At 43.1% G+C, this 118,185-nt stretch overlaps 1 protein-coding gene across 7 annotated transcripts; it reads left to right on the forward strand.

Moving 5' to 3' along the window:
- Positions 1 to 896: 896 nt before the first annotated feature.
- Positions 897 to 114,310, forward strand: ARFGEF2 (ADP ribosylation factor guanine nucleotide exchange factor 2). 7 transcript variants are annotated; one of them, XM_016938087.4, is made up of 39 exons: positions 897 to 1,253; positions 18,692 to 18,722; positions 19,355 to 19,478; positions 28,794 to 28,940; positions 30,175 to 30,354; positions 31,022 to 31,256; positions 41,748 to 41,816; positions 43,798 to 43,946; positions 47,051 to 47,181; positions 49,032 to 49,266; positions 50,237 to 50,336; positions 51,059 to 51,198; positions 52,683 to 52,791; positions 53,932 to 54,115; positions 62,637 to 62,748; positions 63,335 to 63,540; positions 66,229 to 66,313; positions 66,416 to 66,587; positions 67,210 to 67,361; positions 67,481 to 67,609; positions 68,989 to 69,147; positions 72,396 to 72,543; positions 73,728 to 73,827; positions 76,147 to 76,187; positions 76,291 to 76,460; positions 83,014 to 83,165; positions 88,162 to 88,334; positions 89,850 to 90,010; positions 91,488 to 91,618; positions 91,755 to 91,884; positions 94,196 to 94,331; positions 95,188 to 95,326; positions 95,435 to 95,489; positions 96,823 to 96,937; positions 100,995 to 101,125; positions 102,922 to 103,090; positions 106,150 to 106,288; positions 109,667 to 109,784; positions 110,641 to 114,310. In XM_016938087.4, exons 1-39 carry the CDS (start codon positions 1,133 to 1,135, stop codon positions 110,815 to 110,817), a joined length of 5,355 nt encoding a protein of 1,784 aa, XP_016793576.1. In that variant the 5' UTR covers positions 897 to 1,132; the 3' UTR covers positions 110,818 to 114,310. The 7 variants fall into 7 exon arrangements, 6 of the variants coding, with proteins under 6 accessions (XP_016793576.1, XP_016793575.1, XP_016793578.1 ...); XM_016938086.3 differs by having other exon boundaries at positions 936 to 1,253; positions 43,795 to 43,946; XR_010154276.1 differs by lacking the exon at positions 96,823 to 96,937 and having other exon boundaries at positions 936 to 1,253; positions 43,795 to 43,946.
- The last annotated feature ends 3,875 nt before the right edge of the window (positions 114,311 to 118,185 follow it).

Consider the following 118,185-nt stretch of genomic DNA (forward strand, 5'->3'; position numbering starts at 1 on the left):
CCTCCTCTCATTTCTACCTCTCTTTCCTTTTCACTTCCCCTCTCCCTCCTGTCTTTCTCCTCACTTTTTCTTTTACCTTTGTGCCTCCCTCTCACCTCTTCCCACACCACCTCATCTCCTCCATAACTACCTCACCTCCTTTTTGTTTGTTTGTTTTTTGAGACAGGGTCTCCTTCTGTGGCCCAGGCTGGGGTGCAGTGGTGCCATCACAGCTCACTGCGGCCTCAACCTCCGAGGCTCAAGCGATCCTCCCACCTCAGCCTCCCCAGTAGCTGGGACCACAAGCAGCGCCACCAGGCCCGGCTGTTTTACTTTTTATTTTGTAGAGAAAGGGTCTCCCTATGTTGCCCAGGCTGGTCTCGAACTCCTGGGCTCAAGCGATGCTCCTGCCTTGGCCTTCGGAAGCGCTGGGATTAGAGGCGTGAGCCGCCGCGCCGGGCCTCCCCCCTTCCCCTCCGCCGCCGACTTCTCATCGCCCTTCCTCCTTCCTCCTGACGCCTCTTACTCCCGATCACCTCTCATTCATTCACCAGCTTCCAGTCCTCGCTCCCTCACCTCTTTTCTTTCCTACTCGCCTTCTCCTCTTGCCCCTTTATCATCTCTCCTTGTCACCGTTCTTTTTTGCCAACCCTCTCGTTCTCCTTCCTTTCCTCATCTCCTCTCTTACCCACGTCATCTCCATTCTCGTGCTCCCCTTCACCTCCCGTTACCTTGCGCTTCTCTCCTCTCATCTCCATCACCACCTCTCCCCGCTTTCGCCTTTCTTTAGCCCCCGCGTCCCCTATACCCTTCGCCCATGCCCGCTCCCCTCCCCACCTTCTCTTCTTCCTCCCTCCACCCTCGCCTTCTGTCTCTCGCCCACCTGACTCCGCTCCGCCCCCAGCCTTAGGCTCCGCCCCGCTGGGGGTCACGGGGCCGACGGACGCTAGGCGGCCGTAGCGGCCTCGCCAGTCACGTGGTCACGTGACGCGCTCCAACATGGCGGCGCCGTGGGGCCGAGGTGTCGCTTCCTGACGGGGCGGCGCGGACGGACGCGGCCGGTGCCGGCCGGGACGCCGGGCCCGCAGCCTAGCTCGCCATCTCGCTCACGCCGCCCGCCCGCGGGGCTGTCAGCCCCCGCCGGGCCGGGGCCATGCAGGAGAGCCAGACCAAGAGCATGTTCGTGTCCCGGGCCCTGGAGAAGATCCTAGCCGACAAGGAGGTGAAGCGGCCCCAGCACTCCCAGCTGCGCAGGGCCTGCCAGGTGGCGCTCGGTGGGTGAGCCGCTCCCGCCCTGCCCCGCGCTGGCCTCAGCACGTCGGCCGTTGCCCTATCCTACTCGGCCTTGGCCCGGCCTCCTGGCCTCCGCTTCCCCCCGATCCCGAATTCCACCCTTCCGGCCTCCTCCTCATTATACCCCCGGAGGAAGTGTTGCCCGGGCAGCTCGGGACTGGCCCAAGGTCACCTAGCAAGTTGGTGACAACCAGAGCTTGTTCCTCAGGGTTCCAGCTCAGGGCTTTTGCCACGATTCCTTGTCGCCCTGTTTCCTGGTTCCTCCCCTCACCACCTCCAAGTCCTAGAAACAGTAGCCCTTGCCCCAAGTTTTTTCGTTACCTGAGCTCTGCTGATTGGGGTTCCCCTAGGTGAACAGAGCATGTAGGAAGAGCCGTCCAACTGGTTTAGGGAAACCCCTGATTCTTGTTTTGGAAGTGCCCGTTGGAGAATGTTTTCCTTTGGTTTGGGGATCTCCTATAGCTCTTTCCCTCAAGGAAGGATTGTAGAAGGTGTTCTGGATCTCCCAGGCATTGTAGTGAGCAAGACATCTGCTTATTCCTAGCAGTCCACTAAAATACAAGGTCTTTAGCGCAAAGATACTTGTCTGACTTATTCATTGCTGTATCCCTTGCGCTTGCAACAGTGCCTGGCGCACAGTAGGTGCTCGATAAATATTTGCTGATTGAATGGACCCTCAGATTATGGAAAGAGGGAGAATTCTAACTAATAGTTAAAGGCTTGGTAATTGATACCAAAATCACTATCCTATCTTTCAGTTTTAATCATTTAACAAATATTTATCAAGTGCGCACTGCATACCAGGTACTGAGAATTCAGTGGGGAACAAGACGGACATGGTCCTTACCCCTATGGAGCTTATACTCGAACAGAGGAGACAAAATAATTAATTAAGAAAATAGATGAGGTATTTTGGAATGCTGATAAATACTATTTTGAAAATAAAACAGCAAGATGTGATAAAGAGGGCTTGAGGACTGCTTTCCATGGTCAGGAAAGTAATCTTTTCGAGAGGAAAAGTAATCAGGTGGTCAGGAAAGTAATCTTTTCCAAGAGGGTGACATTTGAGCTGAGTACTGAAAGGCAATAACTATCCACCATATGGAGTTTCAGAAGAGAGTTCTTGGTGGGAGAATCCATGCATTTGACCAGAGCTGTTTTCAAGCTAATTCACTGCCCCAACGTCTTTGGTTTGGAATCTGTAAAGGCCTGTTTTTCCTAACAAATTGAGCAAATGGAAAGTTTGATTTTTAGTCACAGAGTTTGAGATTGTTATCACCTTTCTCCTTTCATTTGCTACAAAGTATAGAGTAGTGTTCTTTTGGCATTTAGAAATAGGCTGGTGAACTTTGCACTTCCCTGGAAAGAAGGTCCCTGGCTTTCATCAGATTCTCAGAGGGCCCTGAGACTCCCTCAGGGGCCAACTATTGATGCAGAGGTGGTAGTCTAGATAATCTGGAAACAGTTGCTAGTCCGTGAAATTCAGGATCAGTGGAAGGAATTTACTGAGATGTAGATTTTTAAAGCTTTTCTATTCCAATAACCAAGGCTGTTGGGTATTGTTTTATCAGCAATGTGGGATAAGCACTGCAAAGCAGTTTGTTAGTTAGGCAAGAGCCTGGTATTTATAACTCCACGTTGAAATCTGCCTGGACTCTATCTTCTCAATATTGTTGTGGAGGTTTCAGAATAGTTATTTGGCAGAAGAGTTTTTATTTTTTCTTCAGAAAACTTCTTAACATAAAATTTTCACCAAAGTGTGCATCATATTATTGGAACCTACTTATAAAATTTTCATCTGGGTCATAAAGGGCCATTAACGCTGAGAATTTAATAGATATTTTCGGATCGTATCTTTGTTCAGAAGTTCAAGTTTTCCTAACACAAGTAGTGGAATGCATGTTTTCAGTTTTTAGTAGTGAATTGTAAAAAATGGCCTAGATAGGAAGTAATTTGACTACAGGTTATATGAATCACAAATTGGGGTTGTGCCAATGGCATAATAGGAACTGTCATAAGGGAACGTATGCATAATGTTAAGTGACCATCTTTTTTAAGAGAATAATTGTGTGTCATTGCTGTTAAATAGAAATGACTGCTTTTACTTAGAGTAGAACACATAGCAGAATGCCTGGTGATATTTCACTCTGTCTCTCAAGGCCCAGTCTTGTGTCCAGTAGTCCCATTTAAGAAGAGAAATTTGGGGCCAGGTGCGGTGGCTCACGCCTGTAATCCCAGCACTTTAGGAGGCTGAGGCAGGCAGATCACGAGGTCAGGAGATCGAAACCATCCTGGCTAACACGGTGAAACCCTGCCTCTACTAAAAATAACAAAAAAAATTAGCTGGGCGCTGTGGCGGGCACCTGTAGTCCCACCTACTCGGGAGGCTGAGGCAGGAGAATGGCATGAACCCAGGAGGTGGAGCTTGCAGTGAGCTGAGATTGCGCCACTGCACTCCAGCCTGGGCGACAAAACAAGACTCTGTCTCAAAAAAAAAAAAAAAAAAAAAAAAAGCTGAAACGAGCCAGTGTATAAGGAGCAGCTATGTGGTATTTTAGAGATTACCATGTATAGATTGTTGTTAATTGTGATAAGAGGAACTGTAAATGACGGCTCAAAGTTGAAATGCTTGGATGATAGAGAGCATTTACAGGAAACAGCTTCTGTGATATGATTCCACCAGCTGTAGCATATTAGGGGAGAGGATCAGGGCTGCAGGGACTGTATAGTGTAGATGTTAGCTAGGAGTGTATTCTTTGGGACCCTAGACTTCTGTGTTCAAACCTCCTGCCTTCCACTTGCTACGTTTGTGATCTTGGACAAGTTACTTCCTTATGGGATTATTGTAAAGATTAAGTTAATTGACATGTGCAAAAAACTTGGCGTGTAGTAGGTGCTCAGTAAATGCTTGCTATTACTTTTTTATTGTTATTATTTTAAGCTGTGACAAACCACAGCAGCTGTAATTACTCTGGTTTGATGTTCTTAACCTTAGTTCCTCGTTCAGGAATGACTTACTGCTCTATTTGGTTTGTAGATGCAATAAATAAGAATGTAATTACGTGATTGAAAGGCTGTGTTGGAGTATTAACTTCCTAAACTCAATGAAGACAGGGGTTGTCCTTTGTAAAAATTGTGATAATCATGATGGAGCAGATTTGGAGTAATCTCAATGATTCGTCTGCACTATACACCAAAAGCATAAATAGGGACTGCCCAAGTAGGGGATAGTGTCCTTCCAACCTTTATCTGGAGAAATCAAGACAGCCTGTGAGAGTATTCATCGCCCCAAGGATACTGTTGCTCTTTACCTTGTTATGAAACTTTGATATATATTAATAATCTTCAACCTTTCAGCCCTCTGTTGGAGAATATAATTACATTCTTAAACCTCCCTTTTATAATTGTCTTATTTAAGACTCATCTTCTCCCATGATGTATCTTTAAGTTATATTTCTGCTCTTAAACTATATGAAGTTTGGAGGCTTAATAGGATAATCTATTTAAAATTCGATATGGAAAAATTTATCTATGGCTGGGCACTGTGGTTCATGCCTATAATTCCAGCACTTTAGGAGGCCAAGGTGGGCAGATTGCATGAGCCCAGGAGTTTGAGACCAGCCTGTGCAACATGGCAAAACCCCATCTCTAAAAAAATATATAAAAATTAGCTGGGTGTGGTAGTGCATGCCTGTAGTCCCAGCTACTTGGGAGGCTGAGGTGGGAGGATGACTTGAACCTAGGAAATGGAGGTTGCAGTGAGTTGAGATCATGCCATTGCACTCCAGCCGAGACAACAGAGTGAGACCCTCACACAAAAGTGCTAAGTAATGGCTAAGTGCTCTATAATTACTAGTTATCATTATTCTCAGCCATTATCAAGAAAATTTAAAAAGAATAGTAAACATACATATTTTCATATGAAATTGAATGACTTTTAAAGATCACATGTTGTATTATATCTCCTATGTACTAAGCATTTCTGAGTTCCAGGCACAGTAAAGTGGGCTTTTCATGCAATTTAGTTCTCACTATTATCATCATTCCCACTGAGGCCCAGAGAAGTTAAGTTGGCCAGGGTAACTCAGTAAGTGATGGAACCAGGGTATAAACACAGGCAATCTGGCTCCATAGTCCAAGATCTGAACTATTACTACCATGTTTTCTTGCTTCTCCATATGAAAGTTGTTATGTATAAAATACTCAGTAGAGTTTTTAAAACAATCAGTATACCGCAGTGGAGTTTCAGGAGACTGTATTTTCTATAGCTGAATTTTGAGATATATTTGAAAGCCTTGAGTCAAAAAGATCACAGCTCTTTTCTTCAGGTTTTTACTACATATATACTAGGTTTACTTTAATTAGGGGCTAATGGAAAGAAGGAAATGAGAGTAAAGAGCTGGTTACACATAAGTTTCATTTGAGTTATTCAGTTTTTCTTTTTTTTTTTTGAGACAGGATCTTGCTCTGTGGCCCAGGCTGGAGTGCAGTGGTGGGGTGCGATCTCAGGTCACTGCAACTTCTCCGTCCCTGGCTCAGGTGATCCTCCCATTTCAGCCTCCCAAGTAGCTAGGACTACAGGGGCGTACCACCCACCTGGCTAATTTTTCTGTTTTTAGTAGAGACGGGGTTTCTCTGTTGTCTGGGCTGGAGTTAATCAGTTTTTCTAATTGATGATATCTCTTCATCAGCAGTAAACTCCCTCTTATTAATTCTGGAGTTGTGACCTGTTATTAATTCTGGATTGTGATTCATTTCTTTGGGTACAGCAGGCAATGGGAGACCAAGGCTAAGGAAAAGAGCAACTTGCCCATCCATATCCACACAGCTGGGTGGGGAAACGTAGCTGCAGCACATGATGTAGCTTCACATAGATCATAACATCCATTCTTAGATTTGCTCCTCTGTTTAATATACGAGATTTAGGATGTGGATGGGTCATTGGTGACCTTAGCTTGAGCTTTTTTGATGCTGTGATGGAGGTGAAAGCCAGACTGGCATGGGTCGAGGCGTGGGAGGTGAGGAAACAGATAGTGAGCATAGTCAACTCTCCCAAAGTTTGGTTGTGTTGTAAAGAGGAAGAAGGAGTGGCTCCTGGGAGTTGTTTGTTTATTTAAAGGTAGAAAAGATTTTAACTTTAAATATTGTTAAGGGATCCAGTTAAGGAAGTATATTCCTAAATCTTAGTTGTATATGAATGTGTGTAAGACATACAAATGGGCATTTATCATATGGATATCTGTGTGTCCATATGATACATAAATTGCTTTTTCTTCCATATGATCCTTTTATTCTAATTTTGATGTGTTCAGAAAAACCATTCTCATCATGAGGATTACTGTGAAACTTGAAAAATATAAAAAACATCTCTAAATTGACGTAACGTGGCGGGGCATGGTGGCTTACGCCTGTAATCTCAGTACTTTGGGAGGTCGAGGCGGGTGGCTCAGTTGAGGCCAGGGATTCAAGACTAGCCTGGCCAAAATGGCGAAACCCCATCTGTACTAAAATACAAAAATTAGCTGGGCATGGTGGCGCACACCCGTAATCCCAGCTACTTGGGAGGCTGAGGCAGGAGAATCGCTTGAACCCGGGAGGTGGAGGTTGCAGTGAGCCAAGATGGCGCCACTGCACTCCAGCCTGGGCAACAGAGCGAGACTCTGTCTCAAAAAAAAAAAATTAAAAAATAAATAAATAAATTGACATAACAAATAAGACTTTAAATTGAAATGCAGAATAAAGCCTTTAATTTTAGCAAATTCTAGTGTTTTGATGAGACATTTTGTTTATAAGTGCTATGTATCATAAAAATTTTGAGAAATAACAGGACTCAGGACCCTGGAAGATTACTTTTTGTTGAAAACCACTGTGGATTCTTCAGGAGGAGGTTATCTGTCTGGAAGCAGCATCGAAAAACTGGATTGTTGTTGATTATTGAAAAGCATTTATATGTAGGATTGGCAGAGAGTTGATTGAGAGTTTGAAAGGTTGATTTGCTTATTGATAGTCCAGTGATCCCTCTTTGGGCCGCAGTTTCCCGAGGTGATAAAGATAATAATACCTTTGTCACAGGATTATTGCAAAGGTTAAATGGACTAGTGCAGTAAGTAACTGGCACAGTACCTGGCACCTAACAGATGACCTGCTGAAATTCAGAGGCATTGGTGTTGCAATCTTTTTTTTTTTTGAGCCAGTCTCGCTCTGTCGCTCAGGCTGGAGTGCAGTGGCGCGATCTCGGCTCACTGCAAGCTCCGCCTCCTGGGTTCACGCCATTCTCCTGCCTCAGCCTCCCAAGTAGCTGGGACCACAGGCGCCCGCCACCACACCCAGCTAATTTTTTGTATTTTTAGTAGAGACGGGGTTTCACCGTGTTAGCCAGGATGGTTTCGATCTCCTGACCTCGTGATCTGCCCGCCTCAGCCTCCTAAAGTGCTGGGATTACAGGCGTGAGCCACCGTGCCCAGCCGGTGTTGCAGTCTTTAAAGGAAAAGGAACTGAATGCTTGCCTTTCTCTACCTCCCCTATTAGTTGGTTTATAGACCTTTTTGTAAGTCTCCAACATGAGTGAAGCAGTGGTTGGATAGAATGAATTTAGAGCTCTATCCTGTACTTGTAAATCTCAGGGGAGAGTCTGAAAGCAGTGCTAGGGAAAACAGTAAGACCATTCTTCATGAAAAAGAGTGAACTTGTGAAAATGTGTACTTAATCAGCAAGAACATGGAGTGTCCTATATAAATAGCTCAGAGCTGTGTTTAGCTCTTGCCAGTTTCACCAGGCTTAGGGGGCCTGCCAGGAAAATACTTGACTTTCTTTCCAGCAAGGTTATCCTAGAAAAAATAGTTTTGCATTTGCTGATTCATTTCTGAAATTTTCCAGTGAGAAGCTCATTTCTGTTTAGTGTCTTGGGTGTAAACAAGCCTTCTGGCTTGATATTTTATTAGGTTTTATACCTTTGTGAGGAGAACAGCCTTCTTGTGCTAGGACACAAAATTCTTAAGTTTTCCTTCCGTCCTAGGGAGTGGTCAGTGTATATTTGTTGTTCTGAATATAGCCCTTTTGCCTGTTGGCTAAACCAGACCCAACATTTATTCAGAAGATATTTATTTGGGTGTCACCCCTGGTGTCATGATGCAGAGGGATCAAAACAAACAAGGACCATGTTCTGAAGGAGTTTGCAGTTGAATGGGGTAGATGGGCATTGTTCAGAGGATATGCCCTCTAGGTCATAATAACAACCCGAGAAGTACTGAAGGAAAGAAACCTGGTTCTGCCAGGGCAGTGAACAGTGGGGTGAGGGAAGACTTCCCTGAGGAAGTCTCACTCATTCATTGAGAATTAATGATGAGTGAGAATTAAGTAGTTGGGGGCAGGAGGCATTTCAGCAGAGGGAACAACCTGAGTGAAGGCTCTATGGCAGAGAGGAAAACAGTTGTTGGGGAAACTGAAAGAGGCCAGTGTGTGGTTGGAACATTGTACTTGAGCAAAGAGAGTGGAGATGGAGTGGGAGTGGGAGAGGTAGGCCAAGACCCCAACATGCAAGGCCTGGAGGTCATGGCTAGGAGTTTTATTTTTTAGGTCAAAGGCAGTGAGATGACACTGAAGAGTTTTAAACCAGGAAGCAGGTGATAGGATGACCAGGTGTATTATTTTGGAAAAATCATTTGGACCACTGTGTTCAGAACATCTTAGGGGAAGACCAGAGGGATTGCCAAGGAACCAATGAAGAGACTGTCTTAGTCCATTTTGTGCTGCTTTAACAGAATGCTACTCACTGGGCGATTTATAAAGAACAGAAGTTTATTTGGCTCACAGTCCAAGAGCATGGCACTAGCATCTGGCCAGGGTCATCCTATGGCGGAAGGCGAGAGAGGAAATGGGGGTTGAACTCATCTTTTTATCAGGAGTGCACTCATGCAGTAACGTATTAGTCCATTCATGAGGGCAGAGCCCTCGTGACCTAATCACTTCTTAAAGGCTCCACTCTTACACCATCACAGTGGCAATTAATTTGCAGCAGAGTTTTGGTAGGGACATTCAAACCATCGCAGGCAGTTACCATTTTTCAGGTGAGAGATATTGGTGGCCTGGACTAGTGGTGACAGTAGAAATAGAGCAAAGAAAATGAATTTCCAACCTGGTTAGAAGATGAAGCCAACAAAACCTTGTGATGGAGCGAGTAAGAGCATGGGAAAGAGGATTGATAAGCTTGACTCTCTGATTTCTGACTCACCCAGCTGGGTGGATGGTGCCTATTTTTTAAGATGGGAATGTGGGAAGAGGACTACATGGAGGGGTGGAGGGAGGAAGTTGATCTGAGTTGGGACTTGGATGTGTGGAGTTTGCTCTGCCTTTGAGCATTCAGCTGGACATGTGAAATGGGAAGTGGCCAGTTGTATGAGCCTGATGTTCATAAGAGAGGTCTGGGCTTAAGATAGGAATTTGAGAGTCAGCAGAGTCTAGGTGGGAATGGGAAGCCTGGTGAGACGGTATACAGAGGGAGAGGCAGGAGGCCTGGGCCTGAGAACCCTCCAGGCCTTTTCTGGCTGGGCAGAGGAGGCTGAGTCTGCAGACGAAATAGAGCAGAGATGGGTAAGAAGCGGAGGAAAGATGAGGAAAATATGTGGTTATGAAGCCCGAAGTCGAGAAAATTTGAGAGTGAGGTCAGTAAGGTGAAATGCTACAGAGAGGTCAAGTGAGGTAAAGACTGGAAAAATGCCCATCAGATTTAGAGACATGTGGGTCATTGGTGGCCTTAGCTTGAGCTGTTTTGGTGGCATGATGGAGGTGAAAGCCAGACTGGCGTGGGAGGTGAGGAAACAGACGGTGAACATAGACAACTCTTTCCCGAAGGTTGGCTGTGGGAGGAGGGAGATGTGGATGTTAAAAGTATTTTGTTTTTTCTTTTTTTTAAGGTAGAAGAGACTTGAACTTGTTTAAATGTCATTGGGGAGGGAGCCAGTTCAAGGAGAGGTTTGGTAATGCAGAAAGAAGAAAGGACAGTGTTTCATTTTTTCTACAAATGTTGAGTGCCTGCCACTCTGTGCTGAAGAATTCTCAGTACTTGGGAATTCAGCAGTGAACAGAACAGGCAAAGTGTCTGTTGTCATAGAGTTTATGTTCTACTGGGGAAGGCAGATAGTAAATGAACTGATATATAATATGTCAAGGGTGATAAATACTATGAAAAAAGACTAAAAAAATGAATTAGTAAAGTGAGAGAACAAACCAGGTAAGGAGATACAGGGTGACAAGGGGGTGGCAGTATTAGGTGCTGAGGAAGTCCCCTGAAGAGGACATCAGAGCAGAGATCTGAAGGAAGTGAGGGGGTGAGCCATGGAGATATCTGGGGGGATGGAGGGCATTCCCAGGAGCAGGAATAGCTCATGCAAAGGCCCCGGGGCAGAAATGTGCTTGGTGTGTTCGAGCAAGTAGGCCAGGGCCAGGGTGGTAGAAGGTGAGAGCAGAGGGATAGCAGGGGCCAGATCACATAGAGGTTTGGAGGCCAAGATCGAGAGTTTTAATTTTACGCGGAGTGGGATGGAAAGCTACTGGAGCATTTTGAGCAAAGGAGTGTTGTGATCTGAGTTACATTTTGAGGGCATCCCTCTGGCTGCTGTTGAGAAAAGCTGTGGGGTGGAAGGGAGGATAATTGCTGAAGCATGGAGACCAGTTACAAGACCATTGTGATGGCCCAGGTGGGAGATAACAGTTGCTTGGCCTAGGGTGATAGTGGTGGCCTAGTGTGGTAAGAAGGGATCAGGTTCTAGATATTGTGGATAGTGTGAAGTTCCTGAGAAGGCGGATAGGGATGGGAGATGACAGAGGTGGAGGGGTTGGACACCCACTCCCTTATGGCAGGAGAGAGCAGAGAGTAGGCCCGAAGTGGGTCAGGTTGTAGGTTTGCTAACAGCAAGCTGAGGGAGTCTCCTTGTGCCCACTTCTAATTTCTGAGTGAAGTAGGAGGCCACTCCATTGGTTGTGAGTAAAGAGGACGGCAGCAGAACAGCGATGATTGGGAGGGGAGAGTTGGGCCGTTGAGGGTGGAGAAATGTGCAGTAGCCATCGTGGAGAGTGAGGGGTGACCAAATTACTGGGCAGCATTTCAGGTTTCATTCGTGGTGGGTAACTGGGGCTCTGTAGGCCTGCCAACCTGCCCTGTTGTCAGAGGTCTGCTTAGGCGGAGACAGGTGAAAAGGGGACGCTAGTACAATCTAAGTTTGGGATTTTGCCAGAAGTTAAGACTAAAGGTCAGAGAGAGTCCAGGCTATTGATTGCGTGTCATCTGATAATAGTCCTGCTGATGGGATCTACCCTGGAAAATGAGGAAAAAGGAAAGCCGAGAGGTTGGCCATCTCAAGGTTTGACAGGACAAAGACAGGTTCTACTGGGAGCAATTGAGAGGGTCAGCTGGAAGGAGAGAAGAGGAAGGAGCTGGAAGTGCCCCAGTTCCATATAGGGACAAGAGTCAGTGTGACCAGCCTCACCAGGCTGGCTTGGAGTGGAGGAGGATGTGGTAGGTGACTGGGAGCTAAAGGAATTTAGGGGCAGCGTTGGTTTCTGTGGGGGAAGCCTGCGACAGATAGAAGTCTGAGGAGTGTGGAAGGGTTACTGTGGGATCTGAGGGCATTGGCCACTGATGGGATTGTTGGGCAGTGCTGGGTTTGAGGTTGGTGATGGTGATTGTTGGACTTGCCTTGGGAGTGGAAGAGAGAATGCGAGCCAGTGTCAGAGGTGCTGGTGAATGGAGGTGTGTGACCCGAGCGGTAACATCCAGAAAGGATTTCCCGCAAAGACAGCGCGGCTTTTCAGCTGCAGCTGCCCCACCCTGCTCCAGTCTCCCTCATTTCCAGCCTGGAAATTGTTGCTAATTGCCCCACTGGCAGTTGGGAAGGCAACGCCTGTTAAGATGTGGAGCAATAAAGTGGAGCAGGTATGCTGTGCCGTATGCCCCTCTTCCTGCACCGTCCTCCTTCTGTCATCGTTGAGTGGCTCAGGAGTGCTGGCCCTCTAACAGACTGCCTGGGCGTGGATCCTGACTGCAGAGTAGCACTTCTGGCTGTGACGTGGGCAGATGGCTTAACCTCCCTGTGCTCAGATTCCTCACCTGTAAAACAGTTATGGATGATTAGAGTGTTCCTGCCTCCCTGGGTTGTGGTGAGGACTGAATGAGCACCTGCCACTAGGAGGCAATCAGTGAGTCAGCTATCATCATTATTATTATTAGGGTTCCACTCATTCTCCTTTTCCCTTGGCATTGCTTGATCCCACGGAGATCCCACTAGAGATTTTGCTTTAATACTGACTTGTTTTAAAATAAGAGCAAGAGAACTGACATTTATTGACCACCTGCTGTGTGCCAGCTGCCGCCTTAGTCACCACCAAGACCTCTCTCATGGCGGTGTCAAGAGAATTATCTGCACTCTTGGTGCCTAGTTATGGTCTCTGGAGCATGTGGGGCTGTTTTTTATCACTCTCATTTTTTAGAATAGGAAATCAAGATTCAGGGAAGTTGGCCGGGTGCGGTGGCTCATGCCTGTAATCCCAGCACTTTGGAAGGCTGAGGCGGGTGTGTCACCTGGGGTCAGGAGTTCAAGAACTGCCTGGCCAACATGGCAAAACCCTGTCTCTACTAAAAATATAAAAATTACCCGGGCATGGTGGCACGTGCCTGTAGTCCCAGCTATTTGGGAGGCTGAGGCAGGAGAATCTCTTGAACCCAGGAGGCGGAGGTTGCAGTGAGCCAAGATGGCGCCACTGCACTCCAGCCTGGGCAACAGAGTGGGACTTCATCTCAAAAAAAAAAAGATTCAGGGAAGTTTAATAACCCAATAACCCATCTGGCATCATTCAGCTAATAGATGTCTGTGCCAGGACTTGAACCCAGCTCTGTCTCACACCTGTATCTTTTCTTTCTGCCATATCAGGCTGTGCCATGCTATCTGTGAGGCACCCTGCCACACACACTTTTTCCCTGTTCCTTTTTCTCCCTCCGTTTAAAAAAAAATTATTACACTTTTAACTTCTGGGATACATGTGCAGAACAAGCAGGTTTGTTACATAGGTATACGTGTGCCATGGTGGTTTGCTGCACCCATCAACCCGTAATCTGGGTTTTCAGCCCAGCATGCATTAGGTATTTGTCCTAATGCTCTTCCTTCCCCTTGCCTCCCACCCCTCAACAGGCCCTGGTGTGTGATGTGTGCCTCCCTGTGTCCATGTGTTCTCATTGTTCAGCTCCCACTTATGAGTGAGAACATGTGGTGTTTGGTTTTCTGTTCCTATGTTAGTTTGCTGAGAATGATGGCTTCCAGCCTCATCCATGTCCCTGCAAAGGACATGAACTCATTCTTTTTTATGGTTGCATAGTAGTCCATGGTGTATATGTGCCACATTTTCTTTATCCAGTCTATCATTAATGGGCATTCGGGTTGGTTCCAAGTCTTTGCTATTGTGAATAGTGCTGCAGTAAACATACATGTGCATGTGTCTTTATAGTGTAATGATTTATAATCCTTTGGGTATATACCCAGTGATGGGATTGCTGGGTCAAATGGTATTCCTCATTCTAGATCCTTGAGGAATCGCCACACTGTCTTCCACAATGGTTGAACTAATTTACACTCCCACCAACAGTGTAAAAGCGTTCCTATTTCTCCACATCCTCTCCAGCATCTGTTGTTTCCTGACTTGTTAATGATTGCCATTCTAACTGGCGTGAGATGCTATCTTGTTGTGGTTTTGATTTGCATTTCTCTTTTTTTTTTTTGAGACGGAGTTTCCCTCTTGTTGCCCAGGCTGGAGTGCATTGGCATGATCTCAGCTCACTGCGCCCTTTGCCTCCAGGGTTCAAGCAGTTCTCCTGCCTCAGCCTCCTGAGTAGCTGGGACTACAGGCGTGCACCACCACGCCCAGCTAATTTTTTAATATTTTTAGTAGAGATGGGGTTTCTCTATGTTGGCCAGGCTGGTTTTGAACTCCCCACCTCAGGTGATCTGCCTGCCTCGGCCTCCCAAAGTGCTGGGATTACAGGCATGAGCCACCACATCGGGCCTTGATTTACGTTTCTCTAATGACCAGAGATGATGAGCTGTTTTTCATATGTTTTTTGGCCACATAAATGTCTTCTTTTGAGAAGTGTCTGTTCATATCCTTCGCCCACTTTTTGTTGGGATTGTTCTTCCCTCTTTTAATGGAAAAAAAAAAGATTGCATTATCCAGATATATCAAGAACCCAACTTTTAGGTTGGGCCATATGAGACTACTGCTATTTGAGCATTTCCAGCCTGGGTGAGAGGGTGAGACTCTGTCTCCAAAACAAAAACAAAAGGTGCTGGTGTGCTTCAGACTGTGCCTTCTCTCCACCTGCACAGGCTCTGTCCTGCTCTAAGCCCCCATTGCTGCTAGGCTGGATTATTAGCAGTAACTTCCTGATTGGTTTCCCTGCTTCTGTCCTGGCCACCTTCCTCTTTATCCTCACAGCAGCCAGAGTGATCTGTCCGAAGAAAAGTTGAGTCAGGCCGCCCTCTCCCAGCCCCTCCATGGGCTTCCTCCCATCCCTTACAAAGATGCCGTTATCATCTGGGCCCCTACTGGGCCTAGTGGAGAAGACTTTTCAAGAGTGTCTTTCTTTATTTCTTTTTTATTAGATGGACTCCAAGTCTTTTTACCATGTTGCTCAGGCTGGTCTGAGCTCCTGAGCTTAAACTGATCTGCCCGCCTCAGCCTCCCAAAGTGCTGGGATTACAGGCGTGAGCCACTGGGACTGGCCTCAAGATTTTTTTTTCTTCAACAAAGAGTAGTTTAGAAAGTGCAGCAATTCCTAATTCTTGTGGGAATACTTAAGGGTAAATTTAGAAAACCAAAGAAAATCTGTGAACATAGGATTTGCAACTGGAGTTTCTTGGGTTTCTGCAGTTACTCTTCCAGGTAGCAACTCTTTCCTGGTCACAGGAGAGGGCTGCTCTCTTCGGTCCCTGTGCCCTGCACTGCTGCTGCTGCCAGTCCTGTCAACCCTTGCTCATTCCCATTCCAAAACCAGGTTTTACCTTTGCTGTGGTCATGCCAGGCCAGAAACGGACTTTGGAGATTTCAGAAGGCTTGTAAACTAGCCTTCCCAGCTGGATGGGTTCACAGAGCAGTAAAACACCAGTGTTTTGAACCATGGTTGTAGCTTTCATGGTTAGTGTCAGTGCTAGGAAAACCACACATTTAAACTCTTCTGCATTTATAGTTTACAGAGTAATTCCATATGCTTGTTCGAGAGTCGAGGTATCCAGGAGAACACAGACTCTGGAGCCTGATTTTCTGGGTTTAAGTCCCATCTCCAGTACTTAATAACTTGTAACCTCTGTGGATCTTGATTTTCATCTATAAAATTTATAATGGAGTTTGGCCTTGAACTTCTGTCCTCTGGCTCCTTAATTCTTTGTTCTTTGGCTGGACAACATTTCGCTTATAGAAAACTTGATGTTTTGTCCTCATAGCACTGGTCACAGTCCTTAAAAGCCACTTTTAGCCCCTGCAGCTACTTTTCTGCAGCCACTGAAGCACTTTCTCCTCGGCTCTTCTCCATCCCTTAAAGCAAAATTGGCAAACCGGTAGCCTCAGGGCTAGGCAGCTTGCAAACCAGTCTTATTTAAGCCATAATATTTTTAAAATATATTTTTATTGATACATAATGCTGTACATATTTTTGAGGTGCATTGATAATTGGATGCTTTCATATAGTCAAATCAGGGTAGCTGGGATATCCATCACTTTAAATATTTATTTTTTCTTTATATTAGGAACATTTGAATTATTCTTTCCTAGCTATTTTGAAATGTACAGTTGGTTAATGTTAACTGTAGTCATCCTACTGATCTAACGAACACCAGATCTTATTTTTTCTATTTAACATAATTTTAAAACAATTGAAGGTGTTTGAATTACAATCAGAGGTTTCACTTAAAATCTGGATTTCGACCTCTGGAAAAATCAGAACAACTAGCACCTGTGAGCTGAGGGACTCTAAAGATTCCAGTCAGCTGGAGCTGAGGAGCTGCCGCACCCCTTCCTGTACTGGGTGGAGAGGGGGTCCTGTCTTTCTTTGATCTTACACCCACCGTGTTTTTTCTTGACATTTCCCGTCTGGCCTCCATGGGCCTTTGTAGTTGGTGTAACTTTTGTGTTTGGTTTGTTTTATGGGTTTTTTTTTTTGTTGTTTTTTGTTTTTTGAGACAGCCTCACTATGTCACCCAGGCTGAAGTGCAGTGGCACCATCTCGGCTCACTGCAATTACTGCTTCCCGGGTTCAAGCGATTCTCCTGCCTCAGCCTCCTGAGTAGCTGGGGTTACAGGTGTGTGGTACCACACCCTGCTAATTTTCATATTTTTAGTAGAGATGGGGTTTCACCATGTTGGTCAGGCTGGTCTCAAACTCCTGACCTCGTGATCTGCCTGCCTCGGCCTCCCAAAATGCTGGGATTACAGGCATGAGCCACCGCGCCTGGCCTATAGTGGCATTTCAAAACAGATTGTTTCAGAGCTCACAGGCCAGCACCAACGCTAGCGAAGACCTCATTGCTTTAGATAGGTTTAGGACTTAAACTTGTCTCTAACAAGGTAATGGTGATTGGAAGGAAAACTTACATTTGAGTTTGGGCAGCAGCACCCCTCTGGCATGTCACAGTGACATATCTTGTCACCCAAGCAGAGCCTTGGCATTATAGATACAGGTTTCTAAAAGCTGATAGCTTGGCTGCCAGCTTCATGGGCTGGATCACCCACAACTTCATGGGCCTCTTCTAGTGGAAGCTGGAGCATTTCCTTGGTGAATTCTTTTCCCTGAGGGGCAAGATCCATGCCACACAGCTCTCTGACCCTGTGTGTCACAACCCTTATGGTCCATGAGCAAAATGGTTGCTAGTAGTCATTTGGGCATTTCTCTTCTGTTTTCTTATGTGTGTAATAAGATATACAAAGTCGGGCTTGAAGATTAGAAATTGCTGCTTCCAGTGAGTCAGTTTACTTGGTTTTCACATCTTCAAGTTGAGTCTAGAATGGAGTTACCTAAGAAAAGGAAATTTGCAGCCTTCAGTACCGTGTCCTGGGGTTGCTAGAATAACTAGTGCCATATCCACACTACTGGCTCTCTAGAGATTGTGTAAAGGAGGCTGGCCTTTTGGAGATGATCTGAATACATGGTATTGAGGACAAACCTCCTTCCCAAGCCCGATTTGATAATATGTGAGTTTGTGGGTCTAACATGTAGAAATACACTCAACTGAGTGGATGTGGGGGAATTCTGTGTATTTAGACAGGGTGTTTTGTTGTTTTAATGGTACAAAACCTTGTTTTCCTGGAAATAAGACTATCTCTGAGATTGTGATTTCTGAAAAATGACATTTTATTCCTATAACCCTGCCAAGGGTAGTGCAACCTCTGTGGTTAAGATTTTAAAATTAATTTTAATTCAAAAAAGTCACACGTGCCTTAGCACAATGTGAATGTACTTAATGCCATTCAACTGTAAACTTAAAAGATGGTTAAGATGGTAAATTTTAGGTTATGTATATTTTATTATAATTGTTTTTAAAAGTGCTGATTAAGAAAAAGTATGTATGCTTATCATAGAAAATGTGAAAAAAGAAAAAATCATCATCCCACTACTTAGACAACTTTCAATGTTTTATTGGTTTCAATACTTTGTTATATTGGTTTCCAGTCTTCTATGCATATTTGCACACAGTTGAGATGTTGTGATATTACCATGTTATTGTGTCAGCTAACTGTCATGAACATGCATTCTGCAGAACAAGAAACAGGTAAGAACGTGGCTGTAGAGCCAGAAAGCCTCGGTTCAAATTCTGGCTCCCTAGTTCTTGATGTGCAACAGTAGCCAAGTTACCTAACCTCCTGTGCCTTGGTTTCCTCATCAAAATCATTGCTTCTCATCAAGAGCAGTTTTGCTCAGGAGACACTTGGCAATGTCTACAGACGTTTTTGGTTTTCAAGATGGCAGAGGGGTCAGGGGTGCTCCTGGTATCCAGTGGATGGAGGACAGGGATGCTACTAAACATCCTAGAGTGCACAGGGCAGCCTCATAACAAAGAATTCTTCATCCCCAAATGTCAGTGGTGCCAAGGCTGAGAAATCCTCCTCTAAATGAGATGGATATAATAAGAGTATGGACCTCATAGGATCGTTGTGAGGGCTAAATGAGCTAAAACACTTACAGTAATGCCTAGCCAGTCACTCCATGTAAGTGTTAGCTATTATTATTGCTGTTACAATTATTTCTTTCACTTCATATCAGCATTTTTGTATTTAAACATCTCATTAACAATCTTTTCAGTGGTCTCCAAATATCTTTTAGTAAAGTTTTCCTTTACATAAATGTTGCATTTTCCTAATGTGTTTTTTCTTCCTTCCTTACCAGATGAAATTAAAGCAGAAATAGAAAAGCAGAGGTAAGCTATAGCACTACCTCCTTGCTGAGATATGGCATGAAGGGAGTAGGTAGCAACTGGGGGAGCCCCTTTCTCTGCTTGGTTTCTCATATTTCCAATCCTCAGGGGTGGCACACACTCTGCAAGCATGGTGCTAGGCACACGGCACAACTGTGTATATTTGAACTGATGCTAGGTTCACAGGCTACTGCCTCAGTACTTGTATACTTGGAAGGAAGGATCAAGATCGAGGTAATGCTGTTGTATCTTTTCTTAACAGAACAGGCAAAGCCCTTGTCTCTTATATGGCCTGCTTCCTTAGGCATGAGGACAGCTTGCACCATGAGTGGCTACTCCTGATCTTCATAGTAAGGAAGGCCATTAGTCACATTTCAGAGATATAGTTCTGGCGTGGCTGCCACCAGGATTCAGTCCAGGATGTTGTTAATTCAGCATGCCAATCAGAGAACTTGCTCTCTGCATGTGGCACTTCAGTGGTGTTTTTGCTAATGCATGTGTTCAACTTTTAATGCCTAGCCCCAGGATATAGTTTGCAGGCACTTTAAATTAAATGGTTGCAGATGGAATGGGAAGTTAGAGTAAGGTGTAGAAAATTCAATTCTTCTCCCGACCCTCTCTTGCTTTTCTCCTAGGCTTGGCACTGCTGCACCACCAAAGGCAAACTTCATTGAAGCTGACAAGTATTTTCTTCCATTCGAGCTAGCTTGCCAGTCCAAGTCCCCAAGGGTAGTCAGCACATCCCTTGACTGCTTGCAGGTACCATGTTTAAACTTCGTGTTGTCAAGGGGGTTCTCTCCAAGCCACAGTTGGTCCTTACACAGAACTATGCTGGGGACCACCCTGGCACTCAGTGCTGTCAGAGGCGATGCAGAAAGGAGCAATTTAACGTATTCTTTTTGGAGATCTCATGAGGGAGGGAAAAGAGAAAGGTGTGAGCTCTTTAGCTAAAACCAGAAATTTTTTCCCCTAGAAATATCTTATTTGTTCATGTCTTGTGTATGTTTTTCTAAATGAAACCTTTAGCAGTAATTGGAATATTTGACACACATGGACACATAAGGCATTTTTATACAGCCTCTTTCTTATTTTTTCCATTTTGTAGAGATGCAGTCTTGCTATGTTGCCCAGGCTGGTCTTACACTTCTGGCCTCAAGCAGTCCTACCACCTTGGCTTTCCAAAGTGCTGGGTTTATAGGCATGAGTCACCACACCTCCTGGCTCAGCCTTTCTTTCTTACTTGTTTTTTTTTTTTTTTTGGAGATGGAGGTTTGCTCTTGTTGCCCAGACTGGAGTGCAGTGGCGCGACCTCAGCTCACTGCAATGTCTGCTTCTCGGGTTCAAGGGATTCTCCTGCCTCAGCCTCCCGAGTAGCTGAGATTACATACACCCGCCACCACGCCCGGCTAATTTTTTGTATTTTTAGTACAGATGGGGTTTCACTATTTTGGTCAAGCTGGTCTCAAAAGCCTCTTTCTTAATGGCATTAAAATTCATATCAAGTAGAGAAATAGAGACAGTTGAATCTGTTGTTTTTGGTAGTTATGTGCTATAAAGTCACCTCCCATACTGAATTAGCAAACATTGAATCTTTGTTCCTAGAGGAACTACAGGGTTAGGTTCCTGCAAGCCTTTAGTCTTCATGTGTTTCTATTTAAAGAGACTATCTAATATCTGTTGTTGATGCATTAACATTGAACTCAGGGGCCACGGTGCTATAACACATGCCTGAACAAAGCTTATCTAACACACGTAATTTCTCTGTGAGGCACATCACCACCTTCTTGCTGTTAGGACACTGGAAAGCACATCAGCACACCCTCGGGGTCCATTGTAAACAGCAAAATCACCAACAAAAAGCACCAAAATGCAAAAAACACAGCACTAACTACACCACTAAAAAGATACTTGTTTTCAGTAGGAGAGTGAAACAAGGAGGCGTAGTGTTGCCTTGTTTGACCTCAGGAACATGAACATCAAGTGATTTCAAATTTTTTAGTGCTCTGTGCATGTCTACAAATGACCAAAAAAGCCCCAGACGTATTGATTTGGGCTTATAAATAAATTTTAGTGAGTAGGTGCATTTGCAAGTATAGCTGCAAATAATGAAGACTGACTGTATTTAGAGTCACAAGTAACTTTGTTGTAAATTACCTTTTACTGAAGAAGAAGCAAGAGTAGAGAAGTTAAGGTGACTTGTCCAGTAATATACAGGTAGTACGAGAAACAGGACTATAACTTGGGTTTCTTAATTCCTGGCCCACCATTCTTGTACTTTTGCTCAGGACCTACTCCTTAGGTTTCTGATTACCCCAAAGAACATTTATTCTCTCTTTTGTTTATTTTGAGTCAGGGTCTCACTCTGTTGCCCAGGCTGTAGTGCAGTGCCTTGATCATAGCTCGCTAGAGCCTCTAACTCCCGGGCTCAAACAGTCCTCCTGCCTCAGCCTCCCAAGTAGTTGGGATTATAGGCATGAGCCACCACACCTGGCTCAAAGAACATTTATTCTTGACCTCAGTGGGCAGTCCACATCAATGAGTAAAGTTTAATAAAATTTAAAAATATGTTGAAGTGATCCACAGCTTGCCGATACTTTCTAGAACAGGAATGGTGACCAGATTCTGTATTCTGATTGCTGTGTAGAAGAGGTGTCTGAAGAGGTGTACAGCTTTCTCGAGAAAGAGTACTGTGATTGATTGGTTTTATCTACCAAGGCACAGGACTGCAAAGTGGCAGTGAGCATGCCACATTTTTGGCATCTCTGGTCTAATATTTATTCTATTAATCTCTCTTCTTTGTTACATGTACTTGAGAATTGATGAGAGTTTCTTCACGGAAACAACTCTTCCAATTGCAAAGCCATTTTGTTATTCAGTGTAATTCTGTACAGATTGTCCTATGTGAGACATACAGTGAGCCAAGAATTGTTAAATGGCAGGCTTCAGTCCTACTTCTATCCTAAAATATTTTTTGCTGTGAACGTGTTCTGAGGAGATTTGGCAGAATTTGAATTTTAGTTGTTCTCTCCGCATGTTAAGGTTTTCTTTTGAAGGGAGTGCTGATAATGTAATTGACGTTCCAAGAACAGTGGCTGACATGCATTGAGCTCTTAGCCTGTAGTGGGCCCTGTGTGCTTCATTCACCGTACCGTGTGTAGTCCCCTCGACAGCCCTCTGAGGTACTTACTCTTGTCCTCATTTTAGAATCAAGGAAACCAAGGCTTAGGGAATGAAGTGACCAGCCTAGTCCAAGGTAGGCTGCAGTGTAGTGGCGCGATCGTGGCTCACTGCAAAGTCAAGTGATTCTCCCCGAGCTCAAGTGATTCTCCCACCTCAGCCTCTCAAGTAGCTGGGACCACAGGCTTGCACAACCACACCCAGATAATTTTATTTTTATATTTTTTGTAGAGACAGGGTTTCACCAAGTTGCCCAGGCTGGTCTAGAACTCCTGAGCTCAAGTGATCCTCCCGCCTAGGCCTCCCAAAATTTGGGGATTACAAACATGAGCCACTGCACCCAGTGGGTTTCTAGGACTTCTTGACTCTGTGTCTGTGTTCTTAACCAGGGGTCATCAGCTTTGGCCCATGAGCCAAATCTGGCCTACTGTCTGCTTTTGCAAATAAAGTTTTATTGGAACACAGCTGTCTTAGTCTGCTTGGGTTGGTGTAACAGAATATCATAGACTGGATGTCTTCAACAACAGGCATTTATTTCTTACAGTTTTGAAAGCTAGGCAGTATAAGATCAAGGTACTGGCTGATTTGGTTCCTGGTGAGGGTACACTCCTTCTGGCTGCAGACAGCTGTGTTCTCACGTGTCATGGAGAGAGAGCTAGGTTTCTGGTTTCTTCTTAGAGGACACTAATCCTGTCATGAGGGACCTACCCTCATGACTGCATCTAAGCCTGATTATTTCTCAAAGGCCCAGCCTCCTAATACCATCACATTGCAGGCTTAAGGCTTCAACATACAAATTTTAGGGGGACACAAACTTTCGGTCTGTAGCAACAGCTATGCCCATTCGTTTATGTATTACCTGTGGCTGCCTTCCTGCTACTGTGACCTAGCGGAGTAGCTGTAAAGGAGACCAAATGACCCGCAGAGCCTAAACATTTAGTATGTGGCCCTTTATGGAAAAAGGTTGCTGCTCTTAACTGGCCCCTGCTCTTGACTGTACCCGTGTGGTTCTGGCCTGTTTAATAACAGAAATCGTTTGTTTCTGGAACTCCTTGCATCTGAGTATGATTTCAAACGGAAACACACCCTGCCTTGTTTCAACCCACTGTGAATCTTGAGTCTTATGGGGTATGGTTATCTCTCTTTTTAGAATGGAAGTTCTGGCTGGGTGCAGTGGCTCACGCCTGTAATCCCAGCACTTTGAGGCAGGAGGATCATTTGAGGCCAGGTATTTGAGAACAGCCTGGGCAACATATTGAGACCCCATCTCTACAAAGTAAAGTAAAAATAAAAAGTTAGCTGGGCTGTGTGGTCCACACCTTTAGTCCCAGTTACTCAGAAGGCAGAGGCAGGAGAATTGCTTGGGCCCAGGAGGTGGAGGCTGCAGTGAGCCGTGATGGTGACACCTAACTCTAGCCTGAGTGACAAAGCAAGACCCTGTCTCTTTAAAAAAAGGAAAAACACACAGAAAGGAATGGAAGTTCTCTGAGATGTAATAGATTCTCTGAGATATAATAGGTACACTAGGATTTCTTTGTTTAGTATACAAAATGAGTCATCCTTTTTATGACATGAGAAAGTGGCTTGGTGCTCCCTGGGCTACTGAATGGAAAAAATGTGCTTCCCCATGGTGGCTGCCCTTGCCAAGCCTGTTTGACTGGCTTTTCCCAGTGTGGGCAAAGTAACCTCTGTCTTAGAAATGGAAGGCCAGCATCTGGGGGTAAAGTTTGGTTTGGGCAGAATTGAAACCAGCTGCAGATACATCAGTGCTATGCCCTGCCATTCCTTGAGCTTGGCGCAGCAGTAGGAGTGGCAAAGGTGCTTCTGGGATTGATTTGCCATAAGCGCAGTTAGCTCAGGCTTCCTCTCCACTGGGAGAAGCCTGGAGACTTCCCCTGCGGCTTGCTTCTACCAGGTGAAAAAGATTCTGTCTTCCCTGTCTCCAGCATTTGGTCTGCTACACGCTTCCCCACAGCCAGGGCTCAGTGTAAGGGGGGTTAAGATCAGTCTTGTCTAAGCTACTAAGTGGTCCCCAAGTTTTTCTGGTCACATATCAATTTTATATATATATATATATATTTTTTTTTTTTTTAGAGAAAGATAGGTATTTTTTAGAGAAAGGAAACACCTTTCATTCTGTTACCTAGGGTGGAGTGCAGTGGCGTGATCAGGCTTCCGAAAACCCCAACTTCCCCAGGCTCAGGTGATCCTCCCACCTCAGCTTCCCAAGTAGCTGGGACCACGGGCTAATTTTTCTGTTTTTTGTAAAGGCAAGGTTTTGCCATGTTGTCCAGGCTGGTCCTGAACTCCTGAGCTTAAGCCCACCTTGGCTTCCTAAAGTGTTAGGATTACAGGCGTGAGCCACTGTGCCCAGCCAGTTTTTTTGTTTTTTTTTTAGAGACAGGGTCTCACTCTGTCGTCCAGACTAGAGTGCAGTGGCTTGATCATAGCTCACTGCAGCCTCAAACTCCTGGACTCATGTAATCCTCCCACCTCAGCCTCCCGAGTAGCTGGGACTACAGGTGTGTGCCGCCACACCCAGCTAGTTATTTCTTTTACTTTTTGTAGAGACCGGGGTCTTACTTTGTTGCCCAGGCTGATCTCAAACTCCTGGCCTCAAGTGAATAATAAAACCATTTTTGAGGATATCCTGCCAATATATTCATATTTCTTTAATTTAAAATTATAGGTTAGGGCCAGGTGCGGTAGCTCACGCCTATAATCCCAGCACTTTGGGAGGCTGAGACGGGCAGATTGCCTGAGCTTAGGAGTTCAAAACCAGCTTGGGCAACATGGTAAGACCCCATCTCTGCTAAAAATACAAAAAATTAGCTGGGTGTGGTAGCACGTGCCTATAATCCCAGCTACTTCGGAGGCTGAGGCAGGAGAATCACTTGAACCCAGGAGATGGAGGTTGCAGTGAGCCAGGATTGTGTCACTGCACTCCAGCCTGGGCGACAGAGTGAGACTCTGCCTCCAAAAATTAAAATAAAGTTATGGGTTGGGCATGATGGTTCACGCCTATAATCCCAGTGCTTTGGGAGGCCAAGGTGGAAGGATTGCTTGAGCCCAGGAGTTTGAGCTCAACATAGGGAGACCTCATTTCTACAAAAACCTCTTTATTTACACATGTTCCTGTTATTAAAGTATATATATGGCCAGGCGCAGTAGCTCACGCCTGTAATCCCAGCACTTTGGAAGGCCGAGGCAGGTGGATTGCCTGAGCTCAGGAGTTTAAGACCAGCCTGGGCAACATGGGGTGCCTCTACTAAAAATACAAAAAATTAGCCAGGCATAGTGGCATGCGCCTGTGGTTCCAACTACTCAGGAGGCTGAGGTGGGAGGATCACTTGAGCCTGGGAGGCAGAGGTTGCAATGAGCAGAGATCATGCCACTGCACTCCAGCCTGGGTGACAGAGTGAGACCCCATCTCAAAATAAATATATAGATAAATAAATAAATAAATTACATATATTGTAAAGCATACAAAAATACAACTTTGACAGGACAATTGGAAAAATATAAATAAAATTCTAACATTTTCTTTTTACATCCCAGTGAAGGCTGTAGGAAACCATTAATCTAAGCTGCCCTGTTTATACCACAAACATTATCTTTTAGCTCTTATTTCCAGAAAACTTTTGATTTTTTAAATGCACAATGAAAAATCAATTTTTAATTATATAAGTTGTACATGACTACATTCTCTGTTAAAAGGTTTTTAGAACTTTACCGATAAAATGAAGTTCCTTGGGCCACCAGCCCCAAACCCAATTGCCTGTTTAGGTGTATAATTTTCTTCTCTTTTTTTTTCAATAAGTGATATCCCTTGTACAAGTTTCTCTGCAGCTTTTCACATTCAACACCGTTATTAGGCTCTAGCTATATCTCTCCATGTGGATCTAGTGCATTCTTTTGACTGGCATATGACGTGTCATGCCACCATTCCATCTCTCGCTCCCCTGTACAGAGGCATTCACACACAGGGTTATAGTGAACATCTCTGTGCAAGCCTCCATGGAGACATGCCTCAGTTTCTCTGGTCAGAGGTGACTCTTTGGATTCCTATCACTGAGACAAAGTAAATAGAACCAACTTCAGAAGAGACCAGTGAGGTAGAAGACTTAATTTGTACCAAATATATTCATTCATGTGGCTGGGATAACTTGTAATATAGCTTACTTACTCCAACCTCTGTTTATTACTAAGTATGTCCTATTCTGTACCAAGAAACCAACCGCATAGCATTTTCCTTCATGCAGTGAGTCCTATAAAGGCCTGTTATAGTGTATTATATTGTCATCATCTTCACCTCCATGGCAGAATGTCCCTGTGCAAGCCCTGACTCATGTGTCAGTGGGCCAGCTGCCTAGAGGCCTCCCTCCCTGTCCGTCTTCCCGCTGCTCATTGCGTTAGCAAGGAACAAGGTGGGGACATCTACCTGGGGGATAGTGGGAGATAGGGGGCAGTATCTACAAGTCACACACAGCCCTGTAGGTCCCAGTTAGGACTTTGAGCTTTGGTGCACCTCCCTGGAGAATATAGACTCTATAAGAAAAATAATTACGTTTATCTTACTATTGTATCCCCAGTGCCCAGAACAGGGTCTGTCACAAAGAAGGATGAGAAAGCAGAACCAGAAAGATCCACAGGATACAGGAACTCTCCTTTCTCCTGGCCTTGTCTCACTGCACAGATGAAGGGGGAAGTCATGCTTAAAACCCTTTCTGATTTGAAGAGTAATGTGCCCCTTAAGGAGTCTGTAGAGGGGAGGATACTTTCTGTCCTTTTCATACTTTAGTTAAAGTGCGAAAGTAGTAATCCATGTCCAGCCTGCTTTGTGGCATCAGTATTGCAGCCTACTTTTCAGCATTCACATTTGAGGAGTTCCTAGACCACCCCACTTGCAATCCAGTGCACAAAACAGACTTGAGTCTGTTAGATGTAAGAACAAGCAATGTCAAAACCAGAGCTCATTTTCCAGGTAGACAGCCCTGCCCTCCTAGGAAGCCTGCACCTGCAGCAGCAATGTGAGGGGTGAGGTAAAGGGCATCTGGACTTGCCCTTCACAGGCCACACCCCCCACCTGGAGATTTGGGGGTTGGACTTGAGGAGCAGAGTGTACGCAGGCCTCTCTCCTGCTCCTTCAGTCACTCCATCCAGTAGTATTGCATTTCTACTCTCAGCCACTCTCTCAATACATTTTTCTTTCTGCTTGTTGAGTGGTGACACTTCACTAGCTAAGGAAGGGGAAAAGCCATTGAGAAACGGTGTCGGACCTTTGCAGAGCGGCCAGTCTTCCTCCCACAGTGGTGGCTGCTCTATAGATAACCTCAGGAACCTGAGTCCCCCTGGTGGGGGCAGAAGCATGTGACCAGTAGAAGCCAAAAAGGGGAAAGAACAGAACAGCAGTTTTAGGAGTCTTCACCAAGTCACTGGAGGCAGAGAATGCCTTAGAGTTCACATGTATATGTGCCAGATGAGTGATTCTTTTATCTGATCAACCATCAATATAACCTGGATAGCTTGGAGAAAAACACTGATTCCTGGGCTCCACCTGGAAGTTCTGCTTCAGTAGGTCTGGGTCGGAGTCCAGGAACCTGTGTTTTTAGTGAGCTCCCTCAGGTGATTATGTTTCTCAGCCAGGCTTAGAAATCATCCTGCTGCTGACCTTTGAGGTTCCTTCCAGCTCTGTCCTCCATGCTGACATCCTGGTTGTGTGTGAGGTGGCACAGACCAATCTGTAACCTCTCAGAGACGGCACGTTCCAAGCAGCTGCTTGTGGGTGACACACACTACTATTGATGTAGGTGTGAAATGCAGTTATTTTTATGCAGATGAAGTTTTTACATTAATTTTTGGGATAGAAAATACACTGACAGGATTCAACATTGAAAAAAATGAAAAGATGTACTACAGAGTGTCCTAGTCCCACCCCAGCTCACAGCTACTTAGTTCTCCTCCCTCAAGCAACCATGTTATTAGTTTCTTAGGTATCTTTCCATTGAAAGAAAATACATATTCATATGTATATATATAATTTTAACAGCTTTTTGAGATAAAATTAACATGCATACAATTCATCCATTGAAAGTGTAATTCAAGCCAGGCGCGGTGGCTCACATCTGTAATTCCAACACTTTGAGATTACAGGCAGGAGGATCGCTTGAGCCCAAGAGTTTGGGACCAATCTGAGCAATATAGCAAGACCCCATCTCTACAAAGAATAAATAAAAATTAGACTAGCTTGGTGGCATGTGCCTGTGGTCCCAGCTACTCAAGAGGCTGAAGTAGGAGGATTGCTTGAGCCTGGGAGGTGGAGGCATCAGTGAGCCATGACTGTACCACTTCATTCCAGCCTAGGTAACAGAATAAGACCCTGTCTGAAAAAAAAAAAAAAAAAAATATATATATATATATATATATATATATATATGTATATACACACACACACACACACAAAATTTCGTGATTTTTAGTTTATTGACAGAGTTGTGCAACCATTACCACAACCTAACTTTAGACCATTTTTGTGTTATCATTGACAATCACTCCCTATGTCTCCCTACACCACCCCTCTAACTCTAGACAACCACTAATCTCTCTGTCTTATGTGTAGCTATTAATTCCTCAGGCTTGCAGTGATGGTTGCGTACTGGAGAGTGCTCTATACCTTGCATTTTTCATCGGATACTGTATCACCATTCCAGGCGTCTTTTGCTGTCAGGCGACAGGACGAAGGTTGCAGTCACAGAGTGGTTATGCCTGCCTGGCTCCTGGGGAGCAGAGGACTCTGTAGGAACTGGAAGTGCCTGTCTTTTGCTCTTGTGGGCTGCCATGGAAGGCCTCAGTCCTAGCCAAGCAGAAATGTATAATCTCTGTTCTTTCTCTCTTTAGAAACTCATCGCATACGGGCACATCACTGGCAACGCCCCTGACAGTGGAGCCCCTGGGAAGCGGCTGATAGACAGAATTGTTGAAACCATTTGCAATTGTTTTCAGGGCCCTCAGACTGATGAAGGGGTTCAGTTACAAATAATTAAGGTATGCCTATTTGTTTGCCTGTCTGGTTTTTAAATTAGAAAGCAAGTCCCTGTGGGAATCTGGATTTCTAATTTACCATGTGTTAGTTGTCTCAGGTGGTGCTGAGGTGGAACAGAAAGATTTAAGCATCACTTAGATCTTTTGTTAGGTGTCAGAATTTATTAGCGTGGACTGAGACAAGAAAAATGGAACCAGGTGTGTTTTCAAAGTAAACTGTTCAGCTAATAACAATGTAAATTTCTTGTGAATTAAATCGTCTTGAAATCCTCTGGTTAACCCTGGATTCCCAGTGTGGGTTTCTCAGTGGGTCTTTGTTGATATTCTTATCTCTGACTTGCCTCGGTCCTACTTCCCTGTTCGATTTCTGCTGCCAGGAATGGTTTGGCACAGATAGTACCATCTGCTTGTCTGAGAACAGGATCAGGACAGGTGTAGCCAAGGATCCAAATATTAAGTCCTGAAAGTATTAACATTATGAGGGGAGGGCTCCATGCTAGATAAACCTTTCTTAAAGCTCCCTTGAAAGCCCACTAGGGAATTGGGAAACTGACCACCATCGAAACGTTTATTTTCTGATTAATCTGGGTGAGATCACGTTGGAGTGTTATATGTCATGAGATAATTGTCTGTATTATTCATTGTAGGTTTTTCAATCAGTATTAAAATTCAGAAGTTTGGCCTTTTTTTTTTTTTTTTTTTTTTTGAGACATAGTCTTGCTCTGTCGCCTAGGCTGGAGTGCAGCGGTGCAATCTCGGCTCGCTGCAAACTCCACCTCACAGGTTCAAGCAGTTCTTGTTCCTCATCCTCCCGAGTAGCTGGGACTACAGGTGTGTGCCACCACTCCTGGACTATTTTTATATTTTTAATAGAGATGGGGTTTTACCATGTTGGCCAGGCTGGTCTTGAACTCCTGACCTCAAGTGAGCCACCCTGCCTGGCTGGAAGTTTGGCTTTTTAAAAAGTGAGCCAGTAGAAAGCCTGCTGCAACACAATTTAATTGTTTCGAGTGATTTGGATTTCATAGAACTGTTCATTGTTTTTCAACTAACAGCCATAGGAGTTGGCTCTTCATAATAATCACCTAGTTTAATTTGCAGAGCCATCTTACAATTTATTTGAAAAAAGCACACAGAAAAGAAAAACAAAACCAGACCCTCTAGAAAAGTGTGGCCATAGGAGGGCAGGAAGGTGATGTGCGTTCCTGATGGTGAAGGTCGCGGATTTCTATTTTAGGCTCTTCTGACTGCAGTGACTTCCCCACACATTGAAATTCATGAGGGTACTATCCTGCAGACAGTGAGAACATGTTACAATATCTATTTGGCCAGCAAAAATCTCATCAATCAAACCACTGCCAAGGCTACCCTTACTCAGATGCTGAACGTCATTTTCACCCGCATGGAGAACCAAGTGGTGAGTGACAGCACTTACGTGCTAGGGGCAAGACATCATTGCTCTCTGAACTCTATCATGTGTGACCTTGGTGCCTGTGAAGAATCACTAGCATTTTAAAGCTACCCCTTCTTCCTGTGGATTCTCTGTACTGTGCTTTTGTTCTTGCTTTAAAAATCAGAGAAACTAACGGGTTTTGAAATTTGTGTTCAGAATTTGTTTGGAGATTGTCAAAGGAATTTATTTCCTTTTAAATATGTTATCCTTTTGGCTGGAATTTTTCTTTCTTTCTTTCTTTCTTTTTTTTTTCTTTTTTTCTTTTTTTGGAGAGAGGGTCTTGTTCTGTTGTCCAAGCTGGAGCGCAGTGACATGATCATGGCTCACTGCAGGCTTGACCTTCCCAGCTCAAGCAGTCTTCCCACCTCAACCTCCGAAGTAGCTGGGACTACAGGCATGTGCCACCACACCCAGCTAATTTTTTTATTTTCTATAGAGACAGAGTTTCACCATGTTGCCCAGGTTGGTCTCGAACTCCTGGGCTCAAGAATTCCTGCTGCCTCAGCCTTCCAAAGTGCTGAAATTATAGGCGTTAACCACCGCGCCCAGCCCAGGAAATTTTTTAAGTAATAGGCTGGCATAATTTTTCTTCCTTACCAAAATGCTGTATCCCCCTTTTGTTGCCTTTTAGTTGCAGGAGGCCAGAGAACTGGAAAAACCAATCCAGTCAAAACCCCAGTCCCCTGTGATCCAAGCTGCAGCAGTATCCCCAAAGTTTGTTCGTTTGAAGCACAGTCAGGCACAAAGCAAACCAACAACTCCCGAAAAAACAGATTTAACCAACGGTGAACATGCCAGGAGTGATTCTGGAAAAGTAAGCACAGAAAATGGAGACGCACCCAGAGAAAGAGGCTCATCACTGTCAGGTACGGGCTGATACGGTATCGCTCTTTTTCCAAGTGTGAGAGGGAATCAGCCTGTGTGAGGGGCAGAAGAAGTGTATGTCATAACATCTGAAGGAAACCTCTGATAACAGCTTATCTCTTTCTGGGCCTTTCCCTTTGCTTTTCTCTTAGGGAACACAACCAGTGAGGCATGATGTCAAGTGTCCCGTTGTCAGCTGTGCTGTTTTCTCTAAATAGTACTGGGATGTATCTAGCTGCTACTTCTTCATGTCAGCGTCAGTGTAACAGGTTCAGGTTGGGACACTTATCTTTCAGTAAATTGATTGGGTGATTAGTCACTCAGTGTCCACAGGAGGACAGGGGCTTAGATTCTCATGTCTACACTGGATCTCCATGCCTTGCCCAGTGCCTAGCAGTAGCCACTCATAGATATCCATGGAAGGAGCCAGAAGGTAGCAGGTGGATGGACGGATAGACAGATGGACAGATAGCTTTGTTTTCTTCTTCTGGTGACCATGTACATCACTTGTTTTTGTTTGGTTTTTAAGTGAGAGACTAACCCACACCTGATTATATTCTTAAAGTAAATGAAATGAAATACTGGATTGAGTTGTTATAAGATGATACTTCTGACTGTTCATATCTCTCCCTGGGCAGTTTGTAGGAACCAGATCCAAAATTGGTATTTTTTCAGGAATTTCCTTTCCCAAGTGATTCTGTCAAATGCTTCTTCACTCAAGCAGGTTGTTCTATACAAAATATCTGACCTGTCTTCATAACTGATCTCATTTCTTCTTCAGCCACATTACTGATAATGATTTCTGTTGGTAGTATGTTCCCTACTGGAGTGCACATATTTGAGCAGGTTTTATTCCTTTATAATTTACCAGACTGCTTGATGTACATGAGAACAGACCAAGTGTTGTTGCTGGAATGTTGTTTGGTATTCATTTACTCAAGGAAAGCACAAAAGAAAAAATTGCCACCAAGAGTGGTGTTTGTCTCAGGGTGAGCACGGAGTTGCCTTCTACTTACTCCTGCTGTCAAGAGTCCTAAGGAAGGTGCTCAGAATCCCCCGGCCCACCCTCTGTGTCTGTTATCATCTTTGCCTTTGTAACTCTCTAGGGAAAGGACCAGGTTTTTACTGTAACCCTTATTAAGCTGTGATCAGTCAATAAATATTAATATTTAAATACACTGTAATAAGCATAGCTGTGCAGATATAAAACCAAGTCTCTCTGAGCTGCATAAAAGTGCTTCCACTTTAGCCCATTTTCTGTACAGCAGCCAAAGTGATCTCTTAAAAGCGTGAATTAGAGCATGACCCCTGCTCAAACCCCTTTGGTAACTCCCCATCCTGTGCCATTCTGACTGAAATCCATGCCCTGTCCTCATAGCTTATACCTCTCTTTCTCTTTTTTGCTACACAATGCACAGGTGCCCTTTCTGGTTATTGAACGGCTGTGCTTGTTTCTCCCTCAGTGCCTTTGCACTTACTGTCCCTTCCCTGCCTCTGAACCCCTTGTATCTTCAGGTCTCTCAGTTCAGACTGAGAGAGGCTTCTCTGATCAACTTCTGTAGCTCGTCATCATATCTGTCCCATTATCTTTTATTTTTTTCCATAGTACTTACAATACCTGAAATTACTGAAGGGTTCTGTTCACTTGTTCCTGGACTGAAGCCTAGGCTGCCCTGCTTACCACCATATTCCCAACACCTAGAATGGTGCCTGGCACACGCAGCAGACATTGAGCAAATACATTTTTTGAATGAATGGGGAAAAAACGTTATTGCTAGAATATAATTTTGTAGAAACACAGTAACTTGAAGTTCTGCTCTAACAAAGAGAAAATAATTTGCTGTTAGCATGTTGCTGTGGATTTTGTGGCCAATACTTGGTGCATCCTGTGAGACTTTCCCAGGAACATGGGAATCAGATTGCCTGGGAGAAGGAAACCCCAGACCTGCAAATAGTGGGTCAGAACGGAAGTGTGCTGTTACCTTTAAAAAGAGCAAGTGGGCTGGGTGCCATGGCACACACCTGTATTCCCAGTTACTTGGGAGGTTGAGGCAAGAGGATCACTTGAGGCCAGGAGTTTGAGGCTGCAGTGTGTCTGTGAATAGCCTTCTGTGCTCCAGCCTAGGCAACAAAACAAGACCCCCCTCTCTAAATAAATAAACACCCCATCTCTAAATCAGTCAGTCAATCTTAAAGGAGCAAATGACTTCCAGTTCTCAGGACTAGGCTCTAAAGAAAGAACAGGTCCTTCAGAAGAGGGAGTTGAACAAGGGAGACACGTACCCAGGAGTGGAGTCCAGGCATCAAGGCCCAGTGAAAGGCCTGAGCTCTAGTGCCTCTGTGGCTATTATTTTTACATATTACTAAAGTGCATGGATGTTGGACACAACCATGGGGCTCTCCCACAGACTGTCCTGTAGTAATCACCATCACATGGCCAACCCTAACTGGACACTCACTGTACTGCTGACTCGGCATTCAACATAATGTTTTCCAATTTAATTAACTGGGAATCCCCCCCACAGCCTTCCTAGGATAATTTGCCTCCCGTGTTATTTGTGTAGATGAAGAGAATTCACCAATAGACCTGAACATCTGTGGTGGCTCACGCCTCCAATCCCAGCACTTTGGGAGGCCAAGGCAGGCGGGCCACTTGAGGCCAGGAGTTAAAGTTTGTTTTTAGGATTCTGACTTTTAACTCCCAGCATCAGACATCAGTGTGTGTACATTTTTACAGATACTGTGTAGAATTACCTGTGTGTTTGTGTGGATTTCTTAGCTCACTTTGTGCATCTTTTTTTTTTTTTTTTTTTTTTTTTGAGAATGAGTCTCGCCATCTTGCCCAGGCTGTAGTGCAGTGGTGAGATCTTGGCTCACTGCAACCTCTGCCTCTGCCTCCCAGGTTCAAGTGATTCCCCTGCCTCAGCCTCCCGAGTAGCTGGGACCACAGGCTCACACCACCACGTCTGGCTAATTTTGTATTTTTTAGTAGAAACGGAGTTTCACCATGTTGGCCAGGCTGGTCTCGAACTCCTGACCTCAGGTGATCCACCCGTCTCAGCCTCCCAAAGTAATGGGATTACAGGCGTGAGCCACCACGCCCAACCAGGATCTTTGTTTTAGACAGCAATATGTTCCAAATGCCTGGAACTGTGCTGGACACATACACACTCAGTTTGTTGATTGAATGAATCTTACCGCCCCACCATCCCCCATGCTCCCTATTTAACTGGACAGAGAACAGGGATGTGGGGAGGCCTTATCTCAGACTCCTCCCATTTTTTCCCCATTATTCTTAGCATGTGACTTCTATCCTTAGGGTCATCTTATGGCTCAGGATCCTGTCATTTTGTTCCAGGTAGGAAGAAAGAGGAAGAGATAGGACTGAAGAACTCTGCCAGCTGAGTCACCCCCCTTCTAAAGAGGAGTCTTCTGGAGCTTGTTGCCACCCCTGATAACTTATGCTTACCCCTCATTGGCTATAACTTCATCACATGATCACCCTTTCTGCAAGAAAGGCTGAGAAATGTAGGCATATTCCCTCCCAAAACAAAATTCAGGATCTGTTAGGAAGGATATGAGTTAGAGAACTGGCAGTGCCTGCCACAGAGTGTTCTCCAGCTGGCTAGGGAGGGAATGGCAGCAAGGTTTCTCCTATGTGAGCCTATTCAAGGTGGCCCTCTTATTTTGCTTCGGGGCAGAGTCTGAAACAGATAGGGTCTGGTGCCTAATCAGTAGTGGTGGTGATATCCCAGGGAAGCAGCAGAACCAGTGGTTTTTAAGTAGATTCTTTGTACCTCTCAAAGGTTTGATTTGATTTAATTATCAAACACTTTCACAGCATGCTTGAAACTTAGATACAATGGACTTAGTAGTGGTTATCACAGCATCCAGAAAAGCCTCTTCTGAGACCTATCCAAGGCTGTCATGTCAGCAGGGGAAGCAGTCCACAGTTACTGGGTAGAGTCTTCCTGCTTTGGGGCCTCTACTGGGATTTTTCCTTAGCAGCTCCCTCTTCGGGAACCTTCTGCTGGTGTTCGGGCTTTCTGACTCTCCTTAGCTCTTCCTGGCCTGAGAATGTTTTGATTTTGCATAAGTACTATTATGGATCCTGCCTATTAAGGAATATGAGTTATATACTCTATCCCTCCAAAAAATGTTGCTCTTGATGCTATTTAAATGGAAAAACTGCAGTGAGGGAAAGAGGAGATCCATGCTGACGTGAAATTTTGTTTTTCTCCTTAGGAATGAAAGATAGTGAAGGTTTTAACTAAGTGGAACTACTTGCAGTGTGATTCCTTGGAAATTTTCATTATGGATTTAGTCTGCAGGGCCAGGCGGGTGACAGAAATCAGCAGGCTTCTGTCATGAGGACATCATAAATGTCTTCACACAAGCACCTACATATAAACACACAGGCCTAATAAAAAGTAGCATTTGAGAGCTCACTTTTTTCAGGCACTGTTTTAAATGCTTTATGTGTATCATTCTCACAGGGCTTTGTTTACTGGTAAGGAAACTGAGGCTTGGGGAGGTTAAGTAACTTAAGTCCCCACAGTGGGAAGTGGCAGAGCAGGGACCCGGACCAGGCATGCAGGCTCCAGAGCCCTCGCTGTTATTCATCATGCTGAATTCACTTCTACAAGGGAACATTTTTTCTCTGATGTTCTTTTTTTTTTTTTTGAGACGGAGTCTCGCTCTGTCGCCCAGGCTGGAGTGCAGTGGCGCAATCTCGGCTCACTGCAAGCTCCGCCTCCTGGGTTCACGCCATTCTCTTGCCTCAGCCTCCTGAGTAGCTGGGACTACAGGCGCCCGCCACTACGCCTGGCTAATTTTTTTTTGTATTTTTAGTAGAGATGGTGTTTCACCGCGCTAGCCAGGATGGTCTCAATCTCCTGACCTCGTGATCCGCCCACCTCGGCCTCCCAAAGTGCTGAGATTACAGGTGTGAGCCACCGTGCCCAGCCTTCTCTGATGTTCTTAAAACACCCTGCCCAGTCAGCCTCCCATTTTCTCTGCTCTTGACAGACATGTTACTTTCCTGCTTACTGTGTAGTAACAACAGTGGTCCAAGTGTGATGGCACCTCGCATTTGGCCCCAAGGGAAGGGAGTCGATTGGGAGTGGTGAGGACTGAGGCAACAGGGTATCAGCTGAGTTCATGCCCTGGCTGAAGAGGGCAGCTTCACCTGGTTCCAGCCAGTTGTGGCCCAGTGTTGCCACATAGTTGGGTTTTTTAAATAGAAGCCCATTCTGGTTTTTGTGAGTAGTCTCCTGGTTTTTAAATGTTGACAGCTAATTCAGAAGTTTTAAAAAGCAGCACATAGGCTAAGCAATACATATGTACAGGCAGAGGTACTTGCCAGTCACCACTCTATAGCCTCTGGTCTAACTCACTGAGGCTGTAGCTTCTTTGATAAAATGAGTTGATATTTCTTGGGTGTTGAATGTAAATGAGGTGCTGTGTACTTTGGAATGTATGATACAGATTGGAAACTCTCACCATAATTTTATTAATATCATAGCATCAGAGAAGGTTGGGACTGGAAAGGAACTTGGAAATATTTAGTCATATGTTTTCCAAATTACAAGAGGTGAGATGTCATGATAAGTGAACCCTTCCTTCCCTCCTTCCTTCCCTCCCTCCCTCCCTCCCTCCCTCCTTCCCTCCTTCCTTCCCTCCGTCCCTCCTTCCCTCCCTCCTTCCCTCCCTCCTTCCCTCCCTCCTTCCCTCCCTCCCTCCCTCCCTTCTTCTCTCCTCCCCTCCCTCCCTCCTTCCCTCCCTCCCTCCTTCCCTCCCTCCCTCCGTCCTTCCCTCCCTCCCTCCCTCCTTCCTTCCCTCCGTCCCTCCCTCCCTCCTTTCTTCTCTCCTTCCCTCCCTCCCTCCTTCCCTCCCTCCCTCCTTCCTTCCCTCCTTCCCTCCCTCCTTCCCTCCCTCCCTCCTTCCTTCCCTCCTTCCCTCCCTCCTTCCCTCCCTCCCTCCTTCCTTCCCTTCTTCCTTTCCTCCTTCCTTCTCTCCTTCCCTCCCTCCTTCCCTTCTTCCTTCCCTCCCTCCCTCCTTCCTTCCTTCCTTCCTTTCTCCTTCCCTCCCTCCCTCACTCCCTCCCTCCTTCTTTTCCTCCCTCCCTCCTTCCTTCCCTCCTTTCCACCCTCCCTCTTTCCCTCCCTCCCTCCGTCCCTCCTTCCTTCCCTCCCTCCCTCCCTCCTTCCCTCCTTCCTTCCTTCCTTCCCTCCCTCCCTCCCTCCCTCCTTCCCTCCTTCCTTCCTTCCGTTTTGAGACAGGTTCTCACTCTGTCACCCAGGCTGGAGTGCAGTGGTGCAATCTCAAATCACTGCAACCTCTGCCTCTCAGGCTCAAGTGATCCTCCTGACTCAGCCTCCCGAGGAGCTAGGACTACAGGTGTGCCCTGCTGGTTTTTATACTTTTTGTAGAGATGGGGTTTTGCTGTGTTGTCCAAGCTAGTCTCAAATTCCTGAGTTCAGGTGATCCTCCCCACCTCAACCTCCCAAAGTGCTGGGATTACAGGCATGAGCCACCATGCCCCACCAGAACGTTTTATATTTTAATGGTTATTTATTTTAATATGCATTCAGAAAATATAACTAATGTATGAAAACTGTTATTTTGTGAATTTTATTGCTTAAGGTGAGTTAAAGAGCACTAGTAAATACTCGCAGTCATGCATTGCTTAACAACAGGGATACGTTCTGAGAAATGAGTCATAGGCAGTTTCACTGTTGTGCGAAAGAATATTATGGGTATACTTACACAAACCTAGATGGTATAGCCTACTACATACCATATGTATAGCTTGTAGGTGTGGGCATATGGTATAGCCTATTGCTCCTAGGCTATAAACCTGTACACCATGTTACTGTATTGAATACTGTACACTTTGGTAACACAGTGGTAAGTATTTGAAAAAGTACAGTCACAATGCAGTACAAAAGATAAAAACTGATATACCTGTATGGGGCACTTACCATGGATGGAGCTTGCAGGACTGGAAGTTACTCCAGTGAGTCAGTGAGTGAGCAGTGAGTGAATGTGAAGGCCTGGGACATGACCGTATGCCACTGCAGGCTTTATAAACCCTGTACACTTAGGCTACCCTAAATTTATAAAAATAATTTTCTTTTTTTTTTGAGACCGAGTTTTGCTCCTGTCGCCTAGGCTGGAGTGCAGTGGCACGATCACTGCTCACTGCAACCTCCACCTCCCAGGTTCAAGTGATTCTCCTGCCTCAGCCTCCCGAGTAGCTGGGATTACAGGTGCCCGCTACCACACCTGGCTAATTTTTGTATTTTTGGTAGAGACTGGGTTTCTGTTGTTGACCAGGCTGGTCTCGAACTCCAGATCTCAGGTGATCCACCCGCCTTGGCCTCCCAAAGTGCTGGGATTACAGGCATGAGCCACTGTGCCCAGCCTATAAAATTAATTTTCTGGCTGGGCGCGGTGGCTTATGCCTGTAATCCCAGCATTTTGGGAGGCCGAGGCAGGCAGATCACGAGGTCAAGAGATTGAGACCATCCTGGCCAACATAGTGAAACCCCTTCTCTACTAAAAATACAAAAATTAGCTGGGCATGGTGGTGCACACCTGTAGTCCCAGTTACTCAGGAGGCTGAGGCAGGAGAATCGCTTGAACCCGGGAGGCGGAGGTTGCAGTGAACCGAGAGTGTGCCACTGCACTCGACCCTGGCAACAGAGCGAGACTCTGTCTCAAAATATACTACTACTACTACTACTACTGCTAATTTTCTTTATTCAATAATAAATTAATTTTAGCTTACTGTAACATTTTTACCTTATAAACAATTTTTTTTAACTTTTTGGCTCTTGTAATAGCACCTAGTTTAAAACAAACGCATGGTACAGATGCACAAAAATATTTTTTCTTTATATTCTTATTCTATACTTTTTTTTTCTATTTCTTAAATTTTTAGGTTTTTAAAACTTTAAAATTATTTTTGTTAAAAACTAAGCCACAAAACACACAGATTAGCCTAGGCCTACACAGGGTCAGGATCATTCATATCACTGTCTTCCACCTCCACATCTTGTCCCTTGGAAGGTCTTCAGGGGCAATAACACACATGGAGTTGGTATCTCCTATAATAACAATATTTTCTTCCGGAATGCCTCCTGAACCTGCCTGAGACTTTTTTACAGTTAACTTTTTCTTTTTTAAATAAGTAGAAGGCAATGACAATAAAGAGTATAGTATAGGCTGAGCACGGTGGCTCACACCTGTAATCCCAACACTTTGGGAGGCTGAGGCAGGCAGATCACTTGAGGTCAGGAGTTTGAGGCCAGCCTGGCCAACATGGCAAAACCCTGTCTCTACTAAAAATACAAAAATTAGCTGGGTGTGGTGGCAGACGCCTATAATCCCAGTTACTCAGGAGGCTGAGGCAGGAGAATTGCTTGAACCTGGGAGGCGGAGGTTGCAGTGAGCCAAGATCGTGTCACTGCACTCCAACCTGGGCAACAGAGTGAGACTCTCTCAAAAAAAAAAAAAAAAAGTATAATAAATACCTAAACTAGCCGGGTGCAGTGGCTCATGCCTGTCATCCCAGCACTTTGGGAGGCCGAGGTGGGTGGATCACCTGAGGCTGGGAGTTCAAGACTAGCCTGACCAACATGGAGAAACCCTATCTCTACTAAAAATACAAAAAATTAGCTGGGCGTGGTGGCTCATGCCTGTAATCCCAGCTACTCAGGAGGCTGAGACAGGAGAATTGCTTGAACCTGGGAGGCGGAGGCTGTAGTGAGCTGGGATTGCTCCATTGCACTCCAGCCTGGGCAACAAGAGTGAAACTCCATCTCAAATAATAAATAAAAAATAAATAAATAATAAACTAATAACATAGTGGTTTATTACCAATTATTATGTACTATACAGAACTGCATGTGCTATTCTTTTATATGACTGGTAGCACAGTAGGTTTGTTCACACCAGCATTACCACGAATATAAGTAATAAGTTGTGCTGTGACATAATGACGGCTATGATGTCACTAGGCGATAGGAATTTTTCAGCTCCATTTGTAATCTTCCTGGACCACTATTGTATATGTGGTTCCTCATTGACCAAACGTTGTTATGTGGTACATAACAGTATATTTAAAATACATAATAATATATAATATTATAGTGGTGCATGAATGTGGCAAAAGCTATGAAGGTGGTTTGAGAATGACTAAAGTTTGAGTAACAGTGATCTAGTCTAAATCATCCTTTTTAGATGAAGAAGTGAGTTTAGCAATTGTGACTGTTTCTGGGGTTTTCTAATTTCAAGTTCCCTTTGCCTTCTAGGAAAAGCTTATAACATCAGTATTTCCCACACTAATTTAGTTTGCCACGTAGATAGTTCCAGGGTGTTAAGTGCCCAGTGGAAATGAAAATACTTAGCACTGCCCTCCGGGACCTTATAGATCAAGCATAGAACTCATAAAAATGGTGGCTGGGTTGAAAATTCTCATTAATACACAGTCAAAGGATTATTTTGGTTTTGCTTTTTTAAGGTCATGGCTTTTTTGGTCAACGTGATGTTTTATAAATGAGTAATGTTAGGCCAGGTACAATGGCTCACGCTTGTAATCCCAGCACTTTGCGATGCCAAGGTGGTAGATCACTTGAACTCAGGAGTTCAAGACTAGCCTAGGCAACATAGAGAAACCTCATCTCTACTAAAACTACAAAAATTAGCCGGGCGTGGTGAGGAGGCGGGAGGATTGCTTGAGCCAAGGAGGTGGAGGTTGCAGTAAGCTGGGATGGTGCCATTGCACTCCAGCCTGGGCAAGACAGCAAAACTCTGTCTCAAAAAAAAAAAAAAAAAAAAAAAAAAAAAAGTAATGTTTACTTCTAAACATCTGGTCAAGAACTGTTTACTTTACATAAGCTCTTTCCCAGAGCTAGTTTTCTGCGGCGGGGGGAGTAAGAGATACTGAACCTCTTCTATTTAAACAGTTAACATTTTACAGAATAATTTCATAAAAGTTTAGTAAATCCTTAACTATCACATTGGAAATCTCATGCCAGATTCTGGGTTTACAGTGTGGGAAGGCGAAGCAGCAGAAGGCATGTCATTTACCAAGGCTCGTTGGTCCCCGAGGCTAAGGCACAAGAGAAAGCTCCATTTGTTCTGCCAGGAACTCTGGCTGGATAAAATCGAGCTCCTGCCTCCAGGTTGGGGGTGGTGGGGAGGGCCCTGGGCCGAGCCACTGGGACTTAGGAAGGAAGAGAGTAGTATAAGCCAGTGGGGTTTTAGTGTTCCACAAAGGGAACCTCAAAAGCAGAACAGATGCTGCCTAAGTTTCCAGATTTCAAGGAAGTTGTCCTCCATTGACACAATCAGATTTGGCCTTAGGGAGAACTTATTTGCACCCTTTGCCTTCTGAAATGTAACTCCCCATAGTCTCCTTTTCCTCTCTTCCTTTGTTTTTCCTGAAAATGCCCACGTGTGTTTTGTATATTTGGATGTGTGTGTAGGGACTGATGACGGAGCCCAGGAGGTGGTGAAGGACATCTTGGAAGATGTAGTCACATCTGCCATTAAAGGTAAGAACCAAGGACAACCCAGCCTTTCCTCTTCCCTCATTCCTCCAAAAAGTCCTCAGCAAAATATTTTAGTGGTGGAGTTTCCTCTTCCCTGCCCTAAGAACTGGTGGAGCTCATGGAAACTGAATCTTCCCACGTCTGCCCATCTTTTATATGGGATTCAAAAATGACTTGTTTTTACTGACTGATTTTAGTCTCATTTGGGTTGGGTTTAGGAAACATAGTCTGGGCCAGGCGCGGTGGCTCATGCCTGTAATCCCAGCACTTTGGGAGGCCAAGGCGGGCGATTCACGAGGTCAGGAGTTCGAGACCAGCCCAGCCAATATGGTGAAACCCTGTCTACTAAAAATACAAAAAGTAGCCGGGCGTGGTGGCGTGTGCCTGTAGTCCCAGCTATTCGGGAGGCTGAGGCGGGAGAATTGCTTGAACCTGGATGGTGGAGGTTGCAGTGAGCCGAGAACGCACCACTGCACTTCAGCCTGGGTGACAGAGCGAGACTCCATCTCAAAAAAAAGACACATAGTCTGACTGTGTTAGGCTTAGATGCTCCACATAGAGATGCCAAGGGCCATTCCATATGCCTTGTAGATTAGGGGATGTCCAGGTTTTTCTAGGAGTGGGCTGGAGCCCTGAGATCCATGTCCATTGGAGCTGAGTTTTCATGGCCAGCCATTGATGTGTCAAGGGGACAGTCCACATGTCAGCAGGTATCAGGTGTACAGGGAAGCTTTGTTTTGTTAGGCTTCATTCATAAGTGCCTCATGGTATGGTTTCAGTGGAATTAAACTTGTATGGCTCAGAATGACTGTTAGATGATCTTTTTTCTTTGTTTCTGCCCAAAATCTCAGGTCAGTGGGTGTATGTTGAACACTTTGTTCCAATGCCAATAAATTATGAATTTGTCCAGAAATCAAAATCTTAATGGGTTTTCATCAGCTTTTTTTTAAATGAAAGAGAGTAAAATGAAACAGAGTACAAATGATCTGACTGTATCACATATAATGTTAAGTATTGTTTCATGAAATGTGTTTCAGTTACTTATGTGCCCATGTCTATACTGGGATACAGTTTTATAAATTAATTTCTTACAGAGGTCAAGATTTGAAGGCCACTTTTCTAAGCCCTATCTTTTTGTTTAGGTACCACAAAGCTATATACATATTCTATTATTTATTTAACTTCTTATAGAAATGCCTGTAAAATAGAAAAATTTTATTTCATACCTTTAGATTTGTTTCTGGGGTCTATACAAGAAGTCATCACATAATGGATGTTTGTCTTGTTTACTTTGTGTCCTCCAGCCGCTACTGCAGAGCCTGGTACATAATAGGCACTTGATAAATATTTATTGAATGAAATATGCTTTGTAAGGCTATTATTGAAAATTGTTCTCATTGTTTCATGTCCCTTTATAGAACCACATTATAAATTTTTCTTAAGAGTTTCATTGCTCTGCTGATCATCAGATATGCTTTCCTTCATTAAATGATGAAATCTGTTTAATTCTTTATTTTAATTATTTCCCTTTTTTCACATGGCTGCCAAGAAGCTCAGGTTTACATTTTTTCTCTGTGACTAAGGTTTTCTGTCATAACTGGCTCTTCTCTAATTCCTTTATTAATGGTACTTTAAAAAAATCTGTACCTTTCATGTTTAGCTGCTTCTAATCTTTTTCAAAAGTGAATGGGGGTGGGCAGGGCTGCTGCATTACACAGTTCTGGAGGCACCATTGATCTGGAGAGAATTGTATATTGCTGTGGCCCTGGCAGTGGGGCTGTGGATAACAAACACTCGTAAAGCTTAAGCATCACTTTGGCCAAGGCTTTTCCAGGATTATGTCAGTCATGGGCTGGTGGCACAGGAAAAGGGGAAAAAGCAACAGCTGGGAGGTTCACAGATAACTTCTTTTTGGTGTCAGGCAGCCCTTTAGGGTAAGTACAGTACTAATTTGGCTATGACTTTGTACTTGTGTTTTAAGAAGCAGCGGAAAAGCATGGTCTGACAGAACCTGAGAGAGTTCTAGGTGAACTGGAGTGCCAGGAATGTGCTATTCCCCCAGGAGTTGATGAAAACTCACAGACCAACGGGATAGCCGATGACAGGCAGTCCTTGTCGTCAGCAGATAATCTGGTATGTTGGTGATCATCCTCTGTGGACTTATTGCCATTTTTACTTTTTCAAAAGATGCAGAATTAAGTCTTTCCTCAAAAGAAGCAACTAAAATAAGCAAGCCCTGTTCCTTTATTAGTCACACAGTCCTGGGCTGATATTCTTTGTATTAGCAGGTTCAGTTCTTAGAACATGCTAATGTTGCTTGGTATATAACATCGTTATTAAACCCTGTTTACTCAGACTTCTAATACTTAAATTTCTTGCCACTTTTCTTCTCTCTCAAAATAGTATACATTCATTACAGAAAAATAAAATATATAGTTACCCGTCTTTCCTTCTCTGTATTGAAAAGTCAGTATGACTGTATTGAAAGCCATCCATAACCCATAGATTGCCCTTGTTAACATCTTACTTACATCCATCTAGATTTTTCTCCATCTCACGTATTTTTCCACTTAAATAGAATAATACAGTATGTATCCTGTGTTGCAACCTGCTTTTTAAACAATTTATATTATGAACATTTTCTCAGGCCCATAGATATGTCTGCCACATTATATTTTTAAATAGCCTTACTGTTCTCTTAAAAGTTGCTTTAAAATTAAATATAAACATTCAAAATAGGAAGTAATATGATGTGAGTGTCCCTCTAGACCCCATTTTCTTTGTCTTTTTACCAGTGTTTCTCAATCTTTTTCATTATTGCCCCTTCCTCCAAGAAAACTTTGTAGACATTTTTTCCTAATCATCATTCCCCGTTAAGTTGTAATGCCAGCAATAAACTGGATATCCATATGCTACATGTATATCTGTGCTTTATACATAAAAAGAATAAGGGTTTGTTGTTCTTGTTGTTTGTTTGAGACAGAGTCTCACTCTCACCTAGGCTAGAGTGCAGTGGTGTGATCTCGACTCACTGCAGCCTTCACTTCCTGGGCTCAAATGATCCTGCCACTTCAGCCCCCTGAGTATCTGGGACTACAGGCATGCACCACCATACCTGGCTAATTTTTTATTATTATTTGTAGAGACATGGTCTCACTATATTGCCCAGGGTGATCTTGAACTAGGCTCAAGCAGTCTGCCCACCTCAGCTTCCCAAAGTGCTGGGTTTACAGGCTTGAGCCACTGTATCCAACCAGAAAAATGTTTTTTTCCCCCCCTTGAGGACGCACTGAAATCTATACAAGGGACTCATGTTATATGCTAAGCTGCAATTTGCTTTGTTTACTCAACACTATATGATGGGCATCTTCCCCTGTCAGTATATGTAGAACTAACAGAAATTTTTAATGGCCATGTAAAATTCTGTATGGATCACTGTAATCTATTAACCAATTCCCTATTGGGTTTTTAGATTATTCCAGTTTTATCATAGGAAATGGTTCTATAATGAATATCCTTATAGATAACTCTTAATTCTTTCTTAGGAATAAATGCCTGCAAGTAGTATTGATGGTTCAAGAGTTGGAAGTTTTAGCTGAGTGTAATAGCATGCTTCTGTATTCCCAGCTACTCAGGAGGCTGAGGCTGCAGGATCGCTTGAGCCCAGAAGTCTAGCCAGGGGAACATAGCGAGACCCCATCTCATAAATAAATAACTGTAGCAAGATCATGTCTCATAAGTAAATGAATGAAAGAGAGTGGGAGTTGGAAGTTTTAAGGCTTTTGACATTTAACACCAAGTCAGTCTTCTGGGAAGGTACTACTTGAATACCTGTCCACCTTTAATCTCTCAATACCCATTTTCCCATTCCCTCATTAAAACTAGGCAGCAGCCTTTATTCAAATCTTTGCTAGTCTGATAGGAGAAAGCTCCTACTCTAATGATGAGTAATAAGGTCATTTAGATTTCTTTATCATTTGCATCTATTGGTACATTGCTTATCCATGTTGTTTTCATTTTGGAGGAAGGTTTTCATATTTCCTTAATGAATTATGAGAACTTTTATATGTGGGGGATATTAATCTTTACTACATGTTTTTAAAATTTTTATTTTATTTTTTTGAGTTGGAGTCTCGCTCCGTTGCCCAGGCTGGAGTGCAGTGGCGCAATCTTGGCTCAGGTTCATGCCATTCTCCTGCCTCAGCCGCTCGAGTAGCTGGGACCACAGGTGCCCACCACCACGCCTGGCTAATTTTTTGTATTTTTAGTAGAGACGGGGTTTCACCGTGTTAGCCAGGATGGTCTTGATCTCCTGACCTCGTGATTCGCCCGCCTCAGCCTCCCAAAGTGCTGGGATTACAGGCGTGAGCCACCGTGCCTGGCCAAAAAATTTTATTTCTATGTTTTGCTTCTAAATGTAATTTACCTTTTTTTAGGTGAAAAAAGTTTATTTCGTAATACCTATCCTTTGTTACTCGTTTATCCTGAAATAGTTGCAATAGTATTCTTTTTTTTACTTTTTTTTTTTGGTCACCCAGGCTGGAGTGCAGTGCCGCGATCTTGGCTCACTGCAACCTTTACCTCCCAGGTTCAAGCGATTCTCCTGTCTTAGCCTCCCAAGAAGCTGGGATTAGCAGAGATGAGGTTTCACTATGTTGGCCAAGTTGGTCTGGAACTCCTTACCTGAACTGATCTGCCCACCTTGGCCTCCCAAAGTGTTGGGATTACAGGCGTGAGCCATTCATTGCACCTGGCATACAATAGTATTCTTAGAAATATCTTTCTTACCCAAGCTAGTATAATTACCTGTATTAGTTTTGGTTTTTTTACAGCTTAACTTTTGATCATTTTTCATTTTAAACCACCCATACCAACTCTGAAGAACAAGGAACAAGGTTGTAGAATTGCTGTGATGGCTTCTCCATAGCTCCTATTTTGTCATATCCTTCCCTCCCCCACATCCCTCATCTCTCTATTAAATAGAAGAATTTGAATTTCCAAGAGATAATTACATTTCTAATTTTTGATAAGAGTTAGCTTTTGTTTTGCCCTCTCCCTTTTTATTTTTTGAGATACGGTCTCACTATGTTCCCCAGATTGGAGTGCAATGGTGCCATCATGGCTTACTGCAGCCTTGACCTCCTCGGCTCAGTGGATCCTCCTGCCTTAGCCTCTGGAGTAGCTGGGACTACAGGTGGGTGCCACCACACCCAGCTGATGTTTGTTTCTGATCCTAGGAATCGGATGCACAAGGACATCAAGTGGCTGCCAGGTTCTCCCACGTTCTGCAGAAGGATGCCTTCCTTGTGTTCCGCTCCCTGTGCAAGCTGTCCATGAAACCCCTTGGTGAAGGCCCTCCAGACCCAAAGTAAGCAGACAGCAGTTCTTGGCCATCTTCAGTCCAATGATCCAGCAGCACATGGTACTGTGTTTCACACTTCCCTTGTTCCAAGAAGTTTCAGTGTCATGTCTCTTTGTCAGTGTAAGTGCAGGAACGGTTTTACAACTTTTCAGACTCATGCAGTCTCTAGAGTCCTTTCATATGGAATTGTCTCTGTATCCCCACCAACCAAGATTTTGCCCAGTTTTGCTTTTCTTGGCATATGAATGCTAAAAAAGTCTGTTTATTGAACACATAAAAAACACATTTTTACTAGCTAGTGGATTGAATCTCTTGATGTGGGGTGTGGAGGGACAGGATGCCTGCAAACCTCAGTTCCCTGTTCTGTTGGAAACCTCTGCTTCATCGATACAGATGTAAGCCCCAGATTCGACACAGGGAAGCCAAACATTTCTTTGTAGTAAACAAACTACTACAAGGATGTCAGCGCTGTGGAGTGAAGAAAGCAGAGACTTCAGAGCCAGAAAGAGCTGCATTTAGGATCTTGGATCCTCCACTTGAGAGCAGTTCCTTGGCTATATGACTTGCCAAGCCTCATCTGAAAAATGGGAATATGGAAAATCATCTTACAGGATTGATTAAATGAAATATTGGGGTTGTCCTGAGTATGGGGCCTTGTACTTTATAAATTATCTCTATTGTTCCTGTCATTAGTCATTAATAATAATCCTCAATTCATCTATTACTAATGCTGCTAATACTGTGATAGGTATTAGGAAAATAGGCTGGGTGCGGTGGCTCACGCCTATAATCCCAGCACTCTGGGAGGCCGAGGCGGGTGGATCACTTGAGGCCAGGAGTTCGAGACCAGCCTGGCCAACAAGATGAAACCCCACTTCTACTAAAAATACAAAAATTAGCTGGGTATGCTAGTACATGCCTGTAATCCCAGCCACTCGGGAAGCTGAGGCAAGAGAATCGCTTGAACCCAGGAGGCAGAGGTTGCAGTGAGCTGAGATCGTGTCACTGAACTCTAGCCTGGGCAACAGAGCAACAATAAATTTTAAAAAATAAAAATAGGCCGGGCGCAGTAGCTCACGCCTGTAATCCCAGCACTTTGGGAGGCCGAGGCGGGCGGATCATGAGGTCAAGAGATCGAGATCATCCTGGCCAACATGGTGAAGCCCCATCTCTACTAAAAATACAAAAAATTAGCCGGGGATGGTGGCAGGCGCCTGTAATCCCAGCTACTCTGGAGGCTGAGGCAGGAGAATCGCTTGAACCCAGGAGACGGAGGTTGCAGTGAGCCGAGATTTGCGCCATTGCACTCCAGCCTGGACAAAAAGAGCAAAACTCCGTCTCAAAAAAAAAAAATAAATAAATAAAATAAAATAAAATAAAAATAAGTGTTAAGAAAATAGTTCATGAAAATGTACCATTTCTTACCATACCTGAACTCCGGCCTGGGCAGTGGGGAGGGAGGGCTGTGAGGTAGGTGGATAAAGAGCGCCATCTTCATGGTGTGTGAAACAGGGTGAGCCAGGTGTCTCAGCCTCCCACAAGTGATGTAAAGTCATTGATTCTTGCAGTACAGTTGCAGAACTCGCTCTCCAGAATCAGTTGACACTTTGCTCCTGCTATATTCTCTACTTTGTGATGGAGAGAGACAAATAGGAGTTGGCAGCTCTTGTTCTCAAAGGGCCTGCAATTCCAGAAGGACCCAACTCATGCCATCTGCCCTCATTCTCCTGACATTTAGGTGCTATTAATTCTTTAAAATTCTGCTCATTGGTAAAGGAGCAAGGCCTTCTCAAGAAACATACTGTTTGACATTTTTTTCTTTTAGCACTGTTGTGGTTTTTCATTTTCTTTGCCAGATCCCATGAGCTGCGTTCCAAGGTGGTTTCCCTGCAGCTGCTCCTCTCTGTGTTGCAAAATGCTGGCCCCGTATTCAGGACTCACGAGATGTTCATCAATGCAATCAAGCAATATCTCTGTGTGGCCTTGTCCAAAAACGGCGTCTCTTCAGTGCCTGATGTCTTTGAGCTCTCTCTTGCCATTTTTCTTACTCTTCTTTCAAACTTTAAAATGCACTTGAAAATGCAGATAGAGGTACGGATTCCAAAGTTTTTTCATTTCATTATTTACTATTATTATTAGTCATTAATAATAATACTCAATATTGAGAATGCTGCTAATATTACACTAAGCATTAGGAAAATGGTTCGTGAAAATGTTTCATATCTTACCATCCTGGAACTCAGAAGTGGGCAGGGGCAGGGAGGGTAAATGGCATATTCATCGGCTGGCACCCCAGTAAATCATAACTTTTTGAATGAGTAAGAGAATATCTTTTTATAAAAAGTTACTGCCCCCAGGCTGGGCGCCGTGGTTCACGCCTGTAATCCCAGCACTTTGGGAAGCTGAGGCAGGCAGATCACGAGGTCAGGAGATCGAGACCATCCTGGCTAACATGGTGAAACCCCGTCTCTACTAAAAATACAAAAAATTAGCCAGGCGTGGTGGCAGGCGCCTGTAGTCCCAGCTACTCTGGAGGCTGAGGCAGGAGAATGGCATGAACCCGGGAGGCGGAGCTTGCAGTGAGCCAAGATTGCACCACTGTACTCCAGCCTGGGCAACAGGGCGAGACTCCATCTCAAAAAAAAAAGTTACTGCCCCCAGATCTTATGTGCCTTTCATTTTAACCAATATGGTCTGTCTGCTGGGCTCAGCCCCCTAAACATATCTGTTTGGTCTGTAAATTGTTTGAAATCATTTAGATTAGTCGCCAAATTAAGAAATCCTATTTTACATGAAAATCCAGATTTCTGGTTTCTCTCCAAAAAGTCACAGTATGGGTCCTGCATTTCCACTTGACAGCTCCCCAGTGGGCCCCACCCTGCCAGCCATCCCCACCAAGGCCAGGGTCCCGTTGCTGCCCAGCCAGGTGGGCACTCCACTCTTCTTCTGCCCAGGGTGCTTTACTTACTGCACGACTGGGTTGGCTGCTGAAGACTTTGGAGGTTTTGAGCCCTGGTTGAAACTGTTAATTAGTGTCCTCCTTTGTCTTTATGTCATATAGGTCTTTTTCAAAGAGATTTTCCTGAACATTTTAGAAACATCAACAAGTTCTTTTGAGCACAGGTGGATGGTCATTCAGACTCTGACGAGGATCTGTGCAGGTATTTCCACCTGGGGACACTCATCCACTGGACTTCTGATGCTTTAATTTGCCACAGCTCAGATTAAGACTTTTAACCCCTCCTTTTAGAGTTTTAAAGAAGGATTGGCAATAAAAGGCTAATTCTAACCTAGTCCTGCCCCACCTCTCCTTTTTTAGAGGATGACCAACTTAGGCTGGTTTGCCAAGGACTTCCTGGTTTTAGCACTAAAAGTCTTATGTCCCAGAAACCCCCTAATCTCGTCAAACTGGGACACTTGGTTACGTTACCTACAAGCTGAGTACTGTTAATCACAGGACCTAAGATACTGGTGCTGCCAATTTTTGATTGGGTGCTACAGTAAATGTGGATTTACCTTACACTATACAATTGTGTGGCCTCAAAGTAAGCATCCTGCTTGTCTGGCATCAAATGTAATTTTGTAAGAGTGACACAACTTTAAGAGGTGGGTAAGGCAATTGTTAACCCCTTCCTTGATGAGAAAATTGAGGCTTGGATGGGTGGAATGAACTGCCTGAGATTTCAATTTGCTCAGAAGCAGGCCTAAAAACAACCTCCTGTCTTCCAGCTTCCTAGTACTTCCAACATGTGTTTCCCGAGTGAGATGTGGCCACCGGAGTCTGTAGTTCACTGGGGAAATTTGTTGGCAAACATCTTGTTTGATAAGAAAACCTAACTGCTATTTGATCAGAATTTCTGATACTTGTATGTTATTTTCCAAGATGCCCAGTGTGTTGTGGATATTTATGTCAACTACGACTGTGATTTAAATGCTGCTAACATTTTTGAGCGCCTTGTAAATGATTTATCCAAAATTGCTCAGGGAAGAAGTGGACATGAGCTGGGAATGACACCTCTGCAGGTAAAAACACTGTGGACACTCAATTATATTAAAGTTTATTCATTCCAATAAACATTTATTGAGTGCCACCACATGCCAGGCACTGTCCTTGATACAGCAGTGAACAAAACAGGCATGCATATTCACACACTTCCTGCCATCATGAAACAACATTAAAGAAGTCAGTTCAGATGATCATAGGGGCTGCAGAGAAAAATAAAGCAGGGACGGCAGAGAGGAAGTGCTGAAGGTGGGGTGCTGTAATTCTTAATGGGGCCATTAGGGTAGTATCCCTTAGAAGGTGACCTTTGAGCTGAGACCCATAGGAAGCAAATTCATTCTCAGTCACCCTTCCAAAGATAGCGTGGAAAACAGGATCCCAGTCTGCAATAGGGGCAAAGGAGATTGGCTAGTAGCGGAATACCTCATTAGAGCACCTACAAAGAAAATAGGATGCTTAACTGTAGGTTTCTGAATGAACTGGTCAGAGGGTCTCCAAGCTCCCTGGAATTATGTGTAGAATTTTGGTATATGGGCATTTTTCCTAAAAGATGGTCATAGTTGTCATTAGAATCACAGAGATCTATGCTGTCCGAGATGCTGTTTCGAATCTAAAATATTTGCAAATTTTTTAGATGATCTGCAACTCATATTCAACTTGTTATTTAAGAATGCTATTTATTTTTGAAAATCAGTATTTTTATTTACTTAAAGGGTGAGCCTTAAAATTGAATGCATTTGTGGGTATTTAGGGGATACGTTGTATCCAGAGTCACTTACAGCATAATTCAAGGTTCTTTTCTCCTTTTTTTCAGTCACTGGTTGAGACCTTGTTATTTATTATTTGAGTGTGAAATTTTTTTTTTTTTTTTTTTTTTTTTTTGAGACAGAATCTCACTCTGTCACCCAGGCTGGAGTGCAGTGGCACGATCTCAGCTCACTGCAACCTCCGCCTCCCAGGTTCAAGTGATTCTCCTGCCTCAGCCTCCCGAGTGGCAGGGATTACAGGTGCCCGCCACCACACCCGGCTGATTTGAGATGGGGTTTCACCATATTGTCCAGGCTGGTCTTGAACTCCTTACCTCAGGTGGTCCACCCACTTCAGCCTCCCAAAGTGCTGGGATTACAGGCGTGAGCCACGGCGCCTGGCCAAGATCTTGTTATTTTTTTAAAAATAGAAAAATTTAAAATTTTTGTTTAATCACATAAGCAATGAATGAAAACTTCTTTTGAAAATCCAAATAACATTGTTCATTTTAGGAAAACACATACCCCATATTTTTGCTGCTGGGGTGTTTATAATGAGCACCTTTAGAGATGTCCAGGGCTTTTGCAATGTATCCTTGATACTTGTCACTTCTTAGCTCTGGGTTTGTTTCATTCTTAATAGCACTGACTGTCAGTGATTTCTTTCTTAGCCTCACTGGGGTCCCAGAAAGCCTCGTAGATGTCTGTTCTCTTCATTTTTCTGTTAAGTCTCTTTCCTGTGTGACTTCGTCCCTTAGGAGCTCAGCCTGAGGAAGAAAGGCCTGGAGTGCCTCGTGTCCATTCTCAAGTGCATGGTGGAGTGGAGCAAAGACCTGTATGTGAATCCCAACCACCAGACCAGCCTCGGTGAGACAGCATTGCTGCCACCCCCACCTCCATTCATAATAGGCTCCTACGACTGCTAGGAACAGTTGTCTTAGTATAGTTGTCTTAGAATTGAAAAAGCCTTTTTAGTTTGCTAAATACCTATATTATTTTGAAAGTCCTGCTTTTTATTGCATCTGGAGTTGTGTGAAGTTATGCTGTAACTTCATTGTTTCAAATACAGAGCCAGTTGCTCTAGTGCCTTTTTAGTAGTTGTTCATTCCCTCACTGATTCAAAGCATCACCTTTATGATATACCACATTTTCTTATGTATGTAAGTCTGTTTCTGGAGTTTTAATTTTTTTAAAGAGACAGAGTCTCTTTCCATTACCCGGGCTGGAATACAGTGTTGCAATCATAGCTCACTGCAGCCTTAAGCTCCTGGGCTCAAGCGATCCTCCCACCTCAGCCTCCCAAAGCTCTGGGATTACAGACGTGAGCCACTGTGCCTGGCCTTCTTTCTGGATTTTCTATTCTGTTCTGTTTATTTGTCTGTTTTAACACCAGTACCACACTTGTTTTTGGTATCTTGTAGGGCAAGTCCTCCTATTCATTGTTCTTTAACTTGTCTTGATCTTTTTTTGCCTTTTTTACTCTTTCATGTGAATTTTAGAATTAGCTCATCAAGGCTGGTCACGGCGGATCATGCCTGTAACCCCAGCACTTTGGGAGGTCGAGGGTGGTGGATCACGAGGTCAGGTGTTCAAGACCAGCCTGGCCAACATAGTGAAACCCTGTCTCTACTAAAAATACAAAAAATTAGCCGGGTGTGGTGGCAGGCGCCTGTAATCCCAGGTGCTCTGGAGGCTGAGGCAGGAGAACAGCTTGAACCTGTGAAGTGGAGGTTGCAGTGAGCCGAGATCGTGCCACTGCACTCCAGCCAGGGTGACAGTGCGAGACTCCATCTAAAAAAAAAAAGAATTAGCTCATCAAGTTTCATGAGGAAACAAGTTTTTAAGTAAAGTATCTGAATGATACTAAGGTTTCATGCTTATAATCCTTATAGTATTGACTTGTTGCTATTACAGGTTTGGGAAAGGGAGCCGTGCAGCCAGACCTAGCTCGGCTGTGTCTGTGTCCCACTTGCTTATTTGGCTTCCTTTACTTTTGTTTCTCCACAGGTCAGGAGAGGCTCACGGATCAGGAAATAGGGGATGGGAAAGGCCTTGACATGGCAAGACGGTGTAGTGTGACGTCCATGGAGTCCACAGTGTCCTCGGGGACCCAGACAACTGTTCAGGATGACCCTGAGCAATTTGAGGTCATCAAGCAACAAAAAGAAATCATTGAACACGGCATCGAGCTGTGAGTGGGGCTGCCGTTAACTAGCAGGGATTCTAGCAAAGCCATATTTTCTCTGGGAACCTGGAACTGATTCCTAAAAAGGAAATGCCTGTTTACAAAAGGCTGGTGCTGGCACTTGTAGCTAAGCCTGATTGAGCCAGGCAATCAGTAAATGAGCGTATGTGTGTGTGTCTGTGCACACAGAGAGAGAAAATTTTAATACCTTTGTGTGGTTGATGCAGCCTTTTTTCCCGCCTTTTCTAATGAAAATAATAAAACCAATTTAGAAAATACAGAAAAGTATAAAGTAAGAATGTAAAAATCACTCATAAAACTACTGCCTGAGATGGCCCGGCGCAGTGGCTCACGCCTGTAATCCCAGCACTTTAGGAGGCTGAGGCAGGTGGATCATGAGGTCAGGAGATCAAGACCATCCTGGCTAACACGATGAACCCCTGTCTCTACTAAAAATACAAAAAATTAGCTGGGCGTGGTGGCGGGTGCCTGTAGTCCCAGCTACTCGGGAGGCTGAGGCAGGAGAATGGCGTGAACCTGGGAGGCGGAGCTTGCAGTGAGCGGAGATTGCGCCACTGCACTCCAGCCTGGGTGACAGAGTGAGACTCCATCTCAACAACAACAAAAAATTACTGCCTGAGGGAATCACCATTGGTGCATTTTTTTCCAACTATATATTATATGAAAAATTTCAGCATACCAAAACATTACTGTTTGTCTTATTTGTTTTATTTTTTTAGGCATTTTATTTTATTTTATTTTATTTTATTTTATTTTATTTTATGTTGTTTTCTTATACTTTAAGTTCTAGGGTATGTGTGCACAACGTGCAGGTTTGTTACATAGGCATACATGTGCCATGTTGGTTTGCTGCACCCATTAACTCGTCATTTACATTAGGTATTACTCCTAATGCTATCCCTCCCCCTGCGCCCCACCCCACAGCAGGCCCCCCTGTGTGTGATATTCCCCGCCCTGTGTCTGAGTGTTCTCATTGTACGGTACCCACCTATGAGTGAAAACGTGGTGTTTGGTTTTCTGTCCTTGTGATAGTTTGCTCAGAATGATGGTTTCCAGCTTCATCCATGTCCCTGCAAAGGACATGAACTCATCCTTTCTTATGAGGCATAGTATTCCATGGTGTATATGTGCCACATTTTCTTAATCCAGTCTATAATTGATGGACATTTGGGTTGATTCCAAGTTTTTGCTACTGTGAATAGTGCCGCAATAAACATACGTGTGCATGTGTCTTTATAGTAGCATGATGTATAATCCTTTGGGTATATACCCAGTAATGGGATCGCTGAGTCAAATGCTATTTCTAGTTCTAGATCCTTAAGGAATCACCACACTGTCTTCCACAATGGTTGGACTAGTTTACATTCCCACCAACAGTATAAAAGCGTTCCTATTTCTCCACATCCTCTCCAGCATCTGTTGTTTCCTGACTTTTTAATGATCGCCATTCTAACTGGTGTGAGATGGTATCGCATTGTGGTTTGGATTTGCATTTCTCTTACGACCAGTGATGATGAGCATTTTTTCATGTGTCCGTTGGCTACATAAATGTCTTCTTTTGAGCAGTGTCTGTTCATATCCTTTGCCCACTTTTTGATGGGGTTGCTTGTTTTTTTCTTGTAAATTTGTTTAAGTTCTTTGTAGATTCTGGATATTAGCCCTTTGTCAGATGGGTAGATTGCAAAAATTTTCTCCCATTCTGTAGGTTGCCTGTTCACTCTGATGGTAGTTTCTTTTGCTGTGCAGAAGCTCTTTAGTTTAATTAGATCCCATTTGTCTATTTTGGCTTTTGTTGCCATTGCTTTTGGTGTTTTAGTCATGAAGTCCTTGCCCACGCCTATTTCCTGAATGGTATTGCCTAGGTTTTCTTCTAGAGTTTTTATGGTTTTAGGTCTAACATTTAAGTCTTTAATCCATCTTGAATTAATTTTTGTCTAAGGTATAAGGAAGGGATCCAGTTTCAGCTTTCTACATATGGCTAGCCAGTTTTCCCAGCACCATTTATTAAATAGGAAATCCTTTCCCCATTTCTTGTTTTTGTCAGGTTTGTCAAAGATCAGATGGTTGTAGATGTGTGGTGTTATTTCTGAGGACTCTGTGCTGTTCCATTGGTCTGTCTCTCTGTTTTGGTACCAGTACCATGCTGTTTTGGTTAGCCTTGTAGTATAGTTTGAAGTTAGGTAGTGTGATGCCTCTAGATTTGTTCTTTTTGCTTAGGATTGTCTTGGCAATGTGGGCTCTTTTTCGGTTCCAGATGAACTTTAAAGTAGTTTTTTCCAATTCTGTGAAGAAAGTCATTGGTAGCTTGATGGGGATGGCATTGAATCTGTAAATTACCTTGGGCAGTATGGCCATTTTCATGATATTGATTCTTCCTATCCATGAGCATGGAATGTTCTTCCATTTGTTTGTGTCCCCTGTTATTTCGTTGAACAGTGGTTTATAGTTCTCCTTGAAGAAGAGGTCCTTCACATCCCTTGTAAGTTGGATTCCTAGGTATTTTATTCTCTTTGTAGCAATTGTGAATGGGAGTTCACTCATGATTTGGCTCTCAGTTTGTCTCTTATTGGCGTAAAGGAATACTTGTGATTTTTGCACATTGATTTTATATTCTGAGACTTTGCTGAAGTTGCTTATCAGCTTAAGGAGATTTTGGGCTGAGACGATGGGGTTTTCTAAACATACAATCATGTCATCTGCAAACAGGGACAATTTGACTTCCTCTTTTCCTGATTGAATACGCTTTATTTCTTTCTCTTGCCTGATTGCCCTGGCCAGAACTCCCAACACTATGTTGAATGGGAGTGGTGAGAGACAGCATCCCTATCTTGTGCCAGTTTTCAAAGGGAATGCTTCCAGTTTTTGCCCATTCAGTATGATAATTGGCTGTGGGTTTGTCATAAATAGCTCTTATTATTTTGAGATATGTTCCGTCAGTACCTAGTTTATTTAGAGTTTTTAGCATGAAGGGCTGTTGAATTTTGTTGAAGGCCTTTTTTGCATCTATTGAGATAATCATGTGGTCTTTGTCATTGGTTCTGTTTATGTGATGGATTACGTTTATTGATTTGCGTATGTTGAACCAGCCTTGCTTCCCAGGGATGAAGCTGACTTGATCGTGGTGGATAAGCTTTTTGATGTGCTGCTGGATTCGGTTTGCCAGTATTTTATTGAGGATTTTCACATTGATGTTCATCAGGGATATTCGTCTAAAATTCTCTTTTTCTATTGTGTCTCTGCCAGGCTTTGGTATCAGGATGATGCTGGCCTCATAAAATGAGTTAGGGAGGATTCCCTCTTTTTCTATTGATTGGAATAGTTTCAGAAGGAATGGTACCAGCTCCTCTTTGTACCTCTGATAGGATTCGACTTTGAATCCTTCTAGTCCTGGACTTTTTTTGGTTGGTAGGCTATTAATTATTGCCTCAATTTCAGAGCCTGTTATTGGTCTATTCAGGGATTCAACTTCTTCCTGGTTTAGTCTTGGGAGGGTGTATGTGTCGAGGAATTTATCCATTGCTTCTAGATTTTCTAGTTTATTTGCGTAGAAGTGTTTATAGTATTTTCTGATGGTAATTTGTATTTCTGTGGGATCGGTGGTGATATCCCCTTTATCATTTTTTATTGTGTCTGTTTGATTCTTCTCTTTATTTTCTTCTTTATTAGTCTTGCTAGCAGTCTATCAATTTTGTTGATCTTTTTTAAAAAAACAGCTCCTGGATTCATTGATTTTTTTTTTGAAGGGTTTTTTATGTCTCTATCTCCTTCAGTTCTGCTCTGATCTTAGTTATTTCTTGCCTTCTGTTAGCTTTTGAATTTGTTTGTTCTTGCTTCTCTAGTTCTTTTAATTGTGATGTTAGTGTGTCAATTTTAGATCTTTCCTGCTTTCTCTTGTGGGCATTTAGTGCTATAAATTTCCCTCTACACACTGCTTTAAATGTGTCCCAGAGACTCTGGTACGTTGTTTCTTTGTTCTCATTGGTTTCAAATAACATCTTTATTTCTGCCTTAATTTCGTTATGTACCCAGTAGTCATTCAGGAGGAGGTTGTTCAGTTTCCATGTAGTTGTGTGGTTTTGAGTGAGTTTCTTAATCCTGAGTTCTAATTTGATTGCACTGTGGTCTGAGAGACAGTTTGTTGTGATTTCTGTTCTTTTGCATTTGCTGAGGAGTGCTTTACTTCCAACTATGTGGTCAATTTTGGAATAAGTGCAATGTGGTGCTGAGAAGAATGTATATTCTGTTGATTTGGGGTGGAGAGTTCTGTAGATGTCTATTAGGTCCACTTGGTGCAGAGCTGAGTTCAAGTTGTGGATATCCTTGTTAATCTTCTGTCTTGTTGATCTGTCTAATATTGACAGTGGGATGTTAAAGTGTCCCAGTATTTTTGTGTGGGAGTCTAAGTCTCTTTGTAGGTCTCTAAGGACTTGCTTTATGAATCTAGGTGCTCCCGTATTGGGTGCATATATATTTAGGATAGTTAGCTCTTCTTGTTGAATTGATCCCTTTACCATTATGTAATGGCCTTCTTTGTCTCTTTTGATCTTTGTTGGTTTAAAGTCTGTTTTATCAGAGACTAGGATTGCAACCCATGCTTTTTTTTGCTTTCCATTTGCTTGGTAGATCTTCCTCCATCCCTATATTTTGAGCCTGTGTGTGTCTCTGCATGTGAGATGGGTCTCCTGAATATAGCACACTGAGGTCTTGACTCTTTATCCAATTTGCCAGTCTGTGTCTTTTAATTGGGGCATTTATCCCCATTACATTTAAAGTTAATATTGTTATGTGTGAATTTGATCCTGTCATTATAATGTTAGCTGGTTATTTTGCCCGTTAGTTGATGCAGTTTCTTCCTAGCATCGATGGTCTTTACAATTTGGCATGGTTTTGCAGTGGCTTGTACCAGTTGTTCCTTTCTATGTTTAGTGCTTCCTTCAGGAGCTCTTGTAAGGCAGGCCTGGTGGTGACAAAATCTCTCAGCATTTGCTTGTCTGTAAAAGATTTTATTTCTCCTTCGCTTATGAAGTTTAGTTTGGCTGGATATGAAATTCTGGGTTGAAAGTTCTTTTCTTTAAGAATGTTGAATATTGGCCCTCACTCTCTTCTGGCTTGTAGAGTTTCTGCTGAGAGATCCGCTATTAGTCTGATGGGCTTCCCATAGTGGGTAACCCGACCTTTCTCTCTGGCTGCCCTTAACATTTTTTCCTTCATTTCAACCTTGGTGAATCTGACAATTATATGTCTTGGGGTTGCTCTTCTCTAGGAGTATCTTTGTGGTGTTCTCTGTATTTCCTGAATTTGAAAGTTGGCCTGCCTTGCTAGGTTGGGGAAGTTCTCCTGGATAATATCCTGCAGAGTGTTTTCCAACTTGGTTCCATTCTCCCTGTCACTTTCAGGTACACCAATCAAACGTAGATTTGGTCTTTTCACATAGTCCCATATTTCTTGGAGGCTTTGTTCGTTTCTTTTTATTCTTTTTTCTGTAAACTTCTCTTCTCACTTTATTTCATTAATTTGATCTTCAGTCACTGATACCCTTTCTTCCACTTGATCAAATCGGCTATTGAAGCTTGTGCATGCGTCATGTAGTTGTCATGCCATGGTTTTCAGCTCCACCAGGTCATTTAAGGTCTTCTCTACACTGTTTATTCTAGTTAGCCATTCGTCTAATCTTTTTTCAAGGTTCTTAGCTTCCTTGCGATGGGTTCGAACATCCTCCTTTAGCTTGGAGAAGTTTGTCATTACTGACTTTCTGAAGCCTACTTCTGTCAGCTTGTCAAAGTCATTTCCATCCAGCTTTGTTCTGTTGCTGGGGAGGAGCTGCAATCCTTTGGAGGAAAAGAGGCGCTCTGGTTTTTAGAATTTTCAGCTTTTCTGCTCTGGTGTCTCCCCATCTTTGTGGTTTTATCTATCTTTGGTCTTTGATGCTGGTGACCTACAGATGGGGTTTTGGTGTGGATGTCATTTTATTTGTTGATGTTGTTGCTATTCCTTTCTGTTTGTAGCTTTCCTTCTAACAGTCAGGTCCCTCAGCTGCAGGTCTGTGGGAGTTTGCTGGAGGTCCACTCCAGACCCTGTTTGCCTGGGTATCACCAGCAGAGGCTGCAGAACAGCAAATATTGCTGCCTGATCCTTCCTCTGGAAGCTTCGTCCCAGAGGGGCACCCGCCTGTATGAGGTGTCAGTCGGCCCTTTCTGGGAGGTGTCTCCCAGTTAGGCTACATGGGGGTCAGGGTCCCACTTGAGGAGGCAGGCTGTTCTCAGAGCTCAAACACCATGCTGGGAGAACCACTGCTGTCTTCAGAGCTGTCAGACAGGGATGTTTAAGTCTGCAGAAGTTTCTGCTGCCTTTTGTTCAGCTATGCCCTGCCCCCAGAGATAGGGTCTATAGAGGCAGCAGCCCTTGCAGAGCTGTGGTGGGCTCTGCCCAGTTTGAGCTTCGCCGGCACTTTGTTTACCTACTCAAGCCTCAGCAATGGCAGACACCCCTCCCCCTGCCAGGCTGCTGCCTCACAGGTCGATCTCAGACTGCTGAGCCAGCAGTGAGCAAGGCTCCGTGGGCGTGGGACCTGCTGAGCCAGGCACAGGATATAATCTCCTGGTGTGCCATTTGCTAAGACCATTGGAGAAGTGCAGTATTTGGGCGGGAGTGTCCTGATTTTCCAGGTACAGTCTGTCATGGCTTCCCTTGGCTAGGAATGGGAAATCCTCCGACCCCTTATGCTTCCCGGGTAAAGCGATGCCCCGCCCTGCTTCAGCTCACCCTACGTGGGCTGCACCCACTGTCCAACCAGTCCCAGTGAGATGAACCAGGTACCTCAGTTGGAAATGCAGAAATCACCGTCTTCTGCGTCGATCACACTGGGAGCTGCAGACCGGAGCTGTTCCTATTTGGCCATCTTGGGACGGAATCTTACTTGTTTTATTTATGTATACATTTTTCTGAACCATTTTGAAAGTAATTGGTAGCCATCATGAGACCTTAACTGAATCTCTTTGAAAAATAAAGGACATTCTCCCATATAACCACAGCACCATCATCACAATCATTGGCAAATCTTTATGTTTCTTTCCAGTCTTTTACACACATCAACACATACACAATCATATATTCCAACTTGTAAATGATTAGTTAACTTAGTAAGTTCAACTTAAGAGTTGAAATTACAGTACTCACTTATTAACTGACATGTTTGATCTTCTCATTTCTACTGCCGCCACTCCACCTCCCTCTAGTGTATTCTGCCCACAGCAGCTAAAGTAATCTTTTTAAAACATAAATCAAGTCTTACCACTCTCCTGCCTAAATCATTCCAGGTTTCCTGTTCTGCACCATGGCCTGACCCAGCCTCTGGCCTCCCTTGCTGATCTCATCTCCTGCCAATTCCCCTGAGTCACACAATGTATTTTCAGTCCCTTGAACACCTTCAGCTCTTTTTACCATGGTGCCTTCTGCTTGAAATTCTCTTGGCTCTTTTTCATCCATCAGACTTGGTAAAACATCTCTTACTCAAAGAGGCTTTCAGCAACTGCACTATCTAAACAGGTCCCAAGTTAAGTTCTGCCCTTGCCCCTATTTGTATCTTTCATGACGCTTGCCAGTTTGTGCTTACTCATGAATATCACCCTCCAGCTCAGGCCTGGTAAATAATAAGTTGAGTCCATACATTGGTTAGCTTCGCCTTCCTTTAGCAGGAAATAAAAAATGGGCTGGGCATGGTGGCTCATGCCCGTTATCCCAGCACGTTGGGAGGCTAAGGTGGGAGGATCACTTGGAGTTCCAGACCAGCCTGGTCAACACAGTGAGACCCTGTCTCTTAAAAAAAAAAAAAAAAGGAGAGAAAGAAAAAAATAAATACAAAATAACATGCTTAACTATGTATTTCTCTCTCAAGGAAATCCAAAAGTGGACAGTCTAAGGCTGCTACGGTGGCCCTTAAGGACATCAGAGATCCAGGCTCCTTTTATCTGTCTGCTTCACCATACTTAGCCAGAGAGGGTGGCCTCATGGTATAAGATGACTGCTGGAGTACCAGCCATCCCACAAACATTCTGGAGAAGAGGAGGGAAAGAACAAAAAGAGAAAAAAGCAGACTTCCCACCTGAGTCAGCTTTGTTTAAGGGTCCTTCCTAGAAGTACCCACACCACTTCTGCTCATATCTCACTGGCTAGAAGTTTATCACATGGCCATCCTTTATTTAAGGGAGGCAGGGAAATGTTCTTTTTATTCCACATGGCAGTGTGTCCAGCTAACACGTAGGGTTCTATTAGTGTTGGAGAAGGGGAGAGTGGATATGAGGTGACAATCAGCAGACTCTGACCAGGTATAGCTGGGTCAGAAATTGAAGGCGGAATTTAGAAAAGCTGCCAGGACAGACATGACCTTGCTAGCTTATACGTGATGGCATATTCATAGTATTCTATTATTATTTATCTCAAATACCAGCTTTTGCTATCCTCCAGATTTTGAAATAAGCAACTTGTGTCCCATCTCTGCTTGAAACAGGTTCAACAAGAAACCCAAGAGGGGGATCCAGTTTCTCCAGGAGCAGGGCATGCTGGGAACGTCAGTTGAAGACATAGCCCAATTCCTGCACCAGGAGGAGCGCCTGGATTCCGTAAGGCTTGGGGGTGTAGCACTTGCATGTGAGTTCTCTCAGGTGATTGTGAGCCCTTACCAGTTTTAACCTCGAGATTGTCTGGCCCTAAGTACATTGTCTGTTGTCCACCCCCTGGTTATACATTGTCTGTTGTCCACCCCCGGGTTACAGCAGTCCTGTGTATCCCGTTGGCTAGTGTTGCAGAAAGCTCTTTGATGGGAATAAACTAGCCTCCCAGCAGGTGGCTGCATATCTGCTGGAAGAGAGTCAGAGCTGGAAGTGTTCCTTGACTGCTAGAAAGTTCTTACGGCTGCCTGTCTGCAACTAACCTCCTTAGTGTGCCCCGTCATTCTCTCCATTTTAAGTCTCTTGTGCCCCCTCCTCTTCCTTCATCCATGCAGGACAGGCTGCTTCTGGAATGGCTAGGAATTCTGGAATGGGTGGGTGGGTGGGCAGGTCAGGGAGTTCCCTAGCTTTTTTTACCAGTCCAGCCTATTCTGGGCAGTTAGGGCCAGGCTATTCTGACTCCACCCTTTGGCTGCTGGCTTTTGCTGAGGGTTCGTATTTGACAATTTCTGGATATAAGTGAGTGTGTATGTTTCAGACCCAAGTAGGCGATTTTCTGGGAGATAGTGCAAGGTTCAACAAGGAGGTGATGTATGCCTACGTGGACCAACTTGACTTCTGTGAAAAAGAATTTGTCTCAGCCCTGCGGACATTCCTAGAAGGTTTCCGCCTACCTGGAGAAGCCCAAAAGATTGACCGATTAATGGAGAAGTTTGCCGCAAGATACATAGAATGCAACCAAGGGTGAGCGCCGATTTTGAGTGCCTTCCAGATCATCTGTTTGCCTGCCTCAGAACGCTAATTCTAATTTGGTTGGGGTTTAATCTTTGTATATCTGTGCCAAGCAACTGAAGCTTTTGTTTACCTTGTGCCAGGCACTATGCTAAGGGATTATTTCACATAAGACCTCACAGCAACCTGTTTATGTCCCTATTCTACAGACAAAAAGATTGAGGACCAGAGAGGTTAACTTGCCCAAGATCACACAGCTAAAGCCCATGCTGTTAGCAACTATAAAAGAGTAGTTTCATAAGTTGAGAGGAGACAATTGGGCACCTCTTCCCTAATCAAAAACAGTTCCCCTGATTTAATATATGGGGTAGATCTCAAGGATTTTGGTTTTTCTTTAATTACATACTGATGAGCAGGTTACAGAAATAGCTACATAACTAATAAAAACCACCAAAGTACATGATTTTATCTGGGGACCTTTTTTGATGGGCGGTTCGTGATTTTGTAAGAAGTGGAAATAGGAAGGGGAACAAACCATTATTAAATACCTCCTGTGTGTGGGCCTTGCCATGGGTTTTACATGCATTTAATTTAATTAATGGCAAGCCCAGGAATAGTATCCCTGTTTTACAGATGAGGAAATTGAGAATCTGAGAGATTGAGCAACCTGTCCAAAATTAATCAGCTAGTAAGGAGCAGAGCCAGGGTTGAATATGGATTTCTCTAACTCAGAAGCTCATGTTCGGGCTGGACGCAGTAGCTCTTGCCTGTAATCCCAGCACTTTGGGAGGCCGGGACGGGCAGATCACTTGGGGTCAGGAGTTCGAGACCAGCCTGGCCAATATGGTGAAACCCCGTCTCTTCCAAAAATACAAAAAAAAATTAGCTGGGTAATCCCAGCTGCTCAGAGGCTGAGGCAGGAGAATTGCTTCAACCTGGGAGGCAGAGGCTACAGTGAGCCGAGACCACACCACTGCACACCAGCCTGGATGACAGAGGCAGACTCTGTCTCAAAAAAAAAAAACTCATGTTCTCTCCACTGAACATTAAATTAGAAATATGTCTGAATATGCTGTGACCATGATGTGGAAATTGTTCAGTGGAAACTATTTTTTTTGAGACAGGGTCTTGCTCTCTTGCCCAGGTTGAAGTACAGTGGCGTGATCACAGATCACTGCAGCCTGGATCTCCTGGGCTCAATCAGTCCTCCCACCTCAGCCTCCTGAACTGCTGGGACTACAGGTGCATGCCACTGTGCCTGGCTAATTTTTTGTATAATATTTCTGCAGAGATAGAGTTTCACCGTGTTGCCCAGTCTGGTCTTGAACTCCTAGCCTCAAGGGATCCCCCTGCCTCAGCCTCCCAAAGTGGGGGATTTACAAATGTGAGCTACCACACCTGATTGAAACATTTTAATAACTGTTTTGCCTCTCAAGTCAACTTTGTTTTCATATTAATTGCTCCCAGTCCTCCAAGTATATGGCAGGCTGTCCCCAGGAGGTGGCAGGATTGGCAAAGGCAGCATATCATCATTTTAACCAAATGGACATTAGAAGTCTCTGTGAAGGCATAATTAGATGCTGTTTACTTTAAACGTATCTCCTATGTGGACCTGGGAGCCTTGGTCTGTTTTGCTCAGTCAGTAAATATGTGACCCAGTTTCATCTCATATTAAAAGACCTTCGTTATGTTCTTCAAAATTTCTACTGTTCCTGTTATGGACAGTTTGGACAGAACAGTTTCTAGCTTCAGCCTCATATCATATGAAGCTGTACATCCACATGTTGTCCTTCTCTTCTTGCCTAAGGCAAAAAAGTCAGACTTCACCAACATATTGTTTAGAACAACATAAATATTTTCCATGGTATTTCTACTATTAAATGTTATAATGGGTAATATAGACTATAAATAACAGCTAAACAGCAGTTTTAGTCGTCTTTATATCTCATGTCTAGCACAGTACATGGCACAAAATAGATGTTCTCAGGAACAGGACAAGGTGGGGGAGGCACTCAAGGTGCTTAGTGTGTGAAATATAGTGAGATGCCCTCTCTCAGGGTCAGCACCAAGTGTAAGGTCTCCTGATGTACTCACTTGCTTCACCCTAGTCTTGGCCCCAGATGCTTCTTAGAGTCTTTTTTAAAAAAATTATTTGAAATTGCTTTATTCAAAGAAGCCTCAATTTTTATTATTTATTTATTTTTGAGACAGTCTCACTCTGTCACCCAGGCTGGAGTGCAGTGTCACAATCTCAGCTCACTGCAACCTCCACCTCCCGGGTTCAGGCAATTCTCCTGCCTCAGTCTCCCGAGTAGCTGGGATTATGGGCACCCGCTGCCACGCCCAGCTAATTTTTGTATTTTTAGTAGAGATTGGGTTTCACCATGTTGGCCAGGCTGGTCTCGAACTCCTGACCTCAGGTGATCCACCCACCTCGGCCTTCCAAAGTGCTGGGATTACAGGCCTGAGCCACCACGCCCTGCCAAAGAAGCTAAAATTTGATACAGATTGTTAATGAGCTTTTTCTACACTCTGGGTTGCTAAGTCTTGTTCAGTGATGATGAAAGCGTAAAAACTCTTGCCTCATTTGGAATCAAGGGGAGTAGTCGGCTGCTTTTCTCGTGAAGTGTGTCTCTGTTAGCATTGTACCTTCCAAACTTCATCACCATGAATATTGATGTCTCGAATTTTTTTCTCCAGGCAAACTCTGTTTGCTAGTGCTGACACTGCTTATGTCCTAGCGTATTCGATTATTATGCTGACTACAGACTTGCACAGTCCTCAGGTAAAGCACTTTAATGATTTACATGTTGTATTAGCTAAATAAGTGGCTTTACTTGGGCAATTGGATGTTTTTTAAATGGCTTTTAATTTTTTTTAATTACAGGTAAAAAATAAAATGACGAAAGAGCAGTATATTAAAATGAATCGGGGTATCAATGATAGTAAAGATCTGCCAGAAGAGTATCTCTCAAGCATCTATGAAGAGATAGAAGGCAAGAAAATTGCAATGAAAGAAACAAAAGAGCTAACGATTGCAACCAAATCTACTAAGCAGAGTAAGGTCTAATGGCAAATTATTTCTTTTAGTTCTAATTTTTTAGTGTATCAGAATGCATGATTAAATACTCTGGTGATAAATTTAATGTGCATAGCTGGATATCTGAATAGGAAATGTGATTGAATTAATTATTGTGATTATGTTGGGACTTTTATAATGTCACTGTCTTGCTAGATTTCTGATGAGGAGCAAGAAGGAATTTAAAATTAGTAATCTGAGAACTAAATTACTCCCAAAAAGTGTTCTTTAAAACTTTTCTTTAATTCAGATTGTGCCCACCTTGATTAGAATTCTATTAGTTATGGCCCCTGGGAAGCTGTCAGTTTCACTGTTTGAGAAGCAGCAAAGGGTAGTGGTTTAGAGTGTGGCTCTAGAGCCACACTGCCTTAGATCAAGTCCCAGCTCCTCTACTTAGTAATTGTATGACCCTGGGCAAGTGACTTACCCCCTCTGCCTCATTTTTCCCATCTGTAAAATGGTAATAATAATATTTGTAATGGACTCACGAGATGGTTGGGAGGATTTAGGAGTTAATCATTGTGCATCTTTTGAAACAGTGCATGGCATGTAGCCAGCCCTCAGTGACTGCTAGCCACACCTGTCATGCTCTTACTTTACAGATGTAGCTAGTGAAAAGCAGCGACGGCTGCTGTACAACTTAGAGATGGAGCAAATGGCTAAAACAGCCAAAGCTCTGATGGAGGCTGTGAGCCATGCCAAAGCCCCGTTTACCAGTGCCACTCACCTGGACCACGTCCGGCCAATGTTCAAAGTGAGTATCCTGAGAACTTAGCAAGCATGTGGCTAAGCCTGATTCTGAAGCTGGCCAGCAAGAAGTACTCTTTCCACGCTAAAACTCTGGATGTTATTGAAATCTTCCTTCCATGTTAGCTGGTGTGGACGCCACTATTGGCAGCCTACAGCATCGGACTCCAGAACTGTGATGACACTGAAGTGGCCTCCTTGTGTTTGGAAGGCATCCGATGTGCAATCCGAATCGCCTGCATCTTTGGAATGCAGGTAGGTGTAAGTCAGCAACACTCCAGAGATACTGGTGGGTTGTGCTCTTTTAGATTTGGCAAAACTTAGAAATTATCAGAAATTTTCAGTTAATCAAGAGTCTTAGCAAGCTACTTACTTATGCCTACTGACAAGAAATCCATAGCTTTGTGATGACAGGTCGTTAGGGGCAAAAATGGAGATATGGATTAAAACTGTCTTTAAGAATGGGTAGGCTGGGCACAGTGGCTCACGCCTGTAATCCCAGCACTTTGGGAGGCCGAGGCAGGCAGATCACCTGAAGTCGGGAGTTCGAGACCAGCCTAACCAACATGGAGAAACCCCATCTCTACTAAAAATATAAAATTAGCTGGGTGTGGTGGTACATGCCTGTAATCCCAGCTACTCGGGAGGCTGAGGCAGGAGACCGGCTTGAACCCAGGAGGTGGAGGTTGCGGTGAGCCGAGATCACGCCATTTTACTCCAGCCTGGGTGACAAGAACGAAACTCCATCTCAAAGAAAATAATAATAATAATAATAATAATAATAATAATAATAATAATAGGTAGGGTCCAAGCTTCTTGACTGGATTTGACAAAGCAGACTTCCTGTTCATCTGCCTAACTTGCCTGCTTTGGTGCTTAAAAATACTATTTCCTTTTTAACATCAGTTTTTATTATAATTTCGCATATTTCCAACTCTTCCCTGGAGAAACAAGTAGTTCAATGCAATATGAATATGTCTGTAAACGTTTGAAACTTGAAAAGTTCAAGCAAATAAATGAAATGTAATTCTGAAACTGTTACGAAATTAGGAGGTTGGCAATCCCATGCATCACTTTGTAAGTCAGAAGTTGCACCCCATTTATTTTTAAAAACTCAATCTTCTGTTCCTATTCATTTTACAGTTAGACATTTTCTTTTATACCAAGACCACAAGCTTTGACGTTAGACCATCTAGGTTTCAAAACCCCACTCTGCCACCTCTCCAACCATGTGACATTGGCTCAGCTAACGTCTCTCTGAGACACCAATTCATTTCCTCATTTGTAAACTTGAGAAAACAGACCTGCCTGGCAGAATTGTTGCAGATGTCAATTTGTGTGACAGTCTTAGTATTCAACAGACATAGTGGAACATGGGACAGGTGAGTTTGACTGAAGTCAATTAGAAAGGAGAGAGCTGCTTCTCAAATATGTGACAGTGCATAGATACCTCTGCAAGATGTTCCAAAAGCAAGAGGGCATTAGCATGGAATAACTGTTGTGCTAATGTGCAGAAAGCCAGTCAATGTGCATACAAAAAGTATCAGAGAAGCCCAGTGTGCCAGCCCTGCAGATGTGAGAATGGCCACACTAAGGTTGGAGTCACAGTGTTCTCTCTTGGGTTTCTGTTACAGCTGGAACGAGATGCCTATGTTCAGGCTCTTGCTCGCTTCTCCCTGCTCACAGCCAGCTCCAGCATCACAGAAATGAAGCAGAAAAACATCGACACCATTAAGACGCTTATCACAGTGGCTCACACCGATGGCAACTACCTTGGGAATTCCTGGCATGAGGTACGTGTCTCTTTGAATTGCCTTTTCTCAGTTAGGATGACTCCTGGCTTCCTTTTATTCATTGTTGATCTCATTTGGTCAGTTCTGTTTTTCTTGAAGTCAAATCACTGTACCTCATGTATCTGGAAGTCACCCTCTCTGGGGCTGTGAAAGGCAGGGGCGAGTTCAGGCGCACCAGCTCACAGTGAGCACCCTTGCACCCAGCAGCCAGTGTCCCCCATGAAGTGTACTTCTGTTGTTGCAACTTTCTTTCCATATTACTGCCATTTTTTTTTTTTTAGTCCTTATGTACCTCTTGGGAGCTTGGGAGCTCCTGTGATCAATGTGTAATTTTAAGACAAAGCCAGGAGCCTGATTAGAAATGGTTGATAGTCACAATGAGCTGTTAGGGAGAGTGCCAGTGAATTCACATGTTTTTAAAACAGTATTCTAAGATTCTCACCCAAGGATATAGTTACTTATGTGTACAACAATGTATTTAAAAGGATATTTGTTGCAGTTTTAGTTGTTCTAGGGAAAAGGTTGGGTTAAAAAGAGCTAGATGTCCCAACAATATAAGAGATTGCTACTTTTTTTAAAAAGTATGGTACAGCATTTTTTAGAATGTTATGTGGCCATTTAAAATAATGTTGTGGGAAAAAAAGACAGGCAGATAGTATGTGCTCTCTGATGGAAGTACACAATACTACCTAAGAAATGTTCTAGCCCCAACTCAAATCTGAATTGATTCAAGCCTATATTGCCAGTTTACAGGAAATACAGTGGACAGAGAAGCATGTTAGATATGAAGGTGCAGCTTGGAAATTCTAGGTGTGACAGACCTGCAGAGCAGATGACCAGGTTTTTCAGCAAAAAAATTGCAAGAAAAATAAGGGAGGAGGGTTACCTATGAATTAAAAGAGATTTCAGAAAAGAAGATAAAAGATGATTTTAAAGACTATTGTGGGAAAATGGTCACAGTAAAATTACAAGTTGTTATAAGAGATTGTGAGGCATTGTCTCTCGTGGCAAAATACACAGAGAATGCAGTTTGAAAGGATAGACCAAAGCATTAACATTCTGTCTGAGAAATAGAATTATGGAAACTATTTTATTCTTTTTTTTCTTAATTTCTAATTTTTTCTGCCATCTACATGTATTACTTTTTTGTTTAGAGAGAAAACTGTGAGAGAATAGAGATGAGGCTGTGGAGAATGTAAAGGACAGTTTGACATAGAAAATTGCTGTCATCCTTCTTCCCCATGTGGACCACATGGCTCAGATTCAGAGTAAAGGCTCTAGAGCCTGGCAACTGGGGTCTGATTTGGGGCTCCACCTCTTCCTGCCTGGATGGCACAGGCAGGTTACTTAGTCACCGAGTCCCACCTTCTTCATCTCTACAATCTTCACAGGGTGGTTATGAAAATGAAGAGGGCTTGGGACTGTATTTGGCAAGTAATAAGAACTCAATAGTGTTACCTGCTGTCATCTCCGTGGCGTATGGCTTTGCTCCTCTTCACCAGCCTTTCCTCTCTCTGTCACAACTCTGAGTAGTCCATGTTAGAAATAACTGAGTTATGGCTGGGCACAGTGGCTCACACCTGTAATCCCAGCACTTTTGGAGGTTGAGGCAGAAGGATGGCTTGAGGCCAGGAGTTCCAGACCAGCCTGGGCAACATAGCAAGACCCCATATCTTTAAAAAAAATTATTTTTTTAATTAGCTAGGCATGGTGGTTCATGCCTGTAGTCCCAGCTACTCAGGAGGCTGAGGCAGCAGGATTGCTTGAGCCCAGGAGTTCAAGGCTGTAGTGAGCCTTGATTGCACCACTGTGCTCCAGCCTGGGCAACAGAGCAAGACCTCATCTCTAAAATAAAAAAATATATATTTTGAATTGTGTGCTTTTTAAAATCATTTCCTGCCTTCTAAGGAGCCATAATACGTAGAGAATCAATGAATAGTTGCTTTTTCTTCTAAAACATTTTTTTAGCCTGGGAGGTATTATCAATATGAGGTTCCTGCTGCCTGCCAAGTATATGGCAGAATCTAGAAATGTTAAAAATTAATTAGCTACCTCTGCGGTTGTCAGAAGCCCTGAGAAATCAGCTTGGAACTAATAAGCCCTTGACCTTTCAGTATTGGTGACGTACTTGAGATTCCAGCTGTCCCCAGCTTCTGCAAAAGGGAGGGCATTACTAGCTTACTAATAATAATTTAATAGTGTGTGAAGAAATCAGGGGATGATTCTCTTTGGTGGAATTAAGTCTATTTCTCAGTCAAGAAGAAAGCAATTTATAAGTAAAGATACTCGGCAGTGCTCAGTGGTATAGTGGAGTCCTGGACTCTGGGACTGAATTGTAAGGTCAGCGTAAAAAGCAACACTGAAGTTCAGTCAGAAGTTCCCATGAAAATTCCTTAGGGTTTCCCTGGAGGTCTATGTGCCATTCCTCGGTAAGTTTCATGTAGCCAGTGTTTCCTCTGACAGAAGTTGGGACCAGTTTCTGTTTCTACAGCTGAGCTTCAGGTAGGAGAGGGCCCGTGTGCAGATCTGCATTCTCAAGCACCAGAGGCACCCCTCAGGACCACGAGATCCAGCTTCATCTCCCACTGCATGCCTGATGTAGAGCATATTCTCATTCCTTCAGTTAAACCATTAACGATTGCCAACAACTTTAAGTGCCAGGGACTTAAGTGTTCAGCAGTGAACAAGACAGAGTTAATGCCCTCTTGGCACCTAAGGCAGGAAACAAACAAATAAATATATGGTATAATGCCAAAAAGTGGTAAGCACTAAGAAAAAAAAAGTATGAGCAGGACATGGTAATGGGAAGGTACGATCTCACAAGAAAGATCTCTTTGAGAGGGACACACATGTCTGAGCTGGGAATTGAAGGAGTGAGCCATGGGGAGACAGCATTCCAGGCATAAGGAACAGTGAGTGCCAAGGCCCTGAGGTGGGACAAGAGATGACAAGTTAAAGGAGCAACAGTGAGGCCAATGAGGCTGGTGTCTTGTCGTCTCACAAGGAGGGTGGAAAAAGGAGGTGGGGGTGACTAAATGATGTGCCTATTAAGTGACATGGTGGGAGGAATCCGCCGCCCCAGTCAAATGCTTTTTCTCTCTTTATTGAGAGCTTACTAAATTTGCATAAACATCTATATGGCCTAACTCCATTGAACCAACTTTTTTTTAATGACTAACTTAAGATTACAGTGCCCTTTTTCTAGCTGTAAGGTAGGAACTCATTTCTTCATGCCTTCTTTCTCTTAGATCTTGAAATGCATCAGCCAGCTGGAGCTTGCTCAGCTGATAGGAACCGGTGTGAAGACGCGCTACCTGTCTGGATCTGGGCGTGAAAGAGAAGGGAGCCTGAAGGGCCACACATTGGCAGGAGAAGAGTTCATGGGCCTTGGCCTTGGTAAGACACCAGGCCCCACAGCTAACAGTCACGGATTTGCAAGCTAACGGGGATGAAACCCTTCTTGTCTCATCAGGACTGTCCTGTAAACCGTCTCTTCCTTTTGTGCCATCTGACAGTGTTCATGAATGCAAGTGGACGTGCTGCTTTGGCCTCTTAATTATGATTAAACTGTTGAGTAAAGTGTCTATTTTACCAAAGTCAGTAGGGTGCATTACTTTTCTTTCTATACCTATCACTATATTGGGGAGAAAAACCATTTGCTTTAAAATGTCCAGATCTCTAGTGCCTGACATTAGAGGGGTGTGTATTTGTGTCTCTAGATTTTAAAGGGTAGGTTCAACATTTCTTCCATCTTTATTGGGGGGCTTTTATTAAACAGTATTCTTATGCAAGTAGAATTATTTCTCTGGCTATACATGGGATTGAGAAACTCTTCTGATTGATGTAACATGGTAATAATAGTAAATAGGGCAAACAGATGTGCCAAGTCATATTCTGAGCACTCAGTTTATATATTTTAACTCATTTAATGCTCAAAACAATCCAATGAGAACAGGGACTGTTATATTCCCCATTTTGCAATTGAGAAAACTGAGGCACGGAGTGAAAAGATACGAGCAGCATCATACTGCAAAGGAGTGGCAGAGGTAGGATTCAAGCCCTAAGCCATCCAACTACAGAGTGTAGGCTTCTAGGTCCCATTTAGTGAGTAGAATAGTACAGTGTCATGGTTAAAAGTATGGACTCTGGAAAAATGGGGAATTGTAATAGCACCTACTTCTTAGGGTACTCGTGAGGATGAGTGGAATGAAAGTCTGTGAAGCACACCAAGCATTCAGCAGGTGTGAGCCATTAATGTTCTAGGAGCTCTGGATTAATATCAATTGATTCAAATTTGTTTTCCTAAATATAGGCCTTTAATACTATAAAAATGTAAAAGATTATAGAGAAAGGTAGATGGTTGGTAGAAACAAGAAAGCTTATACTAAGGATATATTTTAAATGCCCAATGCCAAAACAAAACTTTAATTTTATCATCAGTGGGTTTTTGTTTCTTTTTTGAACTTGCAGAGTCATTCCCATTTATGTCCCCTGTCCCTGCGTGTTGACATAACAGGATGCTTTGTTCTAAATACTTGACTGTTTTTGAAGTACTGCTGATTTTGTGCATTGTGTTTCAGGTAATTTGGTGAGTGGCGGAGTGGATAAAAGACAGATGGCCAGCTTCCAAGAATCGGTTGGTGAGACCAGCTCGCAGAGTGTGGTTGTAGCTGTAGACAGGTAATGATTTTATTCTTCAGTGACCCTGAACTACACAGTGGTTTGGTGGCCTCTCTGTAGTTACTGGACATGAATGATTCCTAATTTCTTTAACTGATACAAGTGTTGTTAGCTACAAATTGCTTAAGTGTCACATTTATTTGCATTTTGACCTTTTAGAAAAGGTATAACTTTAACATTGTGACAAATTATGTCAAAAATAAGAGTTTTTCGCTTATGTTGATGTTTTAAATTACCTTGTTTCCTTAGTAGAAATTATTTTTTTAAAAATCACAAGAAGAGTTTAGGATTAAAAGCCTACCCATGCTCACGCCTGTAATCCCAGCACTTTGGGAGGTCAAGGCAGGCAGATCACTAGATCAGGAAATTGAGACCATTTTGGCTAACGCAGTGAAACCCCATTCTACTACAAAATACAAAAAATTAGCCAGGCGTGGTGGTGGGCACCTGTAGTCCCAGCTACTCTGGAGGCTGAGGCAGGAGAATGGCGTGAACCCAGGAGGCAGAGCTTGCAGTGAGCGGAGATGGTGCCACTGCACTCTAGCCTAGGCGACAGAGTGAGACTCCATCTGAAAAAAAAAAAACGCCTACCCATGCTCATGCCTGTAATCCCAGCACTTTGGGAGGCAGGTGGATCACAAGGTCAGGAAATCGAGACCATCCCGGCCAACATGGTGAAACCATGTCTCTACTAAAATACAAAAAAAAAGAAATTAACTGGGCATGGTGACGCATGCCTGTAATCCCAGCTACTCGGGAGGCTGAGGCAGGGGAATATCTTGAACCCAGGAGGCAGAGGTTGTAGTGGGCCGAGATCGCGCCATTGCACTCCAGCCTAGCAACAGAACGAGACTCCATCTAAAAAAAAAAAAAAAAAAAAAAAAAGCTTACCCATGAATGAGAGTTGGCTGAGTTGACAGTTTCCTTTTTTTTTTTCCTCCCCTCAAAACTTTTCCATTATTTCTCTTTACTCAAAACTTGACCTAAAAATCCAGGAGAGATATTTCCCATAAAGAAGCTTCGTGCTTATTAGCAATCACTCTCCGTTTTCTTTTCTTTCCTTCCCCCATTCCTTAGTCACTGTAACCACTGATCTACAGATTTGCCTGTTCTGGACATTGTTCCATTGTCCATCTTTCCCTTTTTATTATTTTAATATTCATTATATTCTATTTATTAACCACGTAGTTTCCTTATACTAACATCTTTCCCTTTAATTCTATCCTTTTTCAACTCATGTATGTTGCCTCTGTTGTTAAGTGCATATAATGTCGTGTCTTTTGTGTTCCCATCTTCTTCCACTGTTACTGCCTTCTGCCTTCTTTGTGTTAAATAGATATTTTCTAGTATATCATTTTACTTCTGGTCATTTCTTGTACTATATCTTATGTATTGATTGATTGATTGATTGATTGATTGAGACAGTCTCGCTCTATCACCCAGTCTGGAGTGCAGTGATGTGATCTTGGCTGACTGCAACCTCTGCCTCCCAGGTTCAAGTGATTCTGCTGCCTCAGCCGCCCAAGTAGCTGGGACTACAGGCATGCACCACCATGCCTGGCTAATTTTTGTATTTTTAGTAGAGACAGGGTTTCACCGTATTGGACAGGCTGGTCTCGAACTCTTGACCTCAAGTGATCCACCTGCCTTGGCCTCTCAAAGTGCTGGGATTGCAGGCATGAGCCACTGCGCCTGGGCTCCCCCGTCTTTTGATGTGTCACTTTCTCTTCTGCTCACTATAGGTTTTTCTGCTTTCAACTCAGTTCACTTTCCTTGAACCGTTCTATACTTGTAATACCACATCATTTATTTCGGTGGAGGTGTCAGACCTGATGTTTCCTCTCTACCTTGTCTGAGAGTTTGAGAAACTTCAGCTTCCAAATCTAATTAAAAAGAAAAAACCTGTGTGACCAGAGATCATCTGGCTTTTATGCCCAGTACTAAGACAGAAGCAGAATTGCCCTCAGTCTACCAAATCTAATGTTTATTTTTTGTTTTTTTTGAGACAGAGTCTGTCTGTGTTGCCCAGGCTGGAGTGCAATGGCGCAATCTCGGCTTACTGCAACCTCTGCCTCCTGAGTTCAAGCGAATCTTCTGCTTCAGCCTCCCAAGTAGCTGGGATTACAGGCGCCCGCCACCACGCCCGGCTAATTTTTTGTATTTTTTATTAGAGACAAGGTTTCACCATGTTGGCCAGGCTGGTTTTGAACTCCTGACCTCAAGTGATACACCCTCCTCGGCCTCCCAAAGTGCTAAGATTACAGGTGTGAGCCACCACACCCGGTCTAATGTTTATTTTGTCTGGAATTATCTTCCTAGGATTTTTACTGGATCTACCAGACTGGATGGAAATGCAATAGGTATGTATTTGACTTACCTGTGAAAACTGCAGAAGCCTCACGCTGTGACCGTCTTGACTGTTCCTAACGAGGCTTTGCGTGTGTTGTTGGGTCTGGCCTGTAGTTGACTTTGTCCGCTGGCTGTGTGCTGTGTCCATGGATGAACTGGCTTCCCCCCACCATCCTCGCATGTTCAGCTTGCAGAAGATTGTGGAGATATCATACTACAACATGAATCGGATCCGACTACAGTGGTCTCGAATATGGCATGTGATTGGAGATCACTTCAATAAGGTAACTCTTCAAATTTAAAAACCATTCCTGTTAAAAAAAAAAAAAGTAGGCAACTGAATTCAAAAAAAGAAGTGATAAATAATTTGCCCTGTTTTTTAGATGCCTCTAATTCATTTTCCCTGTGCAGTCAAGGACAGCTTGATAGGAGTAATATCATACTTATATATTGGTAGCATTCATGTAGAATGAATTAAAAATCCAGTGGTATTGAAAATACTTTAATATCCCACATGCAGGATGTAGGCTAAGACCACAAAGATTATTACAGCCACTAGACAAATACACTGATGCTTGAAAGCATTGTGAAATGAAATCCAGAAAGGCCTTTTAAATGACCTAATGTTAAGTTACGTTCCAGGTAGTTTTACTCTTCAATGTCACTGCTTCTTGTATTCCGGCACCTATTGCCACCATTCTTCTGAAACTTTTATTGAAAAAATTAATATTTGGGCCGGGCGTGGTGGCTCATGCCTGTAATCCCAGCACTTCGAGAGGCCAAGATGGGCAGATCACAAGGTCAGGAGTTTGAGACCAGCCTGGCCAACATAGTGAAACCCCGTCACCACTAAAAATGCAAAAAAATTAGCTGGGCGTGGTGGTGTGCACCTGTAATCCCAGCTACTAGGGAGATTGAGGCAGGAGAATTGCTTGAACCTGGGAGGTGGAGGTTGCAGTGAGTCGAGATCACACCACTGCACCCCAGCCTGGGCAACAGAGCAAGACTTCGTCTCAGAAAAAAATAATAATAATTGTTTTTAAATCAGTAACAAGCCAAAGACCCATCTGGGTTCTAAAACTGACAACTGTTGGGAATAAACCAGACTGAACTTCTTCCTCGTTACCAGAAGTTTTATTATATACATACAGACATATGCACACATGTTGAATAAATAAAATGTCAGATATGTGTTTTATCACGGCCAAAAAACTGGGAACAAAGCAATCAAAAGAAATGTATGTGGCCGGGCGTCGTGGCTCACGCCTGTAATCCCAGCACTTTGGGAGGCTGAGGCGGGTGGATCACAGGTCAGGAGATCGAGACCGTCCTGGCTAACATGGTGAAACCCCATCTCTACTAAAAATACAAAAATTTAGCCTGGCGTGGTGGCGAGCGCCTGTAGTCCCAGCTACTCAGGCGGCTGAGGCAGAAGAATGGCGTGAACCCGGGAGGCAGAGCTTGCAGTGAGCTGAGATCGTGCCACTGCCCTCCAGCCTGGGCGACAGAGTGAGACTCCGTCTTAAAAAAAAAAAAAAAAAAAGAAATATATGTATGTATGTATCTGTGATGTCATTTGCCTCTTAAGGGAAAGGTAATAATAACAGCTTCCTACCAAAACACATTTCATGATCTCAAGAAAATTTTCTCAAGCCTGGTGGTGAAGAGTTATAATACCAATGCTTAAAAATAGTGTTAGTAAAAAAACAATCCAGAAATTCTGTACATTGAATAGAGGAAAATCTTAAAAAGTAGTCTACCATTGGGGTATAGAATAATCAATGGGGTGCTGGTAAATGATTTGTAGCATCTGCCAGTTTCTGTGTGTAAACACCCTGCCACAGCCAATTTAAAGTTAGCAATATGATGTAACTAGGGAAGAGATGGGCACCTCATTACCTCTTGTGGACAGGTGCTAATCTACTCCACCACTCCCCTGAAATGAAGCATTGTCATATGTAGGCTTGCTTCTAACTTGGTGCATCAGCTAATGAAAGTTCCTTGTTTTTCCATCAGCTCAAATTAAGGCACCTCACAGCACACTGTCTGTTTTACAAAATAATCTGAGTGCTTCATGCTGGGCAGTGGACAGATGTGACCCCTGCCTGCATGGAGCTCCCTGTCATTTTATGATAAAATAACTGATGGGAAAGGATCAAGCATGTCATATATCAGGGTTATTGAGAAAACATGGTCAGGGAAGGTCCCTCTTTGGAGGTGGCCTTGAGAGGCACAGGAGCCTGTGGATGATCCAGGGGAACTATTTGTTGAGTGGATGGTATCACTTTAAATAATCAACTAACTCAGCACCATCTTACCCAGTATTCTGAGTAAACAAATTCCTAATTGGACCAATTGAAATAATTGATGTGAATTTGCTTGAGAAAGAAAATGTGAATCCTTGCCACTACTGTACCTTGTATTCTTGTCCAAGCATGTGACAGCTAAGCCAGAACAAACGCTGCTCATTTATTCCACAAGATCATTTGGCTAGCAACTGTGGAATCCTTTGTTCTCTCAGAAATGACTAGCTAAAAGTGTTTTAGTAAACGTTTTCCCAACTCTTTAAAGTCTGCATTTTGTGTTCATTGGGACTTCTGTTTTGGGAGGGGAACATCAGTTTGCTCAAGTTACTCTTCCCACCTGTGATTCTGTTGTGAAGAATCTGTGTGCCAATTCTCAGTATGTATGGACCACTTACAGGCAAGGTTGGGACATAGGGTGGCAGGTGGGAACCAGACATTTAATTGTCATCAACTTCATTACAAATGTCTGTTTATTTAATCAGTGCTGTTTAAGCACCAGGTCATGGAAAACTCAGGAACTCTTTTTTTTTTTTTTTTTTGAGACAGAGTTTCGCACTGTTGCCAGGCTGGATGGCAGTAGCTTGATCTCCTCTCATTGCAACCTCTGCCTTCTAGGTTCAAGCTATTCTCCTGGGACTACACACATGCATCACCACACCTAGCTAATTTTTGTATTTTCAGTAAAGACAGGGTTTCACCATGTTGGCCAGGCTGGTCTGGAACTCCTGACCTCAGGTGATCTGCTCGCCTCAGCCTCCGAAAGTGTTGAGATTACAGGCATGAACCACCGTGCCCGGCCCTCACTCTGGGACTCTTAACTTTTTCCACCACCTTGGAAAGATATTCTTCCCATTGTGAACTGGGGCACTTAAGAATCTTGCAGATTTGAAGAAATAGATATGGCTCAATCCAGCTGTAACTTAGCCCTCAGGTTGCTGGCAGAGTTGTTCGCACAGTCACATGATTCTCTTGAACTAGGGGCACCAGCCCTGTGTCCTGGATGAGCAAAGCTTCACACTAAGCATGGTGTGTATGCCTGGAGCATCTGTTTTACCTGGATATTTGAGAAAGGAATATTCTTTTTGTTAGTCTCTAATTACATTAACATACTCCCCTTTACACAAAAATTACAGCTAAAACATCTTTGGCCACCCTCCCCCACACATCTGGCCCTCCCCAAAGCTAATTATTCTTACTAGTTTGTTGTATATCTTTCCAGACATTTTTGTATTCATGTGCATATGTATGTACTCATAGAAATATTACAGATAATATTGTCTTGGTTTGTTTCGCTTTTTAAAAAAATTATACATAGCATTTTGTAACTTGTTTCTTCCACTTAGCAAGGAATCTTAAAGATTTAACCATGTTAGCATATGTAGATTTGTTCTCTTTTAAGAAATTGTAATAAAATATACATAACAGGCTGGGCACAGTAGCTCACTCCTGAATCCCAGCAGTTTGGGAGGCTGAGGCAGGCAGATCACCTGAGGTCAGGAGTTCGAGACTAACCTGGCCAACAAATACAAAATTAGCCAAATACAAAAATTAGCAGGGCGCGGTAGTGGACGCCTGTAATCCCAGCTACACGGGAGGCTGAGGCAGGAGACTATCTCGAACCCGGGAGGTGGAGATTGCAGTGAGCAGAGATCGTGCCATTGCACACCAGTCTGGGTGACGAGCAAAGCTCTGTCTCAAAAATAAAATAAATAAAATAAGATTAAAAAAATAAAATAACCATCTTAACAATTTTAAGTGTGCGGTTCAGTAGTGTTAGGTACACTCACATCTGAGGCAACAGATCTCAAGGACCCTTTTCATCTTGGAAAACTAAAACTGCATACCCATTAAACAGTAACTCCCACTTTCACCCTCCTGACCACAGGCAACCACCATTCTACTCTGTGTCCCTAGGAACTTGACTACTATGGGTACCTCATATAAGTAGAATCATGCTGTGTTTGTCCTTTTGTGACTGCCTTATTTCATTCAGCATAGTAATGTCTTCAAGGTTCATCTGTGTTGTAGCATGTATCAGAATTTCCATCCTTTTCAAGGCTGACTTTATTATTTATTATTTATTTTTGAGATAGCATTTTGCTCTTATTGCCCAGGCTGGAGTGAAGTGGCAAAATGTCGGCTCACTGCAACCTCTGCCTGCCAGGTTCAAGCAATTCTCTTGCCTCAGCCTCCCAAGTACAAGCAATTCTCCTGCCTCAGCCTCCCAAGTAGCTGGGATTATAGGCACCCACCACCATGCCTGGCTAATTTTTTGTATTTTTAGTAGAGACACAGTTTCACCACATTGGCCAGGGTGGTCTTGAATACCAGACCTCAGATGATCCACCCGCCTCAGCCTCCCAAAGTGCTGGGATTACAGGCGTGAGCCACCACGCTTGGCCCAATTTTTATTTTTTTAACTTTTTTTTTTTTAGAGACGGATCTTGCTCTGTCACCCAGGCTGGAGTGCAGTGGCACCATTTTGGCTCACTGCAACCTCTACCTCCCAGGTTCAGGCAATTCTCCTGCCTCAGCCTCCCCAGTAGCTGGGACTACAGGCATACGCAACCACGCACAGCTAATTTTTGTATTTTTAGTAGAGACAGGGTTTCACCATGTTGGCCAGGTTGGTCTTGAACTCCTGGCCTCAGGTGATCCTCCCGCCTGAGCCTCCCAAAGTGCTGGGATTACAAGTGTGAGCCACCACACCCAGCCCCAATTTTTCATTATTACAAATGATATTGCTGCATTCTATTAAAAATAAAACATTGGCCGGGCACGGTGGCTCATGCCTGTAATCCCAGCACTTTGGGAGGCTGAGGCGGTTGGATCACCTGAAGTCAGGAGTTTGAGACCAGCCTGGCCAACGTGGTGAAACCCCGTCTCTACTAAAAATACAAAAATTAGCCGAGCTTGGTGGCAGGCACCTGTAATCCCAGCTACTCAGGAGGTTGAGGCAGGAGAATTGCTTGAACTGGGGAGGTGGAGATTGCAGTGAGCTGAGACCACACCATTGCACTCCAGCCTGAGCAACAGAGGAAGACTCCGTCTCAAAAAATAAAATAAAATAAAATAAAATAAAATAAAATAAAATAAAACATTATCAGGTCAGACCACATATCAATGAAATGGCTCACTTGGAGCAGGCCTCTGCAAGATATCCCCAGATCTCCTGGCAGGGGGTGTGGGTGGGAAACATTCTCTTGCTGTTTTTAGAGATTCTCCTTGAGAGAAAAGTCTGAAAAGCACCAGCCAAATATTTACCCATAACTCCAGTTCCTAAAAGTAGGCAAACCATAGACAAGTACAATTTTTAAGGAAATTGAAAAGGCTCAATAATTTTGCAGAAGTTTTGGAGATTGATGATATTTATTTTATAGTCATTTGCTTTAGATGACAGACATTGGGAAAGTGTGAAAAGGCTTTCCATAGACTGTAAAGGCTTTTGACCCTTCATATGTATATATTTGGAGAAAATTAAATAGCACCTTGGGAGATGTTGTTTAATGGATATAGAGTTTCCTTTTTTCAAGATGAAAAGAGTTCTCTGCCGGGCGTGGTGGCTTACTCCTGTAATCCCAGCATTTTGATTGAGGCGGCCTGATCACTTGAGTTCAGGAGTTCGAGACCAGCCTGGCCAACATGGTGAAACCCTGTCTCTTCTAAAAATACAAAAAAAAGTAGCTGGATGGGGTGGCAGGCGCCTGTAATCCCAGCTACTTGGGAGGCTGAGGCAGGAGAATCGCTTAAACCCAGGAGGTGGAGGTTGCCAGCCTGGGCAACAGAGTTAGACTTTATCTTAAAAGAAACAAGAAAAGAAAAGAGTTCTGATTGGCTTCACAATAGTATGAATGTATACTACTGAACTGTTCACTTAAAATGGTTAAGATGGTAGATTTTATGTTATGTATATTTTACAATTAGAAAAATTGAGTATAGTTGCAAGTTTAATAGCAAAAGAAAAAAAAAGAAAAGAAAAAAATAGGTTGGGCGCGGTGGCTCACCCTGTAATTCCAGCACTTTGGGAGGCCAAGGCAGGTGGATCACCTGAGGTCAGGAGTTCGAGACCAGCTTGGCCAACATGGTGAAACCCCATCTCTACTAAAAATACAAAAATCAGCCGGCAGGCACCTGTAATCCCAGCTACTCGGGAGGTTGAGGCAGGAGAATTGCTTGAACCGGGGAGATGGAGGTTGCAGTGAGCCGAGATCACACCACTGCACTCCAGTCTGGGCGACAGAGCCAGACTCCATCTTAGAAAATAATAATAATAATAATATGAAATTTAAAAAAGCAAAAAGTAGCACATTTTAAATGCATATTTAATTAACTATGCAATACTGATTTTGTCATTACACTTAAAATAAAACTGGACAGATCATAGCCAAGAAATAGCATTTTCTTTTCTCCTTAGGTGTGTTTTCCCTGAATGTTTGTTTTGAAGGTAGGCTGTCCATCTTTGCTGTTGAGAAACCCACATCGGTCATTATTACACTATACCTGTTTCACATCAGTTCCTGTTCTTGTTCAGGTTGGCTGCAACCCTAATGAAGATGTGGCTATCTTTGCTGTTGACTCATTAAGGCAACTCTCCATGAAGTTTCTTGAGAAGGGTGAATTAGCCAACTTCCGTTTCCAGAAAGATTTTCTGAGGCCCTTTGAGCATATAATGAAGAAAAACAGGTATGTGTTTTGCTCTGGAAGATGCTTGGTCAAATTCTCCGTTGGGGCTCCCAGAAGCCCTCCTAACACTAACCACATGATTAATTTTTTTCCTCCCTTGTCAATGGAAACAAATAGAATGAATAGACTGTGATTCACATCGATTTTCCTTAAATAAATCTCACTAAAATCTATGTGTAGCCTTTCCTAGGAGGACAGATGTCACCCTGCAACTTGTAGAAATATGTCGTGAACCGGCTGGGCACAGTGGCTCACACATGTAATCCCAACACTTTAGGAGGCGGAGGCGGGTGGATCACGAGGTCAGGAGATCGAGACCATCCTGGCTAACACGGTGAAACCCCGTCTTTACTAAAAATACAAAAAATTAGCCGGGCATGGTGGCGGGCGCCTATAGTCCCAGCTACTTGGGAGGCTGAGGCAGGAGAATGGCGTGAACTCAGGAGGCAGAGCTTGCAGTTAGCCAAGATTGCACCACTGCACTCCAGCCTGGGTGAAAGAAAGAGCAAGACTCCGTTTCAAAAAAAAAAAAAAAAAAGAAAAGAAATATGTCATGAACCCCTTTTGGGGCTGGTTCTCAGGGAGATTAAAGGAAGAGCCACTGCAGAAGCATCCTCAAACCAGGATAAGAATTATGTGACCCATCACTTCTCCCCCAGGGAGGTCATAAAAGAGGTCAGGATACCGGGCCCTGTGAAGCAGCCATACTGTTCATTTATTCACTCGGCCTGGACTTATTGAGACTTGCCATCTGCTAGGTACTATAAAGAAGACATTTTAAAATCCTTGTGTTTGGCCGGGCGCGGTGGCTCATGCCTGTAATCCCAACACTTTGGGAGGCCGAGTCAGGTGGATCACCTGAGCAGGAGTTCAAGACCAGCCTGGCCAACATGGTGAAACCCCGTCTCTACTAAAACTACAAAAGTTAGCCGGGCGTGGTGGTGGGCGCCTGTAATCCCAGCTACTCAGGAGACTGAGGCAGGAGAATCGCTTGAACCCGGGAGGTGGAGGTTGTAGTGAGCCAAGATCACACCATTGCACTCCAGCCTGGGCAACAAGAACGAAACGCTGTCTCAAAAAAAATAAATAAAAATGAAATAAAATAAAATCCCTGTTTTCATTCAGCCTTAAATAGTTGCACCTGGGTGTGATGGGCATACAGGAGTTCATTACATATTACTCTACTTTTCTCTGTGTTTTAAACTTTCCATAATAAAATTTAAAAACAAATCTCTGTTTAATTCCAATAGAAAAACAAATAAATATCAGTGGTGGTAATGGGCTCTGAAGGACATTATATATATCAAGGTAAGGGGATAGGGATGGAAGCACTCTTTTATCCAGGGCAGCCAGCTAACATGTGTTTGGTAAGGGCACCCTTAGGAAAAGGCCTGAAGGAAGTCAGGAATAAACTGAGAGTGGCCATATGCTGCCTTGGCATGAGAATTATGAACAGGGAAGAGCAAAAGCAAAAGGCCCGTAGCAGGTAGTGCTTGGCATAGGTGGGGAGGCCAGTGTGGCTTGAATGGAGGGAACAAGGCAGGTAGTAGAAGGTGAAGTCCCTCCCAGTGGTGGCAGGGTGCCTAGCTCACATAGGAGCTGTCGGCCATTGTCAGCACTTTGGTTTGCTCTCTGTGAAAGATGGAAGCCGTTGGAGGTTTTTTTTTTTTTTTTGACGGAGTCTCTCCTGACCTCATGATCCGCCCACCTGGGCCTCCCAAAGTGCTGGGATTACAGGCATGAGCTACCGTGGCCGGCCTGCCATTGGAGGATTTTAAGCAGAGAAGTGAAATGATCTGACATTTTAAAGGATCACCCTGCATTTATCCATGGAAAATGAGGAGCAGTAGGATGAGGTAGGAGGCCATTGTAGTTGTCTAGGTTTGGACCAAGGTGGGAGCAGTGGCAGTGATGGATTAGATTCTGTGTACATTTGGAAAGGGAATCTTACACCATGTGCTGATGAATTGGCCATGGAGCATAAAGGAAGAGATGTCAAGGATGACTTTTGGACCTAATTCCTCTTGTCTGCTACTCCCCTAAAAAGTGTACTTCAGATCAGCCTGGATCTTTTTTTTTTTTTTTTTGAGACGGAGTTTTGCTCTTTTTGCCGAGGCTGGAGTGCAATGGTACGATCTCAGCTTACTGCAACCTTTGCCTCTTTGGTTCAAACAATTCTCCTGCCTCAGCCTCCCAAGTAGCTGGGATTACAGGCATGCACCACCATGCCCAGCTAATTTTGTATTTTTGGTAGAGATGGGGTTTCACCATGCTGGTCAGGCTGGTCTCAAACCCCTGACCTCAAGTGATCCACCTGCCTTGGCCTCCCAAAGTGCTGGGATTACAGGTGTGAGCTGCCACACCTGGTGTTGCTTTTTTTTTTTTAAGAAAATGGGAGCTCCCAAGCTGGATGCCAGAGCAGGCTGTTAGGGTAGTGAATAAAAGGGTACCAGAAAAGTTTCCTTGACATGTCTCTCTTTCTCCTAGTGTCTGTATGTCTGCTTTATTGCTCATTTTAAGAGAACCAAAATTAAACCCAGAGTCTGGCATCACCCTTTACTTTAGCAAATACACAAAAGTATTTTCCTACCTTTAGGAACACCATTGAGAGTGCCTGAGGAGACTGAGTCCTCACATGGCCAAGCCACGTGTGCAAGCCTAATTGCACGGAAGCCCTCAACTCCTAACTCCAGGCCTTCCCTGCCTATCCTATTCCCATTTGAAAAGGGGCAGAGTGACTTTAGAATCACATGTTGCCAGGCACTCTCAGATACTGTTGGTGGAACTGTAACTTACTGTAACATTTCTAAAAGCATTTTGGTGATAAGTGTCAAGAATCCTGATATTTTTATGCCCCTTTGACTCAGTAATTCCACACTTCTGTAATTCTCCAAAGCAATTAATGTGAAATATAGTAAAGCGTTATAAGTCACAGAAAATAGTTTTCTAGAAAAAAACAAACTATCTAAATAAACAAGTGTTAAAGTAAATGTTGGTACCGGCACAACATGGGATATTGTTTTGCTGTTAAAAATGTTCACAATGTTTGGCCGGGTGTGGTGGCTCACGCCTGTAATCCCAGCACTTTGGGAGGTCGAGGCAGGCGGATCACCTGAAGTCAGGAATTCGAGACCAGCCTGGCCAACATGCTGAAACCCCGTCTCTACTAAAAATACAAAAATTAGCCGGGTGTGGTGGTGTATGCCTGTAGTCCCAGCTACTCAGGAGGCTGAGGTAGGAGAATCACTTGAACCTGGGAGGTGGAGGTTGCAGTGAGCCAAGATCGCACCACTGCACTCCAGCCTGAACGATGAGAGAAACTCCATCTCAAAAAAAAAAAGTTCACAATGTTTATAATGTGGGAAATGACTAATACTTTAGAGAAATGGACAGGTTGTAGAATTGGACAGACAATATAATAGAGATAGTGAAACGTGTATCTCTCCATATGAAATACCATATATCATGTAAAGGATTTTTTTTTTTTTTTTTTTTGAGATGTCTTGCCGTGTCGCCCAGGCTGGAGTACAGTGGTGCAATCTCGGCTCACTACAATCTCTGCCTCCCAGGTTCAAACTATTTTCCTCCCTCAGCCTCCCAAGTACCTGGAATTACAGGCGTGCATCACTATGTCCAGCTAATTTTTGTATTTTTAGTAGAGACGGGGTTTCACCATGTTGGCCAGGCTGGTCTTGAACTCCTGATCTCAAGTGATCCACCTGCTTCGGCCTCCCGAAGTACTGGGATTACAGGTGTGAACCACCATGCCCAGGCAAATTTTTTTTTATCATACTTTTTCTGTATTTTCCAAAACTTTTACTATCATCATATCTTTCTTTTAACAATCAGGCAAAAAACATTATAATAAATATAGTTTTGTCAACAAGTTGCTTTATTCTCCATGGGGAGACAACCATGAATTCATTTTTATTATATATTGGAAGTTACTTATGTTGTGTAGTCAGTCCTTTGTTATCTGCAGGTGACATGTTTACTTTGTGAACTTTCAGCTAATTTTTAAGTGTTCTGACTTTCTCCTTGCCTTCACTAAATGGCCTTTCCTGTTATTGGTTAGTGTGAGCCTGGAAGACAAACATGAATGTCATTCTAAGCCAGATAAAATTTGAAAGTCATGAGCCTGGGAGGCAGAGGTTGCAATGAGTTGAGGTTGCTCTACTGCATTCCAGCCTGGGCAACAGAGCAAGACCTTGTTTCAAAAAAAAAAAAAAATTGAAAGTCAAACCTGCAGTCCCAAGGCCACTGTACTGACTTTTAAAGATAGTACTATCGAAGCAGTAGGCTTATATAGCTTTCCTTCTTGCTATTTGTGAGATAATAAGGTTCCTCCATAATTGTATGTCTTAACAGGTTGAGAGACAATTGCAGCTGTTCCAGAAAATCAGCCATTTTCTCTGTCTTCAAGTTTTACTTTATAATAATTTAGGTAAACATTGCACCTTAAATTATATATGTATACTCCAATCCACATATATGTGTTTATCACATAGGTATATCCCTACCCAAAAATCTTAAGAAGATACACACAAGAATTTAGTAATGATTATCTCTAGGTGGCAGAATTATATTATTTGAAATGTTTTTGGCCAGAAAAACTGACCAGCAGTGACTTAAACCACAAGGCTATTTATTGTTTTCGTAACAAGAAAGAAGTCAGAGGCAAGCATTCAACTTTGGTTCCATGGCCTGGATAGGGACTATTTATTTGAGACCCAGGCTTTTTCCTTTTGTTCTTCCATTCAGAGGGTCAGCTTCTCAACCTTGAGTTTATTGTTTCGTGATTGCAGGATGGTGGTTGTAGCTCTATGCAGCATGCTAGGTTTGGAATGGAAGTGAGAGGAAACGGGGCAGAGCCCAAATGTGGATTGCTGTGTGCTATAAGAAATGTTTAAGTGCTGCTTCTAAGGGATGAGCTATGTTCATTTCTCTTCCCATTCTCCAAAGTACAGATGATATGGCCGTCCCATTCTTTCCTCAGGTCTCCCACCATCCGGGACATGGCGATCCGCTGCATTGCCCAGATGGTGAACTCCCAGGCGGCCAACATCCGCTCAGGCTGGAAGAACATCTTTGCCGTGTTCCACCAGGCAGCCTCTGATCATGATGGGAACATTGTGGAGCTGGCCTTCCAGACCACTTGCCACATTGTCAGTAAGTGGCTCTGTTCCCTCCCTACTAATGTCCCACCTGCAAGTCTAGAAGAGTGTCACTTGCTGTCTATTTTACTACCTACAGGGGCTTCCCTACCTTGGCTCTACTGTGATATAGTAATGTGCCAGGCCGTGTTGTAAGTGCTTGATGAGTATTAATCTTGATCTTAACTCTGTTTTGACTTTCTCCTTGCCTTCTCTAAATGGCCTTTCCTGTTATCAGTCAGTTTGGGTCCAGCAGATAAACGTGAATGTTATTTCAAGCCAGATGAAATTTGAAAGTCAAATCAATCCCAAGGCCACTCTAATGACTATGAAAGAATTACAGTCAATCCTCATTATTGGTGGATTCCGTGTGTATACTCACTAAAATGTATATACATTAATAACTCCACAACAAGTACTCATGGTGCTTTTGTGGTCATTTGCCAACATGTGCATGCACAGAAGAGCAAAAACTTGAGTCACCCAAGGCGCACGTTCCCAGTTGTGGTGGAAGAAGGTGGCACCCTGCCTTCTTGTTTGAGCTGTCATGACATAAACAAGTGTGCTTAATGTGGCCTATCGAGTGCCATTTTTTTTTACATTTTCGTGCTTTTTGTTGGTGATTTCACTGTTTAAAATGCCCCCCCAAGCATAGTGCTGAATGCTGGGTAGTATTCTACATGCAGAAAGGCTGTGATGTGTCTTATGGAAAAAATATGTGTGTTAGATGAGCTTCCTTCAGGCATGAGTTACAGTGCTATATTGGCTGTGAGTTCAGTGTTAATGAATCAACAATATGTATTAAATAAGGTGTCTTTTCAACAGGAACACACATACAACAAGGTTATGTCTTGATCAGCTGATGAAAATGTTCTGACCAGAGACTTGCAGGAATCTAGTTCCTTATCTCCATATTTTCCCTAAGAACCATGGTTCAGTATTCTTGAATTCAGTGTTTATGGCAACTTTATAGAATGTAACTATCAGGAATAATGAGAACAGACTATCTCATTATTTCCCCCATGTTACTAAAGAGGAAATTGAGGCACAGAAAAATAAATACAACAACTTGCCTGAGGACACACAGTTTCGATGTAGTGGAACCAGGACTTGCACTCGGGCAGTCGAGCCCAGAGTTAGTTTAGTGTCCCCCTCCTCTGGACTGACCGGGAGTCCTGGGTTCTGCCTGCGAGCATGCAACAAGATGTTTACTTCATCTCTATGGAAATTTTTAGGCATTGAGTCATCTTTGCACATAGTTGGCGTTCAATAAATGAATGAATTGATATTTGGGCCTTTACATCATTGCTTGAGCGCAGGAAGACTGTCTAGCCCAAGCTGTACCCAGTGCATTCATTCCTGAGTAATTTAATAAGAAAAACTGTCTTCCAAAGACACTGACATGCTTTTCTTAGATTTTCACAGTTAATTATCTCTGATGTATATGTGTGTATATGTGCACGCACGTGCATTTTTTCATCCCCATTTCTAAATCCTGGTCTTATGAAAAATGTGCCTTGTGTTCCCCCAGCAACTATTTTCCAGCACCATTTTCCTGCAGCCATCGATTCCTTTCAGGATGCTGTGAAGTGCTTATCAGAGTTTGCCTGCAATGCCGCTTTCCCTGACACGAGCATGGAAGCGATTCGGCTCATCCGCTTCTGTGGCAAATACGTCTCTGAGAGGCCTCGGGTTCGTTTTTCCCCACCTTACTCAGATGGGCAGTGAAGGGAAAAGGTCATGGAGCAGAAATTCTTGCTCCTAACCAAGAGCTTTCCAGCTACTCTTTTAGAAATGTGTGTTTGCCCTAAATTAGGTGTTTATTTCAAAATGCTGCCATGACAGGGAGTTAGGCCTTTTCATTATTTGGTATATGTGAAATTCTGTATTTTATTCATACTGAATCTATGGTATTCTACAAATTGTTTTTGTAGAAGTTAGTTGTATTTTAGCTTTTGTATTTTGGCAAAGCTCAAGAAGCTAGACCTTTCTATTTGAAAGAAAACAAACCTCCCTTGTAGGAAATGGCATTATGTCTTTGTAATGTGCCTGAGAAATCATATTTAAAAATCACCTTTTGTTTTCTCCTGAAAATGATGGGTTTTTTTTTTTTTTTTTTTTTTTAATGTGTCTCATCTTTCTAAAGAGGCCTATTTGGTTTAAATGACAGAGTCCCAAAACACTGAAATAGGGTGAAAACAAGTCCATCTAAACTATGATGTCCTGTGTAGATCTCTACTTAAGTTTCCTTTACAGAAAGAGCTATAAACCTGTAAGGTGATATGTCTCATCTCTTACAACAGCTCACTAAGATGTGATGATAATGGGAGCCAATGTTGATTGAGCACTTAGTACTTGTTGGGCACCATTCTAGGTATTTTCTGTATGTTGATTCATTTAGTCCCCATGTCAGACCTATGAGATGTAATTATATCCCATTGTACAGGAGAGTTAACTGAAGCACAGAGAGAAATTGCCTAACATTACATAACCAGAGTTGCTAAAGAAATTTCAGTACCACTTCAAGAGTGGTTACAGAGCAGAGGGGTCAAAATCCCAGAAATAGGGCAGAGAGTAGGGCTATACATGCAGACTGTAGAAAGACTGCCAGGTCCTAGCTGTATGACCTTGAGCAGCTTACTCAAGCTCTTGATGCCTCAGTTAATTCATCTATAACCCAGGACCATTGTTTCTACCTGCCACTTGGAATCCTTGTGAGAATTGTTAATCCATGAAAAGAACTTTAACAGTGCCTGGCCCATAGCAAGCACTCAGTCAATAGTAGCTGCTGGTATTATTTTAAGTAATGTGTATGACAGTATCATTCCAGAAAGACCTAAGATAATGAATCATCCTGGATATTTTGTCAATACTATTTGACCTTTAAGCTCTTCTTAGTATAACACCTCCCACCCCCAGGACTCTTGTGATCTGCCCCCCTTCAACTTGTTCTAAAACCCGCAGAGGTCCATAGGTTTGTACTGGGAAACTGCTCATATGCCCTTTGGGACAGATAATGTCTTTGTGTAGTCTGTTCCCACTGTACCCTTGCTGAATGGAGATTTTTGGGAGAGAAAAATGTGTGGGGCCTTAATCTGCATATAGTTCCCTTTCAGTTCCTTCCTTTTGCATGCTTAGTTTACACCTGAGATGTGATTTTTCATCCTAGGTGCTACAAGAATACACAAGTGATGACATGAATGTAGCTCCTGGTGACAGAGTCTGGGTCCGAGGCTGGTTCCCCATCTTATTCGAACTCTCCTGCATCATTAATAGATGCAAGTTAGATGTACGAACAAGGTAACCATGTTCCCGTGCGGTGGCCCCTTACATCACTGAAATGAACCTCAGTCACTTGCTCACCTGACCCCACTCTCTTCTCTGTTGTTCTCTTCTCCACCATTCTCTCTTCTGTGCCTGACTTTGTTTCCTCCAGGGGACTCACAGTCATGTTTGAGATCATGAAGAGCTATGGCCACACCTTTGAAAAGCACTGGTGGCAGGACCTGTTCAGAATCGTGTTTCGGATTTTTGACAATATGAAACTCCCTGAGCAACTGTCAGAGGTAGGTGATAACTACAGCACTGCCCTAGGTATGATGGAGAGGAAAGCCTTTCTGGCCTGTATTTGCCTCTGGGGGCTGCATCATCGTCTACCCAGAGTTCTTAAATACTGAGCAACTTAAGGTTTTAAAAATGGAAACACCTTTCTGATACTCTCCTACCAGTATCAGCTAGTCCTGAGTGACTCTCCCCATGTTCAGAAGAATGAGAGGAAATACATCTCTGTGGTCTGCTGCTTGGCCCTCAGGCATTGCACCTTCCAGTTCAGCAGGGCTCCTGACTGGTCATTGTAGTTGTTTTGTTCATATCAACCTCTGAGCAGTCAGAAAGTGGAATGTCTCTGGCCTCTTAAGGGTTTTTAATGAAATTGCATTTGGAGATGATGTTGAATATTAAGCCTTTTTTTTAAAAGGATGTTTGATGCCTGTAGGTGTTTTTATTTGTCCCTTAGAGGTACAGGGATAGTGAAAGGGTATTCTAGGCTCAAGATTTTTAGATGGAAAAGTAACCTTTTTATTTCTTTTGGGAACACCATTCCTTCCCTCACCGCAACATAAAAGTGACATATGCTTAATATGGAATATTAGGCAAACACAAAAAAATTCTTCCTTTTACCATCCAAAATTAGAGTTAATGTTTTTGCAAAATTTTCTCCATCTTCTACATGGTTTAAATATGATTCGGAGGCCAGGCACAATGGCTCATGCCTATAATCCCAGCATTTTGGGAAGGTGAGGTGGGAGGATTACTTGAGGCCAAGAGTTTGGGACCAGCCTAGGCAACATAGTGAGACCATATCTCTTAAATAAATAAATAAATATGGTTGAGGTCATAGTATAGATAGAGTTTTCTAATCTTTTTAAATTTAAATATGTTTTTCCTCATTATAAAACAAGTAGAACTACAGAACACAGACAAAAACAAGAATTTAAACACTCACAGTTGCGGTTTTTCATAGGCAGCCACCGTTAAGACCTTCAAGTGTTGCTTTCATCTGTGTGTCCACCCACACATGCATTTGTGATCCACTTTTTTCTTCTATGAAAATAGAATTCCAACACACGTATATAAACTACTTCTTAAACTTAATACATGAGTATTTTTTCATAGCCATAACTTTTCTTCTAGAATGTTTTGTTTGTTTGTTCCTTTGCTTTGTTTCGTTTTTTTGAGACAGAGTCTTGCTCTGTTGCCCAGGCTGGAGTGCAGTGGTGTGATCTCGGCTCACAGCAACCTCTGTCTCCTGGGTTAAGCAATTCTCCTGCCTCAGCCTCCCAAGTAGCTGGGACTGCAGGCTAATGCCACCATGTCCAGCTAATTTTTGTAATTTAAATAGAGACAAGATCTCACCATGTTGGCCAGGCTGGTCTCAAACTCCTGACCTCAAGTGATCCACCCGCCTCAGCCTCCAAAGTGCAGGGATTACAGGTGTGAGCCACCACACCCAGCCTTTCTTCTACAATGTTGTTTTAATAATGGCTACAAAATAGTCTTAGTTGTGGATGTTCCACAGCTTATGAACATTTAGGTTGCTTTCCGGTTTTTCTGGACAGCACTGAAATGAACATTTTTTGCAGCTACACTTCTAGTGGTGGTGTTTTCTTCTTTAAAGACAAGTGGCCCAACTGCCAGGTTTGGGGCCTGCGTATTACTAAGCCTTTTGATACGTACCACTAAGCTGACCTGCAGATATCTCTGCAGCCATTTACACTTCTGTCAGCAATGCATGAGAGTTCCTGTTTCTCCATATTCATTCCAGGTCTTCTCATTTTAATTTGTTTTAGTCATTGCTAATTTGATAAGCCAAATGTATCACATTGAAAAAGTGTTTCAAACTGCTAGTGAGGTGGCATATTTTCTCTCATAGGATTGATCATTCTTAAGAATTGCCTTTTATGAATTCTTTTATGAATTACTCTTAGCTCATCTACTGGATTATTCATCTTTCTCCTATTTATGCATTTTTAAATATATAAATAATGTAGCATATGCTTACATGAGTTGCAGATGATTTGCCCACTTTATTATTTCCTTTTCATTTTGGAAAATTTAGCTTTTAAGTAACCAAATCTATGCGTTTTTTATTTATTTTTTTATTCCACTTCTGGCTTCCACTTTTGGCATCATTACCATAATTTTATAAAGATCCCTCTGTATATCCTCTGTACATATGAATGTATTAACATTTTTAAGACGTATTCTTGATACATATCACCAAATTGCTTTCTACAACAGTTTTGCCAGGAGTGTACAAGAATGCCCATCTCACTGCAGGGAGAATAGCTTTTAAGTGTCATCTTTTTGTTTTCCCAGAAATCTGAGTGGATGACAACAACCTGCAATCACGCACTTTATGCTATTTGTGATGTTTTTACCCAGTTTTATGAAGCTTTGAATGAAGTTCTTCTTTCTGATGTATTTGCACAATTGCAGTGGTGTGTCAAACAAGGTACTCTTTAAGCCTCTAGGCATCATTTTTCTTACATAGTCTTTAATGAGAGGTTAGTTTTTTCAATATTTAAAAGCATGGATGTAGTGCCATGGAGTACAATATATAATTTAGTTGGTGAAATGTATACGTTTTAATTACAGTATAAAAACAGTGCCCCCCCCAAGTCAGTTCATAAAGCATTTCTTAAAGATGGGATATAGTTATTTTTGTATTCTACAAGATGTACCTTCATGTATTATACTGTTCTTTTTACTTTTGGATATGTTTGAAATTTTCTCTAGTAAAATGTTTTTAAAATGTATTGTTTCAGTCAAGATCAACAGCTTCATCAACAGACATTTTTCATTTGAGTAGTTGTGTGTTTATTTTAGAGTTTGTCAGGAAAAATACCCAGCTAGCACATTAGAACTGGATTCCATAGATAATTTTGGCTTAGGGCAAGAAATTTAGTTACATTTTTGAAAAAGTGACTTAATTTTAAAATAAATGACAAAACATTTGATATTGTTCAGGTGGCAAAAATTGGAAATGTAATGTATGAGTGACTAAATTTTTGAAAACCTGGTCTAATGTTTTCTCTCTTCTATTACCATTTTTCATACATGAGCCACTTAATTTAAAGTAGCAAAATGTTGACCTTTCTTCTTTAGCAATAAAACTATGATAAACAATTTTAACTCTTCAAAAAAATTTTAATAAAAATTTTAATACTGTCTGTAGCATGGCTTCATTAATTAAAAGCCTAGAAACTCACCAGTTGCTGTCTCCAACTCACAATATACAGTATTTTGAGACCTGGTTGGCATCAAAATAGCAGTAGAAGTTTAATGATAGATACTGCTTTATTTTACAGATAATGAACAGTTGGCGCGATCAGGTACAAATTGCTTAGAAAACTTAGTAATATCCAATGGAGAGAAATTCAGTCCTGAAGTCTGGGATGAAACCTGCAACTGTATGTTGGATATTTTCAAAACAACCATCCCACATGTGTAAGTGTTCATGCAGTTGTTCCCATTTATCTCTGTGTTCAGTGGATGTCTTAAAGCTCCTGATTGCCTTTCACATTGATTATTTTTTTTCTCTATTTTTTTCTTCAGTTTGCTGACATGGAGACCTGTAGGAATGGAGGACGATTCATCAGAAAAGCATTTGGTAGGATTTGGGGTTTTTCTTTGGTTGTCTTTTCTTTTTTCTATCTTAGTAAAAGATCAATAAGCCTGTATAGTTTGTACTTTTTTAAATGGGAAGTGAGTAAAATTATAAGATCTAAAAATAATATATATTCATAATATATTTTTTAGAAAGTCCAGAAAAGCATTAAGCAAATAAGTAACCTCACCAAGTAAAAAGCACAGTTTACATTTCTAGCTGCCGCTTTGTGTGACCGTGCATGCCTAGGAAAACCAGCCATATTTGAAATGAGGGATCAGTTAGCATATAACAACATCTGAGCATTTTTCCATATTTTAAACGGTTCTTTGAGAGCAGTCTTTTCAGTGGCTGCATAGTATTATAATTTCTTTACTTCTCCCTTATCGGACTCTCAGGTTAGTTCTAGGCTTTCAACATTGTAAATAGAGCTTTGGCGTAACTGTGCTTGTTTGTTGCCCTCCTAAATTAATAGTGCTTTCCTCTTCACCAAAGAAGTGGTAGTTCTTACTTTTTGTGTGAGTCCACATAAAGAAGTTTTAATTCAGATCTCACTTTTAAATACTTTGGTTTACAGAGAGGAGTTGAATTAACTTTTATTCCTAAGTGACTCTAAGACCATTAGATTTTAAAAAGCATTTGGGATACAGCAACTGTCTTCTGCTGTTAAATTTTTTTATTTTTTATTTTATTTTATTTTTCTCGAGACAGATTCTCGCTCTGTCCCCAGGCTGGAGTGCAGCAGTGCGATCTCGGCTCACTGCAACCTCCACCTCCTGGGTTCAAGCGATTCTCATGCCTCAGCCTCCCGCCAAGTAGCTGGGATTACAGGTGCCCGCCACCATGCCCAGCTAATTTTTGTATTTTTAGCAGAGATGGGGTTTCGCCATGTTGACCAGGCTGGTCTTGAACTCCTGACCTCAGGTGATCCGCCTTCCTTGGCCTCCCAAAGTGCTGGGATTACAGGCATGAGCCACTGTGCCTGGCCTGTTGTCAACTTTTTAAAAAACTAGTTACTGCACTAGTAATTTATCTTTGAACTTGCTCGCATAAAAAATTTGTCACACTTATTGTTAAATCCTAATATGTAGAGAAATGTCCTCTGGGTTGGAATAGGAAAATAGGGAATTTTAATGGGAGGAGAAGTAATTTAAATTCTTAATCTCTCCATCGCAGCCTGTGAGGCATGCTACATTAAGCATGTAGTATCATTTTATTTTGAGCTAAGCAAGGCACTTAAATACAGGCTGGACCAGCCGTGTTAAAACAGGCACATCTCTGCCCAAATTATCATGAAGAAAAGTGAGCACTGTGTTTCCCTCTGGTTTACATTTAGGATGTGGATCTGGACCGCCAGTCTTTAAGCAGCATAGATAAAAATCCCTCTGAGAGAGGACAGAGCCAGCTCTCTAACCCAACAGATGACAGCTGGAAGGGTAGACCATACGCAAGTAAGGCCACTTTTTAATTTGTTTTAAATAAGTAACATGTTTATGTGATTCATATATTCAGAAGGCACAAAAGGGTAAACATGATAAGCCTTCTTCTGCCCTGTGCCTCAGTCTGCCAGTTCTCTGTAGCAGCCAAGGTTACCTGTTTCTCTGTACCTTTCCAGAGTCATTTTATCCATATGCAGGCAAGTACATGCACATATACATTCATATACATACATAGATAGTACATATGAATTTTCTCCTTTTACCAGTTATGGAATAGTACATTCCATATACATTCACATATACATTCACACACATACATATATAGTACATATGAATTTTCTCCTTTTACCAGTTATGGAATAGTATGCCTTATTCTTTTTTCAGTTAGTATATTTTAGAGATCATTCAAAATCAGTACATAAGGAGCTTTCACGTTGTTTTATACGATTGTCTATTATTCCAGTTTGTAGACATGCATTTATTGCTTAATTGAGTTGCTCTTAACAGACATTTATATTACTTATAATCTTTTGCTGTTAGGAGCAGTACTGCATTGAATAACCCAATACATATGTCATTTGTGAATTTATGTAATAAATTCCTAAAAATGTACTGGAGTCAGTGGATAAGTGAATTTGCCATTTTTAAATATTTCCACATTGCTATCTATTACATTTGTAGCTGTTTACGTGATCTTTTTAGATGAAATACAACTTTGGACTAATTTAACTTGGAATTTTCAAATTATGAGTCAAATTGAATAGTTTTTCTTATGTTAAAGCACCACTTCTGTTTTCTTCTCTATGAACTCTGTAATCTTTGCTCATTTTCTGTTGATTGTTGGCCCCTTTTTTATTGGTTTGGAGGAGCTCTTATGTACTAGAAATCCTTTTTCTGATATGAGTTTCAAATTATTTTTGCCAAATTGTCTCTTAATGTTGCTTATGATGTGTTTTACTGTCATTTAAAAAAATAAGTTTAACAGCTGTCATGTACCAGGCACTGTACTGTGTGTTCCATGTGTATTGTTTCATGTAATCCTCATACTAGCCTTTGAAGAGGTACTGTCTTACGTTTGAGGGAACTGGGGCTTAGACAGATCATAGAACTTGACAACATGTAGTAGAGTGGGGATTCAGACACATTTTTGGCAGCCTGAGGAATGGGAACTTGTGAAGGTTGTTCTGGTCCTTTGAAAGTTGTGTGCCCCATTGTTTGCCTTTATAGCAGTCCCACCCTGTCCTCAACATGCTAGGCCATAGCTGTTAACATTGAAGTTAACTTCTGAAGCAGCACATTTGACCAAAACAGTGTGCGGTCACCTTTTTCTTTAGAAGGAATAAAAGTAGTCACCCTTGAAATTCATTAAAGAGGTACCGTGTTGGGACTGGCATGCTGTCTTTCACTAACTGCTGCAGCCAGCTTCTCTCCAATGCCCAGTGATAGAATGATACCTTTTTCATTTTCTCTTTTTTTAGAGACAGGGTCATACTCTGTCTCCCAAGCTGGAGTACACTAGTGCAATCATAGCTCATTGCAGCCTTGAACTCCTGGGCTCAAGCAATCCTCCTGCCTCAGTCTCCTGAGTAGCTGGGACTATAGGCATGTGCCACCACATTCAGCTAATTATTTTATTTTTTGTAGAGATGGGGTCTCACTTTGTTGCCCAGGCTGGTCTTGAATTCTTGGACTCAAGCCATCCTCCTGCCTTGGCCTCCCAAAGTGTTGGGATTACATGCGTGAGCCACCATGCCCGGGCTCTTTTTCTTCACGAGCTCCAGATAAAGTAGTTAGTTTCCGTGTGGAGGCCAAGTATACATTTCTTTCAATAGGAGAAGCACTGTCAGTGCAGTGAGAGTCTACACTCTGAGAAGTACCTAGGACTCAATCCACCTCCCATTCCCCCAGGGAACAGTGCCTTTGCTGCTCCCAGTCTCCCAGCTCAGCCATAAGCTCAGGCAGACAAAAATCTTTGCACTGTTATTATCGTTTCCTTCTTTTTATTTTTGGCCCAAAATGTTTTAATTGACTTGGCATAAGTTGAATGTACATCTTCTGGAACTCCACTATATTTAAAAAAAAATTTTTAAACAGTCTACATGGAGAATTGTTACGTGTTTTTATAATTTCATAACTGGCGAGGTGCAGTGGCTCACACCTGTAATCCCAGCACTTTGGGAGACCAGGACCAATGGATAGCTTGAGCCCAGGAATTTGAGACCAGCCTGGGCAACATGGTGAGACCCCATCTCTAAGAAGAAAAAAAAAAAATTTTTTTTAATGAAAAAAATGAAAAAATAATTTCACAGCCACTTTCAAAAACTTAAAGACAACTCAACCTCCTTGTTTTCTATCACTGAAATATTTAATGTTTTCAACATTCTGATTTTATAAAATAAGTTGGGAAAGGAATCTCTACTGTTTCTGTAGACAAACCAGTGAACACTTATGATGTATTTGACATGGGCCACCCTTGGGCCCTCAGGGATTGAGAACACAAAGAGGATATAGTTAGTCTACTCAGTAAGCAGAAACCACACCGCTAATTTGAACAGGGAAAATTCAATATTAAGAATTGTTGGGGCCGGGCGCGGTGGCTCATGCCTATAATCCTAACACTTTGGGAGGCTGAGGCGGGCAGATCATGAGGTTAGGAGTTCAAGACCAGCCTGGCCAACATAGTGAAACCCCATCTCTATTAAAACTACAAAAAAAATTAGCCGGGCATGGTGCCGGGTGCCTGTAGTCCCAGCTACTTGGGAGGAGGCAGGAGAATTGCTTGAACCTGAAGGCGGAGGTTGCAGTAAGCAAAGATCACGCCACTGCACTTCAGCCTGGGTGACACAGCGAGACTCTGTCTCAAAAAAAAAAAAAAAGGATTGTTGGCCAGGCACAGTGGCTCATGCCTGTAATCCCAGCACTTTGGGAGGCTGAGGCGGGCAGATCACCTGAGGTCAGGAGTTTGAGACCAGCCTGGCTAAGATGGCGAAACCCCATCTCTCCTAAAATTACAAAAAACTAGCTGACACAGTGGTGCACACCTGTAATCCCAGCTACCAGCTACTTGGGAGGCTGAGGCGGGAGAATCACTTGAACCCGGGAGGCAGAGGTTGCAGTGAGCTGAGATCATGCCACTGCACTCCAGCCAGGGTGACAAAGCGAGACTCCGTCTCAAAAAAAAAAAAAAATGTTAACTAGTCAAAGGTTGTTAACCACTAAAAGGAATAAAAGACCACTCTTAAGGGATACAGAAGTAGAAAATGCAGAAAGCAGCAAAACTGAGCTTCTTGGCCAGGCAAGCAATGGCTCACACCTGTAATCCTAGCACTTTGGGAGGCCGAGGCAGGCAGATCGCTTGATATTGTGGCACAGGAGTTCAAGACCAGCCTGGGCAACATGAGGAAATCCCATCTCTATTTAAACAACAACAACAACAACAACAACAACAACAACAACAAAAACCACAAGCTTCTGGCCTCTTCAGAGGGTCTGGCTACTGCAGGAACCTGAAACGTCCTCTGGTTAGGGCACAGTCCAGTGGTGGTCTTTAGGAGTAGCCCACTGGGTGGCAGAGAAACTTGCTGGAGGACACAGAACCTGCATAGCTGATTCCCTCACTTTCTTCAGGTCTTTGCTCAAATGTCACATTTTTATAGAGACTTTTCCCGACTAGTTTGCTTAAACGTGCAATCCTACCCTGACACTTTCTATCCCTGTCTCTACCTATCATCAATATTTAATATATAATATTCTTAAAATATTTCATTTATTGTCTGTCAACACCATGGGAGCAGAGATTTTTTTTTGTCCGGTTTATTCATTGCTGTACCACAACATCAAGAATTGTGCCTTGACTGGGTGTGGTGGCTCATGCTGTAATCCCAGCACTTTGGGAGGCTGAAGTGGGAGCATCACTTGAAACCAGGAGTTCAGGACCAGCCTGGACAACATAGTGAGACCCCATCTCTTAAAAAAATAAATCATGCCTTGCACATAGTAGGAGCTCAGTGGATATTTCTTCAGTATTGGCTGAATCATTATTAGGGTTAATCTTTATCATCTAACATAGATCAGAAACTGTTTGCCAGCCTCCTCATCAAGTGTGTGGTCCAGTTGGAATTGATACAGACCATTGACAACATTGTGTTCTACCCTGCGACGAGCAAAAAGGAGGATGCAGAGCACATGGTTGCCGCCCAGGTAAGAACAGGAGGCCTCGGGAAGAGCATCCCTGTCCATAGGGAGGTTGCTTTGATGTAGTGGTGTGCGGAAGCCAGCTCGTACTGGCTTTCCAGAGCCTGTCATGCTCATCTCTTTCCAACCTCACATTCAGTGATGGCATGTTGATGCTTAAAATTGGCCTTGATGGGAGTTATTTACATCAGAGAAAAACAGCAAACACTAAACATCAGGGCTTCATTTTTTTTTTATGTATATACCCCAGAGAGTGAGTTTATGAGCATACCACTGCTCAGATGCCACCCCACTAGTGTTAGTTATCACAGGAACTATTCCCCACAATTGATATACAGTTTAATCACAAATAAGTGAGGAGGAAAAGATATATATAAAGATCCCAGTTTTTCCTTCAAGAATTTCGCTTTTTTTGTTTTGTATATGCAACTTTCTACATATGGGATTCTTTTCCTTTTTTTCTTTTTTTTGGTGAGACAAAGTCTCACTCTGTCACCCAGGCTGGAGTGCAGTGGTGCAATCACAGAATCACAGGTAACTGGGGTTTCAACCTCCCAGGCTCAGGTGATTCCCCCATCTCAGCCTCTTAAGTAGCTGGGACTACAGGCACATGCCGCCATGCCCAGTTAATTTTTTACATTTTTTGTAGAGATGGGGTTTTGCCATGTTGCCCAGCCTGGTCTCAAACTCTTGGACTCAAGCGATCTGCCCACCTCAGCCTCCCAAAGTGTTGGGATTGCAGGCGTGCACCACCATGCCCGGCCTACATATCAGATTCTTGAAAACATAGAGAATTGAGTGTCCAAAAGTTGGACAGTTATCCTACACCATGGGTTACAAATGTCAGTGCTTCAGGGGCTAGCAGATCCTGTGAGAGTGAGTGAGTGAGGCAGGCTGGGTAAGGATTGTGGTAAACCAGAAATCTCTAGCCCAGTCAAAGCGGCTGCCACCTCTCAGCTTTAGCGCCCGATTACCATCCAAGTGGGTTAAGTTGTGACAGTTTCTCGTGTTTCGAGAGTAGCCAAAATCAAGATTTTTTTTCATAGAGGAAGTCATGTTTTAAATACTAGCAAAAGTAATGTAAATTTTATTACTGCTGGAAAAAACACAGCTGTGAGCCAGAGGCTGTCCTTTTGATTTTAAAATTTTAGGCAGCTTGTTCAATAAAGTTTCCTAGGGTTTCATACATGTTTCAAGAATGCATTCCTGGGCTAGGTGCAGTGGCTCACGCCTGTAATCCCAGCACTTTGGGAGGCCGAGGCAGGCGGATCACGAGGTCGAGTCTGAGATCATTCTGACCAACATGGTGAAACCCCGTCTTTACTAAAAATACAAAAATTAGCTGGGCATGGTGGCGAGCACCTGTAATCCCAGCTAGTCAGGAGGCTGAGGCAGGAGAATCACTTGAACCCGGGAGGCGGAGGTTGCAGTGAGCCAAGATTGCGCCACTGCACTCCAGCCTGGGCGACAAACTCTTGTCTCAAAAAAATAATAATAATAATAATTCATTCCTGTAATGAAATAATTGGAGACACACACACTCCTGCTTATGCAGTGGAGGCAGCACTGATGAAACTGAAACTTTGGCCAGCCAAGCCTGCCATCATGGAACAGCTCAGTGTGTTCCTTCACCAGCCAGTGAGCAGAGTCTAAATGGAAATGTTTCAGGGTATTGGGGAATAAGTGTGTCTTATAGACAGGGATGACTTTGGGAGAGTCATGACTGCCATTGTCTGCAATCACAATGCCCAGAGCATTCCATCTTCTTCATTAGCTCTTCTATCCTCTGTCCTGTCCTCTAGCAAGACACGCTGGATGCAGATATCCACATAGAGACGGAGGATCAGGGCATGTATAAGTACATGTCTTCCCAGCACCTCTTCAAGCTGTTGGACTGTTTGCAGGAATCCCATTCATTCTCAAAGGCCTTCAACTCCAATTACGAGCAGCGGACTGTCCTGTGGCGAGCAGGTAAGGCCACACAGCAGATAAGATAGATGGCCACACTGGTCACCTTCCTAAAACATTAAAGTGCTTGGAAAATGCCCAAAATTTTAAACATAGCTAGAATAACTTAACAGATATTTTCATGCTTGAGGGGGAGAGAAGGGAAATGTTGGATAGGTTTCATCCCAGTACATGGTAGATTCTCAGTACGTATTTGATAAAAAGACAAATTGAGGCCGGATGCGGTGGTCCATGCCTGTAATCCCAACACTTTGGGAGGCTGAGGCAGGCCTCAGCCAAGATCACTTGAGGCCAGGAGTTCGAGACCAGCCTGGCCAACATGGCGAAACCCCATCTCTACTAAAAATATAAAAATTAGCCAGGTGTGGTGGTGCAAACCCATAATCCCAGCTACTTGGGAGGCCGAGGCAGGAGAATCGCTTGTACCCGGGAGGCGGAGGTAGCAGTGAGCCGAGATCGCGCCACTGCACTCCAGCCTGAGTGACAGAGCAAGACTCCATCTGAAAAAAAAAAAAAAAAAAAAAAAAAAAAGAAGACAAATTGAAAGTTGGAGAATTGAATTGATCTAGCAAGTCAAGACATTTTATGGGCTGGGTGTGGTGGCTCACGCCTGTAATCCCAGCACTCTGGGAGGCTAAGGCAGGCGGATTGCTTGAGCCCAGGAGTTCAAGACCAGCCTGGGCAACATAGCAAAACCCCATCTCCACCCAAAAAAAAGTATATGAAAATTAGCTGGGCATTGTAGCACACACCATACTCAGGAGGCTGAGGTGGGAGAATCACTTGAGCCTAGGAGGTGGAGGTTGCAGTGAGCCAAGATTGCGTACTGCACTGCAGCCTGGGTGACAGGGCGAGACCTTGTCTCAAGAAAAAAAAAAAAGAAATTTTACATTAAATTAAAAGTTAAATATGACATAAAAAGTGTGGTAGTCTAGGAAAAACAGAAACCATTCATCAATTTTCCAAGCCTTATATTTACTTTCCTACCTCCAAAAATAAATACAAAAACCCTGGAGGTAAATACATTTTTTTTCCAAGATGGTGGTGGGATTCTCATTATTTTGAACTTTGCATACAGGTGATACTTTATATAATTTTTGTATTGTTAATTGTTACCATTACTTTTTTTTTTTTTTTTTTTTTTTGAGGCAGAGTCTTACTCTGTTGCCCAGGCTGGAGTGCAGTGGCGCAGTCTCGGCTCACTGCAGTCTCTACCTCCCGGGTTCAAGCAATTCTCATGCCTCAGCCTTCCAAGTAGTTGGGTTTACAGGCACATGCCACCATGCCTGACTAATTTTTATATTTTTAGTAGAAACAGGGTTTCACCATGTTGGCCTAGCTGGTCTTGAACTCCTGACCTCAAGTAATCCACTCAGCCTCCCAAAGTTCTAGGATTACAGGCATGAGCCACTGCACCTGGCCTTGTTATCATTACTTTTTGTCCCCAAATATTTATTTTAACCCACAATTAAAGAATGTCATTTTTCTCTACAGCCTTAAAATATCCAGCTCTTTTATGTCTTTGCCTGTAATAAGGTTTTGTTTGTGAGAGTGGTTTGCATATCTCTTAAGCTGATTGGTACTAGTTTGTTTTTAAGAATGTGTTCTTTTTTTTATTATTTATTTTTTTATTTTTTGGAGATGGAGTCTCACTCTGTCGCTAGGCTGGAGTGCAGTGGCGTGATCTTGGCTCACTGCAACCTCTAGCCTCCTGGGTTCAAGCGATTCTCCTGCCTCGGCCTCCCAAGTAGCTGGAACTACAGGCACGCACCACGACGCCAGTGGTCTCGCTCTCTTGACCTCGTGATCCACCTGCCTTGGCCTCCCAAAGTGCTGGGATTACAGGCGTGAGCCGCTGCGCCCAGCCTAGAATTCTTAAGAGCTGTTACATTTGAAAAGACAAAACTAATGGTTTCGCCAGCCAATAAGCAAAGTCTAAATGGAGAGCAGGCCAGGCAAGGTGGTTCACACCTATAATCCCAGCACTTTGGGAGGCTGAGGCGGGTGGATCACTTAAAGTCAGGGGTTCGAGACCAGCCTGGCAACATGGTAAAACCCCATCTCTACAAAAAATACAAAAATTAGTGAGGCGTGGTGGCGTGCGCTTGTAGTCCCAGCTACGCAGGAGGCTGAGGCAGGAGGGTAACTTGAGCCTGGGAGGTCGAGGTTGCAGTTAGTCAAGATTGTGTCACTGCACTCCAGCCTGGGTGACAGAGCAAGACTGTCTCAAAATAAAATACCAATAAATAAATGAAGAACAGTACAGGGCATTGAAAAATGAAGTTATCTTATACAGAGGATGACTTCTGGGGAGTCGTAACTGCCTTCATCTGGTATCACAAACGATCTGTATTAAGAATATATATAAAATGTTTCAGGCCAGGCTCAGTGGCTCATGTCTGTAATCCCATTCCTTTGGAAAGCTAAGACAGGAGGATTGCTTGAGCCCAGGAATTTGAAACCGGCCAGGGCCACATAGTAAAACCCTCTCTGTACAAACACTAAAAAATTAGCTGGGTGCGGTGGCTCCCGTAATCCCAGAACTTTGGGAGGCCGAGGCAGGCAGATCACCTGAGGTCAGGAGTTCGAGACCAGCCTGACCAACATGGAGAAACCCTGTCTCTACTAGAAATACAAAAATTAGCCTGGCATGGTGGTGGGCACCTGTAATCCCAGCTACTAGGGAGGCTGAGGCAGGAGAATCGCTTGAACCTGGGAGGCGGAGGTTGCAGTGAGCCGAGATGATGCCATTGCACTCCAGCCTGGGCAACAAGAGTGAAACTGTCTCAAAAACAAAAAAAAATTAGCCAGGCATGGTGGCACACATCTATGGTCCTGGCTACTCAGGAGGCTGAGGCAGGAGGATCATTGAGCCCAGAAATTGGAGGCTGCAGTGAGCTATGATCATGCCACTGCACTCCAGCTTAGGTGACAGAGCGAGACTGTCTCAAGAAAAAAACAGATGTTTCATATTTCATAAAATAACTAGATTTCTAGTTCATACACAGTTATCAGCATTATCTTAGAAATGTGCACTAATTATATGACTGTCTGATCTCTAGGTTTTAAGGGCAAGTCTAAACCCAATCTTCTAAAACAAGAAACCAGCAGCCTGGCCTGTTGTTTGAGGATCCTGTTTCGAATGTATGTTGATGAGAACCGCAGGGATTCCTGGGAAGAAATACAGCAGAGACTTTTAACGTAAGAAAATTAGTTTCTGATTAGATTTCTATCTGCTATATACAAAATGCATCACAGCAATACTGTGGATTGAAAAGAGTAAGAGAAAAATACATGCTGACACTCTGACAAATTTTTTTTTCTTTCTATTTGGTGACTCTCCCATTTCACTTTTCTTAATGCCCTGAAGAGGGCAGAGCCTCATCTGTTTCACTGTTAAGCCCTTGCTTGAGCCCAGGAGTTGAAGGGTGCTGTGAGCTATGCATAGAAACATGGACAGTGAAAAGTGCTCCGAGCGGTCAGCAGGCTGGATGGAAGTCCTGACTGTGGCTGGAGCCCTGTGGCCTTAGGCAGGTTACTATCCCTCTTGGGACCAGGTCCTCTTTAGAATTGTTGTCAGCAATAACATCCCATCATTCCTTCTTTCCAAGAAGAATGTAATTGAAATCATATAACCAGGATGTGCCTACAAAATTATCTAGAAATCCACCAATGGGGAGAGAGTGGAATACTGATGAGGAAGCCCCAGCCAGAAAAGTAGGTCTTTGTCACTCAGCTTCCTGGGCATCAGCAAGATTCTGATGCCTGAGCTTTCTTTTCTTCCTCTAAGGTTTAAAAACAGTAACACACAGTGCTGGCAAATGTGTGGTAAGAATGCACTCTCCTGCATAGCTAGTTGGAGTGTATAATGGCATGATCTTTCTGGAAAGTAGGTGAGACTATATACCAGGAGCCCTAAAGTGTTCATTCTCTGTGACTCAGTAATTCCACTGTTATGGAATCTACTTCAGAAAATATTTTAGAAATAGGAACCAGGAATACCACATGGAATATTCACTGCAGACTTATCAGGAGAAAAAATTTTAAGCAGCTCAACTGTGGAATGAATAACTAAGCTGTAATATGTCCTAAATTATGATATTATGAAACATAGTCATTAAAAGTGAATTTTTTTTTTTTTTTTTTGAGATGGAGTCTTGCTCTGTCGCCCAGGCTGGAGTGCAGTGGTGCAATCTCAGCTCACTGCAACGTCCACTTCCTGGGTTCAACCAATTCTCCTGCCTCGGCCTCCTGAGTAGCCAGGATTACAGGCGCGTGCCACCATACCTGGCTGGTTTTTTGTATTTTTAGTGGAGATGGGGTTTCACCATGTTGGTCAGGCTAGTCTCAAACTCCTGACCTCAGGTGATCTGCCGACCTCAGCCTCCCAAAGTGCTGGGATTACAGGCATGAGCCACCGTGGTGCCCAGCCTAAAAGTGAAATTTTTTTTTTTTTTTTTTTTTGAGACAGAGTCTTGCTCTGTCACTCAGGCTGGAGTGCGGTGGCGTGATCTTGGCTCACTGCCACCTCTGCCTCCCGGGTTCAAGTGATTCTTCTGCATCAGCCTCCCGAGTAGCTGGGACTACAGGCATGTGCCATCACACACCTGGCTAATTTTTGTATTTTTAGTAGAGACAAAGTTTCACGATATTGGCCAGGATGGTCTTGAACTCCTGACCTCGTGATCCCCCCACCTCGGCCTCCCAAAGTGCAGGGATGGGCGTGAGCTACTGCGCCCGGCCTAAAAGTGAAGTTTTTAAGAAATAATTTTACTTAATGTGGGAACTTTTTCATAATACAATAATTTTTACCCCCAAAAAAGCTGCAAAAGTGTTTTTACTTGCAATTTTCAGCAATTGGGGCATTTTATTTGTTTTTTTAGAGTCAGGGTCTTGCTATGTTGCCTAGGCTGGTCTCGAACTCCTGGGCTTACGAGCTCTTCCTGCCTCAGCCTCCTGAGTAGCTGGGACTACAGGCGAGCAATTTTTCTTTTGAAATCTTAGCAAAAAAAAAAAAAAAAACTGGAAGGAAATATGCCAAAATATTGTCATGTATCCCTTAGAATGATGTAACTATTTTTCTTTATAATTTTTTTTCATAATTTTTTACATATATCAGTTACCTTACAATGAGAATAACAAGTCATAAAGTGAAAAAAGAATTAATTAATTAAAGGAGGCACCAATGGCTCATTTCAGCTTAAGCCCAAAAGACAAATACCTACAGTCTCATAAAGTTTCTCTAAAGGAGATATGTAGGGCCGGGCGCGGTGGGTCACACCTGTAATCCCAGCACTTTGGGAGGCCGAGCCAGGTGGATCACAAGGTCAGGAGTTTGAGACCAGCCTGGCCAACATGGCCCTGTCTCTACTAAAAATACAAAAATTAGCCAGGCATGGTGGCAGGCGCCTGTAATCCCAGCTACTCAGGAGGCTGAGGCAGGAGAATCACTTGAACCCAGGAGGCAGAGGTTGCAGTGAGCCAAGATTGTGCTGTTGCACTCCAGCCTGGGCAACAAGAGCAAGACTCCGTCTCAAAATAAAAAAAAGAGATATGTAAATGTCAAGTTTTTGGCATGTTTTTTAAAAAAGCAATTAAATGTGATTGTGAGGAGAGAAAGGCAGTTATATAATTATGAGTAATAAGCTCTTGTGCTACAGACATTGATTGAGTTCAGCCCTAGCCATGTGCCAGGACTGAGCCAAGTTATGACTTAACATATTTACTTCATTTAATCCTCACAACAACCCCTTGAGTTTGGACTTTTTTTTTTTTTTTTTTTTTTGAGATAGTCTCACTCTGTCGCCCAGGCTGGAGTGCAGTGGTGCGATCTCAGTTTACTGCAACCTCCACCTCCTGAGTTCAAGTGATTCTCGTGCCTCAGCCACCTGAGTAGCTGGAATTACAGATATGCACCACCACACCCAGCTAATTTTTCTATTTTTAGTAGAAATGGGGGTTTGCTACATTGGCCGGGCTGTCTCGAACTCCTGGCTTCAAGTGATCTGCTTGCGTTGGCCTCCCAGAGTGCTGGGATTATAGGCATGAGTCACTGCACCCGGCCAGGCAATTTTTTATCTCCATTTTATAGCTGAAGAAACTAAGGCTCAGTGATTTGCCCAAGATAGCACAGCCAGAGTGGGTGCTCAATAGTTATTGCAGTGGCTGGACTCAGAGGCTCAGGCTCACATCTATAATCCCAGCACTTTGGGAAGCCAAGGCAGACAGATTGCTGAGCCCAGGAGTTCAAGACCAGCCTGGGCAACATGGTGAAACCCCATCTCTACTAAAAATCAAAAAAATTAGCCAGGCATGGTGGCGCAAGCATGTAGTGTTAGCTGCTTCAGAGGCGGAGGTGGGAGGATCAGCTTGAGCCCGAGGAGGTCAAGGCTACAGTGAACCTTGATCACACCACTGCACTCCAGCCTGGGCCGCAGAGCAAGACCCTGTCTCAAAAAAAAAAAGTAATTAAAAAAAACATGTTAAAATAATTTTAAAAATAGCACAAGAATGAATAGTTCTCCCCTGAATGTGAGATGTTAATTGTTTGATATGCCTCCCCCTCTCTAATTCTTCTAGTGTTTGCAGTGAAGCTCTTGCCTATTTCATCACTGTGAATTCTGAGAGCCATCGGGAGGCCTGGACAAGTCTCTTGTTGTTACTTCTAACTAAAACCCTCAAAATAAATGATGAAAAGGTATGAACAAGTAAACTCTGACCAATTTTCACTAGGACATAAAGTTTGGGTTGGCTTTTTACTCAAGAGTTTGCAGTAACTATTTTCTCAGTTCTCCCAAGGATGGTTACGTGACTAGCACCATTCTAGATGCATTGGAGAGAAGTTAATTCATTATGGACAATGGGTGCCACAGGATATTAGGGCTTTTTCCCTGGAAGAACAGTAGTTGAGAACGGCTGAAGTGTAGACCTCATGTGTTGCTGTTAGGAATGGTATGGTGAGTTTCAGTGCAGGAAGAGAGGGTTAAGATTGTGAAGCACCAGTTTTGACCTAGGAACCTGCTTTACAAAATAAAAGAGCTGTTGACTTTTGGCAGCAAGACTATCCAAATTTAATTAAAGTTAAATATAACTGAAAGAAGCTTTAATTTGCAAGGTTTCTTCAACTTCTTTTTTTTTTTTTTGAGACAGAGTCTTGGTCTGTCACACAGGCTGGAATGCAGTGACGTAATCTAGCTCACTGCAATTTCTGCCTCCCAGGCTCAAGCGATCCTCCCACCTCAGCCTCCTGAGTAGCTGGGACCACAGACACGCGCCACTATGCCCAGCTAAGTTTTTGTATTTTTGGTAGAGACAGGGTTTCACCGTGTTGCCCAGGCTGGTCTCGAACTCCTGAGCTCAAGCGATCCACCTGCCTCGGCCTCCCCAAGTGCTGGGATTATAGGCGTGAATCACTGCGCTCGGCCCCAACTTTCTAATAGCAAGAAAAGCACCAATATTGTAATAAGTTCCAGGGTGAGATTAACACTTCTGAAAAACTGGTGCCCAAAAAAAAAAAAATTGTCTAATTTTATCTGTTTCTCTCCCACCTCAAGTTCAAAGCACATGCTTCAATGTACTACCCCTACTTGTGTGAAATTATGCAGTTTGACCTGATCCCTGAGCTCCGAGCAGTTCTGCGGAAGTTCTTCCTACGGATAGGTGTTGTGTATAAGATATGGATACCAGAAGAGCCATCACAGGTACCAGCAGCACTGTCACCAGTGTGGTAGCCCTGGCTGCCCAGGCCAGTGCTGCAGCTCTGCAGAATGTTCAGCATGCCATTTCTGACTGGCACATCTCGTGAAGGGTCATAGAAACAAGGAGTTGGCATCTTGGATCTCAGAATGGCCTGGAAACGGATGGCCTCTATGCTGTGCCATCACAGTCTCCGACTAAGGCTTATGGTATTTCATTAAACTGTTGCATACCCAGTTAGCACAGTAGGTGGGGAGTCTGCTTCATTTCTATCATTCCATTTTTCTGATTAAACTGTCAAATCTGTCATTGCATATGCCATCGTTTTCTAGCAAAATCCCATGATTGGCTATAAACGTTTTGTAAGAAGTCACTCTCCTTGAAAATACTGAACATAGCTGTATAGGTTTGTGATTATTAGAGAATATGTTAATAAAACTTCTTGTAACGGCTAACTGCCACCTAAAATATGCTGGGTTTTCTGTTGTTTGAGTGTGTTAGAGAAATTTGAATGTTTTTGTCAGTTACGAGTCAGCCGTAATTAGATTAGTTTAGGGACAGGTCAGGATTAGAGAAGAGTTGTTTTTGTGTTTTGTTAATGTCTGAGTGATTTTTAAAGTATTTTACAAAAAGATATTGAAAATTTGGTTGAAGGCAGAGTTTAGTAATTAAGTTAGAATTAAGAGTTTTGCGAGGTTAAAAAAATGTGCCTCGTGGATCTCCCTGTTTTAGTAACATGGAGAGAAAAAGTCTACATGAAAAAGTGAACAATTTAATGAAGATGATTAGCCTTCCTTGAAATAAGTATTTGTGGATGGGTGTTAAATTAAAATTTCCAGAATACACTGTCCATCTCACACACTCTGAAATCTAATATATGAAGTAGTAATGAAAATGAAGTAGTAATTTAACCAGAGCTCATTTATCCTTGAATAAACCTTTTTATTTTCACCTCAGAAAAGTGAGTGTACTGGCAGTTAGTGTCACTGCTTTGCACAGTCCCCATTAAAGGACCCTCCAGAGAGGGACAGTAACTGTGCATGAGAAGCCACTCCCATAAGCCTCCTCAGCCAGATGTCATGGGTGGAACTGGAGCTGTGTCGGGGCCAGCACAGCTGAACTGTGACAATGGCAGGAGGTGGCATGTGCCCAGCACTTCCATTAATCTGAGCCTAGGAGTTGCATTCTTTGGCAAGGTTGGATTCTGAGGTCCTTATTATGTTAATGATGGTGCAATACTCTCACCTGCAGTAGAACTGAGTTCTGCTGCAGCTTGTGTAAAAGCGGGCAGTACACAAGTACATCCCGAAGCCTGTGAGCAGTATACGTGGATGCTCACCCATGAGAAAGAGCACACACGCCTCATTCTCTGCCCTCACCCACTGCTCACCTAGAGCATCGCTGAGCGTTAGACAAAGTGTTACACAGAATGATTAAAACTTTCAGACTTCTACCTATGCTCTTTAGTCCTGTAAATTGGGTTGTATTGATGTCAACTCTGGTGCCTTAGAAGTTAGTAGTTTGGGAACCTATCTGTAAAATCAGATGTTTTTTCTTTGTAGAGAAGGATTTCTGGTGCTTTTGCTTACTAAGAGACCGATATTCTTAAGTTGTTTTCTTGTTTTAACAGCCTTGAGAAATGTTTGGTTTTGGCCAGCAGAATTCTTGTCTACTTTTTTCTTTCCCAAAAAGTGTTTTTTAATTTCTCTACCAAAGAAAAAATGAGCAGGTTTAGGTTTTTACATGACTTACATACATTAGATAAAAGGAGCTGTATAATTTAGCAGGAAAGGACTATGGGAGAATACTTTACTGTGAGTGGAAAATGTTAGCACATTTGACTGGTTTGCCCTGGAATCCACTGCACCTTTACACTGCACCATGAAACCTACACTCCCTGGTATCATAGCGCGTCATCACCTCAACAAGTCAGTCGTCTCCATTGATATTTGTACAAAAGGTATACATGGGGAACACGTGTTCATTCATTAAGTCCATCTTGCGTGCAGCTATATCCCTGATTGGTTATTTTTCCTTTCCTTCTGAGGTTCTCATGTCATTTTCTTCATCGGATGTGACTAAAATTTTTCTGGTGTCTTCTGCCCTCTCTTTAATTTTGCCTCTTGCGGGGTAGCAGATGTGTCAGTGCATTTTATTACTTGCTGAAACATTCAGGCTTACATTTCTTATTAGTTTAGTATTTTAAAAGATTTAATTTTCTGAATGAGGCATTTGAATTGTACCAGCAATGGACTTTTAAAAAATTGGATGTAAAACCATTCAGGGTGATTTTTCTTGTCAGTGGACAGTGACGAACAGGGATTTGAAATCCCTTACCTCCAATAATAAGCCATTCAGCCTAAATTCATTTTTATGAATAAATCTCTTCTTTCTCATGGTAAATGTGGCTTGTGCCACTCAAACACTAGTGAAAGGGTATGTACAACCGCAACATCAGGCCAGGACACCATTTATTTAACCAAGTAATGGAGGAGAGTGAAACATTTTCCAAGGCCTTATTTCTTTTTCAGAATGCTTTAAGTGTTAATTATATGTGCTGGGTCTCTAGAGAAGTTTTTATTTGTTACAATACTGCTGCTTTGAGCAATTTTGTTTCTCTTCATTGTCTGTTAGGGAAATCACCAGCTTTGGCATCTTAACAACAAACAGTGGATGGGTAATTTTTATTTCTGATACGCATCTTTAGAGTCAAATATATCTTTTCCCTGTACTCCTCATGTACAACCAAAGAACATACATTATGAAAATTGTATTATAATATCTGGAAACACAACATTTTCCTCTGGCAGGTGACTTTTGTACGAAATGAAAAAAAAAAACCTGTATTTTTTTTGTTGTTCTTTTGTGATTAAGGATATACATTTAGTAGTCTTTGTTATTAAAGGAACCTGCTGATAAGTACAAGTGTGACCATCTCATTCAAATGTTTGTTGTTATGATGCAAATGGATATTGGTTTCAATAGAAGCTGGATCCTTAATACTGCATTTTCTGAATTCTGTTTTAATATTTGTGTTAAAGTAGACATAGCTGAACTCACATGGAATCCTGGAGTTTTGTTATCAGCAGCTTTGCAGTTTGGGAAACAAAGAAACCAAAGCTGAGTGTTTTAAAGAATGAACATATCTGGAAATCCTTGCTCTCAAAACAAAACAATATAATCTATCAAAGGTGTTTTACTCAGTGTTCTAATTTTTAAAAAATTTTATCTGCATATTTGCATCAAATATTTATGTGTAAAATGTATGTTTTACCTCCTTAAAATGCCTAAAAGTTAGTTAATAGTTACTTTGGTTTAACCTGTACACAATGATTAAGTGCATTTAATATTGGTAATTTAATGAAAACCATTCCTTGCCCAATGGATGTATAAATTTTTGAAAGAATAAGCAGAATTATATAATATGAAATGCTATGTAAAGTTTTCTATGTAAAAATATTATGTATAATACTATTAAAATATCCCATGCTTTGATCAGGTGGTAAATCAATAAAATTTTAAAAAGTATAGCTGTTTCTAATGTGTAGTAATTTAAAAAACATATATCAAGCCATAGTTTTGGGTCAGTTTATGTCCCTCACCAATGAAAGGGGGAAAATTCTAGTCATGAGGTTCTTTATATACCTCTTGAATCTATTAACTTTGTTGTTGCTAGTTACGAAGTGTAATTGTAAGGATCAAGCAGTGGCTATTGGTTCAGCCAGTACACATTGACAGCTTTGAAATATTCAGATGCTAATTTATTTATTTATTTTTGAGACAGGGTCTTGCCCTATAGCCCAGGCTGAGAGCAGTGGTGCAATCACAGCTCACTGCAGCCTTAACCTTCTTGGTTCAAGTAATTCTCCCACCTCAGCTTCCTGATTAGCCGGAACTATAGGGCCAGTAGTGAGACACCTTGCCTGGCTAATTTTTGTATTTTTTTGTAGAGTTGGGGTTTCACCATGTTGCCCAGGCTGGTCTTGAACTCCTGGCCTCAGTGATCCTCCCACCTTGGCCTCCCAAAGTGCTGAAATTACAGGTGTGAGTACCACGCCAACTGAGATGCTAATTTTTAAGTCAATGTGACAAATACTAATCAGATTCTCATAACAGTGTTTAGGATCTACATAAATTTGATTCTGGACATAGTTCTATACACAAGGGTAAGAGACTGACAGTGTAATTCCCCAATAATTAAACTAAAGGTATAATTTTCCAAATCACTTTTAGTAACACAATAAATTCTAACTTTTTTTAAAAATAGAGATGGGGGTCTCACTATGTTGGCCAAATTGGTCTTCAGCTCCTGGGCTCAAGTGATCCTCCCACCTCAGCCTCCCAATGTATTGGGATTATAGGTGTAAGCCACTACATCCAGCCAATTCTAACTTTTTAAGTCTAGGGTCTGGCATGGTGGGAGGATTGCTAGAAGCCAGGAGTTTGAGACCAATCTGGGGAATGTAGTGAGACCCTATCTCTACAAAATAATAATAGCAAGCGTGGTGGCACACGCCTGTAGTCCCACCTACCCAGGAGACTGAGGTGGGGAGGATTGCTTGAGCCCAGGAGGTCGAGGCTGCAGTGAGCTTTGTTTGTGCCACTGCACTTCAGCCTGGGTGACAGCCTGTCTCAAAAAAACAAAAACCAAAAAAACCTGGCCACAAAGCAAAAAGTTGCATAGCCATGGTAAAGATTTAGTTGGTTATAAAGTTGTAGTTATTGCCACTTTAAGCTAATACTTTGTTTTGGAGCTTTTATACACAGTATTTTTGTTAGGGATCACAGTTCTGCAACCTCTGCTCCAAAAAGAATAGAATGAGTTTTCTTAAAGGGAGCTTAACTTCTGAAGTCTTAGTGATTCATAGGTGTGCATAGAATGTGTGATTCCACATCCCAGGTGGAAAGAAAGCAATCTTTCCACCTCAGCCTCCCAAAATGCTGGGATTACAGGCACGTGCCACCATGCCCAGCTAGGTTTTTGCTGAGGTTAACCTCTTATCTCTTGTCCCTCCCTCCACCACAAAAACCACAAACAAAAAACACTTCTACAGCTTCCTTCTTCTTGGCTGTCTTTGTCAATGTTTCCAATTTTTTTTTTTAAGAGACGTGATCTTGCTTTGTCACCCAGGCTGGGGTGAGTGGCCTCATTGCAGCTGACTGCAGCCTCAATTTCTCGTGCCCAAGCCATCCAAAGTTCTTTGTTCTATTATGTGGACAGACACGAAGGGCATGGCATTTGTTAAGTTCTGTTAAAGTCTTCTCTGCCTCTCTCATGTCTGTATTTTTGTGGCCCATGTCTTCTATGGTTGAGTTGTTCCCCTTGTTTATCCAGTATTGTGATGATCTTGATTCCTGCATCCTGAGACTCAATGGCTAAACCCAGGATTCTCCTTGTACTTTCTAGAGACTCATCAGCAACTTGGTGAACCCTCAGATGAATTCTTTTTTGATTCAGGATCTTGCTGTGGCTCCCAGGCTGGAGTGCAGTGGCAGTGGCACCATCATAGCTTACTGCAGCCTCAAATTCTTGGGCTCAAGCAATCTTCCTGCCTCAGCCTCCCCAGTAGCTGGGACTACAGGCACACCTCACTATGCCCAGCTAATTTTTTTAAATTTTATTGTAGAGACAGGGTCTTGCTACGTTGCCCCAGCTGGTCTCAAACTCCTAGGCCCAAGTGATCTTCCCACCTCAGCCTCCTAAAGTGCTGGAATTTACAGGCATGAGCCACTGGACTTGGCCCTGAATTTCTTTTAATGACAGATTATCCATGATGAATCAAAACTATCAGGCATGGGCCAGGTGTGGTAGCTTACACCTGTAATCCCAGCACTTTGGGAGGCTGAGGCGGGCAGATCACTAGAGGTCAAGAGTTTGTGACCAGCCTGGCCAATGTGGCAAAACCCTGTCTCTACTAAAAATACAAAAATTAGGCCGGGTGCGGTGGCTCACGCCTGTAATCCCAGCACTTTGGGAGGCCGAGGCGGGCGGATCACGAGGTCAGGAGATCGAGACCATCCTGGCTAACACAGTGAAACCCCGTCTCTACTAAAAATACAAAAAATTAGCCGGGCGTGGTAGCGGGCGCCTGTAGTCCCAGCTACTTGGGAGGCTGAGGCAGGAGAATGGCGTGAACCCGGGAGGCGGAGCTTGCAGTGAGCCGAGATCGCGCCACTGCACTCCAGCCTGGGGTACAGAGCGAGACTCCGTCTCAAAAAAAAAAAAAAAAAAAAAAAAAAATTAGCTGGGCATGGTGACACACACCTGTAGTCCCATAGTCCCAGCTACTTGGAAGGCTAAGGAACAAGAATCACTTGAACCTGGGAGGCCAAGTTTGCAGTGAGCTGAGATCACACCACTGCACTCCAGCCTGGGCGACAGAGCAAGATTCCTCAAAAAAAAAAAAAAAAAAAAAAAAAAATTACTTGGCTAATTTTTGTATTTTTAGTAGAGACTGGCTTTCACCATGTTGGCCAGGCTGGTCTCAAACTCCTGACCTCAGGTGATTTGCCCGCCTCTGCCTCCCGAAGTGCTAGGATTACAGGCCTGAGACACTGCGCCCAGCCTCTGAAGACCCACTTCTACTGCACACCTGTCATAGGCAGAAAGCAGCCCTGGGCTCCTGCTGCCCTCTGAGAGAGTCCTGGAAGATACTCTGTCCTTGGCCTTTGGGCCACATTCCATGGACTCCTGGTAAAGTCTCACTTCTCCCTTCCCTTCCACCAAAAGAGGAAAGAAGGAGAATTTAATGGCTGGGCACAGTGGCTCATGCCTATAATCCCAACACTTTGGGAGGCTAAGGCAGGAGGATCACTTGAGGCCAGAAGTTTGAGACCAGCCTGGGAAACGGTGAGACCCCATCTGTCCCCCTCCCCATCTCCCCATCAATGAACTTTATTACTTTCTCCTGCTAGGCTTTCCATATTGATCATGTTTTTGACTCTTGCTATTTCAACCATTCTTCAGCCATTAATTCGCACAATAACCCCCGTAAAGTAGGTACTATTATCATCATCACCAGCATCCCTCCTTTTTATAGAGGGGTACGGGCTCAGAGAGGTTGACAAACTTGACTTAGGACACTCAGCTGGATTTGAAGCCCTGCAGCCTGGCTCTAGAGCCCGCCTCCTAAACACTGCCCAGATCTAGCCTGGCACCGTGCCTCACACCTGTAACCCCAGCTCTCTGGGAGGCCAAGGCAGGCAGATTGCTTCAGCCCAGTTCGAGACCAGCCTGGGCAACACAGTGAGACTTGGTCTCTATTTATTTATTATTTATTTATATATATATATTTTTTGAGATGGAGTCTGGCTCTGTTGCCCAGGCTGGAGTGCAGTAGTGCAATCTTGGCTCACTGCAATTTTGGCCTCCCAGGTTCAAGCAATTCTTGTGCCTCAGCCTC

Source organism: Pan troglodytes, chromosome 21, assembly GCF_028858775.2.
Source record: "Pan troglodytes isolate AG18354 chromosome 21, NHGRI_mPanTro3-v2.0_pri, whole genome shotgun sequence".
In the NCBI taxonomy this organism is placed as follows: Eukaryota; Metazoa; Chordata; class Mammalia; order Primates; family Hominidae; genus Pan; species Pan troglodytes.

Excerpts from the sequence above, each read along its gene's own strand:
- ARFGEF2 (XM_016938086.3), top strand. The coding sequence starts at position 1,133 with ATGCAGGAGAGCCAGACCAAGAGCATGTTCGTGTCCCGGGCCCTGGAG. Across the intron at positions 19,479-28,793 it reads CATCCCTTGACTGCTTGCAG|AAACTCATCGCATACGGGCA; the intron begins GTACCATGTTTA and ends TTCTCTCTTTAG. Across the intron at positions 63,541-66,228 it reads TACATAGAATGCAACCAAGG|GCAAACTCTGTTTGCTAGTG; the intron begins GTGAGCGCCGAT and ends TTTTTTCTCCAG.